This window comes from Ostrinia nubilalis, chromosome Z (assembly GCF_963855985.1).
Source record: "Ostrinia nubilalis chromosome Z, ilOstNubi1.1, whole genome shotgun sequence".
Lineage (NCBI taxonomy): Eukaryota > Metazoa > Arthropoda > Insecta > Lepidoptera > Crambidae > Ostrinia > Ostrinia nubilalis.
This window is the reverse complement of record NC_087119.1, coordinates 14,301,687-14,445,865: the sequence shown is the minus strand read 5'-3', so window position 1 is coordinate 14,445,865 and position 144,179 is coordinate 14,301,687. Positions and strand designations below refer to the sequence as shown.

Genomic DNA, 144,179 nt, shown 5'->3' with positions numbered 1-144,179 from the left:
GTTGTACCCACAAGGTAGAAGAATGCCGATAGTTTTCCTTAAACAAAGGAGTTTTGGACCGATTGTTTTTCCGTGGGCGCCCCTAAATTGGGATACGAATTTACGAAAGATGTTTTGGGAAAACCGGAAACAATTCTTCGCTCAAGGCGATTCGCAATTATCGTTTAATTTATCATTCAACGGCTGTTGGTCATGAAACATTTTGAACCTACAATTGACGTTTTTGTTTCAAAATATCACCTTACTTAAGTACTACAACAATATAATATGCAAAACAGTCCTCAGCTTGAGGTGTCACCATACGTTCACGCTCGAAGACTTTTAATGGGCTTATGGAATGTTTTGTTCTAAACTCTACTGACTATGTGAACCAAATTTATCGTACATTATTATAATTATTTCTAGTCAAAGATTCTCAAGTTCTTTTTCTCTTTCAGATCATCGAAGCCCTGAACTACTTGCACTACAGTGCCAAGCAGATCCACCGCAACGTGTGTCCGCAGGTGATCATCGTCTCCAAGAGGGGCACTTGGAAGTTGTTCGGACTCGAGTTTGTAGGTAAGTACAATTTCAAGCTAGAGTATCACGTTATCTATACTTAATATTATAAAGCTGAAGAGTTTGTTTGTTTGTTTGGTTGAACGCGCTAATCTCAGGAACTACTGGACCGATTTGAAAAATTCTTTTTGTGTTGGATAGCCCGTTAGTTCCTGAAGGCTTTAGGCTATATATCATCACGCTAAGACCAATAGGAGCGGAGCACCAATGAAGAATGTTTCAAATCAGTGATTTTTTTCCTTTTGAGAGCTGACGCTGCGTAAACGGTTAAAGTTTCGCAAAAATCATGTATGACAGGATTGTTCCCCTTTAAAAGTTCTAAAAAAAAGTCCGCGATAGTATATGTCTATCTTTTAAGGTTGGCTCATAGTAACCCTTTTTATGCAAAAAGAAATCTGTTTTATATTAATGCATTATTTGCGGAGGTTTTTTCATAAACATGATATTAATCCTTATCCAAATAAATAAGTTATTCATCACAAGTAGGGTAAACCAGAGAGTGATTGCCCACTGGTAGTGATTGCCCGCTTTAAGAATAATATTGTCAGGTGCTGACTTTGAATCACTCTAGTTAGATTTGAATTTACTAAGTAGATGGCTCAGAGATCAATGTACAGTAGATTTAAAATTTACAATAGGAAACACTAAAAAAAACAGTTATGGCTGATTTTGTCAAGACGGGTGAAAATGTTACTCAAACAGGTAAAGACTTTAACAATTTTACTAAGGAATTACTTGCCTAAAGGTTAAATTTTTTTTGCAAGTTATTTAATATTCAACTAATGGTGTATAGTCATGATGAAATTATAAGTGTTTTCTCCATTATCAATGAAAATAACTGATAAAATTTGATTTCTAATGGTCATTTTAACGGTGGGTAATCACTGCACGTAAATCTGTATATTTTTAGTTATTGCCCACCATCATTTCAGTTATTGCCATATTATGTTAATGTATAGTTATTGTCCGGGGCAATTATTATTAGAGTGTTGCCACCATGCAGTAGCAGTGTTTAAGTTGCTTATTTCTAGACTTGTTTTGCAATTTACAGGCATAAATATTGAAATTTAATGTTTCATTTTCACTATGCCAAAGATTTTCACTATCCAAAAGTTCAATATAGCATAGAAAATTTGCAAAAAGCGATCGAAGCTGTACAAGATGTATCCAACAATTTATCTACAAGATAAATTGCTAAAAAATATGGTTTGGCTTGAAAAAATTGATAAAAATTCTAACGCAAATACAAAAAATGAAAATCCTACGTTAAATCTACTAGTGAAAATGTTAATTGTAAGGAAATAGATACAACTTTAGGGAAGAATAACCAACAGCTAATAGAACATTTTGAGCAACCACTTGAACTGATATCAAAGAAGATAAAAAAATAAATACATATGAAATTTACATATAAAATTCAAATTTTTGCGTCATCTATGTTTTGAAGTAGATGATTCTGTCTCTACCGATTCTGACTCATCAACATCAGCTCAAGAAATACCTATTTGATAATATGTTAATAAGGCCAAACCCAATTTATTTTGAAATTTTGAAGACTGTACTACTAGAATTTAAGTTTAATGTTTTGTTTTGTTTATTTAAAGCCTATTTTGTCATTTTAAAATTGATTATTTTGTTTTAAGATACTGGGCAATTGCTGTGCTTTGATGTGGGCAATTAGTGTAAGTAATGGGCAATGACTGTACTTTTTGGAGGATTTTAAATTTATTTCAATATTTTCTAAGTTACGTAAGTTTTAACTAAAAACTGTTAATATTCTATTTAACAGTTTATTGAGTTATAAGAAAAAAGTCATAAATGGTCGATAATTAAAATACTTTCTTTAATTTTTCATCTCAATGTGTTTGAAATCTTTAAGTGGGCAATAGCTATACGGTTTACCCTATTTAATTTTAAACATACTTGGCCTTTACACCATTCGATTTCAATAAATATCTTAGGAGATATCGCAGTTTTAAAATATCATCGCAGCAAAATAATGATCAAGTACTGCGCGCGCCACTGATGGATCAATGCACAGCCTAAATCGCTGATCGTAGAGACCTGAAACTTGGACGGTGTGTTCTTTGTAAGACGTAAGCATCTGATAAGAAAGGATTTTCCAAAATTCTACCCCTAAGGAGGTAAAAAGGGGTGGCAAAGTTTGTATGGGATAACGAGATTCCTTCGTTCAATCTACTTCAAATTTCGCATAAGCATTCTATAACAGAATTAATGGAAGATGTGTTTCGTATTTTAGTGAAATGCACCCCCTAACTATGTTAAAAAGGGGTAGAAAGTTATTTTAGTGGTGATTTGCTTCAAAGTTGATATTAATTACCTACTCATTAGTGCATTTTTTTACAATCATGTCATGTTACAGACTATTATACTCTAGGGGCCTCCACTTAACCTCGGAGTGGGTGCCCGCTGCGTGCGCTCGCCTAACAATGCATGACGGTCATGCCGCGGGCACCTGCTTGCGCTGTATATACAAAAACTCATTTTCGCGCGAGAGTTTTGGCGGAGGCCCTTGAGGTCGTGGGAGTAGTCTTGAGGAAAAGCTCCTTCTCCCACGGCCAGTGGCATGCTAGAAGCTTGGTGATTCTAGCACCCGTAGGAAAATAAAAAAAAAGTTTACCAATAATACTGCGGTAGGTGTAGTTTTCGATTTCGTAGTAAAAAGATAATACCACCGAGTAACTTTCACCGGATCAAAGGCCGAGCTGCATATTCATAAAATATAAGAAATATTTATTTTCATGTTTATTTAACCTTTAAGATTTTTATATTTTATAAGTATTCAAACATTTTAGATAATAACGTTAAAATCATTTAAAAATCGTATGAGAACGTTTTCGACTTCTCCGCGGACGAAGTCGCGGGCAAAAGCTATTTGTAAAATAATTAGACTAAATTATTAAAAGTGCCTACCCAAAGTCATTATTCCACGCGGACGAAGTCGCGGGCACAGCTAGTCTTCTATACTTTTCTACAAATACCAGATGTGATTTCGCCACTTGCAATTGAAAAGATTTGCTTTTTCTAAGCGAAGAATTTTTTTTATAGCGATAACTATTCTGACACGATATAGAAGACAGCCAAAATGAGTTTTTAACTATCGAACTTAAAGTAAAAGAATTTTACTTAAAGTAAAAGAATTAAGGCCGAAACGAAAAAAACTAAAGACAACAAATAAGTGATAACCCTGATTCACGCACACTTCAGAGCAAAACATGTCTTGAAGTTGACTGAACTGCGAGGCGTAAGGCGTCTGTTAAACGACTTCTGAGCACACAAGGCTTGTAATTTGAAAGACAATAGAGACGTTGATGATGAGCACTCGTACATATTTACGCTTGTTTATTAAAATTAACAAGCTAACTTTAAAAGTGCATGAAAAAGCCACCATTAACCCTCGCTGTACGAGGTGGGGTGTGATACACCCCAGTCCTTTAAAAATAGCCACAATTTTAAAAATTTGCAAGTGCTGAATTTGAAATTCTCAGTAGCTGGAATTATGACACTGCTGCTTCGATCAGCGTTGCAAAATCAGTCCAGCGGTGACTACCAACTGAGTTACATGCCTTTAAAGTGCGTGTGGGTGTCACACACCCCACCTGGTACGGGACGTTGTTAAAAAGTTTTAAAAAAAATCTAACAGTTTTGGTGTAATTTATATATTTTTAGCTTTGTCAATTGAATAAAATTCAATACAAATATTATTTTTCGTGATTTTTACGGTATCTGAAATTTTCAAGCACTTTTAGTCAAATGAGATGACTTTTAGTGCGAATCTGGAAGTTTAGTACTGAGATCCGAAGATGTATGTGAACATACCCTTATGGGCTACAATTTATACTTGGTGATACAATTTATGGGCTACTGAAATGGAATAACATATTTTATAAATAAATAAAATTGTTACGCTCCCATTTTATGCATTGAGCATACTCATTTTCTTTCATCAGAATTGTGGTAAATTGAAAACCGATGATCAAAACAAATTTATACCCTTCCAGTTTTTAATTTACTTCTAAATTATAAGTAAATACTTGTACTTTGTTAAATAAAAACGGTTGTCATAATTAAAGGCACTAATTAAAAATTATACATAGGAAACTGATTCCTAAATTACAAGAACAACGGAAATTGTGTCTTTTTGTTCTTTTTTATGATAAAAATGTTATAATACATATTTTCAGCTCAGAGCATTTCTTAAACCTAATTAGCATACGTAAATAATCAATATTAAATATTAAATTCCACCTAAAAAAATGTTGAATGAAAATTTTATCACTTTGTATATTGGGGTGTGTCATACCCCACCTGGTACGGGACGTAACTTTTAGTCACCTCGTACACGGAGGGTTAATTAAATAAGTCGCTTTACGCGCGTAAATTTCAGCATCAAACAAAGTCACTTTAATCCTTGCCACAAACTTTAAATATGAATTTTCAGGTATTATTTGGTAAATTTTACATTATCTGATTTAAATAATGCTATTTAATCTTTAGGGCCCATTACGTCTTCATGAAATTTAATTCAGCTTAGATAAAATATACAAAAATTATTTTCGTTCTGAATTTACAGTATTGATTTGAGTTTAGGAACAATTTGCAGATCTTAAAGTTAATGTAGAACCTACTTTATAAATTGACCTCGACAGTATTTTGCTTAGTAATTTAAGAGACATTTTTAGATACCCTTAACTTAGACTGTAAATAAGATGGGTGGTGTACAAGGAACATTAATAGCACCGCCGTAATGAGGAGATCTAGTCTACCTGGGATAACTTTTAAATTAGAGGTGCCCGCCATTAACACCTTCTGTTCTCCACTTTTATTATAGCTAATGAAGATCTGTCTAACTATAACTCTACCTAATGGGCAAGCGTCTCACAAAATATTTTCAATTTACGTGAATGATCACATTCAGAAGCAAACAAGTAAGTAACAAATATTTACCTTGGAGATACACCCGAAAATTGTAACTTACTTTCTTTTTAACAATGCTAGTTCGATTCAACAAATCGTACAAAAATAGACATCGAAAATTAAAAGTTTGCGCTTTAATCAAAATGTGTAATCAAAAGAGTTTTGAGATCTTTACTTTTTTTGACATTAGAAGTTATTCGGAGTTAAAAAATCAGGTTTTACATAATAGTTAACCCTTTCACGCATATGGGACACATTTGTCCCCGCATAGTTTTTACGATTTACAGTAATACTAGTTAAGTTAAACCCTTTGTAGTTTAATATTCTTAAATTTTATTATTATCTTTTATGATTATGCGCTATAAATAATAAAAAACGCGATTCCTTGTGTAAAAAAATACTGGGACAAAATGTGAAAAAAAATTCGTTAGACGTCAAAATTAAAAAATATTTTAATATTACTTAGCGGCTGTTTGGCCATTATTTTTCTTCCGATTTACTTTCACTAATAAGTATAATTATCGTTTTATTACATATTTTCGATTTTCTTCGTATGCATAATGAATATTATGTAAAAATCTGTATTGGGACACGGGTGTCCCTATGTGCGTCAAAGGCAACTTAATTCTTACTAAGGATATTATTTGCCTCGTTATAATTTGTATGTTTATATTGATGTTTTATTTAATAATTCATACATTTTTTTGTAAATTATTTGTCTTCAAATCGACTTGAAGAAATTTCGCTCAGGAAAGACGAAATTTAGAAGTCATGATGACTGAAAATAGTGACAACGAGGATGGTTTCCTCCCTGATGAAAGGGTGTCTACTGCTGGACAGAGGTTTCCCTGAGGATTTCCACAACAATCGTTCCTGTGCTGCTCGTATACATGAATGTACATGAGCAGCACAGGAACATGAGGCCTGCCACACTGCGTCTTCCTATCCGTGGGCGCCACTTGAGAAATTTTTTGCCCAAACGGCCATCACTTCTGCGAGCTATGTGCCCTGCTCACAAAACCTCGAAAGTTTGGTAATTATGCGGGCTATGTCTGTTACTTTGAGTCTCCTGCGGACTTCCTCATCACCCTTTGGGTGACTTTGAGCCTTCTCATAAGGCCCATAGTGAAGGAACAAGTCTCCGTTTTGTGCGTCATCGCCGCCAAGCCAACACACATTGGTCAAAGACTTTCAGTCAAAGGTCTTGAGACACTGCGCTATTTTGGATAAGAAGATGTCGCGAAGCCCCTCGGATGTTGTCCCCCCAAGTAAGATTCACGACTGTAGTCACGGCACGGCTGAGACCTTGGAAGACCTAGAATCAATGCTCATGGCCTCAGTAGAGGCTCTCAATAAATGGGATTCAAAATAAACATGGACAAGACTAAAAAGATATGTCAAATATCCGTGTTACACGCACTCCTCTGAACGCTGGAGACTCTACACTCAAAGTTGTTCTTGAAATAAACAGTCTAGTTAGGTAGGTCTAACTTCAAGAAGGTCTATGATGAGATGAGGATCAAATATAAAAATACGTAAGATGCTATCTATTTTAAATTTCTTATTACAAAATTTTAAAAATAAGCTTATTGATTAAATTTAATGTGTATTTTTAGTGTGATTTGTATTTATTTTGCAAGAAAAGCGTCGAAGTATTTTATTTTCAATATATGAGGCAATGTATACCTTAACGCATATAGGGACATATGTGTCCCCGACTGAAAAACACTGAAATACATAGCACTTATATTTTCTGTACTACTTTTTTGTTAAATTAGACTAAAATAAATAGATATAACTAAAGAAAAAATAATTTAATGGTTTGGAATAGTTATAAGCGTGTAAGGGTTAAGAGGGAGTCCCTTTTAACATTTAATTAAAACTCAATTTCGGCTTATAAATTTGTAAACCACTGAATAGTCGGAATCCAAATTGATTTACTCATTCATCAGCCTGTACATGATGGCTACCTTTTATCCGAAATGTATAGTTAGTAGATTAGTTTCTATGTGAGCCTTATTAAATAATTGTGTTTGCCAACACTATAAACTTCTAACCACTGTTAATAAAATAGTTCAGTAGAGCTATTCTAAACAAGTCTCAATGAACTTTTATGAACTTCCCCGGAAACAAAGCTGTTATTTTCAAATGTTCTAAATCATATACAAAACATTTACGTACATTATCTTGGCTGTAATGGATGGATAAAATGACAAAAGTTATTACGACGGGACTGAAACCTAGAAGACATAAGAAACATAAGAGACGCATTGTTTTATGTTAATGCTTGTGTTAATTACTAAGCTTTTATATCTTTAATGGCACGACGATGATAGAGAGAGGTTATTATGTTTGTAAATCAACATTAGCCACCCGCGTTGCTTAACAACAGCCAAAGAGCTTAAAATTAGCCCGTTTTCTTATGTAATTATTAGCGCTAAGTATTTAATACATCAATCAATATAAATCATGTCTCGCTTAAGTATATGAACCGTAGAAGCGAGATAAAGATGCTTTAGGAAAAAAAAAACAGCAATTTCGGAAAATCGGAGGTAAGGTTTTCCTTGTTCTTACCTGTCAGTATACCTACATAAAGTACACTGCTAATAAGTATATTATCGGAATGAGAAGATACGCGTAATGGTCAGATTTGGTATATGCTCTTCCTAAACTACGTCGATGAATCAACTCCATCTTATGCAAAAATTCTTAATGCAAGTGAAAATGAAATTGAATGCATCACAATCGACATTATTACATCAAATACAAACTCTCTGATTCTAATGCTAAAAAGGCTTGATAGCTTCCGGGTTAAAAGGATAGTTCTAATAAAATTATTATTGAAAAAACAAAAAACTGACTGCACAAAAATTAACTGAAGAGATAAAAACAAGACAACAAATGTAGTCGGAGGAATTAAATACATATCACCAACAAAAGAACTAGTCATTACCATACATAAACTCGAAAAACATAACCCTCCTTAGCGCAGTGGGGTAAAAACACGTAAATAAGTGATTAATAAGTTTGCTTCTGAATGTGATAAGGAACGAAGTATCTCGTAGGTCACGCGCGGCGCCTTAGTTGAAGACTCAACTTTGAAGCGTAATCTTTCTATTTTCAACCGCTTTGCAAAGTTATTTTCAAACTTCGGAAACGAACAAGATTCTGTAAAGCAACTAGTCTAGACGATCTTTGTTCAAAATCTATACAGGGTGTAATTTTGTAATGCCAGGGAAACCTACTCTTAATTTGTAGATAGACAATTTTTCTCAAAAAAAACATTCCGTTGTTTTTGAAAAGAAATAGAACTGCATTCAAAGATTTCCAAAAATTTGCTAACAAACTTGAAAAACATGAAATCTTAAATTATTTTAACTAAAATAATTTAAGATTTCATTACATAATTATGTAAGAAAATTGTATGGTATGGTACTGAATTTTCGAAAACCTTTGAATGCAGTTCTCTTTCCTTTCAAAAATAAAGGAATATTTTCTTTCAGTAAAATTTTCTATCTACAGTATTAAAAGTACTTTCCTTCCAGGTGGCATTACAAAACTCCACCCTGTATATTGCGCGCTTATTCCCCGTAAGCTTCGTAAATACAAGCTCAGTACCTCTAGTAGGAAAAACTTTCGAGTTCGTTTCGTTGCGTATTCAAAGTGTCATCGAAAAATTTTGTATGAAAAATTAAACAGCGCCCCCTAGGGCGGCTATAATATAGGGGGCGCTGTTTAATTTTTCATACAAAATTTTTCGATGACACTTTGAATACGCAACGAAACGAACTCGAAAGTTTTTCCTACTAGAGGTACTGGTGTATGGTTTCATTGACGCGTGTAAGCTCGCACGGTTAAGGCCGGGTAGCAGAGAAAATGGCGAAAATGAGGTTTTCATTTTTCATTTTTGAGGTACTAAACAGTAAAATTAAAGGCTAAGATTTTTATTGGGCATAGTTGAGGATATTTTCTAGGGCTATTAACGGATGGAAACACGATTTGATGAAGTTGACTCGATAGAATAAATTCCCAAAGTTACCTCTATTCGTTTTCTATTTATGGTTTTATTTTTAAAATAAGCGATTTGAGATTCTAAATCTTTTACTAAACTAAAGTTCAGAAATAACTTGAGGGCTTTTAACGGATGAAATTTTTATGTTGCGTCTTATTTAGTTGCTATGTTAAAAAATGTGGAAAAAATCGCTTACGGAGGATGGACGCGTGTCAGTTTTTTGGCCGTGACAGTTCGCGATTTGTCAATATTTTTGACAATGATGACTTTGATGAGTCACAGTATAATAATTTCAGTGTTACTAGAGAAAGCTTAAATTTTTGATCATTAAAAATTATCAATTTTTTCTACCTATTGAAATTTAAATCGTTCGCATCCTTTTAAACGAAGACTCTACTCATGATACATAGTACATTCCTCAAATATGAGACAAAACCAATGAGTTAAAATTACATTTTAATAGTACTTACATACAATCGTTTTACACTCTTTAGAAGAGCACACTGACACAAATAAATAATAAAAAATACTGTCTAAGGTCTGTAGCTAAAGGTCTAAGCTGTAAGATAGAAGAATCTTCTAGCCAAAAAGATGGCAGATGCAGCAGATGTCAACGGATTTAAAACTGGAGTTCATGTGACTCCCTGTAGACTTGAGTGTCTAGAGCGTCCCTTCCTCCACCATGCATAAGAATTTTCACAAAAATACTGTCTAAGGTCTGTAGCTAAAGGTCTAAGCCGTAAGATAGAAGAATCTTATAGCCAAAAACATGGCAGATGCAGCAGATATCAACGGATTTAAAACTGGAGTTGATGTGACTCCTTGTAGACTTGAGTGTCTAGAGCGTCCCTTCCTCCACCATGCATAAGAATTTTCACAAAAATACTGTCTAAGGTCTGTAGCTAAAGGTCTAAGCCGTAAGATAGAAGAATCTTATAGCCAAAAACATGGCAGATGCAGCAGATATCAACGGATTCAAAACTGGAGTTCATGTGTATCCTTGTAGTTTTGAGTCTCTAGAGCAGCCTTTAAGTCATGAGGAGGGACCATTTTACCAAATTTCTGTCTTGTCAGGGACCACCTCATAATCGGTCAAAACCAGTTTGACTGCAAAAATCAGTTAAAAGTGGTTTTGACCAAGGTGTGCAAGTGCACATCGTGGACCACTTGGAATGCCTCCAGGGACCACCAGTGGTCCGCGGACCACCGGTTAAGAACCACTGCTCTAGAGCGTCCCTTCCTCCTCTATGCGTAAGAATGTTTCAAAAATACTGTCTAAGGTCTGTAGCTAAAGGTCTAAGCTGCAAGATAGAAGAATCTTCTAGCCAAAAAGATAGCAGATGCAGCAGATGTCAACGGATTTAAAACTTGGAGTTCATGTGACTCCTTCTAGACTTGAGTCTCTAGAGCGTCCCTTCCTCCACCATGCGTAAAAGTTTTCCAAAAATACTGTCTGAGGTCTGTAATAAAAGTCTAAACTGCAAGATAGAAGAATCTTTTAGCCAAAAACATGGCAGATGCAGCATATATCAACGGATTTAAGACTGGACTGGCACCACCTTGCAATGTCATGCTCTCATTGTTATCTGTAATGTAAATTATTTTTAAAATGTATTTAAAAAATAAAATGTTCGTTTTATTATTTCAATAATCTGACCTCTCAACTCAACTACACCACACAAACACCTTTGTTCGCAACTGTACTGACGAAACCTCGATATTATACCGTTCATTTAAGATGGCAAGCTTTTTGCTGCGGTAATACACTCCAGGTAACCGTGTGTGATGCTTATTGCTCATAGTGATTTTCGGTACAGAGCCCCGTACATACGTTATACATAAATTATGGAAAGAAAACACCCAGACCAATACAAACAAATATGTATGCAATTTTAGTATGATATTTTTATTTATTAATAAACAAAAAGACTGAACAAAATTGATGCGTGTACTGATTAATGTAATTAACCACATGCAAAGCTTTGTGAATTGCAACAACTATAATTTATTATCCAAGCTCTAAATAATCGCTACTACGAGTAACTGATCATAAAATGTTTTTCCAATCGCTCATGCTCCCGAGGATCTACCGATAGGTCGGGTGACGTAATCTTGAAATTCTTTTAGCCGCGGAACTTCCAGAAGGTCGGGTGACGCCACGCCTCTTTGAACCGTGTTTACTTTGGCAGTTATATTCTATATTTATTCGATTCTAAAATATATTCCCAAATATTTTGAAAGTTGTTTTAATTTGTATCACTTGGATATGATTTGTATTAGAAAGTGCTGTGAGTATGACCAGGCATGTTCATCTTAGCGATTTTAACATCGAAAACAAAACACGCACGATGGCCCACCTACAGGATACTATTCGACAAGGCCTCACATACGAGCGAACATTGACTCACGCACGCGTATTCTTGTGTATGATGGAAGAAAAAAAAGAAAATGGTGTACTAAATACTCTAATATTTAACTGCCTAAATAATAATAAAAACACAGAATGTACTCTTTTAAGTTGCCTCAAAACACTGAGAGGTAAATAAGTAGTTAATATTATTCATGATAATTCATGCTAAATCATGTATTTCCTCCACCATTTTCCGCAGTTTGGCACCTCACGTCACATCATTTTACCGAAGTCAGCCCTATAGCTTCGGCGCAGTGCCGATCACTGACGTTTGTCAACAAAATGGTGCTTGACTCTTGAGACAGGCTAAATTACACCATATTGTTAATGACATTGAGCATACATTTTTTTAAATACCTTCGCGAAGTAAAACTTCTGTACGTAGTACTTATTATTATTCTGTGGTATGACGCTTGAACGGAAGGAAGTCAACCTAACCTAACCAACTGCGTATTTCTAAACTGCGTATTTCTATACTGTGTAGCCGCGAGAGCTCTTTGGCGCGCTGTCTTCGGCGAAGTATTGCGCGCGCAGATTTTGACAGCGCGAAATACCTACTTCAGCAGAAATACCAAGCCTTAAGCACTTTTGAATGTAATGCTTAGAGGTATTTTTACTGAACCTATTTTTTTTTTTTTTTTTTTTTTTTTTTTATGTGATAGGAGGCAAACGAGCAAACGGATCACCTGATGGTAAGTGATTACCGTCGCCCATAGACACCCGCAGACCCAGGGGCGTTACAGGTGCGTTGCCGGCCTTTAAGGTAAAGATACGCTCTCCTCTTGAAAGCTTGCAGGTCGTATCCGTCCGGAAACACCGCAGACGACAGTCCATTCCACAGTTTGGTTGTACGGGGCAGAAAGTTTCTAGAGAAACGTACTGTTGTGGACTGCCAACCATCTAAGTGCTGGGGGTGGAAGTGCTGTCGGGTAGATCGGTGGCGAAAAGTGGCGGCAGGAATAAGTCCGGATAATTCTTCGGAGCACTCCCCGTGATACATGCGATAGAATATGCACAGTGAGGATACATCTCTACGCAGCGCCAAGGGGTCAAGCCGATCCGAAATGTCCTGGCAGTCAACGATTCGAGCTGCTCTCCGTTCAATGCGGTCCAGAGGGAGAAGCTGGTACTGGGGTGCACCTGCCCAAAGATGAGAACAGTATTCCATATGAGGCCGAACCTGCGCCTTGTAAAGTTGCAGACGATGGGCTGGAGTGAAATACCGTCTCGATCTATTGAGCACACCAAGCTTCTTCGAGGCTAATTTAGCCATTTTCGACTATACCGTAAATAAAAACTATTGAACGAATTCATGAAACTTAGCTTTTGTCCATTGCTTTGCCCGCATGGTTTCGGTCTATCTATCTATCTATCTATCTATATTATATAAAGCTCGATTACCACTCACTGACTCACTCACTGACTGATCAGGGGTATTTTTGGGGTATTTAGAGGGGAGGGGGGTAAAATTGTTAATGTTTGTTTTAAACTAGATTTTTCGACTGCCAGCTTTACTGGATTTTTTGAACCAAAAAACAAAATGGCGGCATTTTTTGAGACATCAACTTTTTTGTCTCTGGTCCTGAATTTTTTCTTTTTTGGGTGTTGATTGGGGTTGCCAAAAGGTGTATTTTAATGTGTAAAAAAAATGAAAAAACAAAATGGCCGCGCCGCCATCTTGGAATGAAAATGCGATTTCGGGGTGTTTTTAGGGAGGTGTCATTCCGAGATGCGCAATTGTTTTTTTAAACTTCTTTTGAGTATTTGTGACTTGTATAGTCTTCTTTAGAGCCACATGCACAGATTATCAAAAAACAAGATGGCGGCTGAGCTGTCGGCCATTTTGTTGCGATCAAAAAATTCCCAAAGTTTGACACGAATTTTCCGGTAGATGGCGACATCGGAGTGGGGTACAATGTTCCGGGCGATTGTTGGTCTGTTATTCGAGTGTTGCCATGAATCGGAAAAAACTACCATTTTGGAAGAAAATTTTCCACCACGGCCCCGGATAGTAGAAAATGGAAAATTCCAGAAATTCCAAAAACTTGGTATGCAGTCTGGTGACATTTGGGGACCCGAATGACATTTCACCATTTTTATCAAAAAAGTCTGGCAACACTGAAAGTTATGGGGAAAAGTTTTTTTTACGACATGGGTGACTTTAAAGTTAGTGACAGACAGAAGGAGTCGTGGCAGAAAAAAAATAAAAATGACGTTTGGTTGGATATACGACCCAGATTATGGGAAAAATCCGAAATGTCAAAAAATCAAGATGGCGGAGGCGTGGGCGGCCATTTTGTAAAAAGTTGAAAATTTCGAAATTTTGGAATCCATTTTTCGAGAACTTGGCAACATTTTGGAAAGTCGAGTTGTATGAGGCGGTTGTGTGTCTTGTCAAGAGGTTTCGCTTGGGTGGAGAAATTTCTTCAGTGTTGCCATACTTTGGGAGATTTGGTCCAAAAATGTCGAAAGTAGAAATAACGACTTCCGGTCAAAAATTTGGATGACGCCTCCTGCAAAGGGCTCGTGCAAATGACATTTGACCATTTTCATCTCAATCACCTGGCAACACTGGGAGCTACGGGGAAAAGTATTTTTTTCGACATGGGTGACTTTAAAGTTAAGGACGGACAGAAGGAGATATGGCAGAAAAATCCAAAAATGGGGTTTGGTCGGTTATACGATCCAGACTATGGGAAAAATCCGAAATGTCAGAAAATCAAGATGGCGACCGAGTGAGCGGCCATTTTGTAAAAAGTTTCAGATTTCTGATTTTTCAAATGCATTTTTCGGGTAGTTGGCAACATTTGGGAAAGTCAGGTTGTATGGGGCGATTACGTGATTTGTCAAGGAGTATCGTTTGGGAAAACAAAAATTTCCAGTGTTGCCATACTTTGAGAGTTTTGGTCCAAAAATGTAAAAAATGGAAATAACGACTTTCGGTCAAAAATTTGGATGACGCCTCCTGCAAATAGGTCAAACTAATGACATTTGACCATTTTTAGCTCGATGACCTGGCAACACTGGGAGTTACGGAAACTCAAAATTTTGGGACATGGGTGGTTTTAAGGAATTGTTTTACGGGATTGGGTTAAGTTAGAAAAAAAGTAAAAATGGGGTTCGGCGCGGAAAATGGTCCAGATTAAGGCAAAAATGCAAAATTTTGGAAATCCAAGATTGCCGCCAAGCGTTCACCCGTTTTCATAAAGGGACTAAATTCTCCATACAAATTGTATGCAGGGGGGCTTAGCTAACGCCTGTGAGTCGCCATAGATTTATTTTTAATGCGTCAAAGAAGGACTAGAGCCCAGTGACAATCAAAAAGGCGAGGCCGAAGGCCGAGCGATGGTTCAAATCCCAACAGTCGCCAAATATTTACTTGTGTTGCGTCAAAAAAGCAAAAGAGCCTTGCGACAAACGATAAACGCCCCGTGTAATTTTTGCGAGGCCGAAGGCCGAGCTCCGAATGCGAGGCCGCAGGCCGAGCGCCGCGTAGGGCGAAGCCCGGAGCGGCCAGCATCGCAGATCTAGCTTTTGTAGCCCGCGTAGCGGGCGACCAAAGCTAGTCTATATTATATAAAGCTCGATTACCACTCACTGACTCACTGACTGATCAGGGGTATTTTTAGGGTATTTAGAGGGGAGAGGGGTAAAATTGTTAGTATTTGTTTTTAACTAGATTTTTCGACTGACAGCTTTACTAGATTTTTTGAACCAAAAAACAAAATGGCGGCATTTTTTGAAACATCAACTTTTTTGTTTTTCATCCTGAATTTTTTCTTTTTTGAGAGTTTGTTGGGGTTGCCAAGATGAGTTAAAAAAATTGAGAACAAATTAGAAAAACAAAATGGCCGCGCCGCCATCTTGGATTGAAAATGCGATTTCGGGGTGTTTTTAGGGAGGTGTCACTCCGAGATGCGCAATTGTTTTTGAAAACTTCTTTTGGGTATTTTTGACGTATATAGTCTGCTTAAGAGCCCCATTCACAGATTATCGAAAAACAAGATGGCGGCTGAGCCGTCGGCCATTTTGTTGCGATCAAAAAATTCCCAAACTTTGGTAGCAATTTTCCGGTAGATGGCGACACCGGAGTGGGGTACAATGTTCCGGGCGATTGTTGGTCTGTTATTCGAGTGTTGCCATGAATCGAAAAAAACTACCATTTTGGAAGAAAATTTTCCACCACGGCCCCGGATAGTAGAAAATGGAAATTTCCAAAAATTCCATAAACTTGGAATGCAGTCTGGTGACATTTGGGGACCCGAATGACATTTCACCATTTTTATGAAAAAAGTCTGGCAACACTGAAAGTTATGGGGAAAAGTTTTTTTTGCGACATGGGTGACTTTAAAGTTAGTGACAGACAGAAAGAATTATGGCAGAAAAAAAATAAAAATGACGTTTGGTCGGATATACGACCCAGATTATGGGAAAAATCCGAAATGTCAGAAAATCAAGATGGCGGCGGCGTGGGCGGCCATTTTGTAAAAAGTTGAAAATTTCGAAATTTTGGAATTAATTTTTCGAGTACATGGCAACATTTTGGAAAGTCGAGTTGTATGAGGCGGTTGTGTGTCTTGTCGAGAGGTTTCGCTTGGGTGAAGAAATTTCTCCAGTGTTGCCACACTTTGGGAGATTTGGTCCAAAAATGTCGAAAGTAGAAATAACGACTTCCGGTCAAAAATTTGGATGACGCCTCCTGCAAAGGGGTCGTGCAAATGACATTTGACCATTTTCATCTCGATCACCTGGCAACACTGGGAGCTACGCGGAAAAGTATTTTTTTCGACATGGGTGTCTTTAAAGTTAAGGACGGACAGAAGGAGATATGGGAGGAAAAGTCTAAAAATGGGGTTTGGTCGGTTATACGATCCAGACTATGGGAAAAATCCGAAATGTCAGAAAATCAAGATGGCGGCTGAGCTGGCGGCCATTTTGTAAAAAGTTTCAGATTTTCGATTTTTCAAATGCGTTTTTCGGGTAGTTGGCAACATTCGGGAAAGTCAGGTTGTATGGGGCGATTACGTAGTTTGTCAAGGAGTATCGATTGGAAAACCAAAAATTTCCAGTGTTGCCATGCTTTGGGAGATTTGGTCCAAAAATGTAAAAAATGGAAATAACGACTTCCGGTCAAAAATTTGGATGACGCCTCCTGCAAATAGGTCAAACTAATGACATTTGACTATTTTCAACTCGATCACCTGGCAACACTGGGAGTTAGGGGAACTCAAAGTTTTGGGACAACGGAGGAATGAGGAATTGTAGAAACAAATGAATTCGGGATTGGGTGAAGTTAGAAAAAAAGTAAAAATGGGGTTCGGCGCGGAGAATGGTCCAGATTAAGGCAAAAATGCAAAATTTTGGAAATCCAAGATGGCCGCCAAGCGTTCACCCGTTTTCCTAAAGGGACTAAATTCTCCATACAAATTGTATGCAGGGGGGCTCAGCTAACGTAGAAAAAGGCGAGGCCGAAGGCCGAGCGATAGTTTAAAGCCTGTGAGTCGCCATAGATTTATTTTTAATGCGTCAAAAAAGGACTAGAGCCCAGTGACAGACTGAAAGGCGAGGCCGAAGGCCGAGCGATGGTTCAAATCCCGACAGTCACCATAGATTTACTTGTGTTGCGTCAAAAAAGCAAAAGAGCCTTGCGACAAACGAGAACGCCCCCTGTAATTTTTGCGAGGCCGAAGGCCGAGCTCCGAATGCGAGGCCGCAGGCCGAGCGCCGCGTAGGGCGAAGCCCGGAGCGGCCAGCATCGCAGATCTAGCTTTTGTAGCCCGCGTAGCGGGCGACCAAAGCTAGTCTATAATATATAAAGCTCGATTACCACTGACTCACTGACTGACTGATCAGGGGTGTTTTTGGGGTATTTAGAGGGGTGAGGGGTAAAATTGTTAATGTTTGTTTTAAACTAGATTTTTCGACTGCCAGCTTTACCACATTTTTTGAACCAAAAAACAAAATGGCGGCACTTTTTGAAACTCCAACTTTTTTGTTTTTCATCCTGAATTTTTTCCTTTTTGGGAGTTTATTAGGGTTGCCAAGATGAGTTAAAAAAATTGAGAAAAAATTAGAAAAACAAAATGGCCGCGCCGCCATCTTGGATTGAAAATGCGATTTCGGGGTGTTTTTAGGGAGGTGTCACTCCGAGATGCGCAATTGTTTTTGAAAATTTCTTTTGGGTGTTTGTGACATGTATAGTCTTCTTTAGAGCCACATGCACAGATTATCAAAAAACAAGATGGCGGCTGAGCTGTCGGCCATTTTGTTGCGATCAAAAAATTCCCAAACTTTGGTAGCAATTTTCCGGTAGATGGCGACACCGGAGTGGGGTACAATGTTCCGGGCGATTGTTGGTCTGTTATTCGAGTGTTGCCATGAATCGGAAAAAACTACCATTTTGGTAGAAAATTTTCCACCACGGCCCCGGATAGTAGAAAATGGAAATTTCCAGAAATTCCAAAAACTTGGTATGCAGTTTGGTGACGTTTGGGGACCCGAATGACATTTCACCATTTTTATCAAAAAAGTCTGGCAACACTGAAAGTTATGGGGAAAAGTTTTTTTTTGCGACATGGGTGTCTTTAAAGTTAGTGACAGACAGAAAGAATAATGGCAGAAAAAAAATAAAAATGACGTTTGGTCGGATATACGACCCAGATTATGGGAAAAATCCGAAATGTCAGAAAATCAAGATGGCGGCGGCGTGGGCGGCCATTTTGTGAAAAGATGAAAATTTCGAAATTTTGGAATTCATTTTTCGACTACATGGCAACATTTTGGAAAGTCGAGTTGTATGAGGCGGTTGTGTGTCTTGTCGAGAGGTTTCGCTTGGGTGAAGAAATTTCTCCAGTGTTGCCACACTTTGGGAGATTTGGTCCAAAAATATCGAAAGTAGAAATAACGACTTCCGGTCAAAAATTTGGACGACGCTTCCTGCAAAGGGGTCGTGCAAATGACATTTGACCATTTTCATCTCGATCACCTGGCAACACTGGGAGCTACGGGGAAAAGTATTTTTTTCGACATGGGTGTCTTTAAAGTTAAGGACGGACAGAAGGAGATATGGCAGAAAAAATCCAAAAATGTGGTTTGGTCGGTTATACGATCCAGACTATGGGAAAAATCCGAAATTTCAGAAAATCAAGATGGCGGCGGCGTGGGCGGCCATTTTGTAAAAAGTTTCAGATTTTCGATTTTTCAAATGCATTTTTCGGGCAGTTGGCAACATTTGGGAAAGTCGAATAGTATGGAACGATTACGTAGTTTGTCAAGGAGTATTGTTTGGAAAAACAATGATTCCCAGTGTTGCCATACTTTGAGAGTTTTGGTCAAAAAATGTAAAAAATGGAAATAACGACTTCCGGTCGGAAATTTGGATGACGCCTCCTGCAAATAGGTCAAACTAATGACATTTGACCATTTTCAACTCGATCACCTGGCAACACTGGGAGTTAGGGGAACTCAAAGTTTTGGGACAAGGGTGATTTTAAGGAATTGTTTCACGAGATTGGGTGAAGCTAGAAAAAAAGTAAAAATGGCGTTCGGCGCGGAAAATGGTCCAGATTAAGGCAAAAATGCAAAATTTTGGAAATCCAAGATGGCCGCCAAGCGTTCACCCGTTTTCTTAAAGGGACTAAATTCTCCATACAAATTGTATGCAGGGGGGCTTAGCTAACGTAGAAAAAGGCGAGGCCGAAGGCCGAGCGATAGTTTAAAGCCTGTGAGTCGCCATAGATTTATTTTTAATGCGTCAAAAAAGGACTAGAGCCCAGTGACAGACAGAAAGGCGAGGCCGAAGGCCGAGCGATGGTTCAAATCCCGAGAGTTACCAAACTTAAACTTGTGTTGCGTCAAAAAAGCACAAGAGCACCGTGACAAACGAGAACGCCCCCTGTAATTTTTGCGAGGCCGAAGGCCGAGCTCCGAATGCGAGGCCGCAGGCCGAGCGCCGCGTAGGGCGAAGCCCGGAGCGGCCAGCATCGCAGATCTAGCTTTTGTAGCCCGCGTAGCGGGCGACCAAAGCTAGTTATATTATATAAAGCCTTTATCGAGCGCGTGTTTCCTTTTAAAAATTGGGATCTAACCTATCCTTTTTCTTTGGAGCTCGAACTATCTTTATCAAAATTAAATCGGTTCAGCAGTGTAAGCGTGAAAAAGAAACAAACAACCATCCATCCGACATTTAATTTTATAAGATTCCTTAATATTTCAAGGTTAAACCAAATATCAAATTGAAGCTGGCCCCGTAAGTAGGTACCTACTCCAGTCTAGATTGAATAATCTAATTATAAATTCTTAGATACTCCAAGCAATTAATTATTCAGGAGCTAATTAGATACCGTAATTATTACAGCAGCAGTAATTATGTGCGATGATAGGTTTATTAAACTTGCATTGTTGCGCCTCAAGACAGTGACGGGATTCCATCAAATGTATGTGTAATTAGTATCTACGTTCGTTAACACTAGGGTTGAGTTGCACCATCTTACTTTAACTTTGACAAACATCAAAAATCTGTCAAACTCTATACAAAAAGCACCGGATAATGTTAATGTTACAGTTTATAAGGTGGTGCAACTCAGCCTAGGTAAACTTAATTAGTTCCCTACGTCACACGTCGTCTTTGAATCAAACGAGGCTGTTAATCAAACTTATAATAACTTACGAAATTATTGAACTTTAAAAGTGTTTTACTGTGAATGTGGTTTTCTATTCTCGTATATGTTAGAACTAGCTTTTGTCAGGGGCTTTGCCAGCATGAATTTCGGTAAGTCACAGAAAGTGTCCTCTTCCAAATACCAGGATAATATTTTCATCAAGTAAACAATATTTTTCTCTGGGTCTCAAACAATTATTATACACATCTAAATAAAGATTAAATGGCGTGGAAACAGCATTTGCCGTCAAACACGTGCAGCTCAACAAGTATGACGTCTCTCATTCGTGCAACAGAAGTAATAATTCAGCAATGAGAAATACGCAGGCCGAGTCAAGTGATTCAAGTGTGAAATCAAGCAATGGAAAGAATTACTTACTACAATTGTAAAAATGTTGGCCACTTCAAGAATAAAATGCCCATACAAGAACAAAGCATTCTAGAAAAATAAACAAATGAATGCATTTAGTGCTAATTTCACTGACAAGGCAAACAAAACATTACAAACAGACTCTCAATTAATGTAGAGTGTCTCACAACGCCTTTCAATGTAAAGGGTTAAAGCGTGAAGGAGTAACAAACATCCATGCATCCTCACAAACATTCACATTCATAACATTAATAGGATTGACATCCTATTGTTGGCTGACAAAGGTCCCTAGTTTCTTGCGCTGCTTCTTCTCAGCACTGGCCCATTTGTCCCGAAGCAGTTGCAGTGGTAGGGTCAAAAGTAATACTGGAACGGGCCCTTGAATGTTTCCTGTCTTTTAAAACGTTTTTATTAGAAAGTTCCGTATTCAAAGGCACGTAATTAGACCAAATAACCATCATATTACGGTGCAATTACGTTAGTAATTAACACATTATAATTATGTTCTGGAACCACACATGCGGCGCGTCAAAGCCGGCATGCCACAGGACATAGCTCTAGTGCCACGTGTATTGTTTCACATAAACTCCGTACAAATCTACTAAGTTATACAATTAACGTGAATGAGAAAAATATCATACTCGTAAATAAACGTTTAATTTATTATTCAACTTCGTTAATGCAAGGGCCAGGCTATTACTTCATCATCGTCATCATTTCAGCCACATTCTACTTGATATTAAATAACAAAATCGCTTTGTCTCTCCACTTGTATGCCACATACCTATGCAAAATTGCAGCTCAACAGAACTTTGAGAAGTGCATCAAATTCAACTTCCAAAATGACATTACTCACAACGGCCACCTGGACAGCTGAAGTTAAATGAAAGTTTTTAGAACAAAACCACTACAACAGCGAAAATTCAAACTATTGCACACTGTTATTTTATGAACCACCGGTTGACTCTTTTTAAAAAACCACATAAAATTGGCAATCACAAGTAGCACATTAAATTTAAGACAAGTATCTACCTATTGTGTCCACATTCAAAAACTATTTGATGGTCACACTACCAAACAGGTAATTTTGCGGTGGACAACTCATTACCGGGTTTAGAACCGACTAGCTCACTAGCTTAATGTCGTCAATGAACTCTGTGTTCAATTAAGTCGAGTGCGGTTAGTTCGCACTTCACTGATCGATGTCAGGTGCAAATAATCGATATGATTAAGAACTCGTTAGAGCCAAGGCACAAGATGCGTTGCGGCGGCGGTGCGATGCCGGAGCGGTGCGGCTGCGTCGCAAGATACGGCGAAATCTTTGCGGTGCGGTGCCGCAAAGCATCATGTGCTTTGGCTCTTAGTCGAAGTATAAATAATAAGCTTTTGTAATTTTTAACACTAAATCGAGAAAACAAGTAAGCCTTCGTCTTACCTTCATACTTGACTAACAACTTTGGATTAAAATTACCACATTTTATTGGTAACGTATTAAGTCCTTCTGGATTTCATTCAGCACCGATGGCATCGGCTCGCGGTCTCGTTGCGGGCAATTTTCCCTGCACCCCTATCGCTCGACGAGCAGTTAGTAACTGCTAAACTTTATTCCAATGACGTTTGTAGACCACTAACAAGTTCCCGTTCGAATCCTGTTGCGCTCTATTCCGCGGTTACAACTTGGAATGTATATTGTTTGAATAAGCGAACACACGTTTAATGGTTATCCAAACTATCGTGCATGTTAATTTCTAATATCAAGTAAAGTAATCCAACTACATTTTGTACAACATACGTAATTGACAGTAATGAATTGCGTCATCGCTAAGTTAAATATAAAACATTTCGTAAGAAATAAAGTAATTTTATATAGCTATAAACTAAGTAAACTTATAACGACGCCACTGATTTGAGTTCACTGTTATCTGGGGGCACGGCAGTGCCCCCACCAAGTCGAGCAAAAAAGCGGCACGGCCGTACCATCCTTTTCTCGAAGCAATTCAGGCCATTTTCGACCGCCTGTAACTTCGTTGTGGATAAAACTAGAAGGCTGAATTTTCATTAGCTATGCAGGCATTGTAAAGACACGGTATGTTTCAAATTTCATTCAATTTGAACCAGTAGTTTAAGAATTATAAAGGGTCAAAGTTTCTTAATTTTGTCACTCACTGACTGACTCACCGATCATCAAAATTCTAAGGCACTTCTAGCAGACCTAGAAGCTTCAAATTTGGAATATAAGTAGTGTTTGGTGTATGAATCAAGGAAAAACTAAAATATTTGGGGGCACGGTAGTGCAACCGCCAAGTCGAGTAAAATTTTTCAATTTCGGTCCAGTTTTCTAGATACATAACTGCTGTCTACAAAATACAAAAAGAAATGAGATTCCATCAAAAACAATACTTGTCAAAAAAACCAAGTCTCGCAACTCAGTTGTTCTACGGTAAAAAGTTGTGAGATCCATGTAATACCAAGTCCAGGCCAGGAAATCTTTAACGTTTTACATAAATTATTGACTTGGCCATCGCACTAAATAATTTAATTTACACGTGTTTTCATGCGATGGCCAAGTCAATATATTTATGTAAAACGTTAAAGATTTCCTGGCCTGGACTTGGTATTACATGGATCTCACAACTTTTTACCGTAGAACAACTGAGTTGCGAGACTTGGTTTTTTTGACAAGTATTGTTTTTGATGGGATAGATTTGGCGACATGTCACCCAAGCCTGCACTTACCTCTCCACATTACGTGAACAAAGCGTCAACATTGAACTTCCGCGAAGCAACAAAGGCAGAACTTTTATCATAGGGGCGCGAAATATAAAAGAGAATGCGAATAGAAATGCTAAACATCTGACATATCAAAACACACATAATAACTAGTCGCCCATATGTTTTCCGCGCGCGTTCAAAGTTAATATTACATAGTTTTGGCTCAGTACTCCTGTTGTGCGACTGAACAGCACACAATAATATTAAAATGAGATAAAATTTGTTTGAGAGGCTATCTCCGAAACTACTGTTCCGATTCTGGGAAACATAACATCTTTGGCTTCATCCAAGTTAGGCTAAGGCTACTTTATCCTGAAAAGTTGTCTATAGATGCCAACTTTCATTGACAAATGCCCACGTAGCGTAGACAAGTTTTTAACCATTTATGCTTTCACAAACATCAAAGCTACGGCGTTCTTTTCCTGGAATGCCCTTGTTTTATCCACTAGGGCTGGACTCCATAGAGAAATCAGCAACATAAAATACCTATACAGTAGCAAAACTGGATCGTTTGATGTTAGGTATGTACTGATCTTATTTCACACAATGTTGACATTTATAATAAAGCAGTTACGCATTTCGTAGTTCTACCATAGTTTATTAGATCCCTTTACAAATTGCAACGTGGTGCTTCAAAAATCAAGATTAACCCTGAAATTCTTCGCGATGTTTTTTTTTTTTTTTTGAAATCAAGTCTGCCTGCTCATGATGGGGATTACAAAATATGCTTTTTCTCCAAAATTCATAAGTTTATTCGACTAATTAGATTTTAAACCTACGATTTTATTTCGCTGTTGTAAGCTACGAAGACATTTCCAGCAGGTTCAGTCTTATAAACATTTCTAGTAATATTATCCGTCTTAGGAAGTTGCTTTTAAAGTTCCTTGGAAATACAAAAGTAATAATTTTCAAACAAATTTTGGAAACAACATGTATCTCTAGGTACCGGTTATCAAAATACAGTGAAGATGGGAAATTTCATATTTTATCCTAGAAACTAAAGGCAAGATGGCATTTCAATTTAAAAGTTTGTTGAACATCGAAAACTTGAAAACTCTTCTCCTTTATAAAAGTATGTTCGGTGCAGCGCCCTAAAGCAAATATTCATGGAAAATTTCGAATAACGAGATACCCGGTCAACTCTAAAGTAGGTAACTTGCTTACACGAGAATTAATTAAATTATTACTTTAATATAAACGCTTGCTACTAATAACGTTTTCTTTTTGCGGTTTACTACTAAACGTCTGGTGCAGGTAAAAATAAACTTCTTAATAAACTCGTTGAAATTAAGTAGGACGTCGCTGTGGTTTTTAGATGTACTAAGAATTCTTGTTCGAATAATATTCAGTGGACCCATATAGTGGACTTGATTTATTAAGGCTGAGTTCTACCACCAACTTTAACGGTAACTATAACAATAACCGGTGCTTTTTGTATGGAGTTTGACAGATTTTTGACGTTTGTCAAATTTAAAATGAGATGGTGCAACTGAGCGTAAGTAGTTATAATTATTGTACAGTCAGTGTGACACCCAAAATATCAAAAAAACAACACAACCTTAATTCCATTGTAACAAAGTTGAAAATGTCTTGGCTACTTCGCGCACTGTACCGACAAAACGATTAATCATCACTTTATTTGACAAATTCTGAATGAGACACTGTCTGCTCGTGTATGGATATGATATGTTGTTTATACCAGTTCGTAGAATTGTGTTCTATAACTACAGAATGACAACTGATTGGAAAATTTATCTTATTACTGGTAGGATAGGAAGGTATCGAATTCCCCAATCCCATAGGTAATCTTTTAACGGGAATATCAGAATATGCAGCGTCCGAGATGAAGCCGCAATTCTAACCTTGATCCATGCGAGAAATTGCGTATAGAGAAGTTTGCGTACATTCAAATGTTTCATTCATGAATAAGTGCATGAATGAAACATTTGAATTTATAAACAGAAAATATGATTTTTACGTTTTTGCCGTAAATATTGTGACATGTAGCAAATGTTTATCAAAAACTGTTTGAAATTTATCTGCGTATTTGAAATATAGGTACGCAAAAGAAAAATGTTTAATTTGAAATATTTTTTTACACTAAATTGGAATCAAAAGTACTTACTCGTACATAAAAGCGGTGGAATTCTTCGGATTCCTTTTAAAAGCTCTCAAAGTATAGGAGTGCTCTTGTCGGCCATAAACTACATGTATCAATGTCTACCTACACCATTCAAGGGATCTCAGCTCGTATTAAGAAAATTTTATTGTGAAAATCTCATTAGTGAAGAAGATTCTAGAAAGGGTAGCAAATAACTCAACTCTCGATACTTAGGTACTTTTCTATTATTGAAATTGGAAAAGGCATAAAGAAACACGCTGGAAACTTTTGAGTTTTGAAAAATTTGTATTTTTCAAAACTCAAAAGTTTCATGCAAGATTTACAAACAGATAAAGGGCATTCATATAGCCCAGTTTCGCATCCCCTAATAAGATTAAAATCTTTACCAGGCATTTTTCTTCGTCTTATTTAAAGTTCGGAAACACTTTTTGTTCTAATCTTTAAATAACCTACAGTATAATGTACAAAGCTCGTCGCTATAACTAAAGTTTTTTTCTCTCGCAGAGAACATCATTGGCCCGGACCCTACGGAGATGATGTCGGTGCCTCCCTGGTCCATCAAGATGTCCAAGATGAGTCAACCACATCTTGACTTCATGGGTAAGTTAAATATTTGATTTACTGTACCTACCTAGATGAATAATATGAATGAATATATGGTTTAATGTAGAGTTGAAAATGGTTCAGCTAACATATTTTAATGAATTTTAAACTTTCGCGTTGCATAATTAAATTAATTCAAACAGGCCGTAGTCACGGGCAGACTTGACTAACCTATTTTTGTTTCAAGAGCCAGTAAAGTGAAATTGGTGTAAAAACGCCTTATTGAAAGGTAACAAAGGTATATGAAGAGTCATAGGTATCTCCTTTTGTCATATAATTACATTTTACTCTTAGTTTTGCTAATATAAACGACTATCGGCCGCCCGCGACTTCGTACGCGTGGATCCCGTTTTAACCCCTTAGGGATGGAGTTTCGTTAAATCCTTTCTTAGCGGATGCCTACGTCATAACATCTACCTGCATGCCAAATTTCAGCCGGATCCGTCCTGTGGATTGGGCTGTGCGATCACTAGTCAGTCAGTCACCTTTGAGTTATATATATTTACTCGTAGATATTCCTATTTCATGACACTAAAAAGTCTTTTGTAAAATCCAAACTTTGCCCTCAGGCAGCAACCATCACAAATTATGTAAATATTATAAACATCTGAAACGGTTTTTTCACTTGAACATTAGAATTTTAAAAAAAGTTTAGGTACGTTTCACAAGAACAAAATTCTGAAAGCTCATTTAAATGTTCAGTAAGAATTGGGAGTCATTTTAAATGCAAAGTGCACGTCTATCTCTTTCCCTCCTGTCCCTTAACTGGCATAATTTAAGACAATCCGTCTAGCGATGATTTGAAAATTTGGGATACCTTTTATTCTTAATCCTAAAATCTTGAATTTAATTTCGTAATCCCTTTACATTTAAAAGAGTGTCGTGATTTATTTTTTGTTCGTTCAGCACCCGAGGTTCAGGCCAACGGGCAAGCCAATATCCTGTCGGATATGTTCTCTCTGGGGCTGGTGATCTGCGCCATCTTCAATAATGGCCGCTCCATCATCCAGGCCAACAACAACCCGCTGCTGTACATGAAGCAGACCGAACATGTAAGTACCTTGGCATTGCCTACTTTTTCTACAGTTGTATGGATTGTAATAACGGAGATCGCAACCCTGCGGTCAGACTTGATGAACCGCCATAAGCTTTTATCATTACTCAATCGGACAAACAGCGTATCTTGCTCTTCGTACGCCGCAACATCTTTCTTGGACATTCTGATTAATTCAAGTCGATAAGTCTTACGAAAACAAAAACAACTGCAAAATAGCAACGTTAAAAAACTACTGACATTTTAGGTTGCCAATTTACTAACTTGTAACTTACTAACCTGTAATTTGTAGGGAAGATGTTTTTTACACCTAACATGGGAAAAATATTGCGTGGCGCAGCACGGTGTAGGTGGGGAAATTCATATGCCTGAGTGTTCTTACTCTAAAGGTTCGACCAAAGCAACGCGCCATCGCCATCGCTCTTTTGACAGGGCGCGGTACAGAGCACCACTCGCGGCGTCGTCGTCCGCGCATAGCCCGACACAACACCATGTATTTATATTAAGATGCGTATATTTCGTATCTTAAGATAACATCTTAAGATAAATTATTTGCAATATCGCTCAGTATCTTAAGATGCTTAAGATAAAATATATATTAAGTTCATCGTGTGTGATGGTTCATAGGATTTCTATGGTGAGCGATATTCTAAAATATGCTCTAAGATAATATATATTTTATATTATCTTCGCCGTGTCGTGTGTGACGCGCTTTATAAAAGTTATGAGCACAAAACAAGGAAAATATAAAGCCAACGCTGCTTTTATTGCGCCCTTATCTACTTACTTGACTAGAAAATACCTGGAATACGTTAAGATGTTACTTTTGTGAAACTAAAAGGGCACGTTATTTTAGTCGTATTTTCTTAAGAAAGCTAACACAATGCGGACGTTATGGAACTCGTCACGACCTTATGTGTTTGCGGAGCACCATATCGTCTTATTCTTCACATGCCGTTGTTCAGGCTCTATTCTTTGCGTACACGCAAGTAATGAAATTATCTAACTGCTTTGTATTCCTGGAAGATACAACCTCCTTCCCTACAAAACAATAATGAATACCGCCCTATGAGTAAACATGACATTTTTGTCTTCATCGGCCTGAAATTAGGGTGTTCGTTTAGAACCGTAAAATAATGGTAAGGTGACCCTTATTTATATTCATGGAAGTGTTATTTTATGTTGTTATACCACGAAACGAAATAAAAAAAAAGAAATTAATCTTAACAAGTAGTTAAGTAAAAACACATTTCGTAAACACTTCTTTAAAGAAGCACCGACTCTAGGAAAAATATTTTATTTAAGTTCTAACTACAGACTTGATGGGTTATTAAATTATTCAGTCAGATTTCAAAAGTTACGTAGGATTATTGTAGGATTTTAGTGTTGCTCAAGTTTACCTGGTTCATATTATGTATTACCTACTTCGTCTGGGTTGTGAGCGGCAAGACACCCCGGGGACTAAGGTCCTGTTCACAATAAAGCCGCGGCGAGAGTGGCTGGCTGCTAACTTAGCATAGCTAAGTAAGTAATGAACTATGTCAAAACCCTTTTATGACTGCAACTTAGCCCTGAAACGAAGATCTTCTAGGTATACCGTTAAACGAGGAGACATAAACTTAATTAGATGGCTTACGATATTAAACAAAATTATGTTTACATTCTCGTTAAAATAGGTGTCGCAGATTCTTTATAGTATATAAGGAATGTTGTTCGCGCATAGCAGAAAAAAGTAAGTCAAAAGGAAAAATAGTGTTTTTTATTTTAAAATTGATAAAATCAAATTTCTCACGTTACTATACTATTTATAATAATATGCAGGTTAAACACAGGCTAGTGTAATAATATACCATTTACCTTACACCCTATATGACACTAGGCGACGACTCTCTCTCGACACTAAATGAGATAACGTCGCTCCACGTCTCAGTAAACAATTCACAAACATCTTTGTGAAATTTGTATGTCTTAGATTAGCTTCTACGAGTATGCCAGTTTACTTGATCCCAACCTCACTCTAGTACTCTCTGAGTGACTTATTAACATCCCCTTCTTAATGTAAAACGTAATACTTAGTGTGAGTAAAATATCCTTGGACATAATACATTCAGATTAATAAAGCCTAGATGGATATCTTCATACAAGCGCTTTGTCTAAAGTGAGCCAAAAATCTTATATGAACTAACAAACCAGTTAACGTTAGTTTACTGAAAACATCAACTTTATATTCGTATCCTTGTTCTCAGTCAATGTATGGATGACCTTTGTATTTAATCATCCTTATTTGATGCGCGCTGTTTTATAATTGGCACGTGGATACTTTACTTAGCTCATAGAAAAATATACACACACAGTTAACCAAAGCTTAATCTCTAGACATTATGGTGCGCGGAAATAAACCGTAACCTTAAAAACTTAAATTAAGATAATTTCAATATTTTTTTTACTTGAAAAAGACAACGATTATAAATAATTGCGATAAAGTTATATGCTAAAACAAAACTCTACTCATTAAAAATTGTTTGACAACTGTTTTTTTGCAAAATAAACGTCTTAATCCTTATGTATTTAAGATCACAAAACACAAGGTACGCATAAAACAATTTTACAAGTCTTCAACTTAAAAAATAACAACCTTTCACGGATTAAAATCTCCAATTTCACCCACTTATGCCTACCTATCCTTTCATCGCCGAAAACATACCCTTTCTAATACGTGTATTAATAAGGCTCCAGTAATATCGTGCTTTTATGTATTCATTACAACAATCTTCACAAAATATAAATAATATTTGATAAAGGATAAGGCCGTATTCTGACTTGTCCGCGCGGCAGCGACACGACTAAAGTGAGTGTATACTAAGGCTGAGTTGCACAATCTTACTTTAACTTTGACAAACGTCAAAAATATGTCAAACTCCATAAAAAAACCACCGGTTATCGTCATAGTTACCGTTAAAGTTAGGTGGTGCAACTCAGCCCTAGAAAATGAATTCGAAAAAAGTTGATTTTCATTTGTTTTCCAGAAATAAATGACACGTGCAAGGGTTTAGAAGTACGCCCAAGTAAGAGTTAGCAACTACAAAATAATACAATACGCTAACCAGCACCGTTCCTATTAATTAAAGCCTACTCTGAAATATTTAAGTATCCCTGAAACAAAACCATGCTTATCTTAGCTCAATTGAATGAAATTGTATTTTGTGTTCCAAAATAAGTACTCCATTTATTTCTATACGAGTAAGTCGGAATATTAATTATTGTTGTTAAATTCGAGACTTGTAAGAAGCTTAATAAACATAAAAAGTTATGTTTAGTATAATTTTCGGAAAATAATTGTAAGGCAAACAAATTATCATTATGGTATCGTATATTTTTAGAAGAAGGTAAATTTTAGCGGGAATCGTTATAATTAGCAGAAACGTTCATTAAATTATACAAACATGCCTGCCTATCATGAAACATGTTATTTTGAAAGTTTGTTGTCACTTAAGTAAACACAGTGTGACATTTTGCCCTCGAAGCTCGTGTATGCTTAGGCACAGACTGAACTAATGCTGAACATGCTTCCCTGCGCTCATATTAAAAATGTATTCATAGACACTTTTTACTACTTTTTACCCGACTGTTGTGTTGTGTGTTTTTCGAGTGTATGTAAGTATGTATATTTCTTTGGCACGGCCTACAGCCTAAGCGGCTTGACTGATTTTAGCCTGAGAGGTGTCGTTAGATTCGTCTTAATTGTGAGAGTGAAACTGACTTTATTAAAATTGGAAAAAAATCAAACTGGCGGATTTTAGGTGCCATAACGTCATACAATTTTTTTTCTCAAAACCTATCGAGTAGGGTATCTAAATAAACTGCTTTTTAAGTAGCTTACAAAAATGTATGGTACTTAACTAAAAAGATTAAAATAAAATTATTATTGAAAAAACAAAAAACCCAACTGACTCAACTCAATGACTAATTCTTTTGTTGGTGATATGTAATTAATGCCTCCGACTGCATTTATGAACACTAAGTTGTCTTGTTTTTATCTTTTTTTTTAGTTCATTTTTACGCAGTTGGGTTTTTTGTTTATTTATTTATTTTTACAATGAGTTATCGCGTCAAAGTCTTAAAGTTACGCTTGGCTCCAGTTTTGTGCCGTCTTATTAATGTTATTTTGTTATTATACCAAATGTTTGCGTTAAACGCTCTACCCGTGCCCGCGGGCGGGTTCGGACTTGTCAGTGTACCCTCCGTAAGTACCCTCAAAGTAATAATGTCGTTGCCACCCGGGTTCGGTAGGTGCTTACAGCTCTTAATTAACCTTCGTGGAAAACGTGGGTAAAGCAAATTTTTAAACCATGTGGGGTTAGATTAAGCGGTAGAATTGTATGTTCAAATGCTTTAATTTTAACGACATCATAAATATTTTTATAAAATCCTAAGCATTTAAATAAGAATGATAATATTCGACTTATTTCTAGAGAACTCGTAAACACTATGTATAGAAGAAAATAAACAGCAATAAAAACACAAATGGTCTTTTTTCAGACAAAACAAATTAAATTGTGAAGACCTTCTTTAAATGAAAAGATTTATTTTGTGTCATAAAACCTCCCCTGTCGATAGTCATAAACTGTTCACATAAAGTGGATTAAGGCTGGGTTGCACCATCTTACTTTAACTATAACAAACATCAAAAATCTGTCAAACTTCAGACAAAAACACCGGTCATCATTATAGTTACGGTTAAATAGGTGGGGCAACTCAGCCTATGTGTCTTCAAGGAAGCTAATAAGGCCGGGTAGCAGAGAAAATGGCGAAAATTAGGTTTTCATTTTTCATTTTTGAGGTACTAAACAGTAAAATTAAAGGCTAAGATTTTTTTTGGGCATAGTTGAGGATATTTTCTAGGGCTATTAACGGATGGAAACACGATTTGATGAAGTTGACTCGATAGAATAAATTCCCAAAGTTACCTCTATTCGTTTTCTATTTATGGTTTTATTTTTAAAATAAGCGATTTGAGATTCTGAATCTTTTACTAAACTAAAGTTCAGAAATAACTTTAGGGCTTTTAACGGATGAAATTTTTATATTGCGTCTTATTTAGTTACTATGTTTAAAAATGTGGAAAAAATCGCCCATGACGGCTTGGACAATCTCAATCAGTCGCGCGGTGGCGCTTACGGAGGTCGGACGCGTGTCAGTTTTTTGGCCGTGACAGTTCGCGATTTGTCAATATTTTTGACAATGATGACTTTGATGAGTCACAGTATAATAATATCAGTGTTACTGGAGAAAGCTAACATTTTTGATAATTAAGAATTATGAATTTTTTCTACCTATTGAAATTTAAATCGTTGGCATCCTTTTAAACTAAGACTCTACTCATGATACATAGTACATTCCTCAAATATGAGACAAAACCAATGAGTTAAAATTACTTTTTAATAGTACCTACATACAATCGTCTTACACTCTTTAGAAGAGCACACTGACACAAATAAATAATAAAAAATTAGGTCAAATATAGGAACAGCTGTACGTCATTGAAAGACGATTCTGTTTACTCGGCATCTGGGCTGGAGAACATGAATCCTTGCTTACAGATGCAGATGTAAATAGAGTTATAACTGGACAAATTTTACATGAAATGTTTAACAGAAATCAGTTAAAAGACACATACATGGAATACATATTAGACATTATAAACTAGCGGCCGCCCGCGACTTCTTCGTTCGCGTGGACCTCGTTTTACCCCCGTTAGATAATATGATGTTTTACCTCGTTTTACCCATGTTGATAGATGGCGTTTCACGGCTTCCCCCGAATGAATATTTACGAACGTCATACCGTAGTTTGTCCAGTGCTGTAGATTTTAACCAATGACGATAGATGGCGCTTTTTAGACACGTCTTATTTATTTATTGAAATTTATTTGCCACATATCGTCATAATGTTAATCTGGGTTATAAACAATAATACTGTAAAGTTTCAACAAAATCCATTCAGTAGTTTTTGCGTGAAAGAGTAACAAACATCCAGACATCATGTCATCCAGACATATTAGTAGGATATTTCACAATCCAAACTAATATTTACTATTTAGCATTTATTTACAGTAAATATTAGTTTGGATTGCGATATATTTAAAATAAAAGGAATAAAATAAAAAGGGTTTCAAATTACCTGTCTATAATATCTAATACTAGCGGCCGCCCACGACTTCGTACGCGTGGATCCCGTTTTACCCCCTTCATCTACCTTACGTGGTTTAGATTTTTTCATACAAATGTTTTTTCCCGCTAACTCTCGTTCCCGTGGGAATTTTGCATATTCTGTTGTAACTAAGCTTTAAGTTTACTAAGGTACCTGCATGCCAAATTTCAAGCGTCTAACTTAAGCGGTTTAGATTTTGCATACAAAAGGATTTTCCCGCTAATTCCCGTTCCCGTGGGAATTCCTAAGTATACTATAACCTGCCCAGGAGTATGAAGAATAATTGTACCAAGTTTTGTTAAAATCCGTCGAGTAGTTTTTGTTTCTATAAGGAACATACAGACAGACAGACAAAAATTGTTGGCATCAGTATCGATCACTAATCACCCCCTGATAGTTATTTTGAAAATATATTTCATGTACAGAATTGACCTCTCTACAGATTTATTATAAGTATAGATTATAAAGAGGTAAAGTTTGTGTGTTTGTATATTTGTTAAATTGTAAGGGGTAATCTCGGGATCTACTGATCCGATTTTAAAAAATCTTTCACCAATAGAAAGCCACATTATATCTGAGTGTAATAGGTTATATAAAAACCGAAAAATTCCACGCGGGCGAAGAGGCGGGCGGAAAGCTAGTTTATTTATAATTATGTAAGAGTATAATTTATTAAAGTCGAAGTCAAACATTCTTTATTTGTGTGGATCTATATTAACGAGAGATTACAAGGCGTCAAATATTTCAAGAAAAAAAATTAAAACTATTATAAAGCTAAATTTTGCTCTCATGGAGCCTTTACCTACTCTGACAAATTAAGACTTAGAGAAGAAACTAATAATAAAACTATTTAACTGTCCTGCAATGAAAAGCTTGATCGGGTACAACACCTCAAGTTATTTCAGAACTTGATTTCATTAAAAGACTCCGAATATCAAATCGCTTAGGTATCTAAAGTCAAACGATTCTGAAATGTCAAGTGGCATAAAGTTGAGACTAATGAATAACCCATTAAGATAGTAGCGCCCTCCTCCCAAGTAACACAAAACACAATTATAAGAAGCGTACAACAGCATGAACTTACGTGCAGAGCAGTATATGAGCAGCATATGTAGCACTATATCAGCCGTTTAAGAGTTTATAAGTGTCTTGTAATCGCAATTTGGGCCCCAAATAATACGGCTTTGAGCATTATTAAATATTATTAATGCTGCTAACCAGCGCTTATAATGTTATTGAAGACAGACTTTAGTAAAGTTGTTAGACAGCATATTCTAATGTAAAAAGCATTTTATTAGATGTTAGTACAGCTTTGAAACAGCTTTTAGAATTACAATGCCAAAGTTACGTTTTATTCTAAGGCTGAACGTTTTATTTTGTTTGTTTGAAAGTATTCGAAAAAACTTATCGCATTTTATTGTCCGATTTGATTATTTTTCGTTTAGAGTATTGCAGTGCAATGGTGTTGTGAGGAGATGTTTTAATGTCTTTATTTAAAATAATTTATCATAAGATAAGTATCATTTTTTTTTTGTTTCAAGAATGAAAATGAGCTGGGAGTATTAGTCTTATGTGAAAATATATATTTGTTTGTGGTTTATAATTCACGCGCCCTCACAGAAATGCTTTTTTAAAATAAAATAAGGACAAATTTAGAATCGACATATGACACTTTTTGTGATTTTTTTAACGATTTGATTAATTTTAACTTATAAAATTGCTTCTATCGCTCTCCGCTTGTAAGAAAAGGATAATAAGTAGTATTTCATGCATATGTGTATTATAATTTTATTTTCTATGTTAGAGAAAACAGAAAGCAAATGGCGTCAGATAATATTAATGTTTTAAACTTTCAACTAGTGTCTTTTAATGTTGTCAGTCTTATTATAGTAAAAAGAAAATGGTAAAGTCATTAAACCTATACACCGTGTTACTTTGCATTCTTGCCATATTCACAGAGATAAAAGTAGGGAACAATACCTATTATTTAAGATAAACAAGAGACTCCCATAAAGAAAGTACACTAAGATTTTAGTAAATTTGGTTTTTCAGTACAAATCGGAATAAACCAATTTTGTCTCGCACGTTCTACAGGTGCAAGTGGAATAAACCTAGTGGGCGTGGCCTAGTTCTTAATAATCTGTTGTTTTATGGCTCTGGGTACCAGCCTTTTTATCCAGTCATAATAATTATTTTAAAATACTCTTCAGTTGATTTCAGATTTTCCTTTCTACTCTCAGTTTCTACTTTACGGGCTTAGGACCGTCAAAAATACGTAATAATTATTAGGGTTTTAATTAATTTGAACATTGTACCCTATTTTTACAAATTAATAAATTAAGTATGAAATGAAATCACCTTATTCACAATTAATTATTTATTTATAAGTTCCTACTTACAAAGTTTACGTACTGCGAAGCAAGTATTCAAAGTGTCCTCCGTTCTGATGAAGGCACAGTCTAGCACGGCGAAGCGTAGGTTTTCCGCTTTAGTTTTCGCAACACAAACGTTTTGTCTCACAATTTCACTTAAACAATCCTTTCATGTAACGCGTTTACACTGTTTATCTCTTCTGCGCATACCAGTCGTTTCAAGTCACGCCAAAAATCCATTGGTGTCAGGTCCGAGGATCGTGGTGGTCAAGCTACTGGACCACTCGTCCAATCCACTGTTCACCAAACGTATTATTCGCGCACTTGACGTCCTTATTGTGGGGGAGCACCATCCTGCTGCTAGTAGAGCATTTGGTGTAACGCTAAGGGTACGTCATCAAGCATTTCGTCTAAGACGTCTTGCAGACACTCCAGGCACCATTTTGATTAAATTATTCGTTGTTTGAATACACTTCAGACATTTTTGTATAATTTATAACGTGATTTGTGATTGATGGATTTCTTAGTTTTTTACAAGTGTCAAAAAGACATTTTAAAGACAATAGATTGCAATAGATATTTTAAAAATACAATAAAAAGTAAAAAAGTCTTCATCACCATCGCCAACAAGTGATGTGCATGCGTTACGATAATTAGTGATGTGTTTAACAGATTGTCGATAAAATAAAATACTCAAGATTAAAAAAAAAATTTTTCGGGCATTATTTTTTAACGGATTTGTGATCAGTATCAGTAATATAGTCACCTCTGTAAATATGGCAAGAATGCAAAGTAACACCCTGTATATAAAATATCTAAGTGATATCTTTAGCATTACTGTAACACTGTTTAGGTATGTTATAATGTTCATTAGGTTTAAACGTCTTAAAAATGGATTACTTTAGTGTTAATCAGGGTACCGAAACAATAATTTAGAATCCTTTAATCACATGATCCCCTTCTCCACGTCTTTCAATTTTATCTGTCTCCAATTAGGTAGGTACCTAGTTTGACAAGTGTTAAGTATAAAATCATTATCACTACAAATGTAATTTGTAATGAAACACGATATAGCTACCTATCTTATTTTTCGCTCATTGTAATAATTGTAATAGTAACCCATCAAAAACAATACTTGTCAAAAAAACCAAGTCTCGCAACTCAGTTGTTCTACGGTAAAAAGTTGTGAGATCCATGTAATACCAAGTCCAGGCCAGGAAATCTTTAACGTTTTACATAAATTATTGACTTGGCCATCGCACTAAATAATTTAATTTTCACGTGTTTTCATGCGATGGCCAAGTCAATATATTTATGTAAAACGTTAAAGATTTCCTGGCCTGGACTTGGTATTACATGGATCTCACAACTTTTTACCGTAGAACAACTGAGTTGCGAGACTTGGTTTTTTTGACAAGTATTGTTTTTGATGGGATCTCATTTCTTTTTGTATTTTGTAGACAGCAGTTATGTATCTAGAAAACTGGACCGAAATTGAAAAATTTTACTCGACTTGGCGGTTGCACTACCGTGCCCCCAAATATTTTAGTTTTTCCTTGATTCATACACCAAACACTACTTATATTCCAAATTTGAAGCTTCTAGGTCTGCTAGAAGTGCCTTAGCATTTTGATGATCGGTGAGTCAGTCAGTCAGTCAGTGAGTGACAAAATTAAGAAACTTTGACCCGTTATAATTCTTAAACTACTGGTTCAAATTGAATGAAATTTGAAATATACCGTGTCTTTACAATGCCTGCATAGCTAATGAAAATTCAGCCTTCTAGTTTTATCCACAACGAAGTTACAGGCGGTCGAAAATGGCCTGAATTGCTTCGAGAAAAGGATGGTACGGCCGTGCTCGACTTGGTGGGGCCAGATATTTAAAGGAACTTTTTGTAACTAGTTAGTAGTGTTGCTATAGTCGTTTTTTTAAGGGTATGCGTTATACAGGTAATTATTTAGTTTTCAGGTACCTACTTCTCTATTAAGTCATAAATAAGCTTATGTTTTTTTTTTCAGATGCCTTTTAAAATAGTATAAACGACCGAAAGGAATGAATAAAATTAAATGTTCTACGGAACCACTCGATGGAACTTCTTGACTTAGTGCTTGGCTCACACAACAACCGATTGTACTGTATGAGGAGTATCATTTTTTGGAACACGTTTTGCATTTCTTAAACCAAATATAAAGTTTGAATATTCCGTCTTTATCTTTCTCTTTACTCCACCTGTTCTCTTAGGCTGAGTTGCACCACCTAACTTTAACCGTAACTATGACGATAACCGATGTTTTTTGTATGGAGTTTGACAGATTTTTGACGTTTGTTAAAGAAAGTTGGTGCAACCCGGCCTTAGTCTTTTTCCACTGTTTATTCATATCAATAACGTGACACGTTCGACATAAATTTTCTAATTAATATACCTACCTACTAACGCACAAATGAATATAATCATACAGCTCGTGGTTTTATGGCCAAATTATGACCTAAAGTAATAAAATAAATTTTTTATTTATCTAAATAGTGCTAAAAGCTTTAAAGTAACAATAAAATAAGAAGATAACAGAGCTAAAACTTTAGTAAATGTTTGGCTAATACTAAGCAGTAAATGAGGCGTCTAGTTTCAAATCCCGCTAAAACGATTTTGATAAGATTTCGAGAAATTGAAAAAAACCGCTTATCCATATAGCTTTGGCCTTAGGCAAAAAAATATATGATACGAATTATTATTGTCATCTGGCAATACTAACAGTAATTCCTATTCACCTTTAAATTAAATATAATTTGAATTATAATGAAAACTATTTTCATTTTGGCGTACTTTGTTACGAACATTCCGTTTTAAGGCCGGGTAACAGAGAAAATGGCGAAAATGAGGTTTTCATTTTTCATTTTTGAGGTACTAAACAGTAAAATAAAAGGCTAAGATTTTTTTTGGGCATAGTTGAGGATATTTTCTAGGGCTATTAACGGATGGAAACACGATTTGATGAAGTTGACTCGATAGAATAAATTCCCAAAGTTACCTCTATTCGTTTTCTAATAATGGTTTTATTTTTAAAATAAGCGATTTGAGATTCTGAATCTTTTACTAAACTAAAGTTCAGAAATAACTTGAGGGCTTTTAACGGATGAAATTTTTATATTGCGTCTTATTTAGTTACTATGTTAAAAAATGTGGAAAAAATCGCCCATGACGGCTTGGACAATCTCAATCAGTCGCGCGGTGGCGCTTACGGAGGACGGACGCGTGCCAGTTTTTTGGCCGTGACAGTTCTCGATTTGTCAATATTTTTGACAATGATGACTTTGATGAGTCACAGTATAATAATACCAGTGTTACTGGAGAAAGCTAAAATTTTTGATAATTAAGAATTCTGAATTTTGTCTACCTATTGAAATTTAAATCGTTGGCATCCTTTTAAACTAAGACTCTACTCATGATACATTCCTCAAATATGAGACAAAACCAATGAGTTAAAATTACATTTTAATAGTACCTACATACAATCGTCTTCACTCTTTAGAAGAGCACACTGACACAAATAAATAAAAAAAAATTAGGTCAGTGGGTCAAATATAGGGGCAGCTGCACGTCACTGAAAGACGATTCTGTTTACTCGGCATCTGGGCTGGAGAACATGAATCCTTGCTTACAGATGCAGATGTAAATAGAGTTATAATTGAACAAATTTTACATGAAATGTTTAACAGAACTCAGTTAAAAAACACATACATGGAATACCAATAAGGTTGCGGAGGGAAAGCTACCTATTATAAACTAGCGGCCGCCCGCGACTTCGTTCGCGTGGACCTCGTTTTACCCCCGTTAGATATGATGTTTTACCTCATTTTACCCATGTTGATAGATGGCGTTTCACGGTTTCCCCCGAATGAATACTTACGAACGTCATACCGTAGTTTGTCCAGTGCTGTAGATTTTAACCAATGACGATAGATGGCGCTTTTAGACACGTCTTATTTATTTATTGAAATTTATTTGCCACATATCGTCATAATGTTAATCTGGGTTATAAACAATAATACTGTAAAGTTTCAACAAAATCCGTTCAGTAGTTTTTGCGTGAAAGAGTAACAAACATCCAGACATCATGACATCGAGACATCCAAACTTTCGCCTTTATAATATTAGTAGGATATTTCACAATCCAAACTAATATTTACTATTTAGCATTTACTTACAGTAAATATTAGTTTGGATCGTGAAATATTTAAAATAAAAAAAAGAATAAAACAAAATAGGGTTTCAAATTACCTATCTATAATTAATCTAATATTATAAAGAGGTAAAGTTTGTGTGTTTGTATATTTGTTAAATTGTAAGGGGTAATCTCGGGATCTACTGAACTGATTTTAAAAAATCTTTCACCAATAGAAAGCCACATTATATCTGAGTGTAATAAGTTATATAAAAACCAAAAAATTCCACGCGGGCGAAGCGGCGGGCGGAAAGCTAGTTTATTTATAATTATGTAAGAGCATAATTATTAAAGTCGAAGTCAAACATTCTTTATTTGTGTGGACCTATATTAACGAGAGATTACAAGAGATTACAAGGCGTCAAATATATAAAGCTAAATTTTGCTCTCATGGAAATTACCTACTCTGACAAATTAAGACTTAGAGAAGAAACTAATAATAAAACTATTTAACTGTCCTGCAATGAAAAGCTTGATCGGGTACAACACCTCAAGTTATTTCAGAACTTGATTTCATTAAAAGACTCCGAATATCAAATCGCTTAGGTATCTAAAGTCAAACGATTCTGAAATGTCAAGTGGACTAATGAATAACCCATTAAGATAGTAGCGCCCTCCTGTCAATGACATACCTGGAACGATAGAGTTTTGAACAACTAATAAAAATGCTTTGTCCTAAATGACTGACGGATATCGTAGAGACCTGAAAGTTGGAAGGTGTGTTCTTTTTATGACGTAGGCATCTCATAAGAAAAGATTTTCCGAAATGGGGTCATGAAATGAAGGGGGTGAAAAAAGGGGGCAAAGTTTGTATGGGACAAAGTGATTCCTTGGTTCAATCTACTTGAAATTTAGTTTAACAATACCTTAATATAATTCATGAAAGACGTGTGGAACGGGTAGAAAGTAATTTTGGCAGTCATTTTCTTCGAAGTTGATATCAATACTACTTAGTGCCTTTGATTTAATTACTTTTTATTTTTACAAGTGTTTGAAAACTCCATTTCAGATTGTGTTCAATGTCAAGTGAAATCTCAAATTGAAATGTCTCAATCTCAATGAGGAGACTGTATTTATTCCTAGAATTCCCCAAACACCGTCAAATTACCCTTTCGAATTCAAGACAGTGCAGTTTCCCATCAGTCTGCTTCGTAATGACTATAAACAAAGCTCAAAATCAAACTCTAGGGACCTCTGCTTAAACTCCCATGAGTGCACAAAGGTACGCAGGTAACCGCGTGTGATGCTTATAGCAATTTTCGATAGGTACAGAACCCCGTACATACGTCATACATATTATAGAAAGAAAACACCCAGACCAATACAAACAAATATGTTTCTGCAATTTTAGTATGATATTTTTATTTATTAATAAACAAAGAGACTGAACAAAATTGATGCGTACCTATACTGATTAATGTTATTAACCACATGCAAAGCTTCGTGAATTGCAACAACTATAATTAAAATTATCCAAGCTCTAAATAATCGCTACTAAGAGTAACTTATCATAAAAAAAATTCCAATCGCTCAAGCTCCCAAGGGCCTACCGATAGGTCGGGTGACGTAATCTTGAAATTCTTTAAGCCGGCGCAGAACTTCCAGAAGGTCGGGCGACGCCACGGCCACTTTGAACAGTGTTTACTTCTGCAGTTATATTTTATATTTATTCGATTCTAGAATATATTCCCAAAAAGTCTAAAAGGTGTTTTAATTTGTATCACTTGGATATGATTTCTATTAGAAAGTGTTGTGAGTGTGACGCTTGAAGGGAAGGAAGTCAACCTAACCTAACCAACTGCGTATTTCTATACTGTGTAGCTGGAAATTGTGGCGGGAGCTCTTTGACGCGCTGTTTTCGGCGAAGAATTGCGCGCGCAGATTTTGACAGCGCGAAATACCTACTTTAGAAGAAATACCAAGCCTTAATGGGATTTGAAACGGACATGTTGTATTTTAGCGGGATTTGATAAGAACAAATTGTAATGCATGAATGGCGTTCTACAATAAAGTCTAATATTAAATAACCCAAAAAATGATAAAATAAATAATTGTCCTTATAATTTGTATATTCTATAATATTCAAAGCGATTGCACTTATTGGTTAGGTTATTAGATTAATCAAGTTTTATCGGGTTAAAAAAAAAAACAATTAAATTACAGCATGTAAATAAGAAACTTTTATAAATTATTTTCTCAATCTCGTCTTTGCCTTTTTATAACATAATATTTATTCCTAGACATCTGGACATCAGGTAATCCATCTGCTCGTTTGCCTCCTGTCACATAAAAAAAAACATCCCACGATATTTATTTATTTACTTCACTGACTGACTGTACAGGGATATAAACATACACATTACACACATACATACCTACCTACTCTCGAAACACATTACCCTCCTGCACTCGGGTAAAAAGTAACATACCTTTATAATTAAATTCGTCTAAAGGCATTGAGCTAGTGAAGTTTCTATAATCCCAGTAGTGATCACCAACACTTAATAGTAACAATAACCAGCGACAGCTAAATGGTTAATTTTGCATAACACCATCAAAGCTGCTTCAAAAGTAGTTTTTTAACAAATTTCTCTTTCCGTTTCTGGCGCTCCTTGGTGCGTTTCCAGGCTATTTCATTACGTGGTTTCTTTCTTGCGTCTTTAGGGTTACATTTTTCCACGAACTGAGACAAATCTTCCATTATTTTGGATCAAAAACAATAAAAAACCGCAGCAACCTTAAGCATGTTATGAAAAAATCTCCATACTGACACAAAATATAACAGAAGACAAACTCCATACTAAACGCGCTCGAGCCACGCACACATAGACACCGCTCGAGCAAGACTGTCTTGGACGAATGCGAGCGCGACGTGGCGCGACAGACAGACGTTCGCCACACGTTCCCTGTAGTTCGCTTGAGTCACGCGCCGGTCAACCGCCTGTGATATTATTTTGTTTTGCGCAATTGACGAAAATGAGTGAACAGAAAAAGTCGTATTTTAATTGTTCGGTATTTGGTTGCTTAAACTCATCATTAAATGCCGAATTTTCATTTTTTAAATTACCAGTTGATTCGGGGAGGTAAGTAAGTTATTTATTTGAATTTCCATTGAAATTGAAAGCCAACTCAATTATTAGGAATATCGAATTGTTTAGAGAGGTTTTAGGAATTATTAGATAACTAGCTTTTGCCCGCGGCTTCACCCGCGTGAAATTTAGTTTGTCACAGATCGTCATAAATTATAGCCTATACAGTGTGAGTCACGTTAAAGTGTACATATGAAAATAGATGAAACTAGACCTATTTTTATCGACAAAAAAGAGGTCAAAAATTTTTTGAGATTTTTTTTTAATTTTTTATAGATTTTTTTTTCTTCAGATTACTTATTGTAAAGAAAACGTAATAACTTTTAAACTAAGCGGTATATACTGATAAAATAAAAACAGTAATAATGCTAAATAACAGGCGATACTAAAAAAATACATAAAATACACAAAAAAGGCCAACAAATAATAAAAAATGATACTTTTTGAAAAAAATCTGCTTAAAAATTCGTGTTTTTTTGGTTATTTGTTAAATTTCTCCAAAAAATCCCCCTATAACTGGTAGTTTTTATTACTTTGTATTATTCTCTATCGTATTACCTTCGTAAAACAAAAAATCGCATGTCTCTATCCCTATCACAACGTTTGCAATGATCGTTTGAACTAAGCCTCTCCGGGCGCGCCATTCAACGCTTCGTTAACAACAAAACTGAAAATGGCTCTAGATTTGTAATTTTGATAAAGACACGTTAGATTTCAAATAAAAACAAAAGATTTCGAAGTAAAATAAGCATTTTAGTTAAAATTAAAATTGTTTCTACCTGTAGCGGAGAATAATGTTGTGGCAGGCCTTTGTTCAAACGATCATAGCAAATGTTGTGATAGGGATAGAGACATGCGATTTTTGGCTTTACAAAGATAATACGATAGAGAACAATACAAAGTAATAAAAACTACCGGTTATAGGGGCATTTTTTGGAGAAATTTATCAAATAACCAAAAAAACACGAATTTTTAAGCAGATTATTTGTATTTTTTTAGTATCGCCTGTTATTTAGCATTATTACTGTTTTTATTTTATCAGGATATACCGCTTAGTTTAAAAGTTATTACGTTTTCTTTACAATAAGTAATCTGAAGAAAAAAAATTTATAAAAAATTAAAAAAAAATCTCAAAAAATTTTTGACCTCTTTTTTGTCGATAAAAATAGGTCTAGTTTCATCTATTTTCATATGTACACTTTAACGTGACTCACACTGTATATTATTCAGGGTTATAAACAATAATACTGTAAAGTTACATCAAAATCCGTTCAGTAGTGATCGCGTGAAAGAGCAACAAACATCCAGACATCCAAACTTTCGCATTTATAATATTAGTTGGATAATAGTGTCAACCACTCAACTAAATACTACTTCCTTCTCGTGTATTTGTTTGCAAACTATTACTATAATAACGTACTAAATATAAATAAGTATACGTGGATATCTGTTATTGTCTTTCTTGCATAGTATTAAGAGTTACATTTTTCTATCATAACGAAATAAACGCAACACATGACAAGACAACCCTAGCGCGACGGCCGAGCGTGCGAGCGAGAGAGGTATGCAAAGCGAGGTACATACATGAGTTTACCTTCTGTTATATTTTGTGATACTGATTTCGCAGTCACGTGACCAAAATACCGTGCTGCCATTGGTCAATCAATTTTTAGAGGGTTTTGAAAGAAACGGACGGCGTTTTAGCGGAGTTTGTAACACACACCAAATTTTAAGTGCTAGTTTAGTAGTCTTTTAGTGAATTTTGATCGAAAATGATTGAACAGTATGATGAGAAAATTGCAGTAACGTCATTTAGAGATATAAACAGAAATTCGTTGCAGGAGCGTTTTAGCGGGTTTTGAAACTAGACGACTCAAATAAGCATAAGAAAAGATCATAAAAATGCGTTCAATCTGTAAAATGTGTTAATATATCTGAAATTCTGAATGCACTATAAAATATTTCGACAACGTTTATTTAATGCATTAGGTTTTCTTATTTACTAATATACGGTTTTAACCTTTGTGTTAGTGTAAATGCTGTTAAAGGTGCTGTATATTAAAAGTAATTAATGTTTTAGTATGATTATAAGCCAATTAACTTAATTTTTTAGACCATATAGCTTCATGCATTGTAAATTTTACCGCATTCTACTCAAAAGCATTTAAACTAAGTCAAAACTGATTTAAAGTGATAGTCTGACTTTAAAACGTAAATCAATCTTTACTTCAGTGAATATACAGATTACGTGTTACTTGGGCTGTCAATGACATACCTGGAACGATAGAGTATTGGACAACTAATAAAAATGCTTTGTCCTAAATGACTGACGGATATCGTAGAGACCTGAAAGTTGGAAGGTGTGTTCTTTGTATGACGTAGGCATCTCACAAGAAAAGATTTTCCGAAATGGGGTCATGAAATGAAGGGGGTGAAAAAAGGGGGCAAAGTTTGTATGGGACAAAGTGATTCCTTGATTCAATCTACTTGAAATTTAGCTTAACAATTCCTTAATATAATTCATGAAAGACGTGTGGAACGGGTAGCAAGTAATTTTGGCAGTCATTTTCTTCGAAGTTGATATCAATACTACTTAGGGCCTTTGATTTAATTACTTTTTATTTTTACAAGTGTTTGAAAACTCCATGTCAGATTGTGTTCAATGTCAAGTGAAATCTCAAATTGAAATGTCTCAATCTCAATGAGGAGACTTTGTATTTATTCCTAGAATTCCCCTAACACTGCAGTTTCCCATCAGTCTGCTTCGTAATGACTATAAACAAAGCTCAAAGTCAAACTCTAAGGACCTGTGCTTAAACTCCCATGAGGGCACAGAGGTACGCAGGTAACCACGTGTGATGCTCATAGTAATTTTCGATACAGAACCCCGTACATACGTCATACATATTATAGAAAGAAACAGACCAATACAAACAAATATGTTTCTGCAATTTTAGTATGATATTTTTATTTATTAATAAATAAAGAGACTGAACAAAATTGATGCGTGTACTGATTAATGTTATTAACCACATGCAAAACTTCGTGAATTGCAACAACTATAATTTATTATCTAAGCTCTAAATAATCGCTACTAAGAGTAACTTATCATAAAATGTTTTTCCAATCGCTCAAGCTCCCAAGGGCCTACCGATAGGTTGGGTGACGTAATCTTGAAATTCTTTAAGCCGGCGCAGAACTTCCAGAAGGTCGGGCGACGCCACGGCCACTTTGAACCGTGTTTACTTCTGCAGTTATATTTTATATTTATTCGATTCTAGAATATATTCCCAAAAAGTCTGAAAGGTGTTTTAATTTATATCACTTGGATATGATTTGTATTAGAAAGTGTTGTGAGCGTTACGCTTGAAGGGAAGGAAGTCAACCTAACCTAACCAACTGCGTATTTCTATACTGTGTAGCTGGAAATTGTGGCGGGAGCTCTTTGGCGCGCTGTCTTCGGCGAAGAATTGCGCGCGCAGATTTTGACAACGCGAAATACCTACTTTAGCAGAAATACCAAGCCTTAAGCACCTTCACAGTTTTGGGATGTGCAACATCCAGGTGCGCGCCTGGATGTTGCACATCCCAAAACTGTGAAAACATATTTTGTGTGAATCTTAAAAAAAACAAGTAACTGAATAGCTTAACTATTCAGTTACTTCGAACGCAACAATGGGCCAAATGATTTGGTAAGATTAGATTGCCAGATAAGTAAACAATCTAGGTATTCCAAGTTGGATTAGCTCATTTAAAAATTACGTGTAAAAGTTCTGCAAGGATTCGTATCCGCTTTGTATTAGCTGTCGTACTCAATACACAGAATAACTTAATTATATTGATATAAAAGGAAAGTTTAATTTTTGCGTTCAACTTTCATCTGAGTAATTTATCAGCCAAGAAAAATAACGTTCCGAAACAAAAGAATTAAGATATATACTACTTAAGTACTCAAATTACGTTCCCACTTTGACGCATGCCGCCTGGCGCCGAGTGCCGACCTAAGACAATACCTTAATGCGTACTGCATTGTCTTTCCCAGACGACACACATGAGACTAATATTTTTCTATTGTGTGACTAAAGGTGAGGTGTAGGTGTCAGGTCCAATGTTAGGTCTCTCAAGGAGACTTATTTTAGTCTGCAGCGAGGCGCATTAAAAGGCAAAAACATTTTTCGAGAATCGTATAGCGAAAGCCAAGCGCTCGCTTAATGGAAGTATCCCATACTTCGAAATCAAATAACTCATCTGAATTGGAAGCTGGGCTGGTTATCCGCATAATTTTTTCTGAACCCAATCCAAATAACCGATGAAGTTTTACTACCAAAGATTAGTTTTTGCCTGCAGTTTTGTTCACGTGATTTTTCGCGCACATCTTCTTTCACCTCCTCCACTTTTGCTTTGTATTATTTTAACTAACTTTTTTGAACTGGAAAATGTTTTGAATTGCATGCCCATTGGCCCGGGGTCCAGCCTCTCCTTTTGGGCACCCACACTCCGAGAAGACGTCCGAGCCTAGTCTAAGCCTAATTTTGAAGGTGCTTGAGACTTGATCTCGCTGTGTGATTGCAGTTGGAACTCATCGTGAATGCAGTGCTGCCTCGCGTGCCGGCCGGCCTGCAGGAGGCAGTGGGAAGGTTGCTCACGCGCGACCCGCACCCGCGCCCCACCTGCCAGCTGCTTCCCTTGATCAAGTACTTCAAGTAAGTGTCATCTGTACTTATAGGAGAGACTGCATATAGTTGGGTCGCGACAAGACCGTGGGGCGTCTGCATATCAACCCTGCGCTTAGGTTTTGTCAAGTGACTGGAAAAGACCGTGAGGCATCTACTACACGAGGGCACTCGCGCCCCGCCTGCCTAAAATAGCAGCTGAAGGATAGATTTAGCACCAATGCATGCAGTTGGGTCACCAAGTAATTACAGGACTGCGTGTCAGTGAAGTAATGACAGTGGGTGGGGCGTCTGCAATTCCGCATCGTGTGAACCGCATCTGGTCAATATTTTTACTAGTCTACTATCATATTAAGTCGTCAAAGTGACACGTAAATTAAAGCTCCAAAATGGATGTTCTACTCATACATAAACAATCTAACCCTTGTAATTCCAAAGAAGTCCGTCTTAGAACTCTACAAACTTCTATCTCCAATAACTTTGTTTCATAAATTGGAGCAACAGTTTTGTTGCGAACAACACTTATTAATCAATGTCGCTTCTGTTCATCTGTCACAATCTGTAATTTGATTGGGACAGCCGATAACGGTGTACCCTGGTTATTACGTTACCCGCGTATTCCATAGGGCCTATTCCACGGCGGCTGCGGTGGAGTACTTAGAAGCAAACTTCGAAGATGTACATAGATTACTTAATATACGGAACTGAATTAGTAAACTTAGTTTGATTCAAGTTGTGCGACCATTATACAGAACTTAACCTATATCCGGACCTGCTCATGTACTTTCACAAACAAAGATAGATTCAGTAAAACCTAATTTGTTACGTTAATAAAACCATCAGAATGTAGTTTATAGAAATGCAGTGTCGCTGTGTTGGACTGCCCGAGGTCAAAAAAAAATATATTTAAAAATCATATTTAATTTGAGCGTTAAATTGTATGAAGAAATTAAATGCACTTTGAGGAGTCCATTAGCGTTGTATGGAAAAATTATTTTATAAGTAGTCAGTAGTGGAGATCATAGCAGGTATTGTCTGTCATTTATTATTCCCTTTACAACTTTCAGTCTTGAAAACTTTCTTCGTGGTACAAACTTTAAGCCTCATTTTCCTTTAAGAAATATTCAAAATTGATAGTTCCATATTATGAACCCTCAAGGGTCTTTGTTGTCTCTTCGCCTGAGAAGATAACTTACCGATAGTTCTATCCAACTAGGTGCCTATAATATACCCGCTTGAAGAACTTTCCTGCACCTAACTTTATTTAAGCGGCTTCCACCCGGGGCGTTGATACGGCTATGAATAAGCTAGTCGGTCCGTGCCCCTTCTTTAGTATTCTAAACAAATCAGGGGTATTCAACCTTTTCAAAGAAATTGTAGCCTTTAATTTTAATAAAAATAAACTTTTAATAGTGCGAGATCCTACTTGGAGCAACACAACAAGCTACACTGGAGTATCATTCATAACATAAAATGTAGGTACGAGTATATTATGTTGTAAGTAGGTACTGTTCTGATGCACACATAACATTCCGCTTACTAGTCTAAACTGCATTCTAAGTACTGTTAACTTGATTTAGCGATATCTACGTATCGTGCTTATCTGAATATATTTTGAACATTCCTAACGTTTTTACTTAACCTATCACAACCACTGAAAACAGTTCCCTAAAGTTACTCAAGAATTAAATGCACAAACTACGGGTTTAAACGTCTGCCTTGCTTTTTAAAATATTCCGATAGTACACCAACGGAAATTGAGTTCACCGGAACCTTTCCAATGTGGTTCTTGGAACAGATTACTAAGTAAACTGTTGCGGTGTGAGAATTCCAAGAAATATAATCTCGTAGCCGTTTACCTCGGCATCGTCTACGTGTAACGTACTTATCTTGAGAAAATAGCTTCGACTGTTCATGTCTGATTGTTCTTATAAAGGACTAAGGTATACGGATTGTTTTTTTACTATGTTAGCACAATGATCCTCTGAAATTCTAGCTGAGATCAAGGCAATTTGTAACGGTTAGCGCTAATCCATAGCAACGTGTTTTGTTTCACTATACAATCTCGTCTTCAGTCATCAAATTACTTCCTTGTTTAGTAAAAATAAGTTGTGAAACTGGGAATGTGCCCGTGATTTTCGTAGGTTTTCGTACTTATTACGAGTAAGTACATCCTGAATTGTGAATTTTGAGTTTAAAGTTTTGAACTCAAAATACGAGCGAGCATTTATTGTAATGTGCGAACTCATAATATAATTTACTGCATTAATGAAAGTGTGGAACTACCGTGTAACATTCTGTAGTAACAGCCACAGGGTCGATCCAGACGTTTCGTTCCCTTAACGACCTTTGTACGGGCACTGGATATTGCCCCGGTAAATTACGTCAACATTTACCTTAGTAAGTGGATTTCCGTCTAATGTGAATGTGGCTTTAAAAACTTCAACGTGATGGAACGACAAACGTTTTAAAGTCGACTGCTTGCTTGCTTAGAAATGTACTCGTGTAAGGAAAATAAATAAAAATGTTGTAGCCATAAATTATGAATTCTAATAGTAAGACCGCTTGCCTGGCGTCTTATCATCATCATTATTTCAGCCGTGAGACGTTCACTGCTGAACATAGGCCTCTCCCAATGACTTGATATTGACCGGTTGGCAGTCTTAGAGGTCATGCATTCTAAAGCTTCAGTGATTTTGGAGCCAAGTAGGAACTACCACGTCATTTCGTTCGCTTCTAATATTCATGTCTATAAAACGCTCGCGGTACATTTAATTAACGTACAGTGATAGTTATAGTTCACATGGTCTTCATTAAATCCTTTTGAGTCATCCCTAAATGCTTCATGTTAAAAGGATATCATGTCATTGAAGCAAGATTGAACGCGAATCTCTTTCACAGCGCCAACCTACGCTATATTTTTTACGAGATTGTAATAATAATAAAATCCATTATTGGCTGTAAGAACAAAAATACCTCTTTGTATTATTATTATAAAGAGCTGTGGTTTTCTGAATAAAGAAAAATAAAAATAAATAAATAACGATAATAGTGTCGATAAATTTTTATATTACCTGAAGCAATTGGACCATTGCAGAGAGACTTGCTCGGCAATTCCGCCAGCGTCAACAAAACCGGTTCCATTGCACTCGAAACGCCTCGAAGGAAAGCATTTTAAACCAACAAAATAAATTGTGCCAGCACTCTTTACAATCTCTCCTGCTGTTTACACGACATACATTTCGGTCTTCGACACGTATGAAAATAGTCAACATGAGGCTGAAACTGCGTAAATAACATTTTTACAAACGCGACTTAAATTTTACTCCGTCGTTCCAACAGGTTGTTTAAGTTTTGATGAGACGGTCCGTTTTGTAGGAAACTTTCTGAAAGTAAATAATAAAATGCCTCTACGCTCGCTTGCTATAACTCCGCCGGACACAGGGTGCAATAGTTTTCCTATTAAAAGCCACCACAACTTTTCCCGTATAGTAAAACTATAAACTTAGCGCTAAACCCACTGTCCCTCGGCCAGTCGCGCGCAACCTTGAAACTTTAACTGCTAATTTCAGTCCTAAACATATCTAGAATCTACCCACAGACGACATAAAGTACCTACTTGAGAAGTTTGATCGTATTATTCCGACAGAACCGTTAACGCAAAGTTTTTGTTTTCTATGTACGATCTTGGGAAATCTGCCTTAGACCTCCATTATTGTACTGACTTTCCTTTGGAATTCGTACTTATTTGATTGTACAATTTCAGCTCGGAAACTTTACACTTAGGTTAGTCACCAACTAAAGCTTAAAATGCCTAAAGATAAGAGAACTAGGTTTTTCCTAGAGCATTTTAACCAAGATGTATATTAATAAACATATTTTTGCTTAATTTTTTTTACAAGTATTCTTTCTAAACTTTTAGTGAAATAGAAAAAAGTTTCAAATGTGTTTCGTTACATCAGGTGTGCCAGCGAGCCCGCCATTCAGGCCATGCAGTTCCTGGATGTGATCACCATGAAGGATCCCAACCAGAAGAGCAACTTCTATCGCACTACCCTCATCGATGCTCTGCCCTACATCCCCAAGGTAAGGTCTTTAACTATCAAAATATTTCATTCCATTTTCTTTTACAATTTACAATCCCATTAATTTCTAAAGAAACGTCGCCATGGTAAATAATCCTTCAACCAGAGCCTATTCATCCAATTAAGCGCCACTATTCATTACAAAGAAGTCAACGAAGCGATGGAAAAGCCATTCATTTTCAAAGTTCTCAGTAATTCTCTCAATTAACACTTTGTCTGTCCAGGGTAGTTAGCGTTTCCAACGCCACGCGTCCTTTAATAAAATTTTAACTTTCCGAATTAAACGTGCAATAAACAGATCCACGGCTTCTGACTTCTGAGGCAGATGCATGGAATTTTGAGTGAGGAAATACCGAATTAATTCTAGTTTAATTTGATTGTGATGGTAGTTTTTCTTTAATAATCTGTAAGTCTAGATATTAGCACGTCACTACCTTGTTTAATATACCACGCAATTTTGTATACCCATTCTTATAAGATACACAATACAAGAATGCATGGTAAATTCAGTGAACTGCTCCTGAATCGAATGTACCTACTACTGCTATTTATATTTATTTATATTAACCGGCAGACAGTGGTGACTGAGTTTGTTGCGGCGCTTCTTCTCAGCACTTGCCAAATGTTGGTCTCGAAGCGCTGGTAGGGTAAAAAGATTATGAGACATGTAGAGGCTCCTTAAGAGCAAAATGACAATTTGTAAGAACTATTTATTAGTCTAAACAAATAAAGAAATTTTGACTTTGACTATAATATTTCCGTACGGTACTTCTGACTAGCAGAGAAACCTTTTTTAATAAATGAGTATTTTTTGCGCATATCGATACCTCTGGGCTCAAAGGTCGTAAAGGACAAAATACCGAAAATGAGTTATTTATACAGTTTTACTCAGAATTTAATTCTCTATCGATCTGTATATTTAGTTTGTCGAAATTCTCAAAAAAAGTGCCTTTACGACCCATCATTTTTGATAAGCTAAACAGAAATCATCGTGAAAATTGGGATGTAAATACCATTTGATTTTTTAGTACAGTTACCATGGTAGTAAAGAACAAGTAAACACAATTGTTTGGGCGTATAATGTACATGAAGTATATCTATTGTCCTATACAACCTAACATTTTCATACCAAAGTCTAAATAAATTGTCCTTTACGCCCTTAGATTATCTAAACAAATATTTTTAAAATCTACAAAGAGAAGATATTAAAATAACTGATAAGGTTAATTTTATAGACGTTTCTTATTGTATTTAAGTTGGTGCGTTTGGAACAAACGAAAGAACTAAAAAAATCATCAAAAATATATAATAAAACTATTTTAGAGTGAATTTATGTGATTGTACAATATTGAATGATGACATCTATCTACATCGGGTAAAGTAATGTTGCTTTTTATTATTTCTCATATTTGAAGAAACTACGTATTTGTTAGGTAAAAGATCATTAAAGATGATTTAAGAAAATGAAAACATGTTATAGCATGCTTTTGTGATTTTTATGATGACTATCCTAACTTAATTAAGTTAGAACAGTCACAAGTCTTCACAAAAATTTAAAAAATTAAAAGGCTAAATTTGTTAAAATATTATGAGAAAGAAAGTCACCTTATATAGTACCTTAAGGTGTCATTATTTTCTATGCACAAATCACACAAATGCTACACTTATCAATTGTTTTTAATGATTTCCTAGTAATTTTGACTAACGCCCTTGGTCAAAACCACTTTTACTGTAGGTACTAACAATTATAATAAATCAGTATAGTTTCTAAAGTTATTTGGATCAGCTAATAAAGTATAACTAGTAGGAAAAATATGTACGCTTAACATAGGAAAATATAGTGTCAGTTGAGACTTAATGTACTAAAAAGCGTGAATGCACTTTTATTCGAAGTTATATTTTTATTGTTAAAATAATTGGCTTTTAAAAACGGTATTATGTAGGAGTAAAGTAAGTGGATGTACTTTACTGGAATGAAAAACTTCCTACTTGTAATCTTACTTACCTAACCTTTCTTTTGTACCAAGTACAATGACATAATTTCAAGCTATTATGAATAACAATGTTTAATCTATTTAGAATTTAGAATAATTATAGTTTGGTTTTCGTTTGTCCTTAATAATTATATCCTATCTGCATTATCATAAGGTCAACTGGTTGACAAACTGCCCTATGGAATTAAGTCCGCCAATTGTAGTTTTTCGAAACAATAATAATGATTAAATAAATAAATAAAATTAAATTGGTTCCGGCTTTTCGTATAAAGTAGACATTATTATGAAGTTTTATTTAAAAACGTCATAATATTTATTTTATAAATTCGCTCTTATATCGGAAATGGTATTTTCTAGTTCGAAGATACCAAAACTTCTGCATGCTTAAATAATAGTTTCATAAATTGTGTGCATCAAATTATGAAGCTACGAAAAATCATATTATTTCATTTAAATTACCATAATTGATTAAAAATATGTGAAGAAATGGTATATCACATATCAAATACCATAAAACATTAAATATTTAAGCTGAATTATCAATTTACCCTTGCTTAATACCTTACCTGGGTGTTCCGTTACGACCTATGAAAACCTATAAAACTATGTAAATTGTCATTTATTACCTTGGTTTTGTAGTTTTGTAAAATAAAAATAGACTTACGTCCTGAGTAACTTGCCTAGGACGAATATTTGAGGGGTGTAAAGGTCTTTTTATTGTAATTTTGAGGGCGTAAAGGAAATCTATCTCAGTAAATACAGCCCTAGTCCAGTTTTTCAATACCTCCTCGGAAAATGCTGTGAATTCTAAGCACTTTCTTCCTAGGTCATATTTTAATAGCTCAAAAAACAAAAAAGTTACTGTCGAATAAAAAAATAAAAAATCGTTTTTTGCTTCTCCTGAAAAGTCGTACTTTGTCCTTTACGACCTTTGAGCCCAGAGGTATCGATATAGGTAAACTGTACTGCTAATAAATACCTACTTTCTTACTCCAAAAGTTGCCGTATGTAATGTTACTAGAATTAAGTTACCTAACTACCTACTGTTTCTAGAAGTTTCTGTTTTGTTTTGTGATAACTGATGACTTTGTTCATTAATTTTACTGTAAACAATTTCTCTATCTAAAAATGTGTGACTCCATATTTCAGAATCCAGCATCGCCACGAGTGTACGTATTTAGTGAAATAGAAATGTCTTACAGTTAACTCTTTGATTTCCACTTAACGAGACAAAGTGAAAGCAACTATCAAGTGTCATTCACTGCTAACTACGTACTTGGACTAGATAGACTTTACCTTTGATGGGCTAGGCCCGAGGCTGGTAAGAATTTGCCGTTTAATTAAGCTGTCATTGAACCTGTGCTTTGTAAAAGCAAGTGATTTATTACCTTCAAAGGGTTTAAGAGGCCACGTAATAGGTACAAATGGGTTAAACATACTGCAAATGATCACGTCAAATTCACGTTTATCAAGCAAAGGAGATTTGTGTGTAAGTATGTAGTAGGAGCATTTTGGAATCTTTAATTCCAGGAGAAGACTCAGTGTAAAGGTATCTTCAATAGTACGTATCTTAATCATTATAGGTCACATTTAAATAATGTTGTAATAAATATGGTTCACTGACTACAACTTTAAGCCGTAAATAATAAAGACCAAAAATAAATTACGTTTGTAAGGCGAAACGAAGTCGAATAATCGCGCTACAACCGCGCGAGCTCTAGGACATCGTGGTATTCCGCGGCACTTCGTACTCGCTCGGCTCTCCACGCCGCCCGCGCCCCGCGGTCGGCCAGTCGCAGGCTATCACGCGCCGACTACGCGTCGTTTTCCGTGTCCCACACCTCTTCTTCTGTGCTGATGATTGTTATAAGTTAGAACTTTAGATTAATAAAGAGAATACAACCATCACAGTGGCTGTCCAACTCGTGGCTTCGAATTCACCTTGAGATTTTCGAGAAGTTTCGTCGCGAGTGCCGCGATAGACTTACCTATAACCTATGTTTCAATACGTGAAAACAACATAAGTTACGTGACGAACTGTTACCATGCCGATGGAACTACGGAACGCTAAAGTATTACCGACTGAAGATATTATGAGCGACGACACGAGCGAGCCTGAATACTACGACCAGGCGGAGCCGCGCGCCATGAGCGCCCCCGCCCCCGTCCCCGCCGGAGCGCCTGGTGGCGCCGGCGGCGGCGCTTCTACGAGTGCGACCACGGAGACCGTGTTAGCCGGTTTCATGGAGTCCTTCGTCAGAATGCAAGCGGAAACCAACAGAACCATAGTGGAAACCCTGAGGGCTTTCAGCGACTGCTCCAGGAACCCACCGACATCGACGCCAACGCCCGACATCCGTCCGCCCAGCGCCTACTCGTCCGCGGTCACCGGCAACTTCGCCAAGTGCACTGCACGTTTTGACGGGAGGTCGCGCGACGCGGAGGTACTGGAGGCGTTCATCGACGCGGTGCAGGTGTACAAGGAGTGCGCGGGCGTCAGCGACGAGCACGCGCTGCGCGGCCTGCCCATACTGCTGGAGGGCGACGCGGCCGTGTGGTGGCGCGGCGCGCGCGCCAGCGTGCACACCTGGCCGGACGCCGTGGCGCGCCTTCGCGCCATGTACGGGATGCAGCAGCCGCCATACAAAGTACTACGTGAGATCGTCAACACGGAGCAGAAAGACTCTGAACGTGCAGAAGTGTTTGTGTGTAAAGTGCGATCTTTGTTTGCTAAATTACCATACGCAGTGCCGATGTGTATGCAATTAGATCTAATTTACGGCCTTTTACATCGACGTGTGAGAAAGCGATTACCTAGAGATGATGTTAACGATATTGATATTGTGATAGAAAAGGTAAGAGACAATCAGGAATCCCTTGCCTCGCCACCCTACAGGTTGTCGCCGTCCAAGAAAGAAGCTTTGGAGAAGGAGCTGCAAAAGCTGCTCAGCGCCGACGTCATCGAGGAATGCGAGTCACCGTGGGCCTCCAACGTCGTCCTGGTGAAGAAGAAGGATGGGAGCTACAGGCTTTGCGTTGACTATCGCAAGCTAAACGCGGTCACGGAGCCTGACCGATACCCACTTCCCAGGATCGAAGACGTGCTCCACGCGGCGAAGACCTCCAAGTACATGACTACCTTAGATTTAAGATCCGGATATTTCCAGGTGAGCGTTGACCCTGATCATAGGGACCTTACCTCATTCACGACACCGCTGGGCACCTTCAGGTTCAAGCGCATGCCCATGGGTCTCCGAAATTCTGGAGCAACTTTTCAGAGATTGATCGACCGGTTCAAGTCAAACTTACCGGGTATAACCCTGCTCGCGTATCTAGACGATTTACTAATTCTGTCTGAAGGGTCCTTTGATAGACACCTCGCGGACCTGGAAGCCGTGTTCGACCGCCTTGCTATGTTCAACCTGCGGGTGAACCGCGAAAAGAGCCACTTCGCCCGAGATGCCGTGAAGTTTCTCGGCCATGTCATCGTACCAGGTGGCATTCGCATGGACCCAGACAAGACGTCTGCTATAACCAGCATGCCGCCCCCTCAGAACGTAAAGCACCTGAAGTGTTTCCTGCAAACCTCGAGCTGGTTCAGGCGCTTCATACCGGGTTATGCCGAGGTGAGTAGACCGTTGACTTCTCTGCTGAAGAAAGGGAGCACCTGGGAGTGGGGCCCCGAACAGCAGAGCGCTTTCGAGACTATCAAGTCCCTCCTGGTTTCGGCTCCTATTCTCCGTCAGGCTGAGGGCACGAAACCATTTGTCCTTAGGACCGACAGCAGCGGCTACGCGCTTGGGGCGGCTCTGCTCCAGGGGGAGGGGACCGATGAGCGACCCGTCGAGTACGCCAGTCGCCTCCTCACGGCCGCTGAGAAGAATTATAATACGACAGAGAGAGAGGCACTCGCCGTAGTATGGGCGGTGTCGAAGTTTAGAGGGTATATTGACGGCGCCGACGTGACAATTAAGTCCGATCACCAGCCGCTCAGGTGGCTCATGAGTTTGAAATCGCCAAGCGGCCGCCTGGCCAGGTGGGCGCTCAGTCTTCAGGAATATAACCTGAAGATCGAGTACACACCCGGTAAGGCAAACGTGATTGCAGATACACTGTCACGTCCTTCATGCGCGATGGAAGGAAGTGAAGGGACCGAGTGCGATTTGTGCCTCGCCGTGGTTGACCTACCCACACGCAGCCCTAGGGACGTCAGAGACGGCCAATTGAAGGACCCGGATATTTGTAAGATCGTCGAGGCGCTGGAATCCGACGATCCCTTTAGGGGGAGGTCCTGGGCAGACAAAGGGTACGTATTGGTTGACGGCGTACTGTACCGTTATGGTCCCGACAATGAAGATGATGATGACGCCAGTTTGGTGGTACCGGAACAGGAGCGCAAGGACGTGCTAGCCGAGTATCATGACGCTCCCACAGCCGGCCATTTCGGTGTAGAACGAACTTTGCAGCGTCTCGCAGGTAAATATTACTGGCCCGGGATGAGGACTTACGTTGCTCAGTACATCAAAAATTGTGCCGCGTGTCAACGATATAAGGTAGACACGCGAAAACCCGCCGGCCTACTACAAGTTCCAGCTATGTCACGCCGCTTCGAGGTGCTCGCGGTAGACCTGTTTGGGCCATTACCGGAGACGCCTTCCGGCAATAAATGGATCCTCATAGTGGAGGACACCTGTACTAGATGGGTTGAGTTGTTCGCCCTTTCATCCGCCACTAGCGAAGAGTGCGCCAAAACACTGGTGAACGAGGTGTATCTACGTTATGGGACGCCCAGAAGGCTCATCAGTGATAACGGCGTACAGTTTGTGAGCGAAGTGATGCAGCAGACGTGCCACGTCATGGAGATCAAGCAGGCCCTGACGTCATTCTACCATCCGGAGTCCAACCCTGTCGAGCGGAAGAACCGCGATCTTAAACCGCAGCTTGCGATTCTGGTTGGCAAGGAACACGATTTCTGGGATAGTCACCTTCCCGCTATTCGTTTTGCCATGAACTCCGCGTTCACTGCAAGCACGGGGCAGTCCCCCGCTTATCTTAACTTCGGGCGCGAGATGCGCGCGCCCGCCGATGTATTGTCTGACATGCGGGCTATCGTCGAGAACGACAACGTGGTCTTGTCAATTACTCCGTTCCTCAAGAAGCTTTCAGCCGTGCTGCTCGATGCACGGGATGTGCACGAGAAAGCCCAGGAAGTCCAGAAGAAGTACGCCGATGAGGGTCGTCGCCCCGCGCCTGACTACAAGGTAGGGGATCTCGTACTGCTTAAGACCCAGGGTCTTAATGATACGAGCAAAGGGCAGACCCCGAAGTTCATCCCTCGTCGCGACGGGCCGTACCGTATTCAGGAGGTGATCGGTAGTACGACATACGCTTTGGAGCGCATAAGTGACGGCGTCTCGCTAGGGAGGTATCACGTTTCGTTGTTGACTCCGTTCGTTGGCCCCATCCAAGCATTCAGGAGAAACGTAAGAGAGGAAGACCTCGTAAGGCTAACCCGGCTTCGGGGACGCAACGCCTGGGTTAGAGGGGGAGGATGTAAGGCGAAACGAAGTCGAATAATCGCGCTACAACCGCGCGAGCTCTAGGACATCGTGGTATTCCGCGGCACTTCGTACTCGCTCGGCTCTCCACGCCGCCCGCGCCCCGCGGTCGGCCAGTCGCAGGCTATCACGCGCCGACTACGCGTCGTTTTCGCGAATAATTAATATCTTCCGTGTCCCACACCTCTTCTTCTGTGCTGATGATTGTTATAAGTTAGAACTTTAGATTAATAAAGAGAATACAACCATCACACGTTTTATTTAAATCATAATTTGACGGCTTAAACAGCTCTCGTGCTTCATAAATACCTAAGTCGATGATCTTAACTGCTCTTAATTACCTCGCTCGTTGTCTAAAGATCGTCGATAGGGATTAAAAATATCCACATCAGTATTTTAATTAAAATACTCCGGATCGTAGAGGTTAAGCCAAGCGTTTACCTACTTGTTCTGAAATAGAGTATCTTTCAGTATTCAAGTGGAAATTTGAGTTTCAAATTCAATAGGATATTCGTTTAGAAGCCAACCTGGTAGCAACGAATGAAAATTATGAAAGATTATGAAGCAATGCGTTTACAAAAAAGCGACATGTTACGTAACTTCTAACCAGAAGTGGATAATTTTACCAAGGTACCTAATGTCTAGGGCAAATTAGCAAAAATTGAGGTAGTAGGTAGCTGGAAGTGAGAAATATTGCTATTACTTAGTAAATTACAAATCGAAACTTTTTTTTTAATCAACTTTCTCTGCTAATTTTATCTTGGGATTCAAATATTGAGATTCAACTAAACACAGTCACCAATTTTGAACTTCTTTCATAAGATGAGTTAGTCGGTCGACCATAATAAAGTTAAGTCGTTCAGTACCTAGTCATTCGACTGCCAAACATATGGCTTAGAAAAATCATGAAAGAGATTCGAAAGGTATGCCTGATGACTTGCAGAAGTTGCGCTGGCAGCACGTGTGGCCAGCCCTACAGCTGGAGGTGCGCACAGCCGAGGTCCTGGCCGCTGTGCTGATGCCCATCATCTGGCTCACCAACGAGGCCTCGCCCGATGAGTTCTCCACCTACGTGCTCCCGACTCTGAAGTAAGACTGCTAAACTTGACTTTCATTAGGGACCAAGAATTTTCAAATTCAGAAACAGAACATTAGAACCTTTCGCAGAGTCGAATTCTGGATTATAAATCTGCTGTGATACTTTTGAAAAGTCAAGTTTTGTTACTGGTATTGACTTCCGCTGGGCGCCTTTTTAAGTCACATACTTATTTATTATTGTTCATACTCTTAAGTTCTTAACTCTTGCTTGTTTGGTGTAACATCTAAAATTTATTATATTGTCTTCAAATATTGTAACGTAGCATCCTGAACCCAAAAGAGGGTTCGTGGTGCAATCTAGCGTATCCGAAATGGCCTCCTATATGTCAATTATCGCTCAGCAAAATTTTCAGGAGCTTGATGAACTCACCGAAGAGCGTGCAAGCCACGGTGACCATGCTTGAGAACTTGCACGTTGTGACGAAAAAGTGCCAGCCCGATGAGGTCACTTATGACGTCATGCCGTTGCTCTTCACCGCGCTTGATAATAACACCAACCAGATTCAGGTAAAGGTCACTTTCATGGGTTTTAAACAAAATCAGACAGGAACATTAAAGGTGATAGTAGATGCAATTAAGGTGGTGAGGTAGGAAAAGAACCTACCTCACGGTCAATAAAACTAGTGCCGAAGGTTCCAACGAGGGGAAAAGACACTACAAGGACGGTTGATATATTGCTGCTAATGATTTACTATATTATACATGATTGATTAACTGTACACAGCTAAACCTTATTACTAGATTGTCTAAAGGATCCACGCAGTGCAAACATTGCTATGCTATTAAGTTAATCAAAAACGAAAACATTTTTTGTAACAAATAATAAATTAATCTTTTAGCGCGTTTGAAAATTTTTTCGAATCGCTGACCTACTTCACACTTCGTGTAAAAACATTTCACTGTTTAAATGAACGATTTTTATTTCACAATGGTCATGGCATTAGCCCAAAGCAAAACGTTAAAAGCACTGTAGAATATTTAATCTAATTGGACTGTTCCAGGATTTTTGTAGTACTTTTTGTTAAAGAATTTAAACGTTAAAAACCGTACCTAGTCATTTTCAGATTCAATTAATTTCAAATTAACATGCTAATTCAATTTGTACTTTTTAAAATTATCGTATCACTTTTAAAAATTACATAGATATTTTCTTGGGACCATTGGCTTCTGGACGATTTTAGTGCATTTGTTGCAAAAAAATGGAAAAATGGGAAAAAGTAAAAGTAGGTAGTTACTATTTTTTCATTTTACATTACAGACTGCATCCCTGATAGCTATGCAGAATATTTCTGATTACATCGATGACAAGTCTTTGCACGGGATTGTGTTGGCAAAGGTGAAGATTCTGCTCGAGAAAAACCAGAGCGATGTCAAGATCATCAGCCTCATTCTGGGCTTCTACGAGAAGATCCTGTGCCGTCTCGAGAGGAACCACATCCTGGAGCAAGTGATTCCGACTCTCCTGAGCATGCGTCTCAGTGATCCTGATATAATCACTCGCGTTGTTAGTAAGTATCGACTCCAAATAAAATATTTTGACACTGTTCATAATATTCGCTTTGATTCATGTTAAGACGTCTTTGCGAAGTCAGAGCAACAGCGACCGTCGAGCATTTATCGCTGTGCGAACTTCAAAAGTTTCAATGCGAATTTCGACAATTGCTAAGCGAAATTAAACTTAAACTTGTTGAAAATATCAACTGTGCCATTCATTCCAGAACTTTACAAGTCGATGCTTATGGAGAGGAAATTCGGTTTGACAACCAATGTTATGGCCACCAAGATGATTCCAGCGCTGGCCCCTCAGACCATCAACCCGGCACTGAGCATTGATCAGTTCACTAACTTGATGGAGGTAGTTACTTGCGGAGTCTTTTAGTAAATCATTGAAGTTTTTCTTATAGTAATTCATATCGGAATTAAGATCATGTACTTTTTTGTTTAATATTCGAGATTTCTGCAGAGTTGCATGAGCTATGATCACGCATATCCATGACCATGGTGTTGTATGCGACTCTGCTAATCAAAATACATACAAAATACAAATTCCGATGTAATCATTTCGATTGTTATTGATGCGTTGAAGTTTATCTGGAGATATTCGTTCTTACTGAACTGGTTTGCGATCACAGATCTTGTACGATATGCTGGACAATATCGACCATAACCAGCGCTACAAACTGAAGCTGGACAGCTTGACGCTGCCGAGCCCGGAGCGCCACCGCCCGCTGCGCCACCAGATGAGCACCGACAACATGACGGTGCCGCCCTTCAACATCCCCAACCTGCGCGTGGAGCAGCGTAAGACCTCCAGCGCCGAGGACATGGCTCGCAAGAACTCTGTCACTGCTACCACCGCGCCCTCTACCAGCGTGGGCGGGGGATTCAAGAGTAAGTATCTGAAACAATACAGCAGTCACAGATACGCCTCTAATAAGCAAGAAGACACTGTAAACTTTGTGATCTGTGATCTGTCAAAACTATGCTTCTTTATAGACTTTTAATGGAATAGGAATCACTAAACAGGAATAAATATACCTAAATGAGGCAGGTAGGTTATTGTTCTTTCAATAACTGGGGTCAGCATTCCTTCTAAGACATAATATCTATCTTATTTACGCTATTCAATACTCATCGCTTCAATATATCCGACTACAGGCACTGGAATCGGCCAATGGTTCTTCGGCTCTTCCAACTCTAACAGCAATGATAACAACTTCTTGCGCGTGGCGAGCGCGTTCCCCAACCGCCGCCTGTCGGACAACACTCTGATGACGCCCAAGATCCGCATCGCGCCCTCCTGCGCCTCGTCCCCCGGCGGGACCCCGGGAGGTAACTCCGGCCTGCCCACGCGCCGCCACTCCAGCATCGGGCCCCAGGAGCGCCGTGGATCCGCGGTGAATCTCTCGCCGCCGACTGTAAGTTACATCTCTCCTCTTTGCACCACACACTTTTGTATTTGACACAAACACACTTACATTGTTACAAGTTTAAATAAACTGAACTTGAGCCGAACAGACTGGTGAAAGTGGACAGTGGTGCCAGTGCTCTTGTGAACAATGGTGTGCGATGGAGTCTTGTGAAGTTACACAGTGTAGTGACAGTGCTTGTTTTGACAGGGCTACCAGTACAGGGGACGCGGCGGCTCAGGCTCGAGCCTGTCCGTGCCGTCGGCTTCGCACAGCGTCGTAAGTGATGTGCATCCAGTTCGACAGCCTGGCTGCGTGACCTCCCCGAACCCTCTATTGAATGTCGACTTGGAACGGCTTCACATTGATGTGGTCTATATTCTTCTGCGGTTGCGTCTTGTTCCCACACCGACTGGGGGAGATAGTGTCTCATTGTTCACACCATTACCACACACTCACATCTGCACGAACCTGGTTGGAGTTGTATCACAGCGAACTGTCTCTATCCAATCATTAGACCTTACCATTGCATCGTACTGAACGCTATTACTTCCACTCCTGCGAGACGACTGATACCGGCAACCTTCAAGGAAAATGAAGTGGTGCATGTTCTATTACTGTCTTGTGAAGTACCGCGATGCATGAGCGCCTTATCGCGACGACTGTGTGCAAGGGACCGGGAGAGTAGTGCCTCCCGCTCCCTCCCGTAGGCTGTTCGATGTGTCCAACTGCAAGTGTGCACCAGCGGTGATCCCTCCCGAATCGGTGTTGTTCTACCTAACGTAACCACGAAACACCGTTTGTCTATCAATTGGCTTTACATATTCCAGCTAACACAAGTTTGAAAGTTAAGTATACTTTTCCAAATTGTCCAAATTTTGATTCAACACCACTGATGTGACTTTGATATTTGTGAAACGCTCGCTAGGTGTAGTACTCGTATAAATGTAACAGTTCAAGATGTAAATGTTAAATGTTTAATGTGCGAGATTGAATCGTAAGTAAGAATTTCATCCTTTCCCATCATAAAGGCGGTAAGCCGAACGTTAAACGCTGTCTCATTCACTGTTGCTATTTGTTCTTCTACGCAGCTTGCACGGAGCATGATCGTGAGTATGGTTCCTCTCTTGCGTGCGCTGCGCCCGCGCAGGACCACGCAGACATACCTCTGTTCGCTGTATCAATCATTCAACTGTTTGTATATCGCTGCACTAAGATGTTGCCTATAACCAAACCTAAGAAACCGATTGGTATATTTTCACTGACAAAATTACACATTACAAAAACAAACCTTTTCTCTCATTGACGGCAACATCTCCGTGATAAACCATCAGTAGATTAGCTAAGTATTTCTGAATCACGAGAAGTTTTCAAATGCCCAACACGCTTTAAATGCTGATGATACGTACCTTATAAGGCATGCAGTAGTTAAGCTACTAATGGCTATAGGTACTATTTTAAGTAACTAGCTATAACTTTATTTTTATGAGAGAATTATACAGTAATTGGTTTCCTAACAATACTGGAGGGACGCTACCATTTCGGTATATTAATTTTTTTCTCATTACACCACCAACCGTTTTTTGAATTGGCAGCAACAACATTTTCATATTATTCAAAAATTTGCATATTTTTCGAAGATAACTCAAGAATCTCCATGTGCTGTGGTTTAGCTTGACTAACGTGATTGTTTATGTGCGGCATAGGGCGGTTCGATGCCGAACACTTCGTCGAGCGTGCCGTTCCTGCTGACGTCGTCGATGCAGTCGATCCGCTCGCGGCGCCCGTCGGCCATGAGCAACTCGCAGGGCTCCGGGCTGCTGCAGCAGCTGAGCAGCGGCATGGTAAGACATCTGCCGGTGGGCTCGCATGGCGGGTCGCACCACCACTCCCCGCACTGGAGCGCGCTCCAGGGCGCCACGGCTGCCGGGTACAGCGCGCTCCAGCACACCGTCCGCAAGTGCCCCTCGCTCAATATCACTCTGATGCGCTAAAGGCCCGCGCCCGCCAGCGACGCTCCGTGGACACTCTAACCGTCTCCGATCTTCTCGCTTTTGTAACAGTTCTGCCTGCAATGGCGATCCCCGTCCGACCCTTGTATGTTTAGTAGTTTATCACTATCGATGTTGTATTTAACATTAGATTTATTTGCGACTATTCTTTTAGAGAAAAGATCTGTCATTTTATTCTACGGAGACTTTCTGTTATACTTGTTTATGGAGACTAATTTCGCTTACGGAACATAACCATCATTTCGGAAAGTATGCCAGCTTTATGAAAAAGGGATTGTAGAGCTTTAATGGGTATTGTGGACATATCACTCTCAACTTCGATCATGGAAAATTAATGATGTCCAAATGTTCTTTAAATTTCGAGTAACGGAAGCTAAAAAATAACAATAAAGAATGTTAAGTACCAAATGGTAGTATACAGCGAGAAGTTGTATAGTGGTGCTGTGATAATGGTATTGTTATATGAATAGATACTATGTTAAAAATATTAATAAGAAATTAACCTCTTCTGTTATTATGATCATCTATATTATTATATATTTATATAATTAAAATAAATATACTTTAACTTGACAGCCTTGAGTTTCAATGGCTTTAAAGAAGAAAAGAAGATTAACGAACGTGCCAACTTGTAAAAATATCAAAAAAATTGCGGTCCCATCCATAGGGTTTATGAAGTATACGTAATGAAGTCATGCAGTGAAACACTGATGGAATATACTTTCTGAATGCTGAAACAGGTAGAGAGATGTAAGTGACAGCCTACAGAGAGTACCAAATGTTCTGATTCGTGTTTACAGCCAGGTTATTGTAAAAGTTCAGACTTTTAGCCTCTGATTCATCGTTGGTATACCTACCTACACTCAATTTTCATTAACATTACATTACAAACATTTAGCTTGTATTTAGTTATAAATAAACAGATGTAGCTAATTAGATTTTTGGTTCCTTCAAGATTATTACAATACACGTATTGTTAAGTAACATCTTAAAATATTTGTGAAATAGCTGGTATTGTCTAGCAAGGTAATGTTCGCACTCACCAGTCCAATTCCTCTAACTACCTTTATCCGCGAAAAATTTTCTGACCTATGTTTATGATTGGCATTCTCATTATCCTGAAAAATAATTTGGCATAGGTCTTTCCTAATCTACGATACAGCACCCGGTCCCCACCCTCCGATTCCAAACTTCCCCGAAGGATTTACAACCACTGACATGAAATTGACGGTCCATCAGGCCAAGAAGTACCATATTGGCAATTAATTAATTGGCACTCGGCAATTGTCGCTAGTTATTGTGACGAAAATGACCTGCCCAATTGAACTGACTATTCAAACTAACTCCACGTGCAAAATGGTTTAATACTCAACGAGTTACATGTCTCAGCACCGACCATCCTGCGCTGGTTGAATTTAGTACTGACCATGATTGCACTATACTTACCAAGATAAATGCTCCCAGCATAGCAGCCTCTAAAAGTAATACAGAGCGCCCAAGGAAGCAAGCAGTTCATCAAAATATCCACCGGTATTAGTTTCCAGGTAAACCGCAAATAATTTGAGACGAAAGTCTCAAAATCGAATAAAGTATTACCCCCACCTCTGACCTACCCTTATTTTTTTTCTGTGCCTCATGAGGCTATCCAGGAGATTTCAATAACAATAAAACCTTCAATTGTTTTTGAATTGTTTGCTCCTGTTCCAGTGGCCGGCTCTACTAAATAATTTTGACAGAGACATTTTACAATGTGACCAGGTAAATGTGTATAACTTTTTTATTGCTACTAGGGAGCATCATAATCATTCTGTCCAGACTGCAACACCACGTTTTGACTTCAGTTACGTTAATTTGCATTTCCATTGGTCACTAATCTTCTTAATATTGTTTGGAATGGCATGTATTTGAGCGGTGGGTCAGGACTACACCAGTCCTGGTGAGTCCTTGGTCCCACCATAGACCCTCAATAGCGCATTCGATCGGTCGAGTTCGAGTCAAGTACCTTAGCGTAGACCTTGTCCCGTTTATTTTACAAGTTCCGATTTGGCATTGTTAAATTCGTAGTTTGCAAGATAATAGTTTTTTCGTATAGAAGCATAAAGTTCACGTAGCGTAGACCGTAGAGCTTGGTAGAGTAAAGTCCGCGTCACGAGAAACGAAAAATTTTAGTGTCTGTCTAATATTAACAACTGAAATTACACTCAAAATACAAATTTCTAATTTTAACCAAACTTGATTTAGTATGTAATATTGTAAGACCAACATGGACTTGATTTCAGTGGTTTTGCTCCAAACTCTACGGAGCGTGTTCAATAATAGCATACTTACAGAAATCGAAACAAAATTACCATTTATAAACAAACTAGTTCACACCGCCGGGATTTTTTCTTTTGTACTTTTTGTTAATGTTTCATCTGAATTAGTTTTTCATAAAATCAGGGAAACCATTCGGCAGAATGTAGCTTCTCGTGGCGCTGACTTTAGTGTAGCGGGCAGCGGGCCGGCGGCAGCAGCGACCTCCGGCCTCGCACGCGCTTGTTTTAATCACTTTTATTTGTGGTTGCTTGCAGTACCAGCTGTTTTCCGGGCGTACGTAAAGAGAATTTGATTAACGTTAGAGCGCGTAGCGTAAACGGAGCGAGTTGGCGCTAGCGACGCACCACCGGCCCGCCGGCCCGCCCGCCGGTCCCGGCAGGCCTCTGCGCCCGACGCGCGTCGACGCCATGCGCACCTATTATCCTCACTTATTACATGAGCTTCTATCTTTAAAACAATTAAGTCCAAATTATTTAACGCAATATCCTTCTCAGTAGCAGTACGGTTAGTGTATGCATCGGCCTAAATGCAGGAATAGATGCGTTATGACATGAACAACTAAAGTAGAACTGACAAAATGACACTGTTTTAAGATTTGAAGTTTATAAGAATGCAATGCATGTTGACTGTCGATACACCAAATTTTTTTGTTTACATTACTTTCGTTTCTCAAACTCGATCATGCTTGAATGACTCGATAACTCGTAGCTGCTCTATGACAGTGAAGGGTACAGATAAAGACAGGGCTTGTCCTGTATTAGCTTTTGGGAACCTTCGTAATTCAACTCCAATAGTTAGTACTATTTTAATGTATCAATTTGATATTTTTCTGTTTCTTTATCTAAATAGTATTAATTTAGTACTATTTCGTAGAGTTGTCAGATCTTTGTGTACTTATTGTGATTTTTGTAGTTGAACTGAACTAATTTCTTAAAATCATCACAGGTCATTACTGTTATTTACATGTACCCTTCAAAACAATATTTCCGACAACATTCTGGAAATATGTAAAGACCTAAGTCCGTGTTACTATACGATTTCAGAACAGCAGCTTAGCCTTTTTACATTATTATTTTCAGGCAATTTCAGGAGAGGTGAGATCGCGACGAGCACGTCGTTATATCGCCACGATTTGTTGATTATTGCGGCGATATGCCTTGTGCACGTCGCGATCTCAGCTCACCAACGATCGCCGGACAAATAGCTAGTGCGAAAAGGCTCTAAACTTAAAATAGGTATCAAGTCATTTCAACAATTTCATTCAGCACCCCTTCACGAAACTTACGTCGCTTGTCGTGCACTAAGTTTTAAAATTCTAAGAACAAAATGACTCTACCTAGAGAAGGACGATCGATGGACACGAGATACGAGCTGACTATCTACCCTCATGTTTCTCCCTAAACTGTGGTACTTTGTAGACATCGTAAAGCTAATACATTATTCAAAATCTTGAGGGAATCATAACTATGATTGAATTATTTAGGTACCCGTTACATTACACCATAAGCGAAGTCAAATTACCGGGCTCTGGGCCTGTTCCATTAATGTAATTGAAGTTACTTAGCAACACCATCATTTGTTAAGAGTTTATGAAAACTTTCGTCCATGACTCAGTGATCTATTCCTACTCTTGCGCTGACGTCATTGCCTATACGCATTATGCAATATGGGTCAGGAACTAAAATTATAACTTTTATTACTCATTGTGGGAACGTAACGATTTTATGAACTTCGACGTGCGGTGAATGTGTCAATCCGTACTTAAAAGATGCCAAATGCTAATAAATTGTATAAGTATCTATTTTACTTAGGATGTAAATTAATAATAATATGAAACTATTTTATTTGAATTTGAAATAAGATGATACGATATTATTTTATTCAGGAACAAAGTGCCTATTGTTTTTAAAATAGAATATTTATTAACATACTTAGTCTTTTGGAGAATATTGAGTGATATTGATTTGGATTATGCGACTTTTTTAAATATCATAAATCATCGTGTGAATGATGAATTTAGATAATAAATGGGATGTTGCCGTCGAAGCGGCTTTGCGAACGAAGGCACTATAAAATAATTTGAAATTAAACTCATCGTTAGGCAAAGAAAAGTAAATGGGCGTGGCGGGATATTAAACAATACTTTGACCACGATTTACCACATGTCATGCATATCAAATCTTGAAAAAAAAAACTGAACCCATTTAGACCTACCCGTAGCCTATGTGGAACGGTATATTTTTGAAAATATTTTGAAGTACCAAACTGTTGTTGAAGAAACTAGCATGGTATCACTCTATACACTTAAACCTCCTCTATGAGTGAGTAGGCACTCACCAAGGAAGTGCACAATGTAGGTAATTCTTTAGACTGCATGGTGCAAGGTGTTGCGAACAACATCACGAATGAGCTAATGAGCAAGTACCTGTTTTATAACAAATCAAATACAGTTTACAATCCGACTGTACGAGTAAGTCGTGAAAAATATACGTTTTGTTGATATTTGTGAAAAGTTTATTCAAATTTTAAAAAGATTGTTCGTCATTAAAAAAGTAGAATTATTAGGTACTTACTTATCTCTATAAATTTTATCAAAATGTTTGATTTTATGTCGTTACATATTATATACAGAGCATTTAAAGATATAAAAATACGAATTGAAAAGAAAAGAACATATTTTAAAAAACATATTTAAAAAAATATTTATGATTGTTGAACAACAGCTTCTGTATTTTTATATAGCATGGAGCACACACTCATTGAAATGGTATCTACGTATCTTTAAGGAAGTCCAGAAAGTGAGAAGTAGAGATAAGCCATTAGAGGTTGAGATAAGGCGATAGGTATTCTACGTCTATGGAAGTATAAAATATATATTAAGTATTTATATTGATGTTGTAAACTTGTCCTGAAGAACCTTTGCCTTTATTGTTGCTATTATAATATCTTATAAAATGTACACATATTTTATAGTCTATTATATGTATCATAAGTCAAATTAACCTGATTTTCTTTAAATGAATTACATAATTTATAAAATCTATCAACTTATAGCACTGTAAGTGAATGTGATGTAGGATAGTGGAGTGTAGGTATGACTGGAGAAAGAATGCTTAAAGATCGGAGTCGCCTACTGACGAGGAGGTGAAAAATAAAATGTAACTTGCAAACTAACTATCGTTTACATGGAAATCATAACTTAAAGGCATGTGTGTCTTCGTGAAAAAGAAAAGTAAGCTGGACAGTTTGATATTATTTTGATTTGTAACCTTGCCCACCTCACCTTATCGCATCGTTGCAATCGACCACTCAAGTATCTTGCATTCACTCTTCTACGGGTTGTGGCGTTTGCTCAGTGTTAGGTAACTGATATTATTGTGTGTGCCCTAAAACTTATATTCAAATTTACCTTTTAAAATGTTTACTCGATGTGATTCTAAGGTATACCTATACTAAACCTTCCTACTGTAACTTATCTAGATTAAAATATATTAGCATTTTATCAAATATTGTGCTATCTTGTGATCTCTCTGTGAAATTAGAACTTCTCTAACTTGACTTCATAATATAGATAAGATAATATGATATTCGACAATACTTTTATAGGCTCTTTCTAATTCCTTACCGCTTAATATGTATGAAATTCTTCACAAAAAGACTTTTAGGCTATTGTGGTTGAGCTTACAATCGGGTTGACTATAGATATTTACTGTTTTTAATCATTCTACCCCTGTTAAATATTGGAAATGTTGCCTTACATTTAATTTGTACTGAATTAAAGTGTCGACTCGAATACATTCGGAACAACAGACTTCGGTCATTCATTTACTTACTATTATTTGAAAGTTCTAACATATCATTCTAAGATCTTCTACTCTCACTGTATCCCTACATTTCCTATAAAATTTTCGATTTAATGGATGGAAACATATTAATATAGTAGTAGAAGAACGATCCACTCATAAAATTGAAAACGATTTATAAAATACAAAGTTATTCTGCATGTGAATGTTAATGTCAAGTGAATATTAATCCACTCTTAATTGCATAGATTTTAAAAATACTTATTCAACAATATCATATTATATGTAATGTTAACACACAGTTTATGTAACTTAATGATTGTAATCACATATTTAACAACTTGAGATAATTACATATTTCAGTAGAATGGATGTTATTATTAATTATATTAAATGTTATCACACACAGGCGATTTAATCATAGATGAATAGTAAATATTAAACTGGAAAGTTAGACGTATTATAATTACGTATAATTATGTTATCCATTGTCGTTCTATTTATGTATACGTGGGCATTGTAGAAAATTAAAGATATAATAAACAAGTAAAATATTACAATGTTGTTTCATTTGCTTAACCTAACCCCGCTTTCCTTATTTTTAGCAAATCACGTCATGATCTATTCCATTGCTATGTACCTACTTACTATACTTATTTTTATTTATTTTATGGGTGCATTGAATCAAACTTACCTAACCTATTAAAATACTAGCTTTTGCCCGCGCCTTCACCAGTGTGAAATTAATTGTGTCACAGATCATTACTAAATAAATAGCCTAAATAGTTATTATTTATAAACAATAATTCTGTAGTTTCATCAAAATCCGTTCAGTGTGCTTACCATGAGTTTACGTTAGGTGTGCTCGCTAGCGACTGCGTAAAAAAATGACATTTAAATGTATGACATATTGTGCAGCGCCCCCTAGCGGCTACTTTCAAGAAATAAAATCTTCATAAAGTTTTTTGACGTTCTCGCTAGCGAGCACACCTAACGTAAACTCATGGTAAGCACACAGTAGTGTTTGCGTGAAAAAGTAACAAACTTAGCCTACCTAGGTACATCCATTTCATTCTTACCAACTTTCACATTTATAATATTACTTGTAGTAAGGTAAGTAATATTATTACAGGATAATAGTATGTAGTATGTGCGTACGGTTAGGACGATGTTTCAGACTCCTCAGATTGTCTCTGCTGTCTGTTCTGGGTTCGAATCCTAGTGAGGGTAACAACCGGCCAGGCTTCCCTGTTGTAATATAAAAATAACCGCAACCTTTCATCGGCTGGTATCTCATTAGTAGCCAGGACTTGTGCAGCCCAATGTAGACCTCTAAATGAGTACAGAAGTAGGTATACTAAAGGCGTAAGACCGAAGTTTAAGTGACTTGCCTAACCCAGAAGGGTTCGTGATCGCGATGCAAGCCCAGTTACTAAAATAGGTAGGGTAAGTGCGCTAGTTTTCGTCCAATTATCGGAGTTGCCAACTTTGTGATGCGAAATGAATATCTTAAAATACCCTTACTCATATGTATCATATGTCATTTTAATCCTTATATAGTCTACTTTACGTTAATATTATATGACAATAAGTAAATATCACGGGTTTTTTTATAAAAAATATTTTATGCAAAAGAGGCGATTTCACTAGTTTTCGTCCAAAAAAATCAGTTTTCGTCGTAGTGTACGCTAGTTTTCGACCATTGTGTAGAAACAAGGGTGCAGTTGAATTATTAACTTAAAACCAATTCTACAATACAGTAACTATGGATTGTGGTATATCATTTGAAAGGTAATTATGTTAGCTTTCAAATGATATCAAAAAGATTTAAATAAGTTTCTTACCTAAATTTAGGAAAATATTGCAATAGGTCGAAGGACAAATGGACGAAAACTAATCTACAGAAATAGCTAATTTTGTTTTTCGTCCACCCCAGTGCTTGCTCATGACGTCATGGACGAAAACACAACAACGTTTAAAGCTGTTTTTTGTTTTCGTCCACATCTTTTTAACGGTTTTTATGGGTTTATCACTGTTAAAAAGTGGACGTAAACTAAAATGTTTAAATATTCAATCTTGCGGTGACCAGAAGGCTGAGGAGGAAAGTGAAGGGGTTCTTACACTAAATTCCCTACTACTTGGCCAGCGTCTAAGCCTCGTCATTCAACGCGGAAACGCTGCCAGCCTTCTGGGCACCGCTAACCTCAATGACGGATCTGGACTAAGTTATAACTTATAACGTAATCCAACTTATAAGTAAGTAGTGGAATTGAATGAAACTTGTATTAAAATGTATATCCATTAAGGAGAACCACTTCAAGGTATAGGGTTATTAATCGTCAACAGGTTATTTTGCCAAAATAGCTAGATAGGAATCGAAGAAAAAGAAGCCTTACTTATTACAACTGATTCGTGTACTTTTCCTCTTACGAGTATTTAGTCTCCCCGCAGACCACAGACTTTCTGTCACTGTTAATCCATATTATGGACGTGTATGAAAATGCGCACATTACATCGGTCGATTCTTCATGCCTACTAACTTGAAGTTGACCCAACTATCGGTAGTCTCATGTTAATAATTATCTCAGAAATATTGGTCAATATCTCAATTGCATTTATGTATATCTGATTTTCAGTACCCAGAGCACGAATACCTTACATATCGTTCTCGCTGTTTTTTACGAGATGTTTGGTACGAGTATGTTTACCTAAACATGAAAATCGTTATTATTTTTGCATGTTCGATTCATCATCAACAACAGCCCACTACTGGACTATGATACTATGATTCACTTGAACATAAATTACTTAAGAGTTTATTATCTACATAATATTATTGTTTTGTCTCATTGTACATACCTAAATATTGATCAAGATATATGGAAAGCCTATTGGGAATAATTTCCACCCTGTAATACTTGAGTTTTGTTATAGTAAATATACAATGTACTACTCGTAGTACTAATAATAGGGTACTAACTAGTACTAGTACATGTAGGTATATTTGTTTCAGTAAAAATAAAACCAGTTTGTGGATTTTTTAATTTTTTATTTACGACAACTGCTGATTAACAGCTTTCCATGCTCTTAAAGTCCGCTACAATGTTATGTAATACAAGAGTGTGAGTTGCACCACCTTACTTTATCTATTAGCTTTACTTACTATCAAAAGTATGGAAACAACACCTTATTAGGTTTCCGTAGTTCTGATAAGGAACCCTTATTTATAGTTTAGTCATGTGGGTTTAGCGTGGAGACTGTTGGCACTAGAGAGCTGTACTTTTGTGGAGGTATTTATCTTAATTATGCCGACAAAACTGTACAATATATATTTTTTAATATTTTATTTTAAGGTAGCTTCACTACAAGTAACATGGGGATGCAATTTTTTTTTCATCGTCCACCCACTTACCCACCCCATCGTGTGGGGTATTATGAAATAGGTCTTTAAAAATTCCACAGGGGTTGCTAATGCCCGTTATCACCTTCAATCTCTAGAGAGAGAGGGAGAGAGAGTGAGTATTAAACTAAACAGTAAATTTTTGTTCGAGTAGGGTGTCCCTGTCCCCCCTCTAAAAACTAAACTATTTGCTTTTCAAGCCATCAATCTGGAAAAAAATCATGATAATCGGCCGGAATGTCAGCCGTTAGGTGTAGTGGTTCGGAACGGACTACTGCTGAGTGGTCGCGGGTTCGATTCCCGGACGGGCAGAAATTGAAATGATAAATTTTCATTTCTGTGACGGGTCTGGGTGTTACTATGTATTTTTAAAAGTAGGTATATAAGTTGTATATCCATTAGAGTAATTGGTGTAGGGTAATCCAACAGTGATTGGACACCGGATAGTTATTAGACAGTTATTACAAAATTTCTTACCTTATAAAAAATCCTTATAAGAACATTAAAAGTGTCTTTAGATGAAATAATTGCTTGCTTCTATAAAATATAAAATATATTGTGGTAACGACGGGTAACTACGGAAACCTGTACTGCGCGTAACACGTTAAACTTTACCCACTTGGCCGGTTTTATTATTTAGTTACTTGCTTTCAGCCCGCGGCTTCGCCCGCGTGGAATTTTGTCTGTCACAGAAAAACTTTATCGCGCGCGTCCCTGTTTCAAAAACCGGGATAAAAACTGTCCTATGTCCTTTCCCGGGACTCAAACTATCTCCATGCCAAATTTCATCAAAATCCGTTCAGTGGTTTAGGCGTGAAAGCAAGACAGACAGACAGAGTTATCTCGCATTTATAATATTAGTATAGATTAGTAATTTAGTTCTTAAGATAGCTCAGAACAAATGAGGTGATTCCATATTTGTGCTCGCGAGTGTATACATAACCGGTGGTTTTGTATGGAATTTGACAGACATCTCACGTTTGTTACAGTTAAAGTAAGATGGTGCAACCCAGCCTTAAGAATCTACTTCTGTGAACATCGATATTGTAATACATTATATCAAGACAGAAACAACGATAAAGTTGACACCTATTAATAAGTAAGTTATGTTAGTTCCGTATCATCATTTCCTTCAACCGGCCACTTCAATAAGTCACACCAATGTAAACTTAAAAAGAGAAGAGCTAGGCTTGCTGTTTTCGGAAACATTATGTACTGACGACAGCAAATCAAGTTAAACACTGTGGCATCTCAAGGCCCTAAGGCTGTGGGCTCCTGTAAACGCCGTAGGCAGCGTCACAATGCTAACTATAGAAATATATTGTTGTGATTCTCTTTCATTTGTTAACGTCGGCGCATGGACACTATGGACGTCGATTGGAATGTTTGACTCTGACGTAAATAGCGTTTAATAGGAGACCATAGCCTAAGAGAACACCATGGCGGCGCCACAGTCGCGCCACCAAGTTCTACAGTTATATGGAAGGTATTTCACCTGGTATCAGCTTGGTTTGCGTAACCAACCAACAGGCAACCGAGAACGTAGCTTTTAGGTATATTTAGTAGATCAAGACACCACCACCGCGCCGCCACATTGCGTTCTAATGAAATTGGGCCGTTGTAAAGGCCACAGCAGACATGCTACTTTTAGCATCGGCGATCGACGATTGTGCTTCTGTATCGACGCAGCATCGCGATTTCGCGACTTCTTGCGTTCGGAATCGCGCGTTTTAGCGACTACTGTCAAGCTTCCGAAAAACGACTCAATCGCCGCGGTTGACGTTTTAAGTGTGCGGTGTGGAATGTGTGGTCGCTGCATTTAGCTTCTAAAAAGCGGTTAAATCGCCGCTCGCCGATACTGAAAGTAGCAAGTATGCTGTGGCTCTAATAGGTGCTATTTATGTGTATGTAGAAACAAGATGTTTTCTCTCATATGCTGTCGAACGTACACCAACCAATTGCTTCATGACCCATTTATTTTCTTTATTACAAGCATTGTCATACAATTATGTAGAATTTCTTATATCGACGGTGAAATGACAATACCTCCTAACTAAAATTTTTAAAGAAATCGATTTTCTTGATACAATAAGCTTAAAATTTAATTTCGCGTGGACTTTTTCCATTCGAAATTTTTCTCCTAACTGATATTTCTTTTTAGATAGCAATAAAACTTGATGGAAATAGCTGCTATATGCGCAAGTAATATTTCCATATTATTTCTATCTCCTAAAAACCAAAAAAATAAATGCACTTTGGAGGTATTGTCACTTCACCGTCGATGTGCGTCATATCAAAGATATACAAATAAAATTATCATCATCATCATTATCATTATGATGATGCAAAAAATTATAAAATTGATGATTCGATGAAATTATATTAAATTAAAAGTAAAATAAATAGACTCAATCGCATTTCGGTAAAATGAATAAGGTTAATTCTTTAAAATTCAGTTAGATGTTTCATGTGGAAATGGATGTGAACTTAATTTGACAAAACTTGATTGCCGTCTGATATCATTTTAAAATTGAATTTTATCGTTAGAAACTTTTAGTTGTACATATGTAGTTGTTTCTTTTTTCTAAAAACCATGCCTAGTTAAATTGAAATACTGCGTTGATGAATAGTGAAGCAATTTCTTTGGCATTAAAATATCATTTGTAAGAATAAAATCCATGTTTAACGATTGTCTAAAGGTGAGTATAGACTAGAGCATTTCTTTATAATATCGCTTTCTTGCGAACGATTCCATACAGGTAAAATGTACGACGTTTGGTTCGTGACAGGGTGATACACTAGACATTTCACAGAGCAGCTCGTTATTCTGTTACAAGTAATAGTCAAACGATTCTGAAACGGCAAGTGGCAAAAATCGAAATAACCTAGTATTGGTAGTAGCGCCCTCCTGTCAATGTCGTAGCTGGGACGGTTCAATGTTGGACAACTATAAATGCTCCAGTCTATACTCACCTTAATAAATGGGTCTAGATTCAAACTGGTTGATTGTTGAAATCCTTTTAGCACATACACATAGACTTCTATGAAACTCTTAATAAAATCAAGGAAAATGATAATTCGATAACCAACAGATTGTACAACAAAAAAACTATGCAAGAAGGAACACTTTCTTTTTAAAGTAATGAATAAAAACGAAAAATAAAGAGTACAGACAACAGCACATCAAGCTAAGCACCGTGGCATCTCATAGTCATAATAGGTGTTATTTTGCAACCAACACGTATAGTCTGAGGTGCTGTTGACTGCACTTTAACAAAAAAACATATTATACCATAATATGTGTCATTATGTAATATAAGTTTATAAAGTATATTAACTGTTCAGTCTCAGTTGTTTATTTTTATATTTACATCCCAATCCCAAGCTTTGCTGGGTTGGTATGGTCTACGGTCAGCGCTGGCCTTCTCAAGGAGCACAACCGACGTAGGTACCATATTATAATTTTACCAACAATACAAAATAACCGAACTACGTTTATTTATTGAATAAATAAATCAATAATTTAGAAAAAGTTACGGTTTTGATAATCGATCTGTTTGAGACGTTAGTAGACTTCACAGTCGCACGCGTTCCCTCTGCCTTATTTTATTTTTTAATAAAAATTTAGAAAATTAAATGAAAAATACTATAGGGAGATGAAAATAAGTATAACCGTTAGAAAAATGTGACGTTACTGTTCCTTCTTACAACGCCATGCCCGCTAAATATTATACCATAATTATGATTACATCTTAAATTATTATATCTTAATACCCCTTAGTTTTGTGTAGAAGATACCCCATTTTATCCGAAAAATGAAATCTTTTGCTGGAGTGGATGATTGCTTATAACAATAAATTAAAAGCAAATTTTGATTTTGAATGCAGCAGCAAAAGTACTAATTTAACCCCATTTGTTTACAAAAATAAAAGTTAAATGATTCGTCTACACAAGTCAAAGAGGATGATTAATTACTACACACCAATGTTGAAACATCGTCCAACTTATGTATTAAGTTGAATATGTAAGTAGATGATACATGTTTTAAAATCTATTGAAACATTAATAATAATGATGAAAATATCCTCTAAGCTAATTACTTTTGATTATAATAACATCCAATTATTGTGTGTTTACTATTAAAAACATCAATCGGTTATGTGAGCTACTATTTATGGATTTGCACATTTAGATAAAAGGATAAAACTATGTAACATCAACTTAGATTAATAAAACAAAAAGGGAAGATATGGTATGCGCTTACATTGATATTGAAAAAACTAGGCCCTGAAGACATGGCGGGTGCCAGTGATAGATTAGTGAACTAAGACGTTTTTTAAGTTTAAAGTTATACGTCGTGCCCGCTCTAGAATGGCAATAGAAAAGTCAGGTAATTGCCTTCTTTGAAAAAGTCGTATTAAATAGCTCTCATATTAAAGGACTACTTGCGCCATTTTAACATGCAATAATGCGCCTACAACGCATAACCTGTCTATCTTTTTGGTATGTCATGCCCAGCCATAAAGGCTGATATACACGTATTAAGTAGATAACTAAATTTTAACTTGATTTATCTGTCAAATTGGTGGGCGGGGCTTGTCACTTGACACGTTTTGACAAGCAGTTTGATAGTAAACAAGAGCTTGACATTTGGAATTAAGTTAAAAATTTGTTACGATGCATTTTGATCACTTAAAATTTAGTTAAATACTTAATCTAGCCAATCAGTCTTTAGAGTGGGGACACTTCCGAAACGCCTATGACCTTAGATTAATAAAACCTAGATAGATAGTCAGTGCACGAAAGGTGAGGCAGATTTTAGTAAGCCAGAATGGCTTACTCGTAAACGTCACATGAACTGTCAAAGTGAAAAATTGGTAAACACGTCCGACGACTTTTAATTAATTAAGACGGTTTGTGCTGTGAAAGGGTGTCTAAATACATCAGAAAAACTAAAGAAAGTGACCAGTGTTACATTTCATAAGTAAGTACTACGATTCGACGCGTATTTTGCTTGAATTTGGCTTTCAAAAATTAAATACGGGAATGATACCAGTAACAAGAAAATTTATTTCCCAATTGTTCGCCGTACAAATACACTTCCTTTTTTATGAAATCGAGACTTTTCAGTCGATTTATCTTATTGTAATTAGGTAGGTACTTTGAATTCAATAAATAAGTAAGTACATGATGCGTTTTGTTTTTGTTAGTTATAAAATAATTAAAAACGTATTAAAAATTTCCCTACTTTCGGGAAAATCGCCTTCACTGTCTACACTCCCCAACAAAATTGACACTAATGACATAAGATTTTTGCCTCACTCTTGACGAAGCGTTTGTATGAAGACTATCCATCTAGGTTTTATTAACCCATTAGAGGTCAAACACAAAGTACTAATATATTTTCAAAATTTTCTTTATTTTCATATTGAAATCAGAGCAAAAAAACACAAAATACAAGAAAATGCTGAAAAAAAGTTGTTTTCATGAAATTACAGGGGTGTACTCAATTGGGTACAATGACCTCCTAAGTATGCTAATTTTCAAAATGTGCCTTTTCGACCAAAAATGTTTTAAGGGACTTCTTAAACTGCCAACGCACTGTTGAATGACAGAGAACATACCCCAGATCTTTTTCAGTTTTTATGGGATATTTTCCAACACCATTTTGAAGGAAAACCATAAACTATGGGTACAGCCGGGCTAAATTCTCTTCATCTAGTGACCAGTAAAGTACAATGCACTGTCTCTCGAGGTAGCTTGTGGTACTCAGATAGTACCAAAACCCGTAAATAGGGCTTTATAGGAATCCCATGTGTATTGTGTTGATTGGATACTGATATGATTATAGCCAATAGAAATATCATAATGATAATGAAAAGTATCATAGTTATCTATTGGATATAAAAATATTGTCAGTATTTTTTTTTTTCAAATACTGTGCAAGTTTGAGGCCCTTCAGCTCTTCATAAAATATAGCAAACTTATCACCACAGACTTCAGGATTGAAGAATTACGACTTTTGATTGGGTGCGGATTCAGAGCGGATTTGTGGGAACCTAACGTCTTCTTTTTCACGCCAGCGGTTCATTATCGCTGTCGTCCTATAAACTGCCTTTGCTGCCACTATCCCCTCTGGTCATAAATACCCTTTAGTACGTCTTATGGTATGAAACACGCCGCCATATCGTCTTTTTCAGTCAACGCACTTGTATCAGGTGGTACAATTATTAGCCAAAATATATTCATCGTCAATAACTATCCTGTAAATGGCTCCAATAATTTATTCAAGCCCCTTTTAGGTCTTTTGACCTGTAAAATGTTACAAAAAAGCAAAAAATAAATACAGTTTTTTTACTTACGCATGTTGTCATTGTACCCAACCGAGTACAGTAACTTTTACATGACCCTAGTTTTATTTGAGATGTAAATATTATATTATATTGTGCTTCATAACTTACTCTGATATGTATTCTAAAGTAATTAAATAAAAAAATCAAGTTATGAGCAGTAATTGTTATAAAAAACTTAAAAATTAAACACCTACCTCCACTACGTTTCAGTGACACAACTTCAACTGATACTTTTTATCAAAAAAAGTCCCACTACCCACGTAATTCTTGTCAATATACTTTAATAGTGTCATAATGACGTAAAATAACAAGTCAACCCGTGTTAATTTTGTGAGATTTGCAATTGACACGTAAAAATATAGCTGTACCCATTTGAGTACAGTGACCTCTAATGGGTTAATCTAAGCCTATGACATATCTTCCCTTTTTGTTTTAATCTAAAAATATCAATCATTTAAATTAAGCTTAAAATTTTTTTTTGAAGAATCATACCAAAAAAAATATTAAAACCGAACCGTCATTTTAATACAATAATATGTAAACAAATAAGTAATGATGAAAGTTTCAGGGGCACTATATTGATTGAAATAACATAAAAAACACACTCTAGAAAAAAATAAGAGCAGCTAAACATGAGAAGTATAAATTGAGTAAAATAGACAGTAATTCCAGACGACACAATATTTAAAACTGGTTATACATCAATTAGTTAAATCTTCGGCTAAATGAGTATATGTTGGCAAACTACATAATATTAAATATGATGAAAATGGGTAGTTGACACCAATGACCAATAAATTCCATGACACTACTCCTTTTTTAACACTTCAATGTAGTTCCGAAAACAGAGTAAGATTTAGTTTTAGATGTTTATTTAAATTTTTAGTAGCTTTGAAATTGATACATTGTTAGTCACCAGTTCGCGAACTCCGATGACTATTTATAACCCGATTGTCCATACAAAATGTATGGGAGATCTACCTACATGTTTTTAAAATTAGATTCGTCGTAACCGCTCTAGAATGGCAATAGAAAAGTCAGGTAATTGCCCGCTTTGCATTTAGTCGGGCACGATTGGATGCCGCGGATGTCACAATACTAGAGAGAGAGAGAGAACTACTTACGTCACCTTAAAATACAAATGTAGGCGCATAACCTGTCTAGTCTATCTTTTTTGTATGTCATTGTGGGAGAATAGCGTTTTAACTGTTCATGCAATGCAGCTACAATATGTTGATTGACTGGTATGTCAACTACCCTATTAATGAATATTAAAAACTACCTAATTGCAATACAATTGAAAACTGCTCGGTAATATGAACCAAGCGCGTATAAGCAACCTGTGAATCTAAGATTATATTTTATGTTCCAGCGACAGTACCGTAGCGTAGGCAATTCAAACTCCATTTTCATTGTTGCTGCATTCAGGGCTTTCGTTCCTGCTTGACCTGAAACAAATATAAAACATTATTAATGAGGAGTTTGTCAAATTTGACCAAAATTTAGTCGAGTCTGCACCGGTTTATTTAGTCGAGTGCACAGAAAAAATACAATCACTTGTAAACTGCACTCGACCAAAGTGTGAACGGTTTTGGTCAGTTACTGACACCAAATTACTCGACTAAGTGCGCAAACTTAGTTTAGGTATCATGCTTGGGCTTTGGGCTCCGGTTGACATCTCCGGGTTTCAGTGGGTTGGCCCCACCTTTAGTGAGTAAGCGGGGAGAGTCCCACATAACCCACTGGCCGTCCCCATAGACCAGTAACAGCAAAGCGTTTCCCGACGTTAAAATATAAGGTATCGTGTTTGGTCTAACCTTTCAGCTAAGTGATAAGACTAGTGCGTAAGCTTAGTTCAGGCACAGGTCACCACCACCGTCGGATGGGATTGGCCCCGTAGTCCCGGCTAATCCCATCGGCGCCCCCCGTTGCGTTCCGTCTTGGTCGTCTTTAGTACCCAAGGCGCCGACCACTATGCGGCAGAGGGAACACCCCAAGTTTTTAGTGGGTTCGAGGCCCACATAACCTGTCGCCCCCCTTCGGTAGGTATGGACAAGTCATTTTCTTGGGTCTAAAAAAGGAAGCGGGCGGCGGAGGCGAAGCGCGCCGGGTCGTAGTCGTCGGAGGTGGCGGCGCGCGCGCGAGCCAGTTCGCGCATGTGCTCGCGGAGGCCGCGGTGACGTGCTAAGACTAGTGAGTAAGCTTCAGGTGTCGTGCTCGGCCTGACCTTCCATTAGGCTGCAGGAAGCGGGCGGCGGAGGCGAAGCGCGCCGGGTCGTAGTCGTCGGAGGTGGCGGCGCGCGCGCGTGCCAGTTCGCGCATGTGCTAAGTGCTAAGACTAGTGAGTAAACTTTAGGTATCGTGCTTGGTCTGACCTTCCATTAGGCTGCAGGAAGCGGGCGGCGGAGGCGAAGCGCGCCGGGTCGTAGTCGTCGGAGGTGGCGGCGCGCGCGCGAGCCAGTTCGCGCATGTGCTAAGTGCTAAGACTAGTGAGTAAACTTTAGGTATCGTGCTTGGTCTGACCTTCCATTAGGCTGCAGGAAGCGGGCGGCGGAGGCGAAGCGCGGGGTCGTAGTCGTCGGAGGCGGCGGCGCGCGCGTGCCAGTTCGCGCATGTGCTAAGTGCTAAGACTAGTGAGTAAACTTTAGGTATCGTGCTTGGTCTGACCTTCCATTAGGCTGCAGGAAGCGGGCGGCGGAGGCGAAGCGCGCCGGGTCGTAGTCGTCGGAGGTGGCGGCGCGCGCGCGTGCCAGTTCGCGCATGTGCTCGCGGAAGGCCGCGCGGATGGCGCCGTTGTCGGTGCCGTTCCGCTCCGTCGCCTCGTTTACACTCTCTGCGGTGAAACAAATATACATTTATACTTTATTAGTATGGACGACAGCATATCCAGCTAAACACGATGGAGTCGTATCTCGATGGAGGCAATTTTTTTTGCAATAAAAATTTATGGTTAGTTGTCAATATGTTCAGAAAGTTATAAGCAAACAAAGTAAGATAGAATTCCTGTTGGATTCTATTCTTAACTCAACTCCTCATTTACTCTTCCTGTTGTAGTTCTAAAACAGTTAAGCCATCCCTCATGTGTATTTATGGAGTGAAAACAATAGGAAAACATTCCGAATAAGTACTGGCCCATGTCAACAATTCAACAAATTACAAATTGCCTTACAAATGCCAGTCAGCCGTGGTCGTACCTATTTGGAATAATGTTCACTAGGTCAGGAAGAGAAGTACTCAAATAATAACATTAAGAAAAACACATTATGATTTTTATAATATGAATGACATGAATACCATACGGCCGTATGTAGAGTACAGTACCTAGTACTTTTTCTAATAAAAATCAAATTACATCAAAGATATAATTACACAATAACATGAGTACGTACAAAGTTACTGATGTTATCAAAACAAAACAAGATGTCAGCTATGAGAAACCTTCACCTTGTCTGACCTCAGCGTTATTGTGTCATAAACATTGCGTCTTACATTTAAATATTGATCGATCACAGCAAAAAACGACGAATAATACGTTGAACTAAACATAAATGTATGTAATGATCAGAAAAATATTATTCATTCCGAAGCACCCAAGGTGATGGAAGAACCGCCGTCTTGAAACATTTTTAATGACTTGATTATATTCAGTAATTTAATGCTCGGTTCGGTGGTTAAAAAAGTTAAATTGCGGAGAAAATGAGGGTTTTCGCGAATAAAAGATCCGCTAGATGGCGGGACGTGGATGTGGGGTCTGACTACTGCGTGATTGGTGGATTTTGACATATCTGTCAATGTCATGTCAAAAATAACCAATCATGCAGCATTTGGACCTCGCGTCTACGTATTGCCATCTGGCGGATTTTTCATTCGCGAAAACCCTCATTAAAACAAAATCACTTTTTTTTCACACGATGTTTTTTTAAATAATTTCACACAAATTGAGCGCCAGGGTGGATAAAAAAATTAATGTCAACTCCTGCAAAAAGATTTAGAGTTAATGAATGAAAATGGATGAAAATTTTAAAGTAAATGTCCTCCATCATGGAATCCATGCAGCGTGGTCGGCGGTGGGGCCTGTCGCGCGCCGGCGCTCTACAGCGACTGGTACCTGATCGGCATACCCTCCCGGGCGCCCGGCATGCCAGTTAGGTACCCGTCGCTGTAAGGCTCCAACGGCCGATTCTGCGGCGAGTTCTGGCTCTCCTGGTCGCGAGGAACACCTTGTGTCTCACCCATAAAGTTAATATATTTTTTTATGCAAGACAAGGCAGGTATTTGACTGCAATCGCACCTGGTGTTAAGTGAGATGCAGTGTAATGGTACATATCGACGGTGAAGTATCAATAAATAATATCTACAAAAAGTAAATTTTACAGAAGGCGAATAAAAACGTTTTATTTCGTATTTAATTCTAATTATTTTGATAAATTGATTTTTTTAATGCATTATAAGTGGGTTGCGAAGGTTATGGTCAATGTTTTGATTAAATATTGCATGTGCGTAACCCTATTTCGAGCACGAATATGCAATAAAACATAAATTGCCAAAATGTCAGTTATTATTTATTGACACTTCATCGTCGACATCTGCCCTGTAAGTGCCTATACCCAGCGGAATAGAGCAACAAAGAACTGAGCGAGCGAGATGTCACTAGCAGCAGCACTGTGTGATAAAAAGAGATGCGTGGTGCCGTCGCCGTCACCTCAAACAGAACCGTTATTTGCAACTATTTGACAGTGTCTCCGGCTGAAAATTTGAACTCTGAGATATTTTCAGATTTTACGTAAGTGAAATCGTGGATGTTTATGAGATATAGTGCTTCAGAAACGTGGAGACTGGTTCAGAGATTGATTTGTGTACAAAACAGTGAAATAATCCTGACAACTGACACACAAATGACATCCAAAATCTGTTTCCTTTATTGCTTTATTCCGAAGGAATATTAACTTTATGGTCTCACCGTTCATAAATCCATCCAGTGTGGTCGGCGGCCGGGCCTGGCGCACGCAGCGGCGCTTGCGGGAGGGCATGCCGGTGAGGTACGCGTCGCTGTAGGGCTCCAGCGGCCGCTGGTGCTGCGGCGAGTTCTGGCTCTGCTGGTCCCGCGTGAACACCGGAACCCATTCTTCGCCCCAATGCTGCAGGATCATCACGGGCGGCACCTACTCACATTATCATGCCGTCAGAATTGAACGTTGAGTTTTAATATTCGAGAAAGATAGACCCAGCATTCAAAATCATTACAAAATTCCACCCCGTTTAGTATAATTATTAATCATAATAATAAATTCCATATTAAAAAAGAAAGACAAGTGCAAAGATAAGTACTCGTGCAAAACCACCACCAAAAGTAATCGTCGAAAATATGTATCGTTGGTGTCAAATCAATATTAAAATGAAAGTTCAATAATGTCGCAGTGATTTAAGATTGCTTTTGCTAAGTTTTTTTTTAAAGTAAAGCAACACTTTTTATTTGAAAAAAAAAAACAACTTCGGTAACGCGTAATTGGGTCATATTTCTTAGCTGGAAAATAGAAAAAAGATTACACAGGTGTTACATCACGACATAATATTGTGTTAGTTTAGAAACAGTTTACAAAATCAATTTCATGTACGTACGAATCGAATACTATTCTCCGAAGTAGAGGAGCCGCGTGACTCGCTCGAGTCTTGAGGGCCGACCCTGTAAAAAAAAACTTCAAATCAACTCAAATTTCGCCTAGGATAAACGAGTATAGCAAAATTCGCGTCAATTTAACACCACAGAAGGAGACACAACAAGCCAAGCGAGCGACACAGATATATCTGAGTATGTTAATGTAAGAATGTAAAGTAGTTGGAACAAAAACAATACAATAAATAATGGATGAACAGGGTTGTCACTCACCTGGAGGAGGGGCGGCTGGGCGAGGAGCCACCGGAGCGGTCGCTGCTGGATCCGGAGGCGCGCGCGGCCGGGCTGCCGGGCGCCTGCGGGGGGCTAGGGGGGAGGGGCCTGGGCGCGCCGGCGGGGGGCGCTGCGGGCGCGGACTCGGGCGCGGGCGCGGCGGGCGCGGCGGCGGGCGCGGGCGCGGGTACGGACAATGGCGCGGGCGCGGAAACGGGCGCGGCCGGGGCGCCGGGCGCGACCGCGGCTGTCGGCTCGGCCGGCGCGGGCGGCGCGGCCGGAGCGCTCGGGGCGCTCGTCGCAGGCGGCGCGGTCGCCTGCCTCGGCTCGGGGTCTTCGCGCGGTGCCGGAGTTACCTCCATCGGCGTAGGAGGATGCCGGGGTTGCAGCTAGAAATGAATCTGTTTATAAAACATGAAATGTTTTCCTTTGCCGTTATGAAGATACCCGACCTAAATGGGAGGAAAACAACTAAAAACACAACATCGACATGCTGGCGCAGACATCGAAACTGCGATCGCTGGGAAGAGAAAAAGCAGAGCACCAACGAGAATAACATTCAATACTTATGCCTTACAAAACTTTCAAACGTTTATCTTAAACTGGTGTAACAAAAAATCATCATAGCATGACGATGGCCGCTAACGCCGCATAATTGAAATGCTGCGCACTATACCTACTAACTTGTGCGGCCATCGGAACTAGACAGTCTGCTGACGTAATAGATAAACATTCATTGTACAACATTCGCTATTTCAGTTAATTGCTACTTGGACTTTCCTTTTTACAATAGTAAAGTGTGAGTAGCACGCCGACCCCAACCCGCAACAGCAACCGACAAGTACTTTTCTATATAATTTGTATGAAACAGTAAGATCGGAGCTTGCCGCCTGCAGTTGCAATCTGCTGTGTCGTTGACTTGCAACTCACACCTTGTGTATCGAGCATGCATTTTAGAAGAGCTACAGATGAGTGATGAATTACATTTTTTACTGAAGCGAATCGCTAAAAGCGGGGCAAATGATAAATACTTATAGTAAACATAACCAAAGTAAATCGTGAAAATGAAAGTTTGAAGGATCTACTGAGTACAAAATAAATAATAATGATACTATAGAGACGGAACCATCGCGCCAGATGGTCTGGCTTTGACGCGTCAGTTCCTCGGTCTCTGTAGTATTATTATTGTTTATTTCGGGTTAATGATGCTGCGTGTAACTTACATCAGGCATGACGCCGTCCATGCGGCGGATGAACTGCAGAATGTTGTCGACGTGGCCGGGCACGTTGGGCATCAGGCCCACGACGTTGTCCATGCCCACGGTGAGGATGGCAGCGCGGGAATACTCATCAAAGTTCTCCACGATATGATCCTGTTTATCGATACACAGCCGAATAACTAAGTAGCTGGGACCTAATAAACCTAGCTAGGATGCGCGACGTGATAAAATCTTGTCGATAATTTTAGGTGGCAAATGCATACATTTGCCACCTAAAATTACTACCCCATAGGGTATCAGGTAAAATCGATAAAATGGCGCGATAAAAACTTATCGCGGCGTGCATCCTAGGTCAACTTACCCTAAAATAAATAATGCAATGTAGATGACGTCATCTTAAAGTGTTAAACTAGGGCTGTCACTTCGGATAGGCAATACGATAAAATACATAAATTATATTGGCGACTCGAGTGAAAGTTTGTTCGACTTTTATGTTTAGTGAAATTAGGTATTCGTCACGTTCTGTTAGTCTCGTGAATGTAACTATTTTCTTGTATTTACCTCCCAATTCGAACAATATTCATCTAGCATTGCATGGTGTGACTTTTCAGAACCCTTTTGCCTTCCTTGTTTAGAACGATTTATATTTCTTAATCTTAAACAACTAAGCAACAGAAATATAGATAGAAGTCATGTCCGTGTCCTTAAAATCACCGCATAAACTGAATAACAATTTAGCAATACAACGTATCAAGTTCAAGATACATGAGGCTATTATCATACCTTGTGATTCAAATTCAGACAATAACATTGGAACTGATGATTTTACTTTATGATTTCAGCTGAATACAAATGTGCCATGGCTCCAGGGATGCAAGTTGTTTTTATGATCGTCAAATTAAAATGGGTAAAGTATTTATTTATTTCTTGGGCACATCACTGTAATGTAACCTTACTATGACTAAGCTACTAGTAGGTCTTAGAAGAGGCCTGGTGAAACTAAAAAACGGTTTTAGAATGTACTCCTGTTACAGCAAACGTTTTCCTAAGCTACCTGAAAATTGCCAAATAAATACATTTGTAAATAACTTACAACCACTAAATACCTACTTACCAAAAACATCCTGACAATGCGGCGCAGTCCCACCTCGCCTTGAGCGCACATGTGGTACACCAGAGCGCACAGCTCGGTGAACAGACGCAAGAACATCGAATAGAATCGAGACACGAACTGATCGGTGACCGAATCGCAGAGCATCGAGGCGATGAACGCCGGCAGCCGGGAGCGGACGAATGCGCGGATCGATTCCACTACGTCATACTGAGGGTTCATCTCAGCAATGTTTTCCTGCGGAAGGAATTGGCGAATTACGATTTTCTAGATGTTTCATTTGGTTAAGCTGAACTGGTAAGGCAGCGAGAAGCTCCTGGATGCGAGCAGCTCGGGAATCATTGTAGAAATCATAGGTGGCTTTGGTCCAACAGTATTTTGATTGAAAAGGAAAAAGGAGAGCTGGGCTCAAATGTTCAATACAATGTAATGGGACCGTTCAGGCGTTGTTGCGACGATTTATGTGTTGAGCACCCCCTACTCTAAGCATTTTTCTCTATTCGTTACAGTGGGCACATAGCTCGTGGAGCTGATGGTCGCTGGGGCAGGAAAGTTCTTGAGTGGCGACCCGCTCACCATCTGCTAATACTCACCATGTTAGTAATGAATCGGGAATAACGGGCGACAAGAAAATCGGCGGCATTCTGGAAAGCGTGGTCGTTCTGTCCGCTGCGCGACTCGGTGATGAGATCGTGGATGAAGTTGCGCATGAGAAGGCGGATCGACGCGAACTCGTGGGGAATCAGCGCGGGCATTCCGTTGGACGCGGTCAGCAAATCGTTCATGTACAGCTGGCGGCTCTGTGGACATATCGTTTCGTTTAGTTCATCTATCTCTTACAAAATTAAATAATACAACCTATTATTTAAAGGCCTAATTGAAGAATATTCACTAATTTTGTTTTTTAGCTTTCTGTATTCTGTTAAAAATAAAAAATCCACATGAAAAAATTATTTCGATACGTCAATTAGTTTCCAAGATATTGAATTTTAAAAGTGCGGGCGGCGCCATTTTATGCGCGTGACGTCATATTACAGTGACTGGCTCATATTTGTATGGGTGGAATCTTGCAAGCTGAATTAAGACGCACTTCCAGGCAACCGATTAAGCTGAAATTTCGCAAACACGTGTGATTTGGATGACCATGCAATATTATGATGACATGGAGCTGATCTGATGATGGAGCTGGAAGGTGGCCATAGGAACTCTATAATAAAACGACTTAAATCCATCGAGTTTGGGCTCGTTCGTTTTGTATTGATGATTACTTTAATTCTATATAGTAATCAGGGTCTAATTATGGAGCTGGAAGGTAATTCGCAATAAAACGACACAATCGCATCAAGTTTGGGTTTGGTTCAATTTAAATTTCTGTGATGGGTCTGGGTGTTGATATGTATAATAAGTTTGTATTTACAAAAAAATATGTATTTAAGTATGTTTATATCCGTTTTCTAGTGAGCGGACACTGTGAATGTACGTCACGCGGGGTCACGTGACCGTCGGCGGGACTCAATATTTAAGCGAACTTTGAATGTCTATAAAATCATAACTACTGGGTATTTTTGAATGAAATAAAAACTAATGTATTTGTAAATGTAAAAGCTTAACTGTAACATAGGTTTCAAGTGATTTTGCATACCTAGTAACATTCTCAATTATGCATGAGCTAATCGTATGGAGTTTTAGTTACTTACCATAGCAACCATGAAAGCGTTCACATACGCCTGGGGAGAGGATTCTCCGTTCAAGAGCGTCAAAATGGTGCACATGTGCGTCTGTAACAAACAACATCAAAATGTAATAGATCTGTTGTCTAAGATTGATGTTTGCATTATTTAAAGCCCTACTTCTATAGGCATAGGGTCTTATTTCTGGGAAAATGGTGTGAATAACAGTGCTAACCCGATTACAACTATTTATTGTTAATTAGTTTTTGTATTCTCTCCTCTCATTCTTTTCGGATTGATTTCGTTGCGGATCCAGTGACAGGTTAAATTCCTGAGACAAACATGACATTCACTCGTTGTTTTGTTGTCGGTCCTAGTGTAACAGAAGTTGTAGTGATGAGAACGACAGGTGGGGATAGTCCCGTATTATGTACGAGTATATGACACGTGCATGTATCTATATTAAAAAAATGCGTCTCCACCTAATATTTATTGGCTTTGTAAGTAAAAAACATGAAAAATACCGGTCGAATCTGTGCGCGGCGGAGAGACAAGCTCTCGATGTTTTGCTGGGCAGCTCGCTCGTTGCGGATGGTGTCGCGCTGTTCCAGCAAATGCTGCTGATGGCTCCTACAAAACACCACTACATTAGTAACTTGCCACTGAATTGACAGAAATTTCTGCTAGTATAATAAATAAACAAGGGGTTATTTTTATACATGCTCAAACAAAAAAGGTTTCTACTACTATTTGTATACATAATTGACCGCTTATTTACTATTCACCACCATAAAAATTTCATATGGATAGACCTCTATAATACAAAATCATAAGTTACAAAAAGTTCAACGAATTCTAATTACTAAAATCATAATAAAGAAAAATAATAAATATTCGACAAAGGCATTTCCATATTATATTTTCGTGAGTGTAATATGTATCCATTTAAGTAAATAAGCTCCCGAAATATTAAATCACTACTTACAAATTCAAATACAACTTACCAATAGGCCCTTGATGCCATAAGAAATAAATAAATTATTATTATCTTTTATGCATTTTTTATATTCATAACACTTTGTTAATCAAAAGTACTTTTAGACTGGTGGAACCGGGTTAATAATCTTTGATTTTGCTGAATCAGCTCATAATTCCATCATACCTTCGTCATATTCTGACCAAATTCAGTCAAAACTACTTTTGATTTCTGCAGAGTTATGACTGTGACATATAAATCACACAACTTTATTCGTCAGTTACAAGATATTATTTTTGTGTTTAAAAATGAAAAAAAAAAACCTAGCAGTAATGTTTTTACTAATGACAATCATTAGAACTTAACTTTTGTAAATGCTGCCATGTAGCACATTTGTGTGGTAATTAGTAAAAGTTATATTCAAATTCGTGACATTATAAAAAGTCATCAATTTAATATTTTTTAACTTTAAAATGTAGACAGCATAACTTTACTCTTATGATCAAAATCGTCTTGTAACTGATTCAATCATAGTAAAACAACAACACAACAAAGTCATCGATAGTTTGGACATCTCTCGCTGAAGCAATCACTCTGCCAATAGGGGTGCAAGTCCTGTTTACCTGCGCCTGGCCTGTCGGCGACGAGCGTGAGGGCTGTCGCACTGCAAGAATCTGTCGTAGAACATATTGGCCATGGCCAGTGCCTGGGCTTGAGCGCGAGTGTTGAAAGTGGCGCGGCGAATACTTATACCAGCTGCGAAAATATCAAAGGTATATTATTGTTGCCAACCCTGAGGTTGCTTAATTCTTTACAAATGTCCTGATCTCCAGTCTGGTGGAGTTGAATGGAGAACGCTAATCAAAAGTAAAATGTTTTGTGATCGGCCAAAATCCACGTGAATTTAACAAAATACTTTTAATTAGTGGAATTAATATTAACAGATTTAGTTAGCTCCCAAAGAATACTTAATTCTTCTCCGGTCCAGATCAAAACATTTGTCAAAACAAAAATAATAATATTTAGTAGAAAAGTCGCGCAACGACTCGCCAAAATAAAAAGCAGTATATTGTAGTGCACATTAGGGCCATTTAAATTCAATGAGTTGAAACAGTGTTACAAAAAATCTACATAGGCGAAAATGTATTCTGTAAAAACGAAAATGAATCCAATTTATATTTAACCAGTACGGTTGACACTTTAGCATATCCCCCTCTTGCAAACATGGCCCCAGTCTATTATGGAGACCCATAATACACGGGGTCAAGCGGCAAATCGAGTTCTACTGAATCGACATTGATGATTATTAAATCTGTACCATTAAAATCGGTTCAGTTTCATTTAAAGATAAACCATACATGAATTTATTAAAGAACTGGCGAGCCTTCACGACTAAATATAAATGTGACATACGTTCCCTGTTCATTCCCGATTCATTTAAATCTGGTTGCGGGGACGGTGGGCCCTCGTTGCGTCCTGTGGCTTGGCCAGCGCTTTGGGTTTGACCTGAGGCTTGTGTCTCAGCAGTGGCGGGGCTCTCACCCGAGGCTTGGGATGGAGCCTGGCCCTGGGATTGTGCCTGAGCCTGGGCTTGTTGGGCCTGAACTTGGGCTTGGGCCATGGCCTGAACCTGTGCCTGAGCCTGGGCACGCGCCAGCGCTTGCACCCGCGGTGCGTTCGGACCCACGCGGGGGCAGTCCCCGTGGAGGAGAGCAAAGGGATCGGGCGGAGGCCCGTATATGGCATTGTTGCCGATGACTTGGATCGGACTGAGAGACTGTCCGATAATACCGCCGCCGAGAATGGGACCCTGGCCTATCGGTTGGCCGAGCTGGCTGGTCGGTTGCTGATGAGGCAACGGGGGGCCTTCACCGGCCGGTTCTGCAGAGAAAGTCAAAGGGCGACTCGACTGTTCTCGCGGTGGAATGCGGCCAACCGGTTGTTCCTGATGACCGAGCGGTGTACCTTCACCGTAATTGATTTCGCGCGGGGCCGACTGAGCGGCCGGCGGTTGGCCGGGAGCCGATGGAGCTGATGGCGCGTGCCCTTGAGCAAGCATTTCCCCCTGTGCAAGCCCACGCCCGAGTACATGTCCTTGACCTGTAACATGCCCGGGTCCAAAACCTTGGCCTCGCCCCGCGGACGGCGCCGGCGCCGGCGCCTGGTCCTGGCGCACTTGCACCTCCTGCATGATCTCATCCTGCGCTTCCTCTTGCGAGTCCTCGGCGGTGTCTTCCTGGGAGTCCTCCTGAGCGTCGTCCTGCGAGTCCTGCCCCTCCTCTTGGGAATCGTGCGCGTGTCCGCAGGAGAACTCCTGCGACTCCTCCTGGGATTCCTCTTGGGACTCGTCCTGGGACTCGTCACTGGAAGCCTGGAGGATTTGGCTGTCCTCCTCGCCCGCCTCGAGTTCGATCACTTCAGTGCCGGGCATCAGCAGGACGGAATCGACGCCTTGCACGTTGGTCTGAGTTTCGGCGTTGGTGGTGGTGGCGGCGGCGGCGGCGCGGTTGGCGGCGGCGGCGGCGGCGGCGGCCGCGGCGTGGGAGCGGCGGCCCGCGGTGTGCGGGATGCGGATGGGCTGCTGGCCCTGCGAGGGGTGGATGGTGATGCCCTCGTTGGGCAGCATGCCCTGGCGCACGAGCTGCTGCAAGATGTTCTGCATCATGTTGTCTGGCGTGCCGGTGGCGAATGTGGCCATCGGGGCGAAATAAACTGCACAAATTAAACAGGTTAAATATAATACGAGTATACAGCATAAGAATTAATAACGATTCAAACAATGAGAGCTATGGTTTTAGCGTTAACCAGTTAGCACTACTAGAGTGGGGTCACAGTCGTGACAGAGGCACCAACAGCGCTGAAGCGCTTACGTCAATCGCCTTAAGTACAAAAACGATAGCCCTCTTTGTCTACGTAGTCAAAATGGTATGCCATTTTTATTTTACGGAATAATCTAGGCCATCCTACCTCCGCCATCAACGGTAGCGCCGGGCGGGTGGGGCGGAGAGGGCCCCAGCTCATCTACGTTCCCGGTGGCCAGGTTGCCAAGATTTCCAAGAGCAACCTGTGCGACCGTGGGCAACTCTTCCATGCTCATGACCACTTCCACGCCGCCGAGGCCAGCAGCGCCCATGCCCCTGAATAGATTCTCAAGATCTACAAGAAACAACAAAAAACATACGTTTTAGGGTTGATTTTTCAATCGTCGGATAACTGATAACTGAAGAATAAGTTTAGCACATTCACAATTTCAGTATGGGAAATATGAATATGACAAGTTTATTCTTCAATTAGAAGTTATCTGACGATTGAAAAACCAGCCCTTAATCATTTAAATGTAATCAGCGACACGACAGTCGGAACACCTCCATATTTATTTTATGCAATCATGCAAGATGTTTCAAATATTCCGTTCATTGGTTGTTATAGCAGTAAAGATATTTCCAAATAAGTATATTAGTATACTTGTGAAACAGATATTACAACATGAAAGTATGAAAATATCAAGGTGTTCCTAATTTTATGATGCAGAGTGTACGACTACGAACACATTACAAAACAAATACACCTTACAATTCTATGACAATCTCCTTTCTTTTTTCTATCGCCATCACCATATAACTACATGGACAATGGACAAACAAAGACGTAACTATTACGTGCTAACACAACATAATTGCCGATTAAGATTAAATAATAAAGAATAAACAACAGGAATCATAACACGATTACAATAATAAAGTAATAATAATTCGCTTAAATATGACAAACTTTGTACCAGTCATATCAATATTTCGTTAGTAATAATTATTTGTGAAGAATACAATCTACTAGGTCATCTTGGGTTCATTATTTCTTAAGTAGCTTGTATTTTCGAATTTACCAACCAATTGTTAGGTTTTAATGTACTTAAACCAGCACAAATTGTTAGATATTTCTGTAGGGCATAAACGAAGGCCATACATTGCCATTGAACAAGTCTTACCCTGACGAATTTGTCGGCGCCGATCAGCTCGACCTTGGTTTTGCTGACCATCTTGGTTTTGTTGGTCAGCCTGGTTTTGTTGATCAGTCAGGTTTTGGGCACTTTGATTTGGTCGAGTTCGCTGTGAGTTCAGATCAGGGGGTTCATTGAGGTCATTTAGCTGATTTTGAGTTTGCGGATCTAAATGAGGGCACCTTCTTCTCGCGCGTCGATGCCGTCGGATTTCTATTTCTATTTGATAAGGTTCGGGTTCTATGTTAATATTGTGAGCCTGATGGAATGTGTTCCTACCGGAGGCGATTCCGCGTTGCTGACCGGCGGCACTAGTCTGGGTGGCGGAGGCGCCGGTGCGGTTAGCGTTGGTGGCGGTGGCGCTGGTGGCGGTGGCGGTGGCCGTGGTGTTGGGGACGCCGCCTTGGGGCGCGCGTCGAGTCACTGGCGTCGCCGAAATCACGTTAATTTGAGCCTGTATCGGAACGAATTGAACGACTTCATTAATTCATTCAGAAATGAATTTATTATTTTATATTAATATTAATGCAACAACTATATCTTATTGAAGAACATTTAGTGGGATACTTACGTTGGGCAGCACTAGGTCCTGCATGATTAGGTTAGATAAAACAAGAATGATTTAGTTAAGCAATCACAAAAATAAATTGTCATTAAAAAGTATAAATTATTAAGCAATGTGACAGCATACACTAATAAATAAAAAGAATGAATTAATGTCATACTAAACATTCTACTTGTAGTCCTAGCTATAGTCATTTGTGATATTTTCTGTCTCTTATTCAAACCAATACTCAACAAGCCTTGTAGCCCAGAATTGTCAGAAAATTTTGTTAAGTATATTGGTTATCATATTACCTAATCTGGGAACCAACATAATCTTACTTTGGGAACATTATCAAGCCCAACATATTTAGGTGGAGTAAAAGCGTGCGGTGCAGCAATTAGTCACTTCTATTAACTAGATTCCTGACAACTGGTGTTGATGATGACGGTTGATAAATCAGTGGCTTAAGCATGTAAGTCAAAAATGGACCTAGCTTCCTTCACCGGTTAAGATGCAGTTTACTTGTTTCGGCTTGGGTGTACGGTGCATATTGGTACCGAATATACTAGAAATGGCACGAGTGTGAGTGAGTATGTGTATTGTGTGCTACGTGTGGTGGTGGCCAGCAGTAGTGAGGTGACTGACCTGCATGGTGACGGAGGTCTCGGACCTGAGGCGCGGGCTGCCGACCTGGAACATTACGTCACTGAGCACGTGGTACGCGTGCGCGAAGCTGTGCATTAAGTCGGTGGTCATCTCGACAGTGCGCTGCGCATGAACACGCTCTTCGTCAGAATATGTTGGAGTCTGAAATCAATACACATTTCTATATTAGTATCATCATTCATCTTACATTCCTACCATGCCAACGCCACACATTGCTCATATATCGGCTTTAATAGTCTTGGATCAATCACCAATTCGTATACAATCTTGGCCATAAACGTAACATTGCATCCAATAGCCGGTGTCGACCCGTGTTGTGTCGTTTTTTGTACTCGATCAAAGGCGAGGGAAGTGAAGGGGGTTAGGCAGGCGGGCCACTACCCTCACCTTAGGTTTTGTCAAAAGTATTGGAGCCAATATGTGGCCGCATACGTTGTATACAATGTTGGCCACTAAAAGTCATAAGTCAATGTATGGCGCCTGTATCAGACTGACGTAATCCAATTATGGTCACCAAAACTGAATGTCGTCTAACTTAACCGATTAAGCACTTACTTCGGAAATAGTGTGCGATCGTAGAAGGGCGGTGTAGTTGGATCGGTGCGGGGAGAACTGCTCGTGAAGCTCATTCAGGTCGTCGATGAGTTGGGCCAAGTGACGCGGCTGCGTCTGTCGCGAACGCAGCGAGCGAGAAATCCTGCTGAAGTATAAGAGACAACGCTTTTGTCAGCATTAAAATTATCCAAAATTTAAATTTAAATGTAATCCGTAGTATTAACTACGGATTACATTTATCAAAAAGGCAACGTACTCCATTAGACACTAGATTCATCATCATTTAGTCTCCATTACCTACTCGTGACCCTTTTAAAACCAGAGGTAAAAGATGTATCACATAGCTCGTAGAGACGATGGCCGTTGGGGCAAAAAAGTTCTCGAGTGGCAACCACGGGCCGCAAGACGTAGCGTGGGCAGGCCTCCTACTAAGTGGAACAACGATCTGGTGAAGGTCGCGGGAAGAACCTGGATGCGGGCAGCGCAGGACCGGTCGTTATGGAATGCCTTGGGGGGGAGGCCTATGTTCTGCAGTTGACGTTGTGTCTGAAATGATGATGATGAAATTGAAATTTGAAGATTTGGCCTACACTACCCACGCTCGCCAGACAGGTTGGGAGGCCATGGCTCACATATTTGTTGTAGTCTTGAGTCACAAAAGGGATGAGTTAAGGGTGGTCCTATTCTACTCTGCTGTATCCACGCACCTATATGGCCTTGCCATTTTTACCCGACCATGTGACTCATGTGTGCACACGCACATTCCATTAACCATTCCACCTAACATCATTCTCGTACGATACGACCCTCTGTCCAACCTTGAACGTTGCAAACATATTGACACAGAGTTGCAATACCTAATGAAGTTACCCATTTTTCTCGAGGTAAATATAGGGGTTTATACTCCATGCACGTAATAGAAACATTTGCTTCATGGGATTCGATAGCTAGCACTGTTGTTTGTTATCAACAGGACAGACAAAAATGTTTACTACTTACGTAGGCTCCCTGTTCCAGCCGATACGTAGCAATAAAATATACGACGAAAATCAGCAATCAACAGAGGGGTGAAAAAAACATAACACATCATATTTTAAAGCATTTTATTTATTTCTTCTGATGCAGACATTTTCCCTTCAATCATAGTAGGATGTTGGTTTGTTATTTGTTATTCGAATACGATAATAGTTTAGTATCTACAGCAGACGATATTTTTCCAAATGCGTAAATAATGACGACTTAATTTTTAATACACGATTGGCACATTATAGCAATGTTGAACTCTACGAACAAAAGATAAGAAATGTTCGAACAAATGCGAATGTTTCGAAAATAGACCAAGTATTGGTTCGATATTAATCACTTATGCCACCGGGTCAAACTTAATAATGCATAGCTCAGCCAGGGCGACGGAAATTTTGTCTAATATTACGTTGCATAGGCGACAGTAGATAGATAGATTTCGTTGAAAGAAGTTATAATACGTTTCCCATAAAGACATGTGAACTGTTTATCGATATCATTGAGTATGCAACCGGGCCAGACTTATTTAAAATTGATAGTCCATCCATGTCGATAGAATCTTTATTTAATGCCCTGCAAAATCGACTAGCCCGCTTTAACACGTTTTAGGTTTATGAAGACTAGTTTGAGTATTAAGAATTTCAGTGGGTCTAGTCAAAATGCCATCGCAAACCAATTGGAAGTTTTCACTAATGTCAGTCGCCGCGTCACCAGTAATTCGATTCGATCGGAAAATGGCAGCCAAAATGCACATTGAACCACCAACGACGCGGCGACATAAAAGTTCATTCAAAATCGAATAAAAGTTAAAAAATGTCTATGACTTTGCGATTGTTTTTACTTTTTTGGGCTTTTTTTTTTAAATTAGTTTCTTCCTTCTTTCTGTGGGTCTAGACAAAGTGCCATTATAATCGCAAACCAGTCGAAAAGTGGTCGAAAAGCCCCTTTTTTGTATGGAATTTGACGGATTCGATTTTCGATTCGATCAAAAAGTGCGTTTTGTCTAGGGGGGCTGCTCTCTGTTTACGTCTATGCTTCGCTGTCAAATTAGCTGTCAAAACGACATCGCGATACGGATTTGTCAAAACAGCCTTAGGGTGGGTTGCACCATCTTAGTTTAACTTTGACAAACGTCTAAAATCTGTCAAACTCCATACAAAAAACACCGGTTAACGTCATAGTTACGGTCAAAGTTAGGTGGTGCAACTCACCCTATTGGTTTTCGATCGAATCGAAGCTTATCACCGGGGTTTTAGTAATCGCAATGAAAATGGCGGGTGTTGCGATTCGATTCGATTTTGATTGAGTCTTAAATGCATGTTGGCTAAGCCTTTGTCTGGGAAATTTCAATCCAGTCTTTCGATTATCGATAGGTAGGGCTTTGCGATTCGATTTTTTGCCGTTTGATTAAGCCTTTTTTGTTATCGACCTCTTTTGCGATTTGTTTATTTGTTTGCGACTGGTTTGCGATGGGTTTGCGATTTTAAAGTGCGTTTTGGCTAGACCCACAAATCCTCTTATGGTGGTACCTACCGTTATTTTGGAAAAAGTTATTATCTTTCCCATAGTTTATTTATTGGGTAGTAACCGTACGAAATTGGATTTATTTAGGCGGGACTAGTGGTATTATAATAGGTAAACCAAACAAACCAGTGGGTCTAGTCAAAACGCACTTTAAAATCGCAAACCCATCGCAAACCAGTCGCAAACAAATAAACAAATCGCAAAAGAGGTCGATAGCAAAAAAGGCTTAGCCAAACGGCAAAAAACCGAATCGCAAAGCCCTACCTATCGATAATCGAAAGACTGGATTGAAATTTCCCAGACAAAGGCTAAGCCAACATGCATTTAAGACTCAATCAAAATCGAATCGAATCGCAACACCCGCCATTTTCATTGCGATTACTAAAACCCCGGTGATAAGCTTCGATTCGATCGAAAACCAATAGGGTGAGTTGCACCACCTAACTTTGACCGTAACTATGACGTTAACCGGTGTTTTTTGTATGGAGTTTGACAGATTTTAGACGTTTGTCAAAGTTAAACTAAGATGGTGCAACCCACCCTAAGGCTGTTTTGACAAATCCGTATCGCGATGTCGTTTTGACAGCTAATTTGACAGCGAAGCATAGACGTAAACAGAGAGCAGAAAGAAGGAAGAAACTAATTTAAAAAAAAGTAAAAACAAATCGCAGTCATAGACATTTTTTAAATTTTATTAGATTTTGAATGAACTTTTATATCGCCGCGTCGTTGGTGGTTCAATTTGCATTTTGGCTGCCATTTTCCGATCGAATCGAATTACTGGTGACGTGGCGACTGACATTAGCGAAAACTTCCTATTGGTTTGACCCACAGGTTAGGATGCGGCGCATGGTAAAATCTTATCGACGATTTTAGACAAAGTATCGTGCAAAATCGATAAAATGCCTCGATAAGATTATCGTGGCGCGCATCCTAGGCTTACTAGAGTACCTACCTGCGACGTGCGCCTTGGCTCCGAGCGGCGGCAGGGTCATGAGGGATCTCCTCGCCGCTCTCGTCGAACTGAGGCTCCCTCTATAAAAGAAAAGTTCGATAAAATTAAATAGTCTGAATCCTGCTATATCGGTGCTTATGAATGGGTTCGTAGCTGGCAGTGGCTACTCGAACGAAAGTTCCAACGAAATATTGAGCAAACTATGACGTGACACCAGCTGTATTCAATGATAAAGTAGTCAAAAAGGTAAAATTAAACATGGGAATCTTTGCTGTACATTTAGGCAAAATTCAAGTTAAAATAATAATTGTTAGATACAAGGTTATTGACAATAGCATGTTAGAATAGTGCTTTTCATCTAAATATATTAGAATGACATCTGCCTTCATCTTCACAGAAAATGTACCGTTATGCTAGATAAAATTAATATTTACAGGTACATTATTAAATTATAAAATATGTAATCATTTATCACATTCCTTATTTTAGTCGGTGGTAACTATGTTAAGATTCGTGCTATAGGTATGTCGTATCTTCTTACTGTCAAGTCGCTTAGATGAGCAGAGATTTGTAGTGTTACAGAAATGACACTGTAAAATGCATGCTATGTAGTAAGCAGACAAGCTGCAATGCAGCGAGTTTAAGATAAATGTCAAAATCAATGGAAGGAATCTCTTTTAATGTATTTGCTGTGTATTTTTGTCTGTGTCATAACATTCATGCTATATTTAACTGACTATAGATAGTCGGCCACGACATTTCGTTACCTACTGTAACACTTTTTTTCTTGGCGAGATTGAATACTTACCGATTTCCACAAACAAACATTCCAACGGACCGTAAGGTCACGAATCACAAAGTGTACAGTATTTCCTTTGTCACTTGATCGTGTCGTTGTTAGTGATTCACTGAATTTAGATTAACTTCTATTAAAAATTAATTACGTTGTTTTGGTAAACAGAGCAATAAATAACCTCACTTTTTGAATGTCTCCGTTTGACAGATCAATGCGTTACGTTTCATTCTTTTAGTAAAAAAAAAGTGTATAACAAAATTAAATGTCCAATACTAAATTTTTATAAAACTTAATATTTAGGCTCTTTAATTTAAATTCTAGCTATTTACAGTATTTTCCTCAATGTTTATATTAAAATAACATTGTAATGTATCTTGATCGATCATGGATTCGGAACGTTCTAGAAATTTGACATATTCTGAGTGAAACGAAACACACAGGTGACGTTCAGAAACTTGCTTGTTTGTTATTTTTTTTCTTCCTAAAGTTTAATTATTTAATTAAATTTAAATGAGAGAAGCAGTATTGTGAGTTCTCATATCGGAATTATTCAATGAGAGGCTAGTTAAAACAAGTAGCATTTATTGAAAGTAAAGATAAAAATTATACAAAACTGCTTGATATTGTGATTTGTTGGAGTGGGGCCGTTCAAGTATTACGTAAGCACCAAGGGGGGGTGGGGGGGTCTCTGTTTTGCTTATTTTGGATGACATGGGGGGTAGGGGGGTCTAGATGATGATTACGTCATCGTTAGTTATTTCATCATTGCAAACGTTGTGATAGGGATAGAGACATGCGATTTTTACTATGATTTTTATGTAATACGATAGAGAATAATACAAAGTAATAAAAACCACCGGTTATAGGGGCATTTTTTGGAGAAATTTATTAAATAACCAAAAAAACACGAATTTAAAAGCAGTTTTTTTTATCAAAAAGTATCATTTTTTATTATTTGTTGGCCTTTTTTGTGTATTTTTTTAGTATCGCCTGTTATTTAGCATTATTACTGTTTTTACTTTATCAGGATATACCGCTTAGTTTAAAACTAATTACGTTTTCTTTACGATAAGTAATTGGAAGAAAAAAAAATCTATAAAAAATTAAAAAAAAATATCAAAAAATTTTTGACCTCTTTTTTGTCGATAAAAATAGGTCTAGTTTCATCTATTTTTATATGTACACTTTAACGTGACTCACACTGTATAACAAACATTTATAACTAAAAATGTTTACGTAAGCATAGGGGGAGGGGGTAAGTACTTTGCTTACTTTTGATGACAACGGGGGCGGGGGGGTAAAAAATGGTAAGAAATCTGCTTACGTAATACTTGAACGGCCCCAGTGACAAGTTTTCGAACGAAGATTTGAGTCACGGGTGATGACCGGCGCTTTTTGGAGTGCCCTTGTCTTTTACTCTGCTGGCCGCGGTCGTGAACAGAAGTTTTGTAGTGTGTGGTGTTGTGGCATTCTGAGTCGGCCCTAAATGTGCCATTCCCAACTCAAACGGGCAGGGCACGCAGATTATTGTTGTCGAAATAAGGGAATTCCGGTTGGACACCGAAATCCCGCTGTTCGCCGATTTTGTGGACTCACTGCCACGTGCTGAGTTTTATTACTGTTGAAGGTAAGCAGGTCCTATTCCAAGGATTACCTTGAGTTTCTTCTCGTTATTTTCTTGTTTGCATTGGCGGCATTGTTAACCAATGCGCGTGGTTGTTGTTCACAGATTTTGGTTGGGCAGTGCTCGGTGGCGAGCTCTGCGCTGTGCCCTGCTTTAGCGGCTGTCGCCGGATTTTTTTCCTCCGTTGAAGGTATGTTGTAATTTCTTTCTCGACCTCATTCGCCTCTCCGCTGAGTTAGGATAAATTATTAGAAACATGGAACTCGGTGATGAGTCCGCAATTTAGTAAATTTTGTTCAAAAGGTGACGATGGTGCCTGAGAGTCGTTCCCCGACCATGACTGGCCGATATGTACACTACCGAGGCCGTCCTCCGCGGTCCTGGGCTACCCTACTTCATAGGTTGGTTCCGTTTTCTATTGAGCTTGTCAATTATTTTAGTTTACTTTGAAAAATTAGATTACCCACATAACGATTACATTTTACCAAAAAGTAAATTCTTAAATAAATTTACCATTGTGATGTATTATCAATGGATTTTGTTGTGTTAACTATTTTTAGTTCGCTTTGTGAAGGTCGATGATGTAATAATTACAATGATTACATTTTACCAAAATGTTAGTTCCTAAATAAATTTACCATTGTGACGTATTATCGATGGATTTTATTGTGTTTACTATTTTTAGCTCGCTTTGTGAAGGTAGATGATGTAATAATTATGATGGTTACATTTTACCAAATGTTACCTTCTAAATAGATTTACCAGTGTAATGAATTACCGTTGGATTTTGCTGTGTTCACATTTGCTCCATCCTTGAGAGCGATGGATTGTTTTTTTTGTGTGTCGTAGTAATTTAACTAAGCGAACACAAGTAAATTAATTTCTTTGTATTAATATGCCTATTACTACCTGTTTAAGCTGTAGGGTATTAATGCACCAGTGGTGCACTTACTGTATCGATATTTTTATAATAATATATTTTTTTGTACACTAGGAGGTGTTTGGCACCGGCTGTCCCGCAGTGCCAGACGCTTGCTGCGCCCGACGGGTGCGGAGGGAGTTGAGCCGAGTGGTGATAATAGCGCGCTAATCTTAGTCTGCATCTTAGTCTAGTATTTTTAGTCTGTACCAACCAAACGGCCCAACGACCCATCCCCTTTTTTTTTCTTTTTAAAATTTTTGTGTCAACCACAATAAATTGTTATCAATTTAAATAATTATTTTTATTTTGCTCCGGCAAAAATTTCTTATTTACACCAGGCCAGCCCCCCTAGACAAAACGCACTTTTTGATCGAATCGAAAATCGAATCCGTCAAATTCCATACAAAAAAGGGGCTTTTCGACCACTTTTCGACTGGTTTGCGATTATAATGGCACTTTGTCTAGACCCACTGTTCATCTCCGCGAGTTCACATCGAAAACAAAACACGCACGATAGCCCACCTACAGGAGGCGATTCGACAAGGCGTCACATACGAGATACGAGCGAGCATTGACACACGCACGCGTACTCTTGTATTATGGAAAAAAATAAAAAAATACTGTGTAAAAAATACTGTGCAGTATTTAACTGCCTAAATAATAATAAAAACACACAATGTACTTTTTTTAAGTTGCCTGAAGACACTGAGAGGTAAATAAGTGGTTATTGTTATTCATGATAATTCATGCAAATTCATGTATTTCTTCCGACATTTTCCGCGATTTGGCACTTCACGTCACACATTAGTTTGCCGAAGTTCGCCGAGCCAGCTATTGTCAATTATTATAGGTGTCAAACAGGATAGGGTCTTTGCGCTGGTTTTCGTCCAACTATCGGAGTTGCCAACTTTGTGATCTTAAAATACCCTTACATAAATGTATCATATTATTTTATGTCGTTCGAGTGCTCATAAAGGCAGTCAACTAAAGTCCATACTGCAACGCACACACAATCCGCACCGTAACGTAAACGCCTTGCCTCGCCGATGACAGTGCGCGAAGGGCAATGACAGCTCGCAAAACACTGACGTATATCAATGTCTCATGGACGGTGCGTAACTTTAAAATAAACGTACTCGGTACATTACGCACACATTTACACGCATTATAAATACATACACGATTTAAGAAAACAACATGGCCGCAATATAGGCAATCAGCTGACAGGTATTTGTGTGTGTGTGTGTGCGTGTAGTTGTCAGCTGATTGCCTATAAATATGTTGTTTTCTTAAATCTTGTATGTAGGTACCTACTCGGCACAAGTCAGGTAGTTAGTGACGTCACATGAAAATGTTGCCAGAATGAGTACTGACCAAACATTATCTATTTCTTTTTTTTTATACATCACCAGGGGTAAGTTAGAAAGAGATAAACAGCTGTTTGTCATTAATTTGTCGAATTTTTGTATAGATCTATATTTCCTCTCCACTATTACCTCCATGCCACAAAAGGCGATACGTTGTTGATCCCTTTCCGAGTTGATTTGCCTGCTATATGACCTGAGCTTTGCTTTAAAAAAATGACCCTTAGTCATCTAAGATTTAATTTTGTATGAAGAAGTTTAATAAACACTTAAAATTGTGTTTATAATGCTATCAATTAGACATACGTGCCAAAAACTTTTCCTGCCAGCACGTTTTTTTTCTAGCGCGATGATTTCTGCAATGTACCGGTGACCGGTGTATGGCCGCGCATTTACGTAATTTTTTGGAACTCACTACTTTTTAAATTACATTTTCATTTAGGTAGAACTGTTGCTTAGGCATTATAGATTGCAACAAAACTAGCGCGGGATGGCTACTGCCTTCTGTGAATACAATACTTTGTATTCAAATTTTACGCATGTGTTTATGGCAGCTCAGTGAAATGGACGAAAACCGAAGTTAGATAGAAAACCAGCACAATGACCCTACTTTCAAAAATTAATATTGCGATTTTATAAATCACTTAAACAACTTTATATTAATTTGCGGGTACGCCGGGACAGCTCGTAAAACAAATTCATTATTTACATATTACTAATTTATCAACTTTGTTCATTGTTAGTTCATTAGTTGTTCGTGTTTCGTTTGGGTTAGACCAAGAGCCGAATGCAAAAAATAAATGTTACTTAATTATATTAATCCTACAAAAAACGGACGGACGTGTGCAAGTCTAATAGCCATATACTTGGTTAACTCATTTTAAAAAGTGCACAAAAACGTTCTATGTTCAGACAGACTATATGACGAATCTATAAGGGTTCCGTTTTTGCCATTTGGCTACGGAACCCTAAATACCGTATCAAAATCTGTTGCATAGTTTTAAAGATCTAAGCATACATAAGGACAGACAGACAGGAAAGCGACTTTTTTTTATAATTATTACGTAGTGATGATGGGCATATAGACCAAATAAAGACATTTTGATTTAAGGGGGGGACATCGTAAGAGCCATTCACATTTTTATCAGAAAGTTAATAAATTAATATATTTAGGTTTTTGAAATCTAAAACAGCCAGGAAATCAAAGAGGCAAACATGATACCTACCTTTGTGATTTTATAGGAATTTTATTGTAAAACACGGTCATATTAAACTTTTATAAAAAAATCCAGAGGTAAATGTTTTTTTTCGAGAAAAATTTTTCTAATCGTGTTTTCGAAAATATCATCCCATCACACATACGTTCTGTAATACATAATATTGAAAACAGTGCGAAATATCGTCAATTGCAGTTTTCACATACTAAGGGCCCATAATGAAATTAGTATAATGTTTGTTTATGTAATAAAATTTGGTTTGAGATACCTACTGAATTGAATTTTTATTTCTTACTAGCTTTTTGGCTTCGCCCACGTGAAATAAATTGTCACAGTTATGTGTGTTATAAAATATTTAGGTGCTAGCTCTTACACTATATAACTGGCGGCCGCATGTAGCTGCGCGTTGCCGCGAAGAGCAGTGAATGCAAGTGTGGTGCGCTAGATGGCGACACAGTAGCTTCTTGTAGCAGTCAGCCCTATGGCATCAAGACAGTACCGATCACTGACGTATGTCAACAAAACGGTGCTTGACTCTTAAGACAAGCTAAATTACACCATATTGTTGATGACATTGAGCATACATTTTTTTGAATACCTTCGCGAAGAAAAACTTCTGTACGTAGTACTTATTATTATTCTGTGTTTACACTACAATAAATAGATAGTTAATCTGGAATCTTAATGACTCGGGTAGTCTAATCAAATTACAGTGAAGTTTACCTAATAGAGTTAATCAATAAATCACAACATCAACACAAAGCAACTTAATCGTCACGTCAGTTATGATACTGCCTTTTACGAAAATTCAATAATCAACACCTACAAAAGCGTTAATAAACACTTAAGGCCCTTGTAAACGAACAATATTATGGCGATGACAGGCAATTTAATACAATTGGCAGTAAACGTTGCTAACAATACCGCTGCAATTGACTGAATACTTGTAGGTCTCGTAGCGTCTAGCTAGCGAATCTCTGCTACAATATCAACGCAATATTGCTTGGCGATATACCAAAAGATGCTGGTTTATAAGAACCAAAAGGTTATCTTTGAAAACTGGGCGTGGCATGTGATCGGGTAGTTTTTGTCCGAAAACAGAACGCGTTTGTTCCTGTTATTGAAAAAAAAATCAATCGCACATGCATGCTACGTTACCTCCTCGGGCGGGGCGCTAGGCGTTGGGTCACAATCCATGGGTTCTACTGGGGCTTCGCTGCTAGCTGGTTCCCGAGAAACTTCCTACAGTAGGCACATCAACAACATAAACAACATCTACACGTAAACCTAAATAAAAATAAACAAAAATATCTAAGTACACGACCGATTTTCTATTTTAGAATAATTGCATGTAGTATTCTTACAAGGAAATCAGCTTACAGAATCATGTAGGCATCGAAGTAATTATAGATGATGTAATAATATTTGTCCTAAAACATTAACTAACAAAAAATATTAAAATCCACACATTTTTTATGTATTAGCTGGTAGCTCTATCAAGTAGTAACAATTTGATAGGAATTATGAATGTTCTAATAAGTGTTCGAAGTTGTTGGGGAAATCCTTGGGGAGAGTTTGTCCAGCAGTGGTCTTAGTATCTACAGCAGTAACAGCAGTCTTGCAATTTGCTGTTTATAATTTACTAGCGCGTTCAACTAATCAAACAATCAGAAAAACAAAGTCATCAGCTTTTTAGTTAGTTTTTAGTATTTTCTGTAACTAACCATCCTTACAATATGTGTCGTATACTACACACTTAAAACGGTAACAAGTAATAGAGTAGGTACATGCCAACCTCTATTTTACTTAAAACCTAATATTCTATTAAAAACATGTTTTACTACATATTCTACTTTTCCTGATATTTCATGTTGGTCGTTCTGTAAAAATAATGTCTAGCTTCTAGAGCGTTAACACATTTTAGTAGCTTATTAGTATTTTTAGGTCTTGTTTCAAATGAGAATAACTTTAATCTGTTCTCCTTCATCTATTATTACTTCAATGAGTGTAAGCTTGCTACACATGCATAAATATAAAACATTTAGGCACCCTATCATGCAATACAGAAATTCAAATGCAGGTACAGAATTGCAGTATGTTTCTCAAAGTACAAATAAATTTGGATAATAGCATAAAGAGGACTAACTAAGCGTAACACTTGCTCTAACCTGTAATTTTTAAGTATGTTCTTGTTCCACATGGGGATTTATAAAGAACTAAAGATTAAACGTACCTCTCCATTGATGTGGGCTCGTAAGAACCCTAGAGACATTCTGATTTCGGCAATGAGGCGGCGCGCGATTTCCATGCGCCCGGCAGTTGGTGACAAAGCCTGTTGGTTGGCGTCGAAGACGTACTCGGAAGCTCCAGCCAGATTCTTGCAAAATGAATAAAAGTATGTTAATAAAATGCCTATCTATAAGAATGGTTTCGGAATATTTAAACCAAGGAAGTTCAGTGGATAAAAGTACGGTTTGTAACCTTCGAGTAGTAACGTCGTGTAGTTGATTATGCAAGTTACAATACGGTAACATAAAAATTGGCGATACATAACTCTGAAACCGTACATGAGAGAATGTCAGACAACTGCACTGTATCAACCGTTGATGGGATTTACTGAAAGACTAATATAAACTCAACATCAAATAAACCGCACCTTCCGCGACGCAAACTTTAACGATTTTCTTCTGACACAATCATGGTGCCCCAACAATATTGGTGTTATTTGAAAGCCCAATAAAAATATCCTTAAATAAAAACACATTTAATTTCTTAATAAATGAATAACATATACCATAAATGTAACTTGAAAAAATACCTCACTTTGGGCCCACCTATGGGTTCAATTAGACCAATATTTTTATGGTTATAAAACCAAATAATGATTTCACGTGTCCTCTTTAACAGATGGATAGCAATGAAACCCAACTAAACAGTTTTATAGCCATAAAATTTGGCTCTAGCGTAACTACCTATTTTTTGAAGAAGTGACTCTGGATCCTTCTAAAGACACATTTTTGGGATAAAAACCTTCCCTTTAATGAAATGAGGGTAAGAACTAGGCTTTTAAATGGTACCAATATTGGTGGGAAGTGGGGATGCATACGTTTGAAAATGCTTGTCGCGGGAGGTGCGATTTATTTGACGTCGAGTGTAGTTGCCGAATGCTGCGTAACTGGCCAAAATGCATATTATAATAATAAATGCAAGTTAACAATAAATATACATATTAAAATGTTCAAGTTGACCCGTACACTATCAGTCTCTTAACTACTTTAAATGTTTATTTTATTGGATATACTCGTAGCTAAACTTATGACAACCAGTAGTTGCAGGCAAGATAGAGAGTCAGTTCTTCTGTGATTGAGGATTCCCCGTGAAACACGCTTCCACATTCGGCCTGAAAAATGTATGAAGTCCCTAAAATTAGTTATGCAAGGAGATAGTTGCTAACCATTAAGCCTGCGCATCTCTTGCTGGAACTCGCCGTCGTCGCCGGGGGGCCCGCCGAAGGTGGTGCTGGCTAGGGTTTGTACCCGGGTAATCCCGGAACCGAAAGAACCGGGAAAACCCGGGTTTTTTCGACAGCTTTAGAACCGGGTTTTAAAAATTCAAAACCCGGTTCTTTCGGTACTTTCGGGTTTTGCATATTTATCTAAAAATCTGTTATAGGTATTAGGCATGAGTCGTAACAAGAACATTGCGAACGTATAGAGAACCTAAAGATATCAGATTAGCTACTAATAAAGATTACCTACTTATTGGTTTTGTATTTTGTTTTTTTTATGAGATATGTAAATATTTTAAGCATTTTTCTTACAATTTTTTAAAATCACTAGCATATTTTTGTTCGCGCTTACGCTGCGACAGGTTATACAGAAGATTGACGAGTATAACTTGCCACTATGCTTGGCGTTCGTAGACTATGAGAAGGTCTTCGATTCGTTCGGGTCTTGGGCAGTGCTCGGTATATCGAGGTGCTGAAGTGCTTGTACAAAAACGCCACCATGTCGGTCCGAGTACAGGAGCAGAGCACGAGGACGATTCCTCTGCAGTGAGGCGTTAGGCAGGGAGATGTTATATCTCCTAAACTGTTCACCACTGCATTGGAAGACGCTTTCAAACTCCTTGAATGGAAAGGATTCGGCATAAACATTAATGGCGAGTACATCACTCACGTACCTTCGGTTTGCCCACGATACTGATTGTGGTCATGGCAGAATCGTTGTAAGATCTTGGCACAATGCTCAAAGACCTTAATCGAGTTTCCTAACAGGTAGGCCTGAGGATGAATATGGACAAAACAAAGCTTATGTCCAATGTCCATGTTGCGCCCTACCCAGTTTCGGTTGGGAGCTCAATCCTCGAGATTGTTGACGATCCAGCTAGGTAGGTCCAATTTCGAAAAGGGAGTCAATCGTCGAATCCAACTCGGCAAGGCAGCGTTCGGGTAACTACGCAACATCTTTTCATCCAAAATACCTCAGTGCCTGAGGACGAAAGTCTACAACCAATGTGTGTTACCAGTGATGACTTATGGCTCGGAAACGTGGCCTCTCACTGGGCCTTATACAGAAGCTCAAAGTTGCACAGCGTGCTATGGAGAAGGCTATGCTCGGTGTTTCTTTACGAGATCGAATCAGAAATGAGGAGATCCGTAAATGAACTAAAATAGCGACTTTAGTTCATTTACGGATCTCCTCATTTCTATGTCAGCGGATTCAGCGGACATAGCCCGACGCGGACGCAGAACTGACGGCCGATGGGGCAGGAAGGTCCTGGAATGGAGGCCGCGTACCGGAAAACGCAGCGTGGAACGTCCACCCACAAGGTGGACCGACGACATCATAAAGGTAGCAGGGAAGCGCTGGACGGAGGCCGCTACCAATCGATCAACATGAAAAGTATTGGGGGAGGTTTATGTTCAGCAGTAGACGTCCTATCCTATGGTTTAAAATTAAATGATGATGATGATGATATTTTTGTGTGAGAGTTGGCAACACTCCTTCTCCTTTATTTGATTTGCATCTGACAGTCAATATATAAATAGTCAAATATATCGATAAGTTGGATGAAAAAGACTGATTGTGGTACCTCAATTGAAAACTAATTATTTTACTTTTTTTTATTTTTGGGAGTAGAATTTAGTAAAAATAGAAAAATATTGTAAATCATGTTTGTTGATTATTCCTAGTCTATTCAAAGAAGTGTTATTTCAATAAAAAAAACATAATAAAAATATTGTTTTTTTGGAACCGAAAGAACCGAAAAAACCGGGGCTCCCGGTTCTTATGACCACCAGACCCGAAAAACCCGGTTCCTCAAACCAGAACCGATTCTGCATTCCCTAGTGCTGGCGTGCATCTGGGGGCGGCTCCTGGTGGAGTACCCAGGGCGCTGGAGCTGCCGGTCTCCCGGGGAGCGTAGTTACGTATGAAGAAGGTTGCTAACCATCAGCCGACGCATCTCCTGCTGGAACTCGCCGTCGTCGCCGGGGGGCCCGCCGAAGGTGGTGCTGGCGTGCATCTGGGGGCGGCTCCTGGTGGAGTACCCAGGGCGCTGGAGCTGCCGGTCTCCCGGGGAGCGTAGTTACGTATGAAGAAGGTTGCTAACCATCAGCCGACGCATCTCCTGCTGGAACTCGCCGTCGTCGCCGGGGGGCCCGCCGAAGGTGGTGCTGGCGTGCATCTGGGGGCGGCTCCTGGTGGAGAACCGCGGGGCGTTGGAGCTCCGCGTCTCGGGTCCGGGAGGCGCTCGCTGCACCAGGTGCACCACCTTGCCTTGGACGTCTATGTACAAACATACATTTATAAAAATATCACATCATAAAAAATATCGTTTTTTTTTAAATTAATTGGCGTTATTAGCGATTTTCTTCTTTATATTTATGAGTAAATAAGACGTAACTCATAAAAAATCATTTATTATTAGCATAATTATAGTCGACAGCAGCAGTCAACAACAAAATGTACAGTATTGTGCCTGTACATATTCAACCAGTAGTAGATATAGTTTAATCATAATTACAATTTGTAAGAGCACCCTTTCAGTACACTTTTGTCAAACAAAAACAACATCACACCTAAGCATAGTAGAACTCTTAACTTATTCAACTAGTCAACCAACTTAGTTTATGTAAGACTGCATTATGTAGATCTATTCGAAAAACTGGTCTGGATGACATCATTATTTTAAGTTTTGAATTGTAGGTAGGTACATATTATACTCGTAGATCTCGTTGACTTCGTAAATACCAAGTTTGCATTCTTTCTAGAAATTCTGCAAAATACCTAATCCTATAGTGTTAGTAGTACTTACCATAATCCGATAGCTTTTTCTCATTCTGAAGGACTCTTCCGCAAAAAATAAGACGCTGCAGGCTCGGCTCTATTCCCATCTGATCTCGAACCTTCTCCTTAAGCTGAGCCACAGTCGTCTGCGAACAATTAAATTTTGCTTTGCTCAGATATTCTTTTAATTACATAAAGAACTATCAAAAGGCCCTTTCACATTGTGACTGTTTTAGCGATACAAACGCTATTCAGTCGCGATGCAGCATCGAAACATCTACCTTTAAACACACGCGATAATAAAATCGCGATGCAGTCGCGCATTTGTATCGCTACAATAAATCGCAATGTGTAAGCTCCCTAATATAGCGACCTTTTTAGGGTTCCGTACCCAAAGGCGCGACATAATCTTAATAATAAGCCTCCATTGTCTGTCTGTTAGTCAGCTAGCTTAATTCCCTAAATGTTGACAGTCTGTATTTATTACTATTTTTGTTGTTATAACATAACGAACAATGAAAATTAAGGATGCGCCCCGCATTCTAAAACATTTTTAAGTAGTTCTGTTTAATTCATTAAAGTGTTTGGTGGCTAGAATGTGTTGCATGCTATACTTGTACTAGGGAACCATTCGTGTGCCAGTCTGACTTGCACTTAGCCAGTTACATTTTTGAGAAAGCTTTTCATGTTAGACAAGTTCGAAACACATTTGAGGATGTGCGACGAACGGCAATTTTAAATTGCGTCGATTTGAGTTATCACCGCGCAACGGTGAGCCATGCAGTTACGATTACCTAGAATGGCTTGACCTATTTGAACTCGCGGTGCATCCAATAAATCAATATTCGCACTAAATAGAAAACAATCTGCCCCCGGCCACGCATGCGCGCAGACACGTCTGCAACCCGGCGTCTGCCTAGCTCAGTTCTAGATATTGCAATTTAACGCAGGTGATAATGATGATAGCGAAATGGCGGCCTGTAATGGCTGACAACGTATTCATTAAAACGACACGTAAACGAAGTAAAACGTTCAACCGTTTCTGGGAACATACTACCTACCACCAGAATTCAATAATACGGAATAAAAAAATAGTAGTCGATCTATAACTAGTCAATCTTTTATCTTTTCACACTTAAATTTTAGAACAGATTTTGAAAAAAAAAATGTTATAGAGAAATTTAAGACCCAAGGAAAATATAGGATAGTTTTTATACCACTTTATGAAAAGGGAACATTTCATGCGCAAGGTAGGTGCTTGAAAGTTTTTCGGTGAAAATTCAAATAGGCAAAGCCACGGGCTTAAGCTAGTTTTAATAAAATGTAAATCTACATCTCCAGTATAACTTCGCGAGGGATCCTAATTTAAACGCAAACTTTACCCGCCTTTTACCCTTACACCTCTTCATTGCAACCCCATTAATGTTTATTTACTTACAAGTAGGCTAGTAAAGTAGGAGATTTTACATTCTTTGTTCCCTAATTAAGCTCTCACGAAACATACTACTCATCACAGACGCGCAATGTCCGGCTTGTGCGAGAGGAACTTAGTATAATTTTAGATCTTCCCACACAGTCAACTACGGTATCTAGGCAACGGAAGATCGATAGTCGACAGTCTTCATACAACTTACGCCCACACAGTCTAGCTACTAAGCAATCGCTCGGTACCTACTTAATATCAAGAGAATACCTAATTAAGTCAATAAGTACACTACGTAGATAATAATAGAATAGAAATAAGTATGTAGGTTAGGCATTAATTATCCATTCATATTCAAGATTGTTGATATTAAGGCTAAATTCAGATCAGCATAATACCACTATTTCACTAGTTATGTAAAAACGCTTAAGCACTAAAAGGCTCAAGTCAGTACGTTACGTACGTTAGTTTAAACTTTAAACGCAACTACCCAGGTCATATCCAGGTGCTTTTCTAGATTTTAAGCTCTCAATCGTTCTCGTCACCTCTTTTTCCATTACAGGTTTTGGGGCATCTTGATATCATGGTGTAAAACACTATTCACGTCTTTATCTGGGTCAGGATCTAGTCCACCCACCATTTTTGCTTCTCAAAGGTAGCTTGCAGCCAAAGGTAGGTCATAGGACTGTAGTCAGTAGACGAAGTTAAACAGGAACTTTTGCAAGTGTTGTATTTCGCCGTTTTTTTAAATGTATTTTCTGGTCTATGGCAATCTGTTCGAAAACAATAAGCCACTTATTTGGCTGGTCCTGGGTTTTATGTTGTCTTCGAGAGCCAATCAATAGCTGAACTTTCCAGCAAACTGTTTTCTGACTCAGTCTACAAACTTTAGGCGAGACTGGGAATACCTTGTCTTTTCATTCGATTGTACTGTAGTCCACCTTCTTCACTCAAGGCCTGTGCGAGTTCGTTTGCATGGGTCGCTAGTTTCTCCTGGTATTTCAGGCATGCCTGTACTATTTCCTCACGAGCAGTGTTTATGCCTAGGTCAAGATACATGATGTATTTGTTGCTAATCCATTGGGGTGTACTGATCATGGTTGCTTTACTTTGGAATCTTTCTAGAAATCGCCGTTATTCTAAAATAACTTTTTCTTTTCTACATCTACTTTGGTGCTAAAAGCTCTATGTTTCTTCGTCTCTGATCCAAGTGCAGACCTAGCTTGGGTAACCTATTTCACGGTGCCTCTATTTGGAATTTGTCCTATTTAAAGTGACAGGCAGTCTTCTAAGATCCCTTCTATCTCTTGAGTTGATTCACCTGAGTTTGTGGTAAGTCAAGTTAATAAATCTGCATTGGAAACGGAACTAGTCCAATCAAAGAACTGAGTCTTGTAACACTTCTTCAGTGTCTGTGCCCGTGGCCAGCAAATCAAACTGCAGGTACTCATAATATGTTCTTTGTAAACCACTGCATGACCTGAAGTTGTCTGTTAATTTGTTCCCTTTGTTTCCCTTTAAATTGTTCCAACAACCAACAGCATAAAACACTTTTTTATTAAACACAAAAAAAATCGCATCTTGATTCTAATACCTTCTACTAATAACTTGATACTTCACTCCGCACAAACAATGCATGTAATCCAAAACTAATATTATTGAATTGAAAGTGACTTAACGTTAAGAAGGGACTTAAATGTTTTTTTAATCAGTTTCACTATAAAACAAACATCTCTATCTCTTTCGTGAAAATACATATGGATTATAGTTAAATTCGACAAAGCACTGCTCATTACTTTCGCTAAGCTTAAATAGTTGTTGGAGCTTTTTAAGCAATTTAAAGTTAATAGGATGGTGTTGTAAGGTGAAATGAAACAACAACTTTATTAGTGCTATAATTTTCATAGGTCATTCGCTCTGCAGTATTTAATTGCTAAAGTTACTTCGCAGAAGCACACATTAATGTACATTGCATCTTAAAAAATATATAGATTAGTACAAGAGCCGCTGAATTAATCATAATGTAATTGTTAAATTAGACAAACGTCAACAATCATAACAATAGACAACATTCTTGATCTCAATGTTTCCAACGCTGTGCAGTCTGGTATTCTTCTCACAGTTTGTTTTTCTTGACCTGCTTCCATACGACTCCTTTTTTGTATCTTCCTAGATCTTAAGATGATTTCCTCCATATCTTTTTGATGATTTAATATCAAGTATCTCAAAGATTTTTATAATACATAGCATTAAAAAAGCTAGTGCAATTATCTTCTTGTCAATAAGACATTGATGCTTCGCCTTTACAAACACTAATTCTTCCTTTTCACTTTTTACAAACATTACTCCTTAGTTTCTTCCTATGTCAAGTCTGCTTCATGATATTCATTGTCTTTATCGGTTAGTTCGGTCTATCACTTGAATGCTTTTTGGGCTCCACCCGTTTTAAAAGTGCACTGATGATTCCCCATTTGACTTTTGTAAAAGCATATTTTTATCGTTTGGCTTATTTGTTTTTATAACATAACTCCTTTTTTTCTATTTATTTTTCAGTCAAAACCTATATATTTAAGTATTCATCTATTTTGTTGAATACTTCCGAAAATCCAATAAGTAGTCATTTCAGTTCATTCCAATTTATTTCCAATTTTTAGGAGTCATTTCATATTTACTTTAATTCTATTCATAATTTTCAGAATCTGGACAAAGCAATCTATTAATTGACTTGCGTCCGTCTTCCAGAAGGAAAATTATTCATGTTATAAGTATTTGCTTCGAGAAAATTGATTTAAGTGAATTGAATTGAACAACAATAATTTATTATTGTTATAAAGATATCAATTCCAATTTCCACCATGTCATGCCTTACATCCGTCATTGCATTATTCTGCCTAACATCTTGCTCCAATTCTCTTCATGAGAAATTAAAAAAAAGAGGAAAACACTTCGTATTTACTTCAGCGAAACATAGTATCAAGGAATATTAGTTGCTTAGGGTGTGGTTAATTTAAAGTTAACATTAATACTCTGTACGTGCTACTTCATTCATGGTTTGTGTACATTTACGTATTTTACAAATTAATGATGATATTCCTATAAATTTATTTGCTTATGACACCGAAATGAGTTTGAAATAATCAAACTTTGCTTTGCTTTCATTACGAGAAGATAGTTATAGTTGGTGGTATGGTTTCTAGTAGTTATTATTTCTGTGTAATTCACAGGCCTAAACAATTGTTTAAACCAACATGTATTTTCTGATCTCTATTTAGTTACTTTGCAAATGGATGATGTGAAATCCTTTGTTCCTTGCATTCATGTAATTTTGTCGATAGTATGGATTTTTATGCAACTGCAGTAAGTGCAGCTATTTGTTACTTTGTTTTGACTTTTAAGTTGCTAAATGAAACAAGCATGCCCTATTCTTTGTGTCTTGCAATATAATAACCGGCATTGGCGGTAGTATTGATTTTTATGCAACTCATAGGTAGGTACCTAGATAGTTCTATGTGTAGACACTATACGTAAGTACCTAGTCAAATATGGATTTCGTTTCATTGTGAACTGGATATTAACGTAGCATTTAGTTCTTTATGCGTTATAGTGTCAAATTGTTACAGACAATGGGAATAATTAGCAGTGTGTACAAAATTCTACTCAGTATGCTAGCAGGTAGATGAAAAATGTATATACCTTGAAAATAGTTATATAGCTGAAGTGAAAACTTACCCCATCTTCCACTAAGAACGGATGGTTGGTGGAATCCAAAGTTTTTATGGTAAAGTCAATCATTTTCACATGAGTGCTAAGAATCCACTGGTCACTGCAAGGTAGATTACACGACGCGTGCGTACGAGCCTACAGGAAATGGCAGCCAATTAGTTACAGTCTTAATAGAATCCAAACACTTCGAAAGAAAACATTAAATACTCACGCCAAACACAAACAATTTCAGCACGTAAAATGGTGGTAAATTAATTTTTACTGAAGTAATTTATACCATTTACTCGTGCAGAGAAAAACCAGGATGGTGTCACACAGGGTATGGAAACTTCCATACAACGGTCATCGAAGTGAAACTTGCTTCCAAACAGCGACATCGGTGAATAAATTCAAATACTTTTTAACTACCCTAAAACGCTCTAGATGTCGCTGCTCCTGTTTCCTTCATATTTTCATTTTTTTCTTAATTAAAATATATTTGAGAATATTGTTAATTACAATGTGAAAACTTTTTTTAAATGAAATTAATTTGTTTTAATTTAAAACTGAACATTGACATTTTTGTTATAATTTACATAATAGAGTAGTAGAAATTACTATTTAACATATGGCAACTTTGTTTTTCCTCCAAAATGGCCGGTGTTGTTTTTGTTATGTTAAATGCATTCTTGTTTTCTTGGCCATCATTTAAGTTTTCTGTGGCCCTATTAAAGTATTGAAGAGTCGTCGAGTCAAATTCAAGTTCATTCCTTCGTACCTGCTGCTGTTCTGGTTCATCGGAGTTGTGTTCGTTCCTTCGTGAATCGCGAAGAAACTTTCTGTTATGTTCACAAGTGATCTGAGTTTTCTCAATGTGCAAATGCTTTTTTAGTGTTGTTGAAAACTTTGCGAAAAGACGCTTTTGGTGTATAATATTATGTGTGTTCATAAATAAAGTAAAATTATTAAATTCAAAAGTTTTTGTTTACTTATTTGCATTTCCATGTGCAATGTAGAATTTTTTCAAATCCATTGTTTTGAAAATAATACAATACGTACACCATAAAGATAAATATTTTCAAAATAATGGATTTGAAAAAATTCTACATTGTACATCATAAAAACAATAATTCTTTGAAGGTTATGAGGGCCTATGTGTGCGTGAACTGTGTGTATGTGTGCGTGGACTTTATGTATGTATGTGTGCGTGTACTATGTATGTATGTGAGAGTTACGTACGTAGGTTAAGTACAGGGAATTTAACACCAGGCTGTCAATTTGTAGGCTCAAAAATTTGACAGAGAGGGTTCTCTATTTCCTATGTATTACTTTTCTCTATGGTGTCACAGACTAAAGACTAGGAAGGTGTTGCCATTTTCCACAACTCATCATCAATCAATACTAGCAGTCGTTCTATCTCTTTCTCACTCGCCTTTTTTGTGTTTTTTTTTGTATCGGAGTATTGATCGTTGAGCTCAGTTGAGCTCACTCAGTTGAGATAAAGGTGGGTTTTGATGTTAATATAAGACAACACATTAGAAAAATTCACCTTACCAATCAAATTGTTTTGAAATAAAGCATTACAGTAGTACTAAATTTGGTGAATAATTTTCAACCTCCGTACCTGCGGAACCACTTCGTCCATGGTTAATACTGATTTAATCCTTAAAAAAAAACATACGGGTCGAATTGAGAACCTCCTCCTTTTTTGAAGTCGGTTGAAAACAGGCAAAATACAAAACAAAAGGAAGGGGGTTCTACAGAATCGTCTAAAAATTAATATTGTAATGTTTTCGAAATTCGAGTTCATTTAATACTACTTTTCTTTGCTACAATGTTATTATTTTAAAAAAATCTGCCATAGACAATGTGAGCCGACTGTCAAAAGTGGTCAAAAGTGTCAAATTTTGACAGCCGGCAAAATGGCGAATGTGGCGAACCGGAAGTAAACTTGAACTAAATCGTCGTTGGAAAAAAAAAAGCGCGGGAAACGTCAAGCTAGGCGGTTGTCTCAATTTTTGCTTTTGCGATTTTTATAAATTATCTAGTAAATAGAGATCAGTTAAGTCGTGGAGTGTAGTATATTTATGTTTATCTTTCTATTTATTTATTAGTTAGTGATTTTGGCAGTGCTCTGGTAAGTTTTTACCTCTTTCTCTGGTTACATGAACGACCCAGACGAACCTGGGGGCTCCGTCCCCCAGGTTTCGTACAATGTCACTATAGCTAATAATTATTCAGCATTAGATACTGAAAGTTCATGCACGGATGGCTCCGAACATTCTCAAAATAAATCCAAACGTTTAAAACGGGCCTCTGTACCTAAGTATTGTAAACACTGTAATAAAAAGAGGAGACGTCATCATAAAAGCTCTACAGTTCCTTCACTTGACTCATGTGAATGTCACTCGGAATCTCATTCCGAAGTAATAATTCAGTCAAAACAACAACCAAACAAATTCAATGATACTACTGCTAAAAACTCTGTGCCAGTGTCAAACTCACCAAACTCACTTGATGTTGATTTTGAGAACAATAATTCCAATTCTCAGCGGCTACCAATTGGCAGAAATCTTTACCAGGCATCTGATGTTTCTCCTTATGTCATACACATACAAAAAGAAGAGATAACTTCCAATCAAAGTACCTCAATTCACCCGGTTACTCTTGGTTTGTTTTTGAAAAAACATGGTTTTAAAAACATAATAAATGGCAGTTTAAAACGTATTGGCAGAAATCGTGCAGCTATTTCCTTTTGTAATTATGAGGATGCCAATTCATTCTTAAGTAGTACTGTCTTGTCCAACAATCGCTATAAAGCATTTATTCCAACATCAAATGTTACTCGCATGGGAGTAGTGAGGGGCATTCCAGCCAACTGGACTGATGAGGAAGTCATACAGAATATTACAGTCCCTATAGGTTGTGGCAACATTCTTAAAGTAAGGAGATTGAAAAGGAAAACTATTGGAAAAGACACAGTTGAATACATACCTATAGAGACTGTAGTTCTCACATTTGATGGACAAGTACTTCCAAAGAGAGTATTTATGTGTTACAATTCTCTGCCTGTGGACTTATACATTTTCCCCACTATACAATGTTACAAATGCTGCAAATATGGTCACATTAAGTCACAGTGTAGATCTCTTCCCAAATGTTTTAAATGTGGTCATGACCACTCGGGTGACAGCTGTTCAGTTGATGAAGAGTTTGTTAAATGTTGTCTGTGTACAGGTTCTCACTTTGCGACCAGCAAAAAATGTCCTGAGTTTTCCCGTCAAAAACAAATTAAAGAGACTATGGCTAAGAATTGTATTTCTTATTCTGAGGCTTTAAAATTACACCCTCCTCTTGGTAAGTCTTATGCTGATGCTTTGACAACAGTAGCCCCAGTGAACACAAATAGACCAGTTTTGAAAAATACATCTGATAGTATTCCCAGCAGGAGTTCATATAAAAAAACAGTATTTCTTAAGCCTAGATCCCCTCCAGTAATTAGTCCTGGATATGATAAGGCCTCTCATGATGCTCTTATTAAAGATTTCAACATAAACTTTCCTTCATCCGGCACTGCTTATAAGGATTCAAGTAAAGACTCTTTACTATCTGATATTATGTCTGTTAAAGAACTTATTATCACACTTATTAATTCATTGTCTCATTATAATTCAAACTTCACACCGACCAACGCTGCCTCATCCCAAAACTCTGTAAGTAATAAAAATAATAATTTGCATGATAGTACTTTTAATAGTAATTTTATAAATAATAATGAATTCAGTGGTAATTCAGTGGAATTGCCGCAGTATTTACAGTAAAAAATCAGATTTGTTTCATTTAATTAATAAATATGACCCCTTAGCCATTTCTCTCCAAGAGACTTGGCTTAAATCTAGTAGTTGTTTTAAGGTAGCAGGCTATGCCTGCATTAGAGAGGACCGTCTAGATGGCTATGGTGGTGTTGCACTGCTGATCAAGCATTCTTGGCCTTTCAAACACATTCCCATTCCTATTCATAATGATGATTATTCCATTATAGCAGTTTCTGTAAACGGCATTTGTTTTGTTTCTATTTATATTCCACATCCATCCTCTATTATATATGATGAAATTTTACTCAGTATTTTACCTTCCCTTCCAAAACCCATTTTAATAATGGGAGATTTCAACGCCCAGCATGCTTCTTGGGGTAGTTCTTCCTCTAATTATTACGGTTCAAGAATCTTAGATTTTTTAGATGTGAATAACTTATGTTTACTAAACTCCGGGGAACCTACACGTCGCACTGCTAGTTCTGAAGGATTCAGCGCTCCTGATCTATCCATATGTTCTCCTTCCTTAGCGTCATCTTTAACTTGGCACGTACTTAGTTCTTCATATGGCAGTGATCATTATCCTTTATTTATTACTTTACCATTTTCTGACAAATCAATCCCAATCCGTCCCCCTCGATTGAAGTACCAATTGATTAATGCTGATTGGAAACTTTTTAAAGAAAAAGTGGAGGAAAGATTAGAGTCACTTCCTTCCTTACAATTAGACAATCATAGCAATTGTGCTAATACCTTCACTCAAGTTTTAATTGATGTGGCGGACAATATTTTTCCTGTTAAAAAAAATAGTAGTAGATATATTCCTCCTCCCCCATGGTGGGATGAAGAATGCGCTGAAGCTATTAAAAAAAGAAAATTAGCGGAACGTGCGTACAGAGCATTTTCCTCTTCCGAAAACTTAGAAATTTTGTCTCAACTTATAAACAGCACCCGTAAGTTATTTAAACAAAAAAAATGGGAAGGATGGAAGACATTTTGCACTTCGATATCACCAGACGTTTCCCCATCTGAGGTATGGAAAAATATACGGAGATTTAGATCTTGTTTCCGAGAGAGTACTCCCTCGTTCATAGATAAATCAATTGTTGATAGCTTTCTAGACAAATTAGCGCCTCCTTCTGTGCCTCCTATAGATATAGTATATCATGAATTAAACTATCCTATTTGCACTGAAAACCTTACAGATTTAAATGCTCCATTTACTTTTTCTGAATTAAAAGGCATTTTGTCGTACGTGAAAGATTCGGCTCCTGGTATTGATGGTGTTCCTTATTCTTTTTTCATTAATTTAAGCGATTCTTGTCTTTCATATTTTCTATCAATAATTAATTCCATCATGATTAACGGTAATATTCCTCCATCATGGAAATCTCAAGAGGTAATACCAATCCTCAAACCGAACTCTCCTGTAGGTAACTCCACTTCGTATCGGCCTATTGCTTTATCATCTGTTCTTCTCAAAATTGCAGAGCATTTAGTTAAAAACAGATTAGAATGGTATTTAGAAAGCAAAGGTATATTAGCTACCAGTCAATTTGGTTTTAGAAAAGGGAAGAGTACTATGGATAGTTTAGGAATTTTTACTACAGATATTCGCTTAGCCTTTACTAATAATCAATGTCTCCTCGCTGCCTTTCTCGATATCACAGCCGCTTACGATGGTGTTAATTTATCTATTCTTAAAAATAAACTTTTAAAGCTACAGGTTCCGATTACCCTAATCAATTTCATTATTAGTATGTTATCAGAAAGATCTATTCACGTTACTACTCAAGATTCAACAGTCCTGACCCGAGTTCTTTGGAGAGGATTACCTCAGGGGTCTGTTTTAAGCCCATTGTTGTATAACGTATATACGTACGACCTTGAATCTATTTTTATTAATAAAATTAATATTCTACAGTATGCTGATGACCTTCTTTTGTACGTTTCCGGTTATTCAGTAAGCGAATTATGTCATTGCTTAACGGCAGCTCTAAGTTCCCTTAAAATCTGGTTAGATAATAACTGTCTATCATTATCGGTCCCAAAAAGTTCTGTGGTTCTTTTTAGTAGAATGCGGATGCCACCTCCTGTTTTTGTTTACTATGATAATATTACTATCCAGGCTTGTAAGGAAGCAAAGTTTTTAGGAATAATTTTAGATGACAAACTATCAGGGGTTCCTCATTGTTATTATGTCACGGCCAAATGTGAGCGTTTATTAAATATTTTGCGCTGCCTCTCAGGGGTCTGGTGGGGTGCTCACCCTTCCTCGCTAAAACTTCTCTATAACGCTATAATACGTAGTGTTCTTGATTATGGAGCTTACTTCTTAGAACCTTGCAATCTAGTCGGTCTGAAAAAAATGGACAGCATCCAATCAAAGGCTCTCCGTATTATTTCTGGTACTATGAAATCTAGCCCCATTAATACTTTACAGGTTGAATGCACTGATCCTCCTCTTAGACTGCGCCGTCAATTCTTATCAGACAAATTTTTATTTAGAGTTTTACAATATTCAAATCACCCTCTATTTTTAAAATTACAACTTTTATCTGATTCTATTGGTACATCTCCTTACTGGGCTCATAAAAACCTTCCCTGTTTAGTTTTAAGTTACCGTAAATTTATATCTTTTCAAGCTCCGACTTACAGAACTCCAAAATTTCCCATATTTTCTGCTACTTTTGAGTCGTTAGTTCTTTCTCCTGAAATAATATATGATTTAGATATCCCTAAAAATTCACTTGACGCTAAATATAAATTTAACTTCATTATTGAAGATAATTGGGCCGATTGGCATCATATATATGGCGATGCATCCAAACACTCCAACGATGGTGTGGTCGGAGTAGGGCTTTTCCATCATCAGTATGGTATTCATGAAAAGGTCAGATTACCTCCTGAAACATCAGTTTTCACCGGGGAGTGCTGTGGAATTTATAAAGCCATAGAATATGTCCAAATTATGAAACTGAAAAAAACAGTAATTTTCGTAGATTCTAAGAGCGCTTTACAAGCCTTAGAAAAATTTCCTTTTAAATGCAATATTCAATACCCAATTGTAATTAAATGCAGAGAGTTGCTTCATAAATGTTCTACTTTGGGGTACAAAATAATCTTCGCCTGGATTCCGAGTCATAGCCATATTTTCGGTAATGAAAAGGCTGATAAATTTGCCAATGAAGCTGTTGTGAATGGTGATATGATTAGTTATAAAAATTACTGTCATGACCTTTTGTCCCTCCCTAAGTCCTACTTGCGTGAATCATGGGAATTGGATTGGGCGCACACTAGTGCAACTAAAGGAAAATGGTACAAGATCATTCAACCAACCATTCCTTTAAAACCATGGTTTTTTAAAATGAAACTGGGAAAGGTCTCTACCTCTAATATTATCCGTATGAGAATTGGCCATGCCTGTATACCTACGCATCTTTTTAGACTTAAAATTGTGAATTCTGATTTGTGTGAGTGTGGTACTGGCACAGGTGACTTAAATCATCTGTTTTTCATTTGTCCGTTACATGACCGATCCTCTTTCATCGAATCCCTTATATCCTTACGAGTACCATTCCCAACTTCCATAGCCTGCCTCCTTAATATGCATTCTATTGATATTTATAATACCCTATCTGTTTATATGAGTAATAATAACATAAAAATTTAATCTACCTAATATTTTGTTTTCTCCTTAACTTTCCTGATCCTTTGCAACCTTTTTTTTTCCGTTCTCCATTTTTACTTTCCTATACGTTTCCCTAACTTTACCTTACCTCGTCGTGGCTGACGCACAAGCCGTGCATGCCATCATAGAAAAAAAAAAAAAAAAAAAAAAAAATCGTCGTTTCACAATTCTATATTTTTCACAAATAAAAATTGTTTCTGAACCCAATTTCTAATATACTTTAAACTCAGTGTACTATTAACTCATCAGTGATTCAGTTTAAAATACTAGGATTAAGTTTAAGTGTTCAAATTTTGGATTCCAGTTTGTAAGTAATAATTACCTATATTGTCAGCATTCTTTCGAATTTTACCGGCAGTTTCTATTTGTACGCATTAGGTGAAACAGCTTTTTTTCTGCCTTTATACAGACCAGCTGCATCATGTCCAATCAAGAAGAAACTTTACCTGAAGGTTGGGAGGCGCGCAAAAGCCGGAGCACAGGTTATTATTTTAACTTTAGATACTATATGAAAAGCTTTTTCTGCGAGTTAGAGTAACCATTTTTATTTCATGTTGGTTTTCTAGGCTTGACGTACTTTCTGAATAAGCATACTAAAAAGTCTCAGTGGGATAAGCCAGACGGCCCGGCTCCGCTCGTGGATGATCCGGAAGATGATGATTCGGCTCCGAAAGAAGTCCGGTGCAGCCATATTTTGGTGAAGCACGTTGGAAGCCGTCGCCCTTCTTCGTGGCGTGAGCAAGAAATCACACGCTCAATTTATCAGGCAATGGACCTTATCAGAGGTAGGTTTCTAACATAATTATGCTCTGTATTTACTCAACTCAGCGAATGAATAATCCCAACTAATATTATAAATGCGAAAGTAACTCTGTCTGTCTGTCTGTTACGCTTTCCCGCTTAAACCTCGCAACCGATTTTGATGAAATTTGGCATAGAGATAGTTTGAGTCCCGGGAAAGAACATAGGATAGTTTTTATCCCGGTTTTTGAAACAGGGACGCGCGCGATAAAGTTTTTCTGTGACAGACAAAATTCCACGCGGGCGAAGCCGCGGGCGGAAAGCTAGTATTTGTAATAATTCTTTCCTGGATACTATTATCCGAGCCTCTTCAAGTTGAGAGTTAATAGGCAGTAAATACCTACTTTGTTCTGCATAAAAAAAATATCTTAGCAACTTATAGAGTTTGTGTGTTATAATTCTCGTTAGTCATATAGATAGATATTTCTATAAAATATCTATCCATATTCAATAAATAAATTAAGTAATTTCACTTCCTCTATTTTATTCTGTACAACTCTTTCCAGCGGTTTATGCAATCCTAGCTAGGTCAATTTAGTCCCATGCTTTGAGGTTATTAATTCCATGACCTTCTTCCTATATTTGTTATTGTATTATAATGATCAAGCATTCCCTGATATTAATTTTCATAATATCGAACCAATTACATGTGCTATTTACATTTCTCTTATAACATTTGTTGCATTGCATTATTAAACCAGCTATGCCAGCGACTTCATACTTGTGAAAATAGTTCTTTTGCAATAATACTGTGAATCCTCAATCTTGTGATAAAATTGATAGCCAAGCAAACCATAAATAAGGGTCAAAAACTTAACTAATATGTAAGGGAAATTCAGGAATCTTATAAAATAATAAGTAAGGTTGTAAATGCCAGAAACTTAGGAATTTTTATGATTAAATAAGTCAAATCAATTTGGTTTTATAACAAGGGTTGAAAACATCCTATTGTGTTCATTACAGATTATCGCCAGAAAATCGTGAACAAGGAAGCCACCTTCGAAGAATTGGCCAGGGAGTTCTCCGACTGTTCGTCTGCCAAACGTGATGGTGATTTGGGTTTCTTCAAAAGAGGGCAAATGCAGAAACCATTTGAGGATGAAGCTTTTTCTCTGAAAGTTGGACAGCTAAGCCATCCCACAGAAACTCAATCTGGAGTTCACATCATACTTAGAACTGCTTAGACAGCAGCCTTAAAGTTTTTCTGTATGGTTCTATAATATCCCATATAGTTTTGCGAGCCATTCAGAAAATAATATACAATGTGTGTTTACTCAATTAGATGACCTTGCATAAAATATAATTACCATTAAAACCACATCACCATCTCCACCTTATATTGTAAGCCTTTGCCAAGCGAAAGTGAAGTTTATATATTATTGATTAATATAAATTGTATAATTAATTAATGTGTCATCAACATAGATTGCCATGGTTCACATAATTTCCGTGTAAGAATAAGTCTTTAATTCGGCAGGTAATTAGTTGCTGTCCCTTTGATGGGTAATTCAGATTATTTACATTCATCCATTGGGCATTGGATAACTTTACAATGTTTATTACCTACGACCTACAAAATTCTTTCATTTGTCAATAGAATATTAAAAATTAAATAAAATATAAATGTAGTTGAAACCTGCACATCATGAATAAATAAACTAAATTTTAAGTCACCTTGTCAGAAAGGTATTCAATCAGAGTTGTTTTTGTGTTTTGCATTTCTCATTTGAGATAAAGCCGTGCCCCGACTGCGTAAACAAGGTCGCAAAATAGTCTGCTTTTCATTTATTCATACATTGCTTATGCATTCAGTAAGACGTTTAATATTTTAGTGGGGCAAGATCTCATTCATACCAATAACAAAAAGTAATCGAGAAATAGGGGTGACATGGAAGTCTACTATAATGGGCGTATAATGCGAAATTAAATGTCTTTTAATCAGTTTATCTCTTAGCGAAAAACAAGTACAAAATTGATCCTGATCTTACATCCAATGAAGTTTTTCCTAATGCAAAGTTAATGCCAAGCTGTAAAAAATATTGACTATATTAACTCATGGTTTTTCATTGTTTATGTATGTACGTACGTACAAAAAAACTTATATTTGGAATGGTACTGTGGTGTTTAATATAATAAAAATCTTGAATCTTACAGATAACACTATGATTTTTGTTTGCTCATTGTTTCTCTTCAATAATGGTCTATGAATGTTAAAATCTAATTCCATTTACTTACATTATTAACCGACATAGCTTGCAGAATTGCTAAAATCAAGTGGCAGTGGGCGGGGCACATAGCTCGTAGAGACGATGGCCGTTGGGGCAGGAAAGTTCTCGAGTGGCGACCACGGGCTGGAAGACGTAGCGTGGGCAGGCCTCCTACTAGGTGGACCGACGATCTGGTAAAGGTCGCGGGAAGAGCCTGGATGCGGGCAGCGCAGGACCGTTCATTGTGGAAAACCTTGGGGGAGGCCTTTGTCCTTTGTCCAGCAGTGGACGTCATTTGGCTGAAACGAAGACGAAGATTATGATGATGTAATGTGACGCCATCGGTTCAATAATACAGGATATATGGAAAGGTGGTTTGAGGAAACTTTCGGAAAATATAATCCATGCTTTTGAATTAAAAACATCTTAGAAAATGCAGCATTATTTTTCATATTAATTCATGTTGTGCATGATGTGGTACCATCACCCGAATTAGTGAAAAAAACGTGATCTAGTATACGAAGTAAGTGTTAGTCCTCACATCTCGAATTATGTTGTGTACTTATGGCGTGTTAGGGTTTACATTATTTTATTTTATTTAGGCAAGTGGCATTCTGTATTCTAAAGAAATTAAATTTATTAATTAATGAAAAGTAAACTTTTAATATTTCTCTGACGCATTGATTGGGGTTTTCAAAACCCTATTAAAATTGACTTGATCTAAGTTCATTCCTAATTCATAAAAGTGTTTTTCATACATATAATTATGTTTTTAATATTTATTTCTACGAAAATTAATAATATGCAGATGGTAGAGGTAACTTAAATATTATTACGTTCTTTAAGAAAATTTTTATGAACTTTTTTATTAAAACAATATTCAAAGGTAAACCATACCATACTTCGACCATGACTTGGACGGCATACCATTATGGTTAGATACACCTTTCTATATTGTTTTAGTATTCGGGCTTTTGACTTAAAATAAGTAGTTTGTAGATTTAATTGTATTAAATCCAAGTATCAATGAACATTAATGAAGTTGCCAAGTTGAAAAAATTGTTATATTTATGAAAGTTACAGTCTGATCATTATTCTAAAAGTGTTATTCGCGTTAGAAACAAAGTGTTTGGCCAATGCACAGTAAATTTGACTGGACTGCTCCTAATGAACCTAAATCCTTTTTTTTAACCGACTTCAAAAAAAAGGAGGAGGTTCTCAATTCAAGTTTAAGTTTTTTTTTACACGTTACATTCCAACTGAATTTAGATAACCATTGTTTTAGAATAATGAAAAGTTATGAGAGCAAACTAAATACTCAAAAATTGCTCTATGAAGTAAAAGACCTTACCCGGAGCCATAATTAAAATTATGTAGAATTACTGTATCCTATAGACAGAACATTGATTACAACATAATATTCAGTCCATGTCATAAAGTTATAATACATCAATGTATATTTCAACCGTTCTTATAAGATCGTGGTTTTGCTTAATACATTTTCATTATTGTGTAATTTTTGTTTTATTTTAATCTTTAGAAAAATTTACAGATCCATGCTTCATTAGATGTTCAAATGTCTGCCTATGCTTTCAAGTGCTTCTTCCAAAAAATAAAACTGTACAACCACGGTAGTAGAAGTCCATTGGTTAGCTTTTATTCGAACCATACTCTGGAATGAAGTCTCCCCTGGACGTGAGCGTAAACTGTCGTAGCGCCCCTGACTCACGACAGTGAATCCATAGGTATTTTATTTAATAATTTAAAAAATAACTAGGATTTGTTAGTGTTCTATAACGGAATACACCCCCTAATCTGCGATTTTATTACATACTAGCGGCCGCCCGCGACTTCGTTCGCGTGGATCCCGTTTTACCCCCTTCATCTATCTTACGCGGTTTAGATTTTTTCATACAAATGTTTTTTCCCGCTAACTCCCGTTCCCGTGGGAATTTTGCAATATCCTGTTGTAACTAAGCTTTAACCCTCGCTGTACGAGGTGGGGTGTGACACCCCAGTCCTTTAAAAATTACTAAGGTACCTGCATGCCAAATTTCAAGCGTCTAAATTGAGCGGTTTAGATTTTTCATACAAAAGGATTTTCCAGCGAAATCCCGTTCCCGTGGGAATTTCAGGAATTCCTTGTTGTAACTAAGCTTTAAGTTTACTAAGGTACCTACATGCCAAATTTCAAGCGTCTAACTTAAGCGGTTTAGATTTTTCATACAAAAGGATTTTCCCGCTAATTCCTGTTCCCGTGGGAATTCCTAAGTATACTATAACCTGCCCAGGAGTATGAAGAATAATTGTACCAAGTTTCGTTAAAATCCGTCGAGTAGTTTTTGTTTCTATAAGGAACATAAGGACGGACAGACAGACAGACAACAATTTTACTGATTGCATCTTGGCATCAGTATCGTTCACTAATCACCCCTGATAGTTATTTTATATTTCATGTACAGAATTGACCTCTACAGATTTATTATAAGTAAGTATAGATTACATTTTTCGCACTAAAATTGCTGAATCCCCATTCCTATTACCTATTACATGAAATTACTTATGTGGCACTGCACCTAGTGGCATTTTCTTTGTGGGCACAGCATCTAAATAAATATTAAGTAGGTAAATACTTAGATAGTGCGATAGGTAGGTACAATAACTTGGTATGTAGTTGGTAGATATACCTAGTACATCTAATCTGTGCATTGAAAACTTCCCTGACGTCAATAGGGGATCGCATCTAGATAAACTGGATAATTGAACGAGGGGAGTTAACTGCTAGCCTCGAGTGTCTACCACGGCCGCTCCAAGCTGGGACATCCGCCCTCAGATGGCTACGTAACATCGCATGCTTGATACTAGATAAACTATTGCAATCGATTTATGCACGCAAAGCCCATTTTCTACAATTACCCTAAGGGTAGGCACACATTATTACATGAGCACTCAACAATGCGGTAAGCAAGTAGAACCTATATGACTTTATGCCAAGCCAAACCAACGCGATCATACGCGAAAAATAAATGCATTGATCGCCATCGCACGCCTGCTGGTCGCGTTGGTTTGGCTGAACCTTAGTCTTACAGGTTCTACTTGCCTAACGCATTGTTGAGTGCTCATGTAATAATGTGTGCCTACGGGAAAATGACTAGCAATTTTACAGTGCAGCTAAATTATCATGAAGTAGGTACTAAGTGAGTCCGTGATTCTGAAATTGCTGATCTTACGGATTCGACAGCAGTTAGCTAAAAAGATTTACTTTTACATATTGCTTTTGGTTAAAATTACCTTAAATTCCATTATCCTACTAATATTATAAAACTGCGAAAGTTTTTATGGATGTCTGGATGTTAACATGTTTGTTACTCTTTCACGCAAAAACTACGGAACGGATTTTGACGAAACTTTACAGTAATATTGTTTATAACCCAGAATAACTGAAGCCGCGGGAAAAAGCTTGTTGATTCATAATTTTTTGTACAACTTGTATGTTTTTAAAATGGTCATAGGCGGGCATAGGGCTGTGTTACGTCTTGGCCGTGATGTGAAAAATGTGGGCGTTACTAATAGAATTATAGGCCAGTAGAATTAAACACAAAAATGAATCAAATCGGAAATAATTCCTAAAAAAGATGATTTTGCTTTAATGGCTTCATTATTTGCCCAAAGACTCCTAGGTTTTCGACTTCGACGGAGTTGTGCTTAAGTGGTGGGGGCCCCCGATAGGGGCGTTTTTTCGGTTTTCCGGTTATACCTACCGCGTAAAGGACTTACCCTATCGAAAAGTGGTCTTCATGACGGTTGAAGGGCACTTAATCCTGCATTAAATAAGACCAAATTCATATGTTTTGGACAAACCGTTGTTCTCGTGCTTATCTTCGACAAAGTAGAAAATGTACGTATAATTAATAGCCCTCTCTACGTCCAATAAGTATATAGCTCGTCACCCGCAGGCTCCCAAGCCTTGTAAAGGGCCGTCTTAACCAGCGTATCCCTGTCAAGTCTCGCGAGTTGGATTCGCCTATCCTTGTTCGTCCCAGCCGATCTTTAGCTACTTACGGTTGCTGCACCTCTTACTTGCACACTCCTGAACGACTCTGTGTTATCTACTATGGCTGCCCCTCTTCCTTGTATCCTCCTGTACGACTGCATTGCTTGTCCGTATGCCTGGTCAAAGGTTCTTAAGGAAGGAACTAATTACTTACTTAGCTCGAATATACGAGTATACCTAATCACCTCCAACTGCCAGAACAGAAAAGTAAGATTGTGGGTAAGATGATGCAATGGTAGCTAGCCAGGCGGACTTAGAACAAGCCCCACCACCAACCAAACCGAACAGAAAGATCCCCACTGGGGATCGATCCCAGTTGCCAAGCATCAGAGGGTGACAACAGTCGCGCAGATTATTAGGTACTCACTGGCGCATCTGCATGAAAAGGACGGTCATGAATATCATGATAGGGGGGGGGGGGATTGGTCTGCTCGGTCTGAAGTAGGTGATCTTATCAGTGAACCACAGAGTCTTTAGGAGAGCTGTTTTGAAAAATAAATTCTTGCTTACTTGTAGATACTTGATGTTGAATTATGTTACCTTGTGACTATTAGCTGCTATCAAATCACTGGCAAGTTTAAAGTCGGCAACCGTCAAGCAATTTGTCAATAAAGATAATTTGTTGAAGAACAATCTAGAGGTACGAGTAGCATGTGGGGGATGCCCCTCGCAACACAACATCCCGCTCTTATGGCCTCAGATTGTAACAACTAAAGTGCACTTATATACTTAGTTATGTACATACTAGTAAATATTTGCCTATTGTTTCTTTTTCTAAGACTAAAAATACAGTACCTATTGTGCGCGTTCGTAGGTAGGTACTTTTTCCTTATGGGTAGTGCTAGGTACCTACTTACTTTGGCTAAGTGGTGGAAACTTCTGCAGCGTCTGCGCCAGAGGTTGCTGGTTCAAAATCGCGCATCTACAATTTTTATATGTGTATAATAAAGTAAGTTAAATTACGTACAACCTAAAACCTGTTGTGGTGTAGGATTTTTCTACGTGAATTGAGTTCCGTCAACAGGACCTAAGTAGACCTGCTGATAAACAACTGTGACCGGGGTGGCACGGCCCAATGATAGTTGATAGTAGGTACTAAACTCATGCACGGCTATGAATCGCAACCCGCACTCGCAACTTTTATTGTTGTGACAAGAAACTAAGCAAACAGTAACATAAAAACATAGGTACCTACTTAACGTATACCTACATAAAAACAAAATACCTAACTGCTTACCTAAGTTAACTGTCTGGTTGGCTAACTTAAAGATTGGGGGTTACCTCAAGCACGTACCGAAGTTACACAACCCCATAAAATGGGTGACGTTGCTTCCAACAAAATTTATTTTCCTGTGTATTAAATTGTATCTTGGGCTGCATCAGGTTTGAACCTTGGAAGTGATCATCTCGTTCATTTATCCTCACGTTTGTAGGCTAAGGTTACTGCGCAGTAAGGACAGTCCTACGAGATGGTTCTGCTATAGTCAAGTCATACCTTCTTTGTGTAAAGAGAAAACTAACTATGATGTTTCAGCACTGTTAGAATAATACTGGTAGGTACTTAGTCTAAAACCCGCACAAAATAGAGCTAACGTAGTTAATAACAGTAAAAGATTATGCAGTTACAATACTCCCTTTCTAAACTAAGTACACCATTTATTTTCATGAGTTTATAAAACTAAAATTGTGTGTGAAAAGGCCTCAATAAGATTTTCTTTAATGACATCATTGATAGTGTAATACCACAGGTAATACGCAAATCATTTCGTCATATTATTATAGGTCGTGTGAGCGTGTCACACTCCACCATTATGATATAATATACGTGACATAAATATAACTGTAAGAGTAACCAAGTAAGTAAATAGATTACGGTATTTTTACAAAAACTTTATCTTGTTACCATTTTGTGTACAAAGAAAGAAAAACAATGTGGATGTAGGGATTTTTTCCGGAACAAAAAGTTGGTTAAGTTCAGAAGAAACGATATGTTTATCTGTGACCCATTTCAATGTGCCCAGTCATTGACGCAAGTAATTGAGTAACAGTAAATAAAAATATATTTTTTACAACCATTCTAACGCTTACTTAGTTAATCTACGAGTATACTTATAATAAATCTGTAGAGAGGTCAATTCTATACATGAAATATATTTTCAAAATAACTATCAGGGGGTGATTAGTGATCGATACTGATGCCAAGAATGCAATCAGTAAAATTTTTGTCTGTCTGTCTGTATGTTCCTTATAGAAACAAAAACTACTCGACGGATTTTAACGAAACTTGGTACAATTATTCTTCGTACTCCTGGGCAGGTTATAGTATACTTAGGAATTCCCACGGGAACGGGAATTAGCGGGACAATCCTTTTGTATGAAAAATCTAAACCGCTTAAGTTAGACGCTTGAAATTTGGCATGCAGGTATCTTAGTAAACTTAAAGCTTAGTTACAACAGGATATTGCAAAATTCCCATGGGAACGGGAGGTAGCGGGAAAACATATGTATGAAAAAATCTAAACCGCGTAAGATAGATGAAGGGGGTAAAACGGGATCCACGCGTACGAAGTCGCGGGCGGCCGCTAGTTTAGAATAAAATTAGGTAAAAATATAATGGCATGCATGCATGCAGCATGTCATCTCACGAACATCAGAAGCAGGAATGCTTTCAATTTTCTCTTCTGGGTTTTATATCTTACATGAATATTCGTGGACGGAATACATTTCGCCGAGTCTGAAAGCTCCCTACTGAAGCGGAGAGCACATGAATGTAGGTGACTTTGGCGGAGTGAAATGAAAATTTTATGCAGGTTCATAAAACTGGCTCGTACTCGTATTTCCACTATTTTACTTGTGTATTTTGGTGGAAAGGCAACTTAGGCAACCTCATAAAGTTAGCAGGAAGCGCGGTTGCAGGCTATCAATCAAATTTGGAAATCATTAAGGAAGGCCTATGTTCAGCAGTGGACGTCCTGTGGCTGAGATTAACTATGATGATGACTTTATGTAAGTATTTTATTTAAGTGTACAATGAACCTAAGCTATAACCAAGCCACAATCAAGAATGAGGTCTTTTGTGAGATGTCTCGTCAAAATATTTTTGATAAATAGAGTGAAGTTTCTCCATATACCTCTCTTATGTTGCCAATGTCAAAAATGACCCATTATGTTTATGTTTGACTGATTGTGACGCACACTGGTATCACGCACCTTATCGGTAACCTTGTTGAGAGTTCACTGACTGTCTTGAGCTGCCCCACAAAATAGTGTGTTACTAAAGTAGCATTTGAATAGTCTTTGAATACATAAATAATAACCAAAAAGCACAGCACTTTGCCGACTTGGTAAGCAAGGAAAATAATAATGTAGGTAAAGCAGAGATTCAGTGGCCTTATTTAATGGGACTCTCTAAGTTCTTTTCTTCAGGAAATGCATACCCACTGGCCCGGGGGAACCAGTGCATCGGTATGTGAGGCTCTCCCTGCCAGATGGGCAGGTCTTACTTACTAAAACCTGACTGACGGTGTCCTCCCAAACTCTTTGGGACGCAACTGCGAATTATTGTCTGAGCTAGACGGCCTAGACATTCTTTCGCGGCTCCGCTCCGCCCCAACTCACTAAGTTTGCCAGATCCCTATGGTTTAACGCTATACTAATGAGATGCGATGGTAGTGCCATATTCATTGGAACTGGTTGAGGATCGGACTGGTATCAAATCTGATGAATGTCCGCCACTGAATGAAAGCTATTCGTTTGAGTCGGACCTGAGGGCCTAGTGTGAGCTTACATCAAAAGCGCTCACTAGTGAGTGTATAAAAATGACACAGATTGTGCAGCGCCCCTAGCGGAAACGTTCAAGAATTAAAATTTTCGTTTGATGTAAACTCACACTCAGCCTACTGGTCTCTCGATTGAAACCAGAAAAACTTATAGACAATCAAAGATAGGCGCCTCATATTATCTTCAGGTCAAAGACATGAATACAAAGAATAGACACGGAATAAAAACACTTAAGATTTATTGATCGAGGTGACCCAATAAAAGTACGATACGAGCTCTGATTGCTGTACAAGTATACCCGTATACTTAATTAAATATTACTTACACTTACGTACGGTGGCGAGTTCCTTAAAGGCGAGAAAAGGCACACTGTGCACGTAATCTGGTCTACATTTTTAATTAAAGTCGGTAATAAATGTCAATTTATTTTTATGCAGTTACTTACCTTACTTTCTGCATTTTTTACTGGCTGCTATTTTTAACTTCGGCGATTGTCAAATCCAAAATATGTAATGTAATTTTAATGGAATGAATGGGCATGCAAAGTCATCCATATGCATAAATAGCATGCAGGCAGCAGCTTATACTTAATGAATGAAGTGCATATAGGTACTTATGTGGCTTGATGACGCAGAGAGATGCCATGAATGTAGAGCGTCCAAGATTTGATTCCCATTTCCAGTCTAGAACCTCGTTCCCACCGCTGCAACTCCTAGGTAGCCAGGATTTGCAGCTTGACCGCCTACAAAAACCCAACCAGTGTAGGTGAAGTTTGTGCCGGGGGAAAGTAAAACTGTCATTGGACCCGCAACAAAATTAATCAGCACAAGACGTCCCACCATTTTCCCAGAAAATTATAATTTCTAGAAAAGTAGAGTAGAACCTTACTTACTTACCCTATGTTCGGAACTTTGATACATAACTGTTCTGTAGTCCTTAAAATAACACCTGCATAATTATGATGTTCTAGGATACGCGAATCATAGTTATTTAATTTTTTAGCGTTAAGAGTTGAAAATTATAAATAACTTGAAAAAATCGAACTGCCTAAGGCGTGGGTTCAATTCTCACCTTAGGCAGATCGATTTTTTCAAGTTATTTGTTAATACGCGAATCATATTCACAAAATGTACAAGCAGGCTTATCATAACTCATCCACCACTGTAATAAAACACGTTTAACCACGTCGTTGTATTGATTTCCCCGCTCCAATCTATTTATATCCCCGTATTCAATTACGCCTATTTTAGTCTTCGTTATAGATGTAAATGGTACAACTGTCCTGTGTTGTTTCTACGATTGCTAACCTAACAGACATATCGATTAGTCCTTTGTGTTTGATTTAATATTAGGTAGTCAGGCTGGATGGACTGAATATTTCAGTTGTCAAAGGCTTTCGAGGAGTATAATGCCTTGGGCTAAAACAGAATTGTTTAAGGGAATTCTCCAATGGAAATATAAAGCAAACAACATTTTTAGCTCTAGGCAAAGTTAAATAAATAATAAGAGTAGGAGAATACACTATTACTGTAGCTCATAATTTAAGCCTGAAAGTTAAAGGCAAACCTGAAAATTCACTATGAATAGCACTGTGAATTGCACTGAGTTATAATGTCCTTGACAATGACTTAGGTGGTGAGGAGCCGTGCGTCTATACAATGGTTATAATTTCAACGAAAATACAGGTACTTAGGTTTATATGTACTTGGAGCCAATACCAACTGACTTATGCCTAGTACCTGCTCGTATATTAATTAATTGAACTAATTCATTTTTCTAATCATTGTCATGAAAATTATTAAGGTCTACCAGGGTCGAACAATATTTTTTTAATTAAAACACTTCTGTTAAAGACTGAACATTCTTTCAGTCTATTTATTGTGCCTACCAGACACATAATAATACGCAAGATCTAATTTTCGCTGTCTTTTCCGCAACTGCATGCATGCTGTCGAGGTCACGCTCTCCCAGAGGCAATCTAGTAGCCAGGCACTATCGCCAGAGAATAAATATAATTTAGGTACTGTTATACCTATTCAACAACCTAGAACATAGAACATGATAATTATAATACTAATTAACTTACCGCAGATCGACCCTAACCACACCTTCGTGAGTCACAAGGCGCACTTGACTGCCATGATAGGTAACTACATAATGTATAATTAATTGTTTATTTTTACTTTTTTGACTCATAAGTGACCCATGTATTTAAATTATTTAAATTTAGAGATAGAAGTCAACCTTTTATTAATCTTTTCTCAATCAATAGGTTTCAAGAGAAAAACTTGTGCTACGGTCACCAGGCCCCACCCCTGGAGTGAATGGCGTGTGTTATAGGATAGATTAGAAGCCAGTTTAAGATTAACTAGATCTAGACAATCTAGAGTATAAATAGAGTGTCTGTCTCCAAAGTAATGTTCAATAAGTATTGATCAACAGACTTTATTGAGCGTAGATTTCTTGATTACCTTTTTAATAACCCTTTGTCTTCATATTAAATTGAGATTCGATAACGTTGCTAATCACGTCGCTCTAGAATAAATGATCTAAATGTGTTTTTTCTAGAGCCTTATTAGCAGTTAATTACGTCTGACGGAGTAAATACAACGCAAAAGATACTTAGAGATTAAAATGTTAGAGAATTTAAATCAATCCGTATGAATACAGGGTAAAGTAAAATTTCCTTTCCTATTTTTGACCAAATGAAGCTTAATTGATGAAGCTCTACTTTCTTCACTCAGTTACTTTCAGTTACGTATTTTTCAATACAATAATTAAGTAAGTAGGGGAACCTGTTGTACTTAGGCCAGTTTTTCGAATTTTGATTTTTTGAAAAATAATGGTGATAGTTAAACTTGTCTAGTGCAGTTATATTTAAAGATCATTTAATTATAGCCTGACCAGGAACATAAAAACCCTCGCCATGTTGCGGAAAACTAATGGTACTAATTTCTTTTAATGGCAACAGTAACTGAAAACTTCATTGACATGTCACCTTGCATGTCAGTCTATTGCTGTCAAAGTGTAAACAAACTTTATTTTAAATGTGCGCAATTGATTTTGTGAATGAAATTGCTAAAATATTTTTATAGTCGTGAAAGAAAAGTGGTTCACAATGTGTTAAAGTATTTGTCGAAGAGAAATACTAAGGGTTCGGACAATATTTTCATTGAATAATGTTTCCAACAAAGGTTGTCAAATTGACTGACATGTTTATCGTATAGTACAGTCCACTATGAAAATTAGCTGTGGTTTGTTTCAACTACCTATTTTAAAGTTTTTTGTCACTTTCTAAGTGTTGAATTTTATGGAATTGGGAAAGAAGTACCGAGTTTGAAGCGTTCATGAGCAGACATTGCAGTTGAATATTCAAGTTCTGAATTTGATTACCTATTGATGAATAATAAAATAAATCCTACTAGCTCGATTGATGGTTTCATTTAATTTATTTAAACCAGGTTACCTATAATAATATTTTTTCGTTAATTTATGAAAATATCAAATTAGCCCGTAATCCTGAATCCTGATACATAAAGTTAGCCTATTAATTTAACACAGGTACGACTGTACTCAGTGTTGCACTATCAAATGCAATTGACGCGCCACTATGCCAGGGTTTTTATGTTCCTGGTCAGGCTATAACTACATAATTCATTCATAAAATTGTGTATAATTTTAAAAATTTGGGCATACTAGCTGCTAGAAAAAAAAAGGGAAAACTGTCCTAGGTACAACAAACCAGATGTACCTTGGACCGTGTACGTTGTACCTATTTAAATTTAAATAAATGCTTATATTCGCTTCAATTTGTTAATTTTCTGTTAAATTATTATTTGAAATACCAATTATTACAGTTATTAGCAACAATATCTAAGTAAAAGTATTTTTAAAAAGGATCCTCATCCATATTTTTTGTACTAATTATTTTTCACAATTTTTTGGCAACAAATCCTTCAGTCCATGTTTAGCCTTACACAATCAACAAAAATATGACAATATTCAACATTTTTTCTAGAAAATTTTGTTGAATGTTGATATGTTATGTCGTGTAGGACAAAATACGCGCTGGAGTGGCTTTAACTTGCAATCTAGTTTTTTTTATTTCTTATCATTTAACTTAAATTCTAGCAAAATATCCATTAAAACCGCTTTATCAACAAAAATAATCTTAAAAAAGTCATATGAAGATACATTAAACGTAAATTTAAAAAAACATTAGAAATAAAAAAAATATATATCAAAAACAGACTTTAAATTGCTATTTTGAGGTCTTCGGGGCATTGTTTCTATAACAGTATAATATGATTTTTTTATTACAATAAAATTCTCATTAAAACTTAATGAAAATCAGTGACCAAGGTACATCGCTAGTTGGGTGGTCAAGGTACAACATTACGACTACTTCACTTAATAAGCATAATAAACCAACTTCCATTTGAGCTTAGGATCTGAAACTCATATCGTCCAGTAGCTAGATATATAAAGATTATGTTCTAACTATAACCGTTTTGTCAAACATGCAACATTTTTCATAAATTGACATGAAGTAAACCTCCAAAATCTCACTGCGTCAGTGTAAAATATTAAATTACCATTTTTTCTTGTACTTGCACGGCGTCGGCGAATCTTAGCTAACTTCACGTTAATGTTGACAAATAACGTATGTAATACCCTAGACAACATTTCATAAAACCGCATAATTTAAAAAATATATACAATTGTTTTAGGTACAACTCTGTCCAAGGTTCAACAGGTTCCCCTATGCCTCTATAAGTAACTCAGAAGAGGTTTTATAACAATCTAGTTATTTTAAAACACATTTTAAACTTTTTGTTTGGCTAACTTACGTGTCTGGCGTGAATAATCTTTTCACGACGTTTTTAGGCGCATCTCGCTTGCTAATGGCCGTGCTTCTGCAGTTGTTTTGAGTGTTGTCACCTCATTAGACCGTGCAACAGAATGACAGCTAAGAGCTCTAAATTGTCCACAATTACCAAACGTTAACTCTAACTACAAATGCTTGTAATTTGAACATAATACTGACACGTAAATGCAAAAGTTATTCATCTACCCGCATTGTAGAGTCACATTCATCTGACCGTCACTTAAATGTAATGATTTAAGTGCACGTATTTTTACCTTGTTTACATCGGCGATGCACGATGCACTGATGATACCTTCCTGCTTTTAGGTACCTAACACAGCCATTCATTAGTCATTCATTCATTACATAAACTGGTATAAAGGTACAAGGTGTAATTAGGCTTAACGATGTCCACAGTAGTACCACAGGTAGTACCTACACTCGTATAAACAGCGCAAAATGTCCTCAGGCGGAATTTGTCACTTGTCACTTAAATCCATTGCAATTTAATACACAAACATAAATCCGCAGTATGTTGGTAATGCATAATGTATTTGAATAAAGTTATGTGCAGGTAAGATTTAAAAATAAATGTTTATTTTAATACCGAACAGTTTTCTGTCTGGTCTGGGTGTCTAACGCCCGTATTCACAAACGAGGCTTGCTTAAGTGAAGCAGCAAATCGAACGCACAGCGTTGAAAAGAGCTCTGTTATTGGTTCATGTGTGACCCAGTGCATCCACGTGCACTGTGAGACCTCATAGTAATGTTTGTGAATACGGGCGTAAAATTGATTCTGTTTGGAAAGCTGACAACTGCTATTGTAGGTAGATACAATTCTTCGAGGCATCAAATATTTGGTTAAATCAGGTTGGTGTAACTATATGTTTTAGGAATAAACACGTCAACGGCTAAAATTAGCCGTCCTTTATTGATCTCCAGGCAGATCGATCCATATTAAAGCGGCCTTCTTACCGCACGTGCACTTCTGCGTTGCAACGTGCTCATCCATATGCTTTGGCTTGCTAATCCGACTACGGCGGCATCCTTCATTCTCCTTGAGACCACCCCACTTTAGCAGAGGACAAAAACACATCCAAATTTCAGAAGTATTGGTTGCTCGTTATCGCATTGATATTATTAGAACAAAAAGACACACGTACTTTTCACACTTAGCTAACTTAGTAATTTACTGAAGAAGACTACGCTTATGCACTTAGGTATACGTAGGTACAATAAAAGATGACATTACATGGTTTTTTTAATAGACTTGGTTTATTATCATTTCAATCTTACTTATAACTTTAGAAAGATATTTCAGTAATTCCACCTAACAACATCAGCTAACTGAAACTTTCTGGAGATTATTATTTTCTACACTCAAATGCTGCCGATTCATCCCTTATAAGTCATAAAGGAATAATTAACCTATATTTTTTGCAATTAGGCCTTTAAAAAATACCATTTAAGAGCAGGATAGTTACTAATCAGCATGCATATTAAGTGCTTATAGTAAAATGCAAATCATTCCCCTTTGTTCTTTTTGTAAAAGTTTTGTAAAGAAACTTAATCTAAACACTGATAAGTTTTAAACTGTTTCTATAAGGTAAGTAAGTGCATAATTAGCATTCGCCGACTGTCTGTATTGATTGCCGATTAGCAATCGGCGATATACATACTATCTGTACCGGAAACCGGCTACTTTAGTTATATTACCCTACATTCTGAAACATAGATAACAATGAAAATTATGTCAGATTTCATTATATTCAAGAAAATAATTTCATTAATTAGGCCACAGTAACACAAGAGAAGCAGACACAACGGATGTTGCCTTTGCGATTGTAGTATTTATTTTCAGGAGTTGACAGCTGAACACTCTACCCTGGGCCCCAATAGTGG

The 144,179-nt window shown here is 37.8% G+C and overlaps 3 protein-coding genes and 2 long non-coding RNA genes across 8 annotated transcripts; 3 read left to right on the top strand and 2 right to left on the bottom strand.

Moving 5' to 3' along the window:
* The first annotated feature begins 26,437 nt into the window (after positions 1-26,437).
* On the top strand, positions 26,438-68,318 carry LOC135087112 (SCY1-like protein 2). Its single transcript, XM_063981950.1, has 12 exons — positions 26,438-26,441; positions 27,351-27,496; positions 47,965-48,095; positions 52,037-52,151; positions 60,646-60,791; positions 61,154-61,307; positions 62,059-62,308; positions 62,519-62,655; positions 62,933-63,191; positions 63,459-63,718; positions 65,416-65,553; positions 68,292-68,318. The coding sequence occupies exons 1-12, from the start codon at positions 26,438-26,440 to the stop codon at positions 68,316-68,318; spliced, it is 1,767 nt and encodes a 588-aa protein (XP_063838020.1).
* Positions 68,319-74,868: 6,550 nt separating this feature from the next.
* LOC135086610 (uncharacterized) lies at positions 74,869-83,906 on the bottom strand. Its single transcript, XR_010260544.1, has 2 exons — positions 83,821-83,906; positions 74,869-83,041 (listed from the first exon to the last, which is right to left on the bottom strand). It is a non-coding gene; the product is annotated as an uncharacterized LOC135086610 (long non-coding RNA).
* A 216-nt stretch (positions 83,907-84,122) lies between these two features.
* LOC135087110 (large proline-rich protein BAG6-like) lies at positions 84,123-119,407 on the bottom strand. The gene is made up of 24 exons (XM_063981949.1): positions 119,295-119,407; positions 119,090-119,218; positions 113,966-114,083; positions 113,261-113,436; positions 113,099-113,212; positions 109,881-110,024; positions 108,806-108,889; positions 101,725-101,804; positions 98,223-98,367; positions 97,647-97,808; positions 96,734-96,908; positions 95,425-95,613; positions 93,871-95,169; positions 93,081-93,213; positions 92,006-92,111; positions 91,509-91,589; positions 90,405-90,611; positions 89,815-90,048; positions 88,704-88,853; positions 87,481-87,869; positions 87,213-87,276; positions 86,554-86,755; positions 84,261-84,426; positions 84,123-84,210 (listed from the first exon to the last, which is right to left on the bottom strand). Exons 2-24 carry the CDS (start codon positions 119,150-119,152, stop codon positions 84,123-84,125), a joined length of 4,569 nt encoding a protein of 1,522 aa, XP_063838019.1. The 5' UTR covers positions 119,153-119,218; positions 119,295-119,407.
* On the top strand, positions 103,661-105,394 carry LOC135087055 (uncharacterized). Of its 2 annotated transcripts, XR_010260668.1 has the most exons (4): positions 103,661-104,147; positions 104,250-104,334; positions 104,448-104,545; positions 105,139-105,394. It is a non-coding gene; the product is annotated as an uncharacterized LOC135087055 (long non-coding RNA). The 2 variants fall into 2 exon arrangements; XR_010260667.1 differs by lacking the exon at positions 105,139-105,394 and having other exon boundaries at positions 103,754-104,147; positions 104,448-105,127.
* Positions 119,408-126,719: 7,312 nt separating the features above from the next.
* On the top strand, positions 126,720-131,092 carry LOC135086696 (putative peptidyl-prolyl cis-trans isomerase dodo). Of its 3 annotated transcripts, none has more exons than XM_063981471.1 (4): positions 126,720-126,875; positions 126,978-127,050; positions 127,135-127,353; positions 128,333-131,092. In XM_063981471.1, the coding sequence occupies exons 2-4, from the start codon at positions 126,990-126,992 to the stop codon at positions 128,551-128,553; spliced, it is 501 nt and encodes a 166-aa protein (XP_063837541.1). In that variant the 5' UTR covers positions 126,720-126,875; positions 126,978-126,989; the 3' UTR covers positions 128,554-131,092. The 3 variants fall into 3 exon arrangements, with proteins under 3 accessions (XP_063837541.1, XP_063837542.1, XP_063837543.1); XM_063981472.1 differs by having other exon boundaries at positions 126,956-127,050; XM_063981473.1 differs by having other exon boundaries at positions 126,947-127,050.
* The last annotated feature ends 13,087 nt before the right edge of the window (positions 131,093-144,179 follow it).

What these genes read in the sequence shown, in the direction of transcription:
- LOC135086696 (XM_063981471.1), top strand. Translation starts at nt 126,990, where the DNA reads ATGTCCAATCAAGAAGAAACTTTACCTGAAGGTTGGGAGGCGCGCAAA. An exon ending in GCGCAAAAGCCGGAGCACAG is followed by an intron (nt 127,051 to 127,134) that starts GTTATTATTTTA and finishes TTGGTTTTCTAG; the next exon opens with GCTTGACGTACTTTCTGAAT. An exon ending in GGCAATGGACCTTATCAGAG is followed by an intron (nt 127,354 to 128,332) that starts GTAGGTTTCTAA and finishes TGTTCATTACAG; the next exon opens with ATTATCGCCAGAAAATCGTG.
- LOC135087112 (XM_063981950.1), top strand. An exon ending in TACGTGCTCCCGACTCTGAA is followed by an intron (nt 60,792 to 61,153) that starts GTAAGACTGCTA and finishes CAAAATTTTCAG; the next exon opens with GAGCTTGATGAACTCACCGA. An exon ending in ATAACACCAACCAGATTCAG is followed by an intron (nt 61,308 to 62,058) that starts GTAAAGGTCACT and finishes TTTACATTACAG; the next exon opens with ACTGCATCCCTGATAGCTAT.
- LOC135087110 (XM_063981949.1), bottom strand. Translation starts at nt 119,152, where the DNA reads ATGATTGACTTTACCATAAAAACTTTGGATTCCACCAACCATCCGTTC. An exon ending in GATCGCACACTATTTCCGAA is followed by an intron (nt 97,809 to 98,222) that starts GTAAGTGCTTAA and finishes TATTGATTTCAG; the next exon opens with ACTCCAACATATTCTGACGA. An exon ending in TTCCTGCAGCCTAATGGAAG is followed by an intron (nt 84,211 to 84,260) that starts GTCAGACCAAGC and finishes CTTAGCACTTAG; the next exon opens with CACATGCGCGAACTGGCACG.